General features: G+C 37.5%; 1 protein-coding gene and 1 pseudogene across 1 annotated transcript; both read left to right on the top strand.

Moving 5' to 3' along the window:
• Nucleotides 1-269: 269 nt before the first annotated feature.
• LOC110197661 (ubiquitin carboxyl-terminal hydrolase MINDY-1 pseudogene) lies at nucleotides 270-84,767 on the top strand (annotated as a pseudogene).
• A 10,339-nt stretch (nucleotides 84,768-95,106) lies between these two features.
• On the top strand, nucleotides 95,107-106,185 carry LOC110197658 (cryptic protein-like). Its single transcript, XM_020971714.2, is given in 7 exon segments — nucleotides 95,107-95,431; nucleotides 95,718-95,755; nucleotides 95,758-95,766; nucleotides 95,872-96,054; nucleotides 96,873-96,978; nucleotides 97,063-97,172; nucleotides 103,718-106,185. Coding segments are annotated over 7 exon segments (603 nt in total). The 5' UTR covers nucleotides 95,107-95,408; the 3' UTR covers nucleotides 103,852-106,185.
• Nucleotides 106,186-121,916: the final 15,731 nt, after the last annotated feature.

Genomic DNA, 121,916 nt, shown 5'->3' with positions numbered 1-121,916 from the left:
AACAAAGAAATCCATGCCTTCTGAATCTATGGATAGGGAAAGAATTTATAACCAAATAAGGGCTGGAAAGGATCCTAGAGAATAAAATAGTAAATTTTTATTACATAAAATTGAAATGCTTTTGCGTGAATAAAATAATGCAATGAAGACAGAAAGAGTTTACCAGAGAAAAAATCTTTTGCATCAATTTTCTCTGATAAAGGTCTTATTTCCAAGTATATCTAATTGATGCAAATTTATAAGAATAAGAGCCATCCCCCAATTAATAAATGGTCAAATGGTATAAACAGCTCTCTGCCCTAAACTTGCCCCAGAATGTAGATGATCCTATAATAGTACCACTGAAACTGGCCACGGGTCTGGATGTCAAAGTGAAATTCATAGGAATCTCTGATTTTGAACAGACACTTAAGTGCAATGTCTTTGACCTGCTTGAAATTCCACTCTACTGTGATAAGCAATTAACAAACTCATTGACAATGAGTTGATTGAGATCATCATATATAGGCATTTAAATGATACCAACCTATTGACAGAAGGCCTAAATATAGAGCAGTTCCTGAAGGTGACTTCAGCACAGTCAACATACCGTGAGCTACATGAGTTCATAGATGTTGCCAAGTAGGGAGCACTCTGTGTCTTCTTAAGAAACAAACACTTCAGTTCTATGAGCAAGCATAGAATGCTTAATCACTCATAAAGGCCTTCTGTAAGAACAGCAAGTAGTTTGGGGAACATGTGCACAATGTGAATGGACATGGTTATTTCTGTGACTCTGACATTCACTTAAGCCACTCTCTAGGCAAGGAGGGACAGCAAGTGAACCTATCTCCTACTGATATAGTTACAAGTGGATCAGGACTACATGATGATGATAATAATAACATTTATATATGTAGTACTTTAAGTTTTGCAAAACACTTTATAAATATCACCTCATTTGATCCTCACAACAGCCCTGAGAGATAAGTGCTATTATTATTTCCATTTTTAAATTATTATTAAATTTTATTTTTAATTTATGGAATAAATCAAACATTTCCACAACAATAAAAAAGATGATTGCATATGAAATTACAAATCTATTATGCATAACTTGCTATTCCTTTCAAATACAACAAAATTATCATTTTAATTTTCATTTCTGTTTTACATATGAGAAAACTGAGATTAAGTGACTTGCATAGGGTCAGGCAGCTCATAAGTACCTAAGGTTATATGGGGTATTCAGGGAGGACCAGCACTTCTGGTTCAAGGGCTTGCTAAACCCTTTTCAAGGCTTTTCAACCACGTTTGATGTCCACCTGTCACCCATCTCTCATCTATGACTCCAAGAAATTGTAGCATGCATGGCAGCCACACCCCAGTAAAACCATGTTGGCAGTTGGGTTGAACCAGGATGAGGGTAACTGATAGGCCTTAAATCTGTCAGTGAGCTAGGGGGTATCTACCCCAACCACGTGAAGACTTCCTCCAGCAGAATGGCCAGATGAGAAAAAAATTTGTTCCAATGGCCATGAAGGCAGCTGAAGCAGGTTTTATGGAGTATTTGGACAGACTTTAAAAACACAAAGGTCATCCACTGCATCCCAGGCCATCATCAGTTATCCTGACATTCATCTTGCCTCTGGACTTGGACGACTCTGGAAGAGAGGGTGAAGCTGATGACTTTGTGCAATTCTGCCTCACTTAAATCCAATTCACTTGCAAGTCAAGACATCACCTGTGGTGTCATTGGTTTTCTTGGAAAACAAAGAATGAATAACAATATCTAAAGCTCTCAGACCTTCCTGACTCCAAGTACAATACCCCATCCACTATACTACTTAGCTATCTCTGTCTTTTTCCTGGAGTGATGACAGCCCCTGCGCCTCTTGGGTCTCAATGATCTGGAGATGGGCTGACAGCTGCAGCGGGAGGAATACTGGTAATAGGCAGATCTATGTCACCCATTGCCTCCTCACCACTGAAGAGAGGAGCCTCATCTTGATGCCCAACTGGCAGGTGTAGAAAGCAACACAGATACACAAATGCATAGACTCAGTCTCCTGGGTAAAATTTCTATCTCAGTCTAGAGTGTTCCCCTTTCACTCTTCCTCTAATAGGTTAGACTTCTGGTAGCCCAAAGGTGTGCTTCTCATTTTGATTTCAGAGTTTTGTTTGGGTTTCTATCAACATTCATAATTCCTCTTTAAAAGACTGAAAATAAAATTTTCTTTCCTAAATGAATATATATATACATATATATATATATGTATATATACATACATACAAATTTATGTATACATACCCATATATACATATGTAGGAACATATACATGTTCTAAAAATTTTAGTGGAGTTTTAAACTATTGAACAGGTGAACAGGTGGCTCTCAAAGGAAAAAATCCAAATGATCAACAGCAGTATTAAAAAATACTCCAAAATTACTAATAATTAGATAGATACAAATTAAACAATTCTGATATTCTACCTCACAGCCTTGAGATTGGCAAGATGATAAAAAAGGAAAATGACAATTTTTGGAGGGGATAAGAGAGAATAAACACAATAATGCATAGTTGATGGAGCTATGAATTGATTGAGCTATGCTAGAAATATATAGCAGCTCTGTTTTGCAGTGGTGAAGAAATGGAAACTCAAAAGATGCCCATCAATTGGGAAATGGCTAAACAAAGTATGAGTGTAATGGAATATCATTGTGATGTAAGAAATGAAAAAGATCGTTTCAGAGAATCCTGGGAAGACTTGTTTGAACTAATGAAGAATTACGTGAGCAGAACCTGGATAACAATGTGTACAATAACAGCAACACTGTAAAGGAACACACCTTTGAAAGACTTAATAACACTGATCAATGCAATGATGAACCATAATTCTAAAAAACAGATATTGAAGCATGTTATCCATGTTCCAGGAAACAAGTGATGGATACAAGATGAAGAATGTGACCATATTTTTGGACAGGGCCAACAGATGAATACGTTTTGCTTGGCCCTGCATATTTGTTACAAATATTTTATTTTTTATTTTTTTTCCAATTAGGAAAAGATGTTGGGGAGGAAAAAGGAGAGGACTAGCAGAAAAATTGGGAAAGAAATGAGGGTCATTGAGTATTTTTTTAAATGTGCAGAAGAAAAGAGAAGGAAAGCCAGAAAGAAGCGCAGATAGCTTTGAAAGCTACTTGTTGAATTTATTATATACATAAAATAAAAAGCTATACATACTGAAGATTCATGGTTTCATGTATAATTACTATTATATGTTATAGGTGAAATGCTCATTTTATTTTGTGTTTAAGTTCAGAATTTTAAGTGATTTCCAGTATATATTTCTACTGAAAGAGGATTTTTTTTAAATTAATGCTTCAGTTTAAGGGGGGAAAGTTACGGGAGTAGAATAAAGATAGAAAGAATCTATCAATTACTTTCTGAAAAAAAAAATACCAAAAGGAAAGCTTTCCTTTTCCCCATAGAAGCCAGTATGAATAAATGATTTGGTGGAATTCAATTGTTTGACAAATTGAGTAAATGTTTTGTAGACTTAGTTGTATTTATATTAGCACCTAAAGAGAATTAAGTCGAGGGCGGGAAGAACGCAAGAACCAAAATAACCTACTACACAGGAGTTTCTTAGTGGAGAGAAAAACAGTAGGAAAAGAATTAACGATTAACATTACAATTGAAATATACAAGATTTGGAATCAGAAAAGTTTGAGTCTGAGAAACTATTAGTACTGTGACAAAAGGAAATATTATTGGCAGGACATGAGAAATACAGTAACTTACAAGAGAAATCATTTGATTTGTAAGACATTTGCAAGCTATTAGATGAATTCAGTAACCTAAATGGGGATGGGGGGGGAACACTCATAAAAAAAAATGTTTCTACCTTTTAGAAACTGAGATTCCTCTCTAGCGAGTTGGGGGGTCAGAGAGGGTGGCAACGTCAAATTTCAAATGGTTACAAAGTTTAATTACACAGATATTATTCTCCTAGTATAAAGTTGGAAAAGGAAGATGGAATCATGGAATTTAGAATTGAACAATTTAAATTGAGCTCTGCATTGCATTTGATAGTTTAGTTGGGATAAATTATTATTTATTGCTTGGTGATCTAGGCTACGGAAAGTAACTGATAAACAATAGCGAATAATGCAGCTATGAAATCCTCTGTGCTAGGGTTCTGAAAGCAGATAACATGGAATGACAAAGTTTGGAGACATGGCCGTGGAACTTTTTGTTTTGTTTTATTTTGGTTTGTTTTTCCCTATCCATAATAATATAGTTATACCCAACTGGAATAATTTTATTAGGTTGATGGAAAAAGGTATGTTTTAAGTTTTAGTGGTTCATAAAATTATTTTATTGTCAATGCTGTGTTTAGAGTTTTAGGTAAAATTGTGGAAAGTACTATAAAGTGGCACAATTAATACTTAAGAATGATACTTAGAGTGCAATAAGACTATAACTTGAAGGGGTCGGATCCTCTTTGAACTATGTGCTCACATAATTGAAACATTCGGAACATAGTGCTTCCTCTGGCTAATGACTGACCATATTTTTTAAATGGGTATACTCTGATATATCAATAGTTAATTTTATCTTGGCAAACACCAGAGGATCATCCAAAACAAATAAATAAAGATGCAATTAAGTTTTGAAAGGCATTAACTATGATCTCAAATTAGTGGCTTCAATCTTGTAAGAGTAGACAGAACAAATGTGATAGTTTATTGCTTATAAATTAGTTAAAAGACAACTCAGGTAGCTGAGACATTTTCATGAATTTTCACATAAAAATAAATTTAAATTGTGAATTTTAAACCTACCTATAATTGAAATCTGAAATGAATGAACATTTGGAGGTCCTCTGAACATGACAATAAAAGAATTTAATTCGGACCTAAAAATTCAGATTAACTATGGGAAAACAATTATACATGTTTTATGAAATTTCTGTATCTAGACAATTTATCCATGCAAAAGACATGTACATGCACATGTGTGCACACACGTGTGCGTGCGCAAAACTGAGTCCTCTCCCTCAGTTGCTACCATATTGAACAGTGGTACTTAACAGTGGTACTTCTAAATGGAATTTGTTAGGAAGTTCGATGTTGTGAATAGGAAATGCTCTTTTAAGAACACAAAGAATAGAGAAACAAACAACCTGGGCACTGGGATAGGGACTCACTGTTCAACAAAAACTGCTGGGAAAACTACAAAGCAGTCTGGAGGAAATTTGATTCAGACCAATTTATGCCACAACATCAAAATAAACTTCAGAATGAATACAGGACAAATATAAAATACCACATCATAAACAAATTAAAGAAGCAAGAAAGAAATTAGTTTTCAAATGTATAGATAGGGGAAGATTTTGTGACCAAACAAGGGATAGAGAGGATCAAAAAAAGATAAAATGTACCATTTTGATTACATAATTTTTAAAAAGGTTTTATGCAAACAAAACAAATGCAGCTAAGATTGGAAGGGAAATAGTTAACTCTGGGGACAATCTTTGCAGCAATTTCTCTGACAACAACTTTCCTTTCCAAAATATACATCACTGATTCAAAATTATAAGAATAGGAGCCATTCTGTAATTGACAAATGGTCAAAGGATATGAACAGGCAGTTCTCAGGGGAAGAAATCCAAGCCATCAATACCCAGACAAAAATGTTCCAAACACTGACAATATGGAGAAATGCAAATTAAAGCAACCCCAAGGTTCTACCTCGTAAGCTTAGAATAATTTTCAAAAAAGGACAACAAAGAAATACTAGGGGAAAATACAATTATTGCTTCCACGTTATGACTTTCCCCATCATGATTTCAATATATCACAGGTCATGATAAGAAATTAAATGGGAATTTGGAAGAAGTTTTGCAGAAGCCACAGAAGACACACAAAGACCAGCAGAAGACACAGAAAAAGTTTAGAAACTCAGAAATGCATAAAATGTATATATAACATTATATAACATCAACATATTTTATCTTTTAATGCCACAATTCAGACTTCTTCTCTGGTATAAAGGGAAAGCCAAAAGAATTTAAGGGGATTTTCCAGATAGTGTGAAGCATTGTGCCCCTAACCCCCACAATGTGGAAGGGATAATTGTAGACACATTAATGCAATGTGGGTAGAGTTGTAAATTGGAGCTTTGCCCCAAAAGTTACTAAAATGTATGTACCCTTTGATTTAGCAATACTATTACTAAGCTTATACCCCCAAAAGAGAGAAAAGAAATGTGAAAAAGCACCCATTTGTACAAAAATGTTTATGGTAGCACACTTTGTGATGGCAAAGAATTAGAGATAAAACAGGTGCTCGTCAACTGGGGTACGGCTTAACAAATTATGGTATATGTAATAGAATAATATTGTGCCATAAGAAATCATGAAAAGGACAACTTCAGAGAAACCTAGGAAGATTGATATGAACTGTTGTAGTATAATTTTAGCAAGAGAACAATTTATATAGTAAAAAAAAATTACAGAAAAGAACAACTTTTAGAGAGTTAAGAACTCTGATCAATTCAATACCAACCATAATCCTGAGGACTACAGGGTACATTTATAAACAAGTCACGGTATCTTTTGATATTAATATTAACCGTAAAAGATAATTACATCTGGCTTTAATTATAAGCACTAGAACTTAATGGATCAAGTGTAATCTCTTGGATCACAAACTTGACATGTCTTTTAATCCTGATAAAAGGATTACGTTGCCAAATCATCAACCTTTACATAAGATCAAATAGATTTGAAGGAGTCTTCTCATTATATGCCTCAGAAAGGTCAGTCTATGACTTTCAGACCAAGACCTGGCAGAAGTTACCAGAATGTCTGGCACAAAGAATCAGAGAACCTTGTCAACCTATCTAACCCTGTGATTGAATCCAAGTAAACGGCTATCAACATAAGACTGAAGTAGAATCCTATTGTAAGGGCCTATACTAGATTCTCCTCATCATCCACTACACGATGAAGCCCCAAGGCCTTGATATTTACATGTCACACTGCAATCTTGTCACATTTCTGGGATATATCAGCCTTACTATGCCCTCCTGCTTGTGTCTATTGAATCCTCAAATTCAAAGCACCAAAAGACAAGTTCAGCAGTGGAAAGAACTTTGGGACCTTGGATTGGTAACATCTTTGACACTCAACAAAGCTACAGGGTCTATTAGACATGGGCTCTTGCCTAGGGAACATGGGGGTAGGGTGTATTAGGGAGAAACTCATGTAGGTCCATAATCCTAAACATCACACAGATCAGAAAGATTATTTAGCAGTCATCAATGGAGTTTTATACCTTAATAGGAAAGCATTTTTTTAACTTTTACCTATCACTTTATCTATTTATCATACCTCAACTCCCCTTCTAACTTGACAGCTGGTACTAGCTGTATACAAACAGAATAGGTTATATGACGATACCAAAAATGGAGAAGATCTTCCAGTGGGTAATTAACTAGGCCTTAGTAAGTGTGGACAGTGGGTCTTGGGGCATCTCTATGTCCCCTACCTGTGCCATTGTCCTAGTTCGTGGTGTTAGACTTGTTATTGCTATCTCTCCAATATCCTGCTCCAGGTAACTATCTCTTTATTCCCTCCACAGCAAAAGGAAGTTCAACTCATGATATTTGTTCTTGGTAAGAATCACTTGTCTACAGCTAGGGATATTAGCTGTCCCATGCTTCTGTACTATAAAGAAGGCCTTAATATCTAGAATTGTTTCTCTTGTTTTCTCACACAGGATGGAGAATGTAGAAGTAGGACTTTAGGCCTGTCTAATTAATTGTGCCTCTAGAGATACTGACATCACTGAGAAGGTCTGTGGGTAGACTAGCTATTGCTAACATGAATAAACTATGGAAAAATGTGTTCTCATAGGAAAGAATGTCGGCCCTAGGCAGGAAGATGGAAATCACTTCGCCAACAAGTTGTATGGTATTTTCTTTTTAGTCCTCATCATGTTTTTCACTTTTCAGTTTATAAAGGATCCAATTCATCACTAGCTTCTATAGATTTGAAATATCTGCCTAGTAATGTAGGAATCATAGCAAAATGACACTATAAGAAAGAAATATGGATGTTCCATATAGTTCATTTTGATGAGATTTACATCTAGTTCAAATTTTAACAAGATCTAAGTGCCCTAATGGTATTGGAGATTTTCTCCAAATCAGTCTTTGTCAAAAAAGATCTCTGATAGGATAAGCGTTATTGGAATAAGTCTATTTTAGTAAGTGACATTGAACGCAGTTAGCTAATGCACTTCTCAATATGCAATTTTGGAACAAGAATGGACCTTAAAGAAAATCTGATCCAATCACCTGATTTTGAAGTTCACCTTGAACACAGAGAGTTGAAAGGTCTTGTTCAAAGACATATAGCTAGTTAATGCCTGAGCCAGGATGAAACAAATAGTGTGGATTAATGAAAATAATGGCATGCTTAGAATCAGTGTAGCCAGGTTACAGTTCTAAACGGTATAGTGGAAAGAGCTTCAGATATAGGATTGGAAGACTTGAGCTCAAATCTCAGCTCTGCTAATAAGAATACAGATTTAGAACTAGAAGGGGCCTAAGACCTCATCTAGTCCAGTGGTTCTCAAACTTTCTGGTTGTAGAACTTTTTATATTCTTAACAATTATTTTAAAATCAATCTTTGTACCCAAAGAACCTTTGTTTATGTGGATTATATCTACTAATATTTGCTGTATTAATTTTAATAGTTTAGTATTATTATGAAAATAGTTTTGACCTTATAGATTCCTTGGCCAGAGTCTCCAGAATCTCAAACCCCTCTTTGAGAACTGGTGTTCTAACACAACCTTTTATTTTGCAAATTAAGAAAACAAACCCAGGAAAGATTAAGTGACTTTCATTTACAATAAAAATAGTAAAGCCAGGATTGGAATTTATGTCCTCTAAATATAAAACCAGTATTCCTTCTACTACATCATGCTTTGTAATCCCAGGCAGGCTACTTAATCTCTCTGGGTCTCAGTTTCCTCATCTGTGTCTAGGGAGACATTGAGGATTTGCTCTGACCAAAGCAAGAGGAAAAGACAGGGAGTTTTGTTAGTGATAGATACAAATATTAAAAGGGGGAGAGGAGGTAGCAAAGATGGAGAACAATGGCTTTGTTTTGTTCACTTTGCTTTTATTCTTGCTGTTATATATGTGTACCAATAAAAAGAGATTTGGCAAAGGAAGCGGGCTTTGCAACCCAACTTCCACACAACTTCTGTGGGGTGTTTTAGGGGAGTCAGATACCCAACAAAATTTCATAAGGCACAGGATCCCAATTTGGGGCTAAACAGAAGTTAGGAGGAATTTTTAAAATAAATTCTATGGTTGTCTGAAAGGTACAATGGAGGCCAGGGCAGAGCACCCTGTTGGAGAGAGAGGAGGCAAATGTGTGCAAGTGAGTCAAACTACCACCAATACTTTAACCATCATTTCTAAGACTCTGATGGAAACAACCCAGAACATTGAACCCCAACCCTTGAGAATAGCTGACCTATCAGTCATGTTTCAAGACTGGCCCTCACAGACTTCACTGAGGAAGGAGAGGGGAGGAGGAAGCAATCCCCATAGAGAAAGGACTCATCTTACTGCCACTAACACTAATCACTGACAAACTGATGCCAATGGGCAGGCAGTCATAAATGGCCTTGTATTCCATTGGTCCCCAGACAAACAAGGACATGTGTTCCTTTAGCACAATGGCTATGAAATTTAATATAATGAACATTTATTAAGTAAGTAAAAAAGACATTGTGCTGAGTGCTAGAGGTACTAAGACCAAAAAAAAATATGGAACAGTCCTGCTCAATCTTTGTACCATTTCAGCAAGGCAAACATGCTGATAAGCAGTACAAAACCAAATACAAACAAATCCTTGTCAGAATGAGAATGAGGATACCATTTCTCCTTTCCCCAAGGAGAACAGAGTGATGATAATATAGGCCACTAGCCTGTAGATCACAAGTGGAATTAGGATTAATGAGAGCTATATGGAGAATGTCTTAAACAATTCCTTGGAAGAAAAGTGTTTACAAAAAAGATTTTATCTTCCTTAAAGTTTGAGGGGATATGTTTCAAAATTATTGGCTTGAGCAATTTACTATAATTTTCTAAATCTTTTGAGACAGCCTCCCACTTGACAGCTACTTCAATCTGCTGGTCTGATTTCATTGACCACTTCAGAATTTTATACCTGTAGTAATGCCTCTTGCTGTCTCTTCAAGTAACTCATGATGGTATTGAAATATAAATGTCATTGGTAATTTTGGAGCAACATCTGTTTTTCAAAACTAAAATCCAAAAAGAAGGAAATGATATTGGCTTTAGAATAAGTTTAAAAAAAATGGTCACCATGTTCTATGGAAACAGAGTCTGTAACTGCAGCCTCTGCTTTTTTTTTTATTTTACCTTTTCACAGTCACTAACAAGAGAATGGATAATAGGATGGTAGATTCAGAGCTAAAAGGAAGCCTAGAGACCATCTAGTCCAATCCATTCATTTTATAGATTTAAAAAAACTGGGGCCCAGAGAAGTTAAATAATTGCCCCAAATCAAGCAGTTAGTAACTGGTATAGTGGAAATACAAATCTAACTTCAAGTCCAAAACCCTTTCCAATGTATCACACTGAGCATCAACAAACAGTAAGCATGGTGGAATCTTATATTCTCTACATATTTCATTCAACTGTGTGATTGTATATTCACTTCGACAACCAATACTCTCTGCTAGAACCTAGATCATCTTACTTCAAGGGCCAAATTTTTCTTTTCCTTTTTTTTTCTTTCCTTTTTAACATTATAACGTACTACCCAGTTTTTAAGATAGAATTGTGGAACTTTAGCCATGTCTGATAAGAATCCTTTAATATTTTAGGGTACTGGGGTATGGTAGTGTGTTCAAGTAGGTAAATAGATAGGTTTGAAAAGAGTATATTTATATGAAGGGAATGAAAAGGGAAGGGTCAGTTCTATGCCTGCACCACACAGCAGGAGCTAATGCCAAATATCAAGCTAAGTGAACAATTAATTTCCTGAATCACTGACCTGTATCCTTATCCCAGCAAGTGATGGCTTTGTCATTGGGTTGGTGACTTTCACTTTATGGAACTATCATAGGATCAATAGTTATTTGAGCTGTGTGGGCAGTCTGAACTGTCTCAGGTACTGATTCCCCAAGTCACTCACATTGCTTTAAGTTGCCCTGGGATATTTAGATCAGTTTTCCAACTGGCGTTTTTCTGGGACTTGGGATTTTTAGTCATTGGAAAGATCTTGTCGGGAACTGAAAACAAGAATTCAAGATGCATACTTCAAATAACTCACAAACCTAGACAGCAAAATTTTGCTGGGAGTGGGAGCTTTACATTTCTTATGAGCAGATAAGTTTTTTTTTTAAAGAATAGAAAAAAACAAAATTAGATCGTGGATAAATTCAGTGCTCCCACCTCCTCCTTGCTTTCTCCAAGAATTCTCTCCCTAATGTTAATAACATTAGCAATAATAGTAATAAAGCACATACTAAATGTTTACTATGTGCAAAGCACTGTGTTAAGTACTAGAGAGATACAAAGAATATATCCTGCTCTCCAGGAGCTCACTGTAAGTCAGATGGAAAGTCCTTAGGATACAACAGAAAAGCAGATGGTAATGCTTCTTCTTTAATGTCATTTCCACTGATAAAATGTCAGTTTCTAATGCTGAAACATTTGACAGTGCCAGGCATTTCGGTGGCAAGAACTTTCTTTTCTGGATCTTCTGTAACTATGACTGTAAGACATACAAGAACAGATGACAGGCTGTATGTGTAGACCATTGAGGCTTCCAAAGCTTCTTTCCCACAATAACCCATTGAGGTCATGGTAAATTTTTATTATCTCCCATAATATAGGGGATAGAAGAGGCAGCCAGGTGGCACAACAGATAGAGTGTTTGACCTGGAGTCAGAAAGACCTAAGTTCAAATCAGATTTCAGATACTTATTAGCTAGTAGACTTTGGGCAAGTACTAAATGTTTTCCGCACATTTCTGGCAATACTTAGTGCCTAGTATTCTTGAATAGATATTCAAATATTTTTATATTGTGGGAAAAACTTTATTACATTATTTGAAAAACCTGATTAATTATTATACTGTTTGAACATAGCTCTGTATAGCTGAATATAGCTTAACCCAAAGCTTACTCATAGGACTTGCTGACCCCAGACACCTTCCAGAGAAGCTAGGGATTACTACACAAAAAATGGTTGGGACCCTACTCAAAGTTCACATTTTGGATTTGCCCAATAGCTTATGTTTTGGTTTTGCCCAAACTTTTTTGAATGAATATACTTATGTGATGATACACATCTCAAGCAACCTACCAAAACCAACCTTTTTGAAAACTGACTACTTCCTTTTCTGAATTTACCAGTTGAATTGTTTACCTCAAATAAATTTAGAATTATTGCCAAAAAAAAAAGATGAGGAAACTGAGACAAATGCAGATTAAAATGCCAAGGTCACCACCCACTCAATTTGTACTCTTGTTTGAATGCTATATAACATGAAACTTTTGGGGATTTAGAAAGAGCCAGCTACATCTTTTTCCAGCTCTCCCCTCTGTCAAATTGTCTTATTAAAATTCTTCCTAAAAAACTTTTTTAGGTTTCAAGTTTTTCTAGACCACCAATATATAGTTACTAATACCTCTACTTACTCAGTAAGCACCATTTGAATATTTTCTAGGCTTCCACCATAAGACAATGGGAGTCAAGGGTTAGTGATAAGGGCAAAAATTCAAATTGTCCACTGATAGTGACTAAGTGTCTCGCACATGTTAATTGTTTAATACAAGCTTGTTGAACAAAACTTTACAATACAGCATAAGAAGTAGATTTATCTAAAAATCAAAGCACCTTTGACATTTGATATTCTGCATTGATCCACTGAATAATTACAATAATAGCTAACATTTATATAGTGCCTATTATATGCCAGCCACTGTGCTAAATATTATCTCATTTGATCCTCACAACAACCCAGTAGAGTAAGCAGTATTATTTTACAGATGAGAAAACTAAGGCAAACAGATATTGTGACCTGCCCAGAGTCACATAGCTAAGTAAAAATCTGAGGTTGGATTTAAACTGAAATCTTCCTGACTCTTAAGTCCAGTGTTGTAGTTACTATATCACCAGCTCTCTCAAATATAAAAGACTACATAATCAGTTAACTTTATGATAAAATTATGTGTGTAATAACACCTTGTATCTTAAATCCACATCCACAAGTTGAATCACCGAGGAAATTTTGGGACATAAATATAACACTTACATATGCTCTCTCTCTTCTTCCTCAGAATTAGGTCTGTAATTGTCTAGTTAAAAAGTTTTACTAGATTCAGTTAAGCTTACAGCTCTGAAATTCTTTCGATAAAGGTTAAAAATGATAAAGCTAGTAACAAATTATTTTCACTCTCATTTTAACATGTATTGTAAAGAAGAGGTGATAAATATGTGTCACTTTTTGAAAATTCTAGAAAATTCTAGTGAAATATTAATTTTATTTTGAAGAGGGTATTTGACTCTTTGTCATATCACAAAGATGGACCAGTATTATAAAATTATTTTGTTGAGAAAAAATATTATTTGACAATTGACAAAAATTTTAGAACAGGCTGGCCTTAAAGATCACATACTGTCCAAGAGTAATGTTTTATAAATGAAGACCCTGAGGGCCACAGAGGTTAAGTGACTTGCCTAAGGTCATAAAAGTAGTCATTGGCAGAGCCAGGATATGAACCCAGGTATTCTGACTCTAAATCCAGGTGTTAATACCACATTCCTTCCCAGAAAGATTGTCACAGAAAAAGTGGAAGACCACAGGGGACAGAGAATTAATTTCTGGGTTGAAGATGTGCAAGTATACAGCAATGCCCAGGCTTCTGTTTCCAACATCAGTCAGTCAGTCAGTCAGTCAATAAACACTTACTAAGTGCTTATTATTTGTCAGGCACTCTGCTAAGCACCAGGCATACAAAAAAAGGCAAAAGTCAGTCTCTGGCCTCCAAGAACCTCACAAGCTAAAGGGGGAAACAACACACAAATATATGTAAACAAGCTATATATAGGATAAAAAAAAGGAAATAATTAAGAGAAGGAAGGTACTAGAATTAAAAGACTTTAGATGGGCTTCCGCCAAGATCTGAGGAGTCATGTGGCAATGTTAAAGTGAAACAGAAAAGAGAAGGAAAGAGAGACTGTTCAGGAATCTGCTTCTCTAGCTCTGTGGCAATGCATGGAGGAGGGGCAGCACTGCCGCATATGGTGCGTTCAAGCAGTAGAAAGAAAAAATGAGCTCGACCAAGCTCATGCCAAGTGGGGATGGCATAGACAGCTGGAAGTAGCTAGAGGAGGAGGAGATCAGCCTGAGTCCATCTCCGGATGACAAGCCAGCTGCAATTGGTGAAATGAATTAAAAAAAGAAAAAACAGTTCCTTTTCCCTTTCTTCACCAGAACACAACCATGGGGAAATTTCCACAAAGTGTTAAAATCTCTATTATTTTTCTTCCGTACCCACCCAGACTAGCTGTAATGAGAGGCTGTTGGGGTGGGGGGTAGGGGGGAGGCCCACGGGATATTTGTCCCAATTGCTGTGCATTTTTTTAATATTTATTTGCATTTCTATGCTACTCAGTAAAGGAGTAGATCTAATCCCATGAATTCATAGGTTTGAGACTGAGAACGGAATACATCAAGGGAAATGGATATTCAAGTCAGTAAGAGAAGGTTTTGTATTTGGTGGGGTAGGGTGGAATGGTAATTACTGAATGTATTCCAAAGCACACTTGCTGAAATGCTTTGGAAACTGGAGAAAAAGCTAACAAGGATACAAGGGGGTGATAGGTATGGAAGGAGGGTTGGCATAGCAGTCCTGAGTTCACCTTTTGACACTCCTTTTGACTTAGTGTAGGGCAATGCTCCAGCATCCACATCCATCTTCAACTTTATGGAGAATGCAATATCCTATGCTGATGTAATCATATATCCATTAAAATATTAAATTATGGATTGTCTTCTTATTGTATTATATTTTTAATTTTTCTTTTTACTTCGGGTAGGGTGTTTCTCCTCCTATCCCACTATACTATATTATTGTGCATAGAAAATATTCCTAATGATTCAATTGTCCAATTTGTTTTTTCACCTGCTACTATAGAATTGTTCTTGATCAGTGGTATAAAACTCAAATAGAATTGGGTCCTTGCAGCTGCATATTAACTTAGAAACTCTAAATTAACATTATGTAAGTTGTGTTGTGTTTTCCATTTATCTTATTGAGCATTTCTTAATTATAGTTTAATCTGGTCCCTGCTGCACTTGGGAGTTTTGCTGTGGTGCCCCCATTCTAATTCCTGCCTTCTCATCGTTAGCTTTTTGTTCTGCTGTCAGTGTCTGCTGCCCAATGTCCTTTGTGCTCCCAATTTCCACAGCTGCCTCTTCCCCTGCTTATCACCTCTGTCTTCCATCTTCTCTCTACTTTTCTTCTTTCTTGATTCTCCTGTTATTCTAGAACTTTGGGGTTTTTTGAGGAAAAGTTATTTTGTAGATGGTTCCAGTTAATCAGAGAGCTGCTTTCCTTCTGTCAGGGAAATTGAGCAATTACTTCATAATGAATGTAATCTTCAAGTGTCTGAATCATTTTGAATATACATTTATAAATGTGTATATATGTATGTATACATGCATTCATGCATTCGTGCATGTTGCTTTGTCATTAAATCACTAGCAGCTAGGATGTCATGTGAGGGTGATTAGGCAAATATCTGAGTAGGGAAGGGCAATCCCTCTCTGGGAGTAAAGGGTACAAGGTCTCAATCAGGCAGAGTGCAAGTATAGACTAAAAAAACCAGATCATATTGGTACCAGGGAGTCTGAGGACAGAAAACATCCAAGTTTCTGGTATAAGCAGGAAAAAAATGCTTGTACAAATAATGATCCAGGCTAGACAATCCCAGCTAAATCAGGAGATGAAACAAAAATGCTTTGAAGTTAATTTTATGGCTCTACCTATGTTTCCAAAATCTCAATCCTATTATGGTAATTGTCCTTTTTTGCAACCCTTCCTCCCCATGCCTGACTCAATCATGCCTGGTAGACCATGGGATTATACAACTTTGCTTCCAAAGGGGTGTGTGTGTGTGTGTGTGTGTGTGTGTGTGTGTGTGTGTGTGTGTGTGTGTGTGAGAGAGAGAGAGAGAGGAGAGAGAGAGAGAGAGGGAGAGAGAGAGAGAGAGAAAGAGAGAGAGAGAGAATGTTTCTTCTGACTACTTTATTTAATTTCATTTTTAATTTATGGAATAAAACAAGCATTTCCATAACATAACACAATAAAAAAAAAGATGATTGTACAAGAAACTGCAAATCTACTATGCACAATTTACAAGGCTAGTTACAAAGCCAAAGATATTCCAAAAGTCTAGTTTCTAGATAATTTATATTTTACAATACTCTTCTAACAATTAAGACCATTGCTGGACCCAAGGGCTGTCAGTGCCGTATCCTTTCCATTTCCACTAAGGGACTATCTCTTTTGGACCCATGAAAGTGGTCGCATGGGTTCAGCTGGGGGAACCTGGCCCCTGTTAGGAGTAGTTAGGATCCCTTTTCTCACTCATTTTAAGTTCATTTAACTTCCACTCTAATGTCCTGGGGGGAGGGTATGCTGAAGGTTTAGGTTTTGGCTCATGTCTAAAATCCTCCCAAAGGGAGAAATCGAAAGGTATTCAATATAAAAAGTTAATCAGTTGCTCAATAACCATGTATTAAGCACCTCTTATATGTCAGGCACTGTGCTAACTAAGTTCAGTGGATGCAAATATGAAAAGAACAAAGGGGATAAAGGCAGATATGTGAAGGGGACATAATGGAAAAGTTCAAAGGGGTGAAACTGGGTGAGAAATAAAGTGATGGCTGGCCTGGGGGCCCTCTTAAACAGAAGTTTGAGGAGGAGCTTTCTGCTCTTCCTTCCAGTCAAAGAGGTCCTAGGCCAGAGGATACTGATGAGATATGAGTACCAACCAAGACTGATTGATGGGATCTTATAGGATGATGAGGTTCCTGTTGACATGATGGAGAAGTCTAAAGAGTGCAGACAGGTATTCATTTCCTATACACAAAAGAAATGCTAAATCCTAACAAGAAGTATTGACAGAAAGGCTTAAAATAGGATTCAATAACTTAGTTTATATTGACTATTAAGTGTTCCTAGGAATCTTGAGACTTAAATCTCCTCAGAAAATGCAACATTCTCTAGGGCTGCTGAACCAGCATAGTTATATTTAGCCTTAGTTCTGCACAGTCCCCTCAGAGTCCTTGTCTCCTCACGAGCCAAGCCAAGAGTTGGGCACCTCTTCTTGCTGGTGATCATCTTATCTAATGCAGAAACTCCTTCAGTACTACCAAACAGTTAGCTCCTAACAAAACAACCCAGGACATCCATATTTCATGGCTCACAAGGTTGCATCTAAGCTTGGACATATCTATATCAATGTCAATATTTGGTCACTTATACTGAGGAAATGCAAAACAGATGAGGGAACAAAGAAATGGAACAAGCATTATTAAGCACTTACTATGTGCCAGGTTTTATGCTCAATGTTTTAAAAATATTATGCAATTTGATACTATTATAATCACCATTTTGCAGATGAGGAAACTGAGGCAGGTAGAAGTTAATTGAGTTGCCCAGGATCACACAGTCTCTGAAGCCATATGTGAATTTGGATCTTCCTAAAATCAGGCCAAGTGCTCTATCCACTGTAGCACCTGGCTGTTGGACTCTGATCCAGGCTCTGTCTCACTTAGGCAGCTCCCATCTTTTAGTTACCACATACTCTTATCCACGTGACAGCCAGGGTAGGGGAAATGGTGAACCGTGCTTTCCCCACCTACTCACAGAAAGTCCTACTTTATCAGAATGCCATCCAGAGGCTTGAAATAGAAGAGAGACAGGGACAGAATTACTCCTTTTTTAAAGGGCCATGGAGTCTGTAGCCCTTCATTCTCAGTGACCAATAAAAGGATTATTTTATCATAAAAGTGGCCAAGAGGTAATGTGGAAAGCTAAAAGCAGCCAAGCAGTTATCTACAAAGTACACAAATAATAACTGAGTTATCACTTATGGTCAACCAGACATAGCTAAATGTAAGGTATATCCAGAATGAAATGTATATAGTCAGCGCATAATTATTATTTGTGGAATGCATGAATGAATCAATGTTTAGATTAGCAAAATAGTTTTACGGAAGAAAAGTGTTCTGTTTATAGAAGAAGCCATATTTTAATCTTTCTTAAAATGAACTGACAGTCTTCTGACCAAAAAAATAAATCATTATATAATAGAACTCTAGTGTGTAATAAGAGTGCCACATATCTAACACAGTACGCAGGGTATCTATGCTATCTACGTTCCATGGGTCACTCTCACTTCTGGAGTTTTGTGGAGTATGGGTTTGATTCTAAAATTCCCCTCAAAAAACAGGCAATGATAAGCACAGCCTCAAAGCCAAGTAACCTCAGGGCCAGTTCCTTCACTCTTAGGACTTTTCCTTAGCTTGCTTTTTCCTTTTGGAGTTCTGTAATTATGTCAAAGGCTCTAAAATATAAAGCAGCTCCATCTGCTTTCTCTCTGTGTCCTATTAGTCCTAGGATCTACAGTTCAACCCTAGCTTCTACTGAGATGGTGGGAGGTAGAGGTTGGGGGGAAGCTTTCTGTTGGTTTTTTTTTAAGAGAAAAAAAATCTTGTTCCTCTTCAAATTTCTCCACTCTTCTTATCATTTACCATGCCAGTTGAGGTTGTTTGGACATTAGCTTCTTGTGTCCATTGGAATCAATTTATAAGCAAGGGAACAAATTAACTGAGGAAAAAATCATTAGGAATGCTGGCTACCTAGACTACCAGCAACAGAGAATACAATAGCTTTCTCTCTTTGACCTCTAATTCCTCCCATCTCCATGAGTGGGAAAGGAACCAGGAAAAAGATATTAACAGAGTTAATGAAAGTTACTATGGATGGAAGAGGAAAGGAAGCCTGACGTAGATGGTTCAACTGTCCACTCCATTATCTGCTGCTTCCAAAGGTGTTTGATAAATTCTGGTCCACACCACCCCTTCTTCCAATCACAATGTTCCTCAGATTCAGTAATATCCTCAGATTAATAGATGAGGTGATGACCCCACCAACATTTCCAACTCTCTGCTCAAAGAGCCTAGGATACAGCTCTGATCCCAACCAGACTACCTGAATAGCTGCTGCAGCTTCTTCCTTACCACATTGCCCCTCACCCTTATCCCACAACCCTATCTTTCTTCCAGGATCCTCCTCCAATGCCAAGTTCAATGACATAGTCATTTGGGAACTCTAGGTGAAAAGGTCTGCTCAGATGCTCATAGCTACTTCCTGAGTCCTAAGATTCTGTGACAATGTTGCCAGAAAAGAAACTGAATTATGATAGACTAAGAATGGGAAAGAACTTTGGAAACCATCAAGTCCAACCTATTTATTTTAAAGAGAAGAAAACTGAGTACCGTAGAGAGGTAAATGACTTGCTTACAGTCACAAATCAGGAAGCAGTAGGACTAGACCTAGAAATTGTCATCTTTATAGCATAAAAATGTTTAATCCAACAAGTCTTTTTTAAGTAGCTACTGTATCCTCAGGCCTGAATTAAATTCTGTAGATTGTTGACTTAGAAGAGTTTACAATCCAATTATTCTAGGCAATTTTCACACAAGCTAAACTTCTATACATAGATTCTTCCAAATGTACCAAGGGAGCTTTACATTTAATAGAATCTTATGTTGAATGTTTTAATAAAATAGTCACCCCCTAAATAATCCACTTTATGAATCTGTATTTTAACATGTAAATTTTACTTAAATCATGATACATCTACAGTATGCAGGCAGAGATTGCCCTACTGTTATTGCAAGATCTCCAGAGCAACTTCAGATCTACAGTTAAAAAGTCAGTGGATATGCTGTTTATTGGGGAAAGTCCAGGACATTAGGGTCCCAGAAAACATACCGGAACGAGAGCTATTTTTCAGTAGGTACACAAGGAAGAAAGTAAGAAAATACAGCTGGAGTAGTATGTCGAGACAACTACACTTAGGGTCTGGGGTATCCTGGGGCATTATAGAGGTTCTGTGAGTTGGAGGGGAAGGGAAGCTATAATCTGTGATCATAATGGAGATAAAAGGGAGTACGTGGGGCCATGGTATGCCCTGAACCCAAGACCACCATCAGAATCTTGATGATCCAACAGCTCATATGAGGTTCCATAGATATCTAAATAAGAAAGAGTAGCTAAGAAGAGGTGAGGAACTAATTAAAACTTTTCTCATGGCCTCAAGAGTTTTCCAAGTGTAATACCAGATATTGTTATGGAGCATAAAAGAGTCTATGATATAGTATGATAACCTCATTTCTACCTCCAGAAAGAGACAAAAAAGAGAGACAGAGATAGACAGAGACAGAGAGAAACAGAGAATGACAGAGAGATGGAGACAGACAGAGATATAAAGATAGAAACAGAAAAAGAGGCAGGGACACAGATGGGGAGGGAGAAATAAAGGAGGAAGAAAGAGACAGAGGGAAGGAAAGACAGATAGGTACAGACTCACAAAGACAGAAAGAGTGCTTCACCTCTTGGGGCCAAATCATAAAGATTTAATCTTCTAAACTAACTAGCCCATACATTAGTTACAAATTATTTAGCAGAGAGGTTCTCTAACAGGCTAGGTAATGGAATCCCAGCCCTGTCCTGGAAAGAACGTTTCCTAATCAGCTTCTTGAATTGCTAGTGCTGTCCCATCACACTTTCACACACAATACACATCTGGGTCAACACCACTTTTATAGAAAGGAAGAGAAAAAAAATGTGTGTATATATACATACATACATATATATATATATATATATATATATATATACACATATATATATACATATATACATATACATATATATATACGTTGTATATATATATATATATATATGTATATATATATATATATGTATATATATATATATATGTATATATATATATATATATATATATATATATATGAAAGAGCTCAGCTTATATCATGAAAATTAGGTGCAAATCCACACTAGTTAATGAACAATCCGGGGGGGGGGCAGGAAAAGATGAATAGTAACAGTTCAGTTGCTTCATATTCCCTATGATGCATTTATTTCTCTATATACTTCTCCAGCAGTGTCCAGTGTCTTCTCTCCTTCTCCCCATGGCTTAAAGAGGGAAACTGCCTACTAGCCATGGCCCTCCTTCAGCTCTATGCCATCATATCCCAACCTTTAGCAGGAATCTCTAGTCATTGGCTCATCTCTACTCTCTCTGTCCACTTTGCTCAGCCTGATTATTCCTTGGAGACCTCAAACTAAATTTCCCAGGGAGCTATGCAATTAATCCTCAAAGATTGGCCCTGCTCATTAGGAGTCTAGCAGGTATTTTCTATCCTAGAAACCATTTAAGGAGTAGTTGGATTAGACACATTTACACGTGGGTCTGGGAAGGACTCTAACCTTGTCATTTATACTGTTTTTATACTTATGAAATAATTTTGTTATTGGATTTATGTGTCTCTTTTATGGTCTAGTAAGAGAACGTTGTACTGGATGGGAGTTCTAGTTGTGATTTACATGTTTTAGGCATATTGAACCTAGAAAGGCAGCTAATTGGCCCAGTAGATAGAATGTCTGGCCTGGAGTCAGGAAGACTTGAGTTAAACTAGCTTCAGACACATTAGCTATGTGACACTGGGAAAGTTAATCATTTTTGCCTCAGTTTCCTCATCTGTAAAATGAGCTGGAGAAGGAAATAGCAAATCACTCCAATTTTCTTTGCCAAGAAAACTCCAAATGGGATCACGAAGAGTTGTATACAACTGAAATGTTGTCAATGTTCATTGTCGTCAATGAACCTAAAAGGAGCAAGGGTGCTCCAGAGATAAAGTTCTTAGAATTTCACAGGAGTTTTAAAATGATAAATATTTCTCCAAGACTTTTCAAGGAATAATTGAACACGGTGGTTAATATGCTTTAAAATACATGCTAAAGAATAACACAACCTGTAAGGAGAATAATTTCATAGGTTGCTTTTTTTGATTCTTCTCCTTTCAGCCAAACAGTTCGGCATAGAAATATAATGTCAATTCATTCAGAGATCTCAGGATTAAAGTACTTTGAAAACAGGATTTATTTCCTTTTTTCCTCCTTTTCTTCCTAGAAAGTAGATGTAAGCCCAGTCCTAGAGCCCATTAGCATGGGACTCTCTCTTCATTGGTGGAGATTAATGCCTTACACCTGCAGAAGAGACGGGGCAGAGTTGGGGAGAGTAACAAAGAGAGAACTAGGTTCTTCAAGTCTCTTCAGTCTCTTTGGGCTTCAGTTGCCTTCTGACTTCCAGCTTCAAGAGAGATGAACAATATTAACCCCACTTCAGGTTTCTGATGGGAAAACAAGACTCAGGCAAGAAGTCAACATGAGAGGAGCTGGCAACCTCCTTTATGACCCTATCCTAGTATTCTGCTGTACTAGAGACTTCAGGGAATTTCCCTTTGAGTGAGATCTGGGGCACTCTCTAAGTTGAACTGAGTTACCTCATTCCCAATGTGAGAGCTCCTTCACTGTATAATGTCTTATACATACATACATACTCACATACATACATATATATATATATGTATATATATATGTATATATATATATATATATATATATACACATACATACATGTATAGATATACTTTTTCTGAAATTGGATAAATGGATATCTTTCTACCCACTATATGTGTTCTCTGGAGAACAGGCATTTGGTAGGAAAAGAGTCAATCCTTGGATATAAAGTTTGGAGTCCTGCTTCCCTCACTAATGAATAGCAATCAGGGGTTTAGCCTGAGTCTGAAAACTGCATCCCCTAGACTAATAATATTTAAGAAGCAGATAGATATAATTCTAGCTCAGTCCCACCTCTCTTTGAGTAAGGCTTAGTGGGCAAGCTTTTGAAAAGCCCCAACCTCTTGTCCCCCTCCTGATAGGAATTAAATCCTCCCTTGGAGAAAGGTAAGGGAGAAGAGAGTAGAGATGTCTGTTCTGCCTCATTAGGAGCCACATAACACCCCCATGCTACACATGTAGGGACAGTCAGCCTCACTACATAGAGCATAATAGAGGCCAAAGAGGCTTGCCTGTATCTGCCCAGATTGATGACATGGAGGCACCCTGTTTTCCTTCATTCCTCTATCAGGTGACTAGGATGGTCAGATGGGACAATTTCTTTCCCTTCTTTGAACTCTTTCCTGAAGTATCAAGAAGATGAAAAGCATACATAGCTCACCCATATCATGGGTGTGATGAATTGACCGGGGTGGGGTGATGACTTCCCCTCTCTCTCATTTCAGAACCTATGGTTTGGAATGTTTCTGTTTCTGTTCTATTTTGTTTGTCCCTTTCAATTTCATATGCTGGAGTAATGCTCACTAAAACCAAGAATTCAAAAGGCTGTGACCTTGAAACCAGAACTACAGGTAGGATGTTGCAGCCAGCTGGCCTTGTAGGGAAGCCTAAAGAAGCCAGGGTGTCTGGGACTTGGGCATCAGTTAGGTTTTGGACTTGGAACTTGAGATTGTACTCCATAAGAAATGAGCTAAACTATGAACCTTATCTCTGCCTCATCCAGAAACTGAGGTGATATAAGGGAGGAAGGGGATTAAGGCCTTCATGTTGAGGGGATTAAGTTTGTGTGTTTGTGATTATACATATATACAAGTAAATGTGTCTTTGTAAAAGCTAATCTATTAGTGGTTAAATGGATCTGAGGTGTAGGAGACCATCTCCTACACTTAAAGGAACACAGTCAATGGAACCTGGATCTACTGGCAGAGTGCCTAGACACCTTAAACACCTTAAGGGTACCAGAGAATTTTGAAGGGGGGTGAAATGCAATATTTCTGGCCTTCAGACAGTGGGAGTCCAAGGTGGTCAAGTGTTATAGTGTTAAACAGGGGAGCCCTCCCTGAGCCTTTGACAAGGACATTTCCCATAGTTATACATATACTCTGAGCATGCTCTGACCCTAGGACGTGCAAACATCAGCTTGTGGTTGGTCACTTCACATGTCCTATGTGTCCCTGCAATTTGGGGTTATGGCAAAAATGATCAGTGGCTGATTCAGAAAGAACTACCCACTCAGGAGGCTATAAGGGACATAAAGCTCTGCCTCCCTCTTTTATAGTATGCTGACTAGTTTGGAACATAATTCTTCCTTAGATTTCCAATGAAAGGGTTTCACCCTGTCCCCTCCTCCTCCTCCTCCTCCCAACTCTGTGGCCATACACATGATTACAAGAACATGTACTTTCCTCTATGAGCTTAAGACCATACCACAAGTCTCTTCTTTTTCGATTATCTTTCTCTGAGCCCAAACCACCAAAGAGCACTTTTGAGAGGTAACACGAAATAAAAACAACTTTGTAGAAGGGCTCAATAGTTTTTCCTAATTCACCTCAGACCCCTATGGTCTGAACGATTCACAAACCCAGATCTTCTGGCTAGCTAGGACATGGTTTGGTCCTTTCACCTATAGACTCCTCCTGGTATTGGTCACATTCTCCTCTAGGAAGTTGCAGCAGAAATCACCTGCTAGGCAACCAGCAGCTAACTCAGAAACCCTTGACTTTTCAAATTCATGAGGGTACTTGCAGTGCTGGAAACACTTATCTCTCAGAACTTCTAGATGACCCAGGTTCAGGTAAAGAAACAAGAAACACAAGAACCAGGGATTTAAAGTCTAGTCTCAGGATCGCCTAGGCCACTGGTGTCAAACTCAAATAGAAATAGGGACGGACCACTAAATTGTACAGAAGGATCCCTGTGGGGTCACATATTGACTTAGAAAATATTAACATTACTTTTGTTCTATTGTATTTTTTTCATTTATTTTGTCAAATATTTCCCATGGTTCCATGTAGGCCTCATATTTGACACCTCTGACCTAAGCAATCATATGTTCTCATTGTTGTATACATGTAAAATCTTCATTGGGAATCTAAGGGAGATTTGCAGTCCAAATAAGGCAGAACCCAAAAAAAGGGAGAGATAGGGTTTTCTATAACTCTTATTGCCCACCAAGGTGTTGGGGCTAGGAGGATGGGGTAGCCCTTCATGGTTTACTTTTTCATTTTCTCCATCCAAACATCAATTTGGGGGATGTGAACAGAAACAGAATTTAGCAATATAACAGAACATCTGGCTTACTCCTTAGCTCTGTGGGAAGTATCCTGACCAATGGATGGGGTAAGGTAGGGCATTCCCATCCACCCACATTACAAAAGGAATTTTGTAAAAACCTCTTCATTTTCTTTCTGCTGTCAACTATTGCCTAGCATGTAGGCCAGCTTTACTTATAATCACCCAATCTGCAGTCCAAAAATTATTCCTAATTACTTCATGCCTTTGCTTGTTACTTGCCAATATAAACCAATGTATAGTGGACTACAGCATGACAGGTTGTCACAGTATGTTAAAGACTTAATTTAAAAAAAAACTGAGACTTTGCATTAGGTACAAGCATTAAAGACAGATAATAAATAGCTTGTTGAGCGTAAGAAATGTTATATTTCCCTTAAAACCCCCAACTAATCAAAGCAAATTTAAAAGTTTGTACCCTTTGTTTAAGTTTTAGGGTTGAAAAAAATAGACTTTCTGAGATTCAAATACAAGAAGAGGGGATGAGGGTTATATGCATAGAAGATGAAATGGAGAGGAATTTGTAGTTCTCCTACATAAGCACAAGGGAAAAGGGTACATGGGAAAATGGTATACTCAAACTGAATGAAGTGAGTCATGTACTAATTATGCCCATCATAAGAGCAAAGATGATAAAAAACTGAACAGGTCAATAGTGGAAGAGCTGTGGGACTCATGAACTGTTAGAACCATGGATTGGAACAATCCTTCTAAAAAAAAATTTGGAATTATGCAGGTAAATTTACTAAATCATTAATCGATTTGACCCAGAATCCCATGTTCCCCTGGGAAGTCAAAGACAGAAAGGGCTCATATATCAAAATAGTCACAGCAGAATATTTTTTGTAATACACCTACATACACACACACACACACACACACACACACACACACACACACACATACACACACCATGAACCCATCAATTGGGGAAGTTTTTTTTTTTAATTGTGGTATATGAATGTAATGGAATATGTACCATACGAAACTACAAATATGAAGAATTAAAAAAGCTTAGGGAGACTGGTAAGTATTGATGTAGAGCAAAGAAAACAAAAATAGAATAACAATGTATACAATAAATATAATAATGTAACTGAAAATGTTACAAGTCAGCTGAACTCAAATTAAATGCAACAATTAACCTTGGCTCCAATGACAGAAAACAAAACATGATGCCTTTTTTTTGTAGTGGTAATGTTGATGGGAGGTAGGGAGGACAACAGATATCAAATGTTGCATTTGCTTACAGACACAGATGCTATGTCACCTTAACTGTTTTCTCTTAATTACAAGAGTGGTTCTGTGGTTGGGGTAAAGGGTGCAGTGATGTTGGGGTGGGAGCAAGTAGGAATAAACAAAACATTTTGAAATCATGACACAGTGCCAGTTCAAGTAAATAATAACGATTGTGGTAGAAGCAATATCTGCCATGTAAGCTAGGCTAGTTTTTTTTTTTAATTTGCTTTTGTTTTCTGGTGTGCAGGGATATGGGTATGCGTGTGTTTCCCTAAAAGGAAGGGAAGCTATCCTGAATTGTTCCAAGGAGCTAAAGCTTTTTTCTATAGAGTTGAGGGGAACTGCATCTATGTGAACCAGTTTGGCATCATTGCAGATTATTCTTTCCATTCCCTGGCTAAGCAAGTATCCTGTTGTTAACCGCAGATAGTCTACTAGGGGCACACTTCATTCCAGCCTGAAATCTGAATCATGGAACCAACCTGAGTCAGGCCTAGCCTACTGCAATGATAATGATGATAATGGTGATTATTATAGATCATAAATGACATATGGCATATTACACACATAGAAACAAGTTCAAAAGGAGACAGGGATAAGCAGAGCAGTGTTGGTACTATCATCTTAAATTTAATATACATTTAAATGAGTTATATAAAAATAATAGAGGCTCATGATTTCATATGCAATTTTCTCCTCTGTTCTTTGTATATTGAAATATGTGTTTGCTGATGCTAGGAAAGTTCTTTTTAAAAGAATCTAAGGAGAAAAAGAAAAATCTATTTGTATATATAGAAAATAATATACCTAGATGTCTTTCTAAATATAGTTATATTTTATTTATAATCAAAAATATTTGTATGTGTATCTATGTATAGTTATATATCTCTATCAATATAGAATTCTAGAGAGAGAAAGAAAAAGTGAGGGGAGAGAGAGAGAGAGAGAGAGAGAGAGAGAGACAGAGACAGAGAGACAGAGGCAGAGAGAGAGAGAGAGAGAGAGAGAGAGAGAGAGAGAGAGAGAGAGAGAGAGAGAGAGAGAGAGAGAGAAAGAAATAGCAGATGGCTCTGTCAAGTTTCCCTGTCAATCACGTGAGCCTGGGACTCTGTCCGCTCTTACCTGAGGAATGCACCGTCCTCCCTTCTTATGGGCAGAGTTTCCCAGGCATTAGGACCTGACTTTCCTTTCTAACCCCACGTGGGCTGCTTTCTAGAGAGAAGGGCCAGGGAGATAGATGCCTGACTATTTTAACTCACCAATACACCACTGGGGTTATGCCAAATCAAATCTACTAGAGGTGTCCTCATGAGGATTGTCTTCTATCTTTATTCTGGACAACTGTCAAGACAACTTAATGAAATTAATTAATTTAATTTAATGTGTGGTCCTGAACTGCACTGCCAGTTTTCAATTGGTAATATCCGAATTAAGTTTATAAAGCCTCAATAATTTAAATACACTTCTCTTTCTATTTTTTTGTTTTCTCTTCTTTCATTATTGCTACTTTTGCATAATTCTCTGGGCATTTGCATAATTCTCTCTTCATTGATGGAGAGGATTACCTAATGCCCTGTGTCTTTATGAGAGAAGTTGATGAGAACTTAAGAAGAGGGGTTTTTTCCTTCTGTTTTGAGAGAGGATACTGTTCCCAGAGTTTCTTTAGGGAGATATCTCTAGAGGGAAAGAAAAACTTCAGGAAAAAGTCAGCATGTAGAGGACCTCAACGTGATCTTAATTTCCAGCTTGCTGCACTAGAGATTTTAGGGAATTTCCTTCTTGGATGCAACTGGGGACTCTCTTGGTTGAGCTAAACTGAGATATTTTGCTCCTCTTGGGAGAGCTCATTCACTCTGTTTATTATCTGGTATATCCTAATCTATATGACTTTAATGATTCTGTTCTCTATTAACTTAGCTAAATGGTTTATCTGCTATTCATTACTGTCACAGTTTTCATATAACCAGTAAAAGGTGAGAAGGGAATCAGGCCTTCATATATAGCTTGTGACACTCCTTTCTCATTAAGGGACAGCAACCAGAAAGTGGCTTGAAACTAAAAATATGAAGTCTAAAAAATATATATATAATAATCTACAACCATTTCCCTACACAAACAAGAAGAGAAAAAGAGAACTTCATCTGAAACTGTGAATCTCCCAACTATATACAGCTTTGTTTGGTATATCTCAAATTTATTAAGGTAGTCCAATACTGTCCTGATTGCCTGTGTAACTTTCTGAACATTCTTCTCTTCTTTTCTCTTTATATATTATTATTCATGCAGCTAAGTGGGACAGTAGATAGAACATTGGTATTGGGTTCAGAAAGACCTGAGTTCAAATCCAGCCTCATGCTAGCTGCATGATTCTGAGCAAGACACTTAATCTCAGTCTGTCTTGGTTTCCTCATCTGTGAAATGGGGATAATAAAGCAGTTTTGTCTCCAGGTAGTTGTGAGTTTAAGGTAATATCTGTAAAACACTTTGCAAACCTTAAAGTATTATATAAATACTAGCTACTATTAAGATTAATAACACCTAGAACTTATACAGTACTTTAAAGTCTGCAAAGTACCTATGTTATCTCATTTATTCCTCACAACCTATGAAACTGGTGCTATTAATTTTTTTTTTCATTTCACAGATGAGGAAACTGAGATTAAAAGAAGGTAAGTGACTTGCTCATATGCCACACAGGAAATCTTTGAGGCAGGATTTGAACTCAGAATTTCCTGACTCCAAGTCTAGCACTCCACCCACTGTACCACCTAGCTGCCATTCAATAATTCGTTAATGCCTTTGTTCTTCCTTTTTTTTTAGTGTCGTGATCACTGCTCTTCCACTTTCCCCCTTACCACTCCCCTCCCCCCCAATAAAGGCCCACCCTTTTATAAGTGTAGACAATCAAAACAAATCTGAACATTACATTATATTGTGAGCACCTTGAAGGCAGGGACTCTCTTTTGTGGCCTTTTGCATCCCCAGACCTTAAATCAGTGCCTGGCACATAACAGGGACTTGAAAAATATTGATTGATTGATTGATTGATTGATTGATTGAAACAGTAAGTAACAGAAAGTAGGTAAAAGTGGAGTGGGGTTTTCACTTCCAGGTAAGCACAAGAGTAACCCAAACTAGCTAATCTCACCAACAAAAATCTATTAGCTTCATTCCTGATTAGTGCAATCTCTAGGCTATCTCTTAATCTCTATCTCAATGTTTCCACTGACTAGGATTCCTCTCAACACCATGGGGAAACAGTGGCTGGTCAGCCTATACTTCACCCCTGCATTAGAAAAGTTCAACCTAAAAGAGATTGGAAGAAAGATGAATTCTATGTTGTGCTCTTTGTACATCAGTTTCCCCATCTGTAAAATGAACATGGTACATATTATCATATCTAACTTCTAATGTTGTGACATTTAAATCCAATAATACATGTAGCCCCTGGAACCACTAGATGAAGGGCCCCTTCCTGGCTACAGCTATGTTCATAGAACTGTTGGAGTAATCACATAGTTCATAAACCTCCAATGATATACATTTCTTTTCCCACATCGAGCCAAAAATCCATGAATTCAATGGAGAGATAGTTAATGAAGCAGAATAACTCAGTAAAAACATGGAATTAAAACAGGCATTAAAACAATCTTTACATCCATTCCCAAATGATTAACACCTCCAAATGTGGCCCCTGGGGAGCAGTCAGTGGGCTCGTAATTAACCTCTCTCCCTTTCTAAAACAGAAAGAGTGGGGTAAAACATTCTCTCATTGAAAGCTGTGGGAAATCCACCAGAGCTCTAGTGAATTCTGGCCTTCTCTATATGGGAATCAGATGATCACCAAAACCCTAGTCAGGTCTTAAGAATGTAGCTTTTTGGCATAGGAACTGAATGGAATGCTAGGGCTCAGAACAAAGCTGCCATTTTCTTTGCATCTCTCTCCAACTCACCTTTGCATTTTTCCAGCTCTGTTTGAGACCCAATAGGGATTGTGAGCCTGATGTGAGAGTTCCTGATATCCTGAGTGAAGGAACTAAAGTGAATATTGATAAGACATCCCCTTTCCTTTCTGCCAAAGACTTTGAATGTAGGGCATGGGGGTATGTCTCTAATAAAAAGCATTAGGAGTTACCTGATTATGGCTGTTGACAACATGGATTGGGGTCAAGAAGAGTCTAGACTATACTACCTTGGCAGTTCCTTTGGCAAAAGTAAAGTTGAGAACACAATCTTTACCTGAGCAGCCACCACTTGGAGTTTTACTGCTGTGTCTTTTTAAATTGAGATTTCCTACAGTGTAGATATTTTAAACTTTAATAGGAATGTATTTCCTTTTGGATCATGTAAAGTGTGTATGGAAATGAAAATCTAAATGGAAAATGAATAACAGCTCTATTTTCCAGATTTTCTTTTTTCTGGGTGGGGACAAAGTAATGAGCCAAATTGCATTGAATATATAAAATATATGATAATGAACATTTTCCCATTTTAAACTCTAAACCAGGGGATTTTAGAGAAGTCTGCAGATAGATTTGATGATTTCTGTGAACTGGGGCAGGGGGGAAATCACATCTTTGTTCTAATTTGTTCTGTGAACTAACTGGAGCTATAGCAACAGGCATTTACCTAAAATCTATCTACAAACAATTCCCATAATCAAATATCAGGAATAGGGTAACCCTTGGGGCATTGTTCTTCAATACATGTGAAGTATACATCTTTCTCCAATTTCTTACAGGTGAAAAAGCTAAATCTTCATTTTACATATATATAATATTTTGTAAACACTTATATGATCAATAAATGCCAATAATTACTGTGCCTATTTGATAGATGAGGAGAATGAAGCTCAGAAAAGGTGAGTGACTAAATTACTGACACACAGCTAGCAAACAATAAAGCCAAGAACTCAAACCCAGATCTTTCTACAAGTCCAGTCTTTTCAAGACATCATGCTGCCCAGCAAATACCAATCACCTATCAGGAGACAAAATTTCTGTGAAGTAGAAAACCAAAAATTGTCTCTGGTAGTATCCAGTGACACCAACAGTTACCTTCCAAGGCCATAAAGTGGACGTGATGTGTATAATCCATTACGAACAAAATTCATGAAAATTCCATTAGGATATTCTCATAAGAAAAGCAATAGACTATACAATTTCCTTCAATATTCTCTTCCAAGGCCAAGTAAATAACTTTTTTTTTTAACCCAAAGCAAAAGAGGGAACTTGATAATACCTGTTTTTTGTTGCTTTGCACACAGGGAGAGAGACAGCTGGCTCAGCAGGTGCTCTAATTGTACAAAGCTGTACTTCAGCAGGTGTTTAATAAGTTTTCCCCTCTAGCTTTCCAGCTCCTTCAGCAACACTATCAGCTACAGAAACCAGTCACACACACACAAAAAAAGCCCATTGTGTACAAAGTGGAGCTTTTGGAAGAGTTGTATTATATTGTACAGGTTATTTGTTTGAATTATTTAAAGGTTTCAGTAAAAATAAAATTGCAGATAAAATGAATATTCTTAAAATTAATCTCTTTGTAGTCTGAGAAAATAGGGAATAAATAGTACAGATTGGCTGGGAGAAAAAAAAAAAGCAGTCCTGGCCCTCATAAGGAAATGAACAATACAAAAAAAAATCAGCAAAGTGATTGATAAAAAAAAAAAGTGTAAAGTACGTATTACCCATCCAGGCTATCATGTATGTATGTATATTTACATGATTTTGCATAAATGCATCTCAAAAGAAAGTACAAAAAGATATCTCTGAAAGTTTCTTCACCTCTCTCCAAGGGAGACTAGGATTCTTTCCTAATGGGGAGCTGGATGCTAGGCTGACACTCTGCTGTTCTAAAATTAGGGGTATAGAAATAGAATTGTATCTATCTGGCCCTTTAAATGTTCCTTGTCTGGGAGAAATAATTTATATTTTCTTGCTGCTTCCCTGGTCATTGTCTATTAAATAGGAAGGAATGTAGCTTATATCTGAAAGCTTGCTTTCTACCAAATGCTATTTACACAAAAAACCATCACAAATAGTGAATAATAGCTAGCATTTATATAATGTGTTAATGTTTACAAAGCAATTTACAAATATTATCTAATCTCATCCTGAAAAAGAACCATAAGAGGTAAGTGCTGTTGTTTTCCCCATTTTACAGATGAGGGAACTAAAGTCAAAAGAGATTGTTAGTTGCTCATGGTCACAAAACTAGCAAATGTCTGGGGCCAAATTTGAACTCAAGTCTTCCAGATGTCAGATCCAGCTCTCTGTCCACTGTACAACCTAGCTGAATAGCAGATAAATATATTTATTCAAGTAGACAGTACACACATACCAGAAATTTCAAATTAGACTATACCTGATAATAGAAAGAGTGAATGTGCTCTTTTTCACTGGGAACAAAGTATCTCAGCTCAACTGAAAGTTTCAACTCAACCAAGAGGAAATTCCTCAAAGACTCTAGGGAGACAAGTTGAAAATCAGACATGTTGGGATAGAGGGAAGCCTTCCCCTACCTGTTTGCCTTCCAAGGTGTGTCTATCTGCTCTCAGTCTTTTCATCTCTCTATTTATCTCTGCGTCTGTGTCTGTCTCTGTCTCTCTGTCTCTCTCTGTCTGTGTGTGTGTGTGTGTCTTTCTCTTTCGCTCTATTATCTAGAACCACATGTGTACACTGTCTTTCAAAGCAGGAAAGGAAAACATGTCTCTTCTCCCAAGCTTGCAAGCCAACTCCCACTCTCACACAAACTTGCAACACAGTGTTATCATTTCATGAATGAGAGAATATTATCCAAATGCACCATGCTTGAATCTCAGGTTACAACAGAAACATACATACATACATATACATATGCATATGCACATACATATACATATACATATATGCTAAAGAGGAGAATTTTTTTTAAAAGCAAAAGAGCCATCCTAATGACAAATACTTCTCAACAAAAGAAATTGAATCAAAACCCTCTGAGGAAAGTAAAGGCATAGTAATTCTTCAAGGCTCCACAAAATGACAGTGGAGCAATTCCAACAACCTCCTCAATGGTTAGGAAAAGCAATCTGAGAATTAATATAAAATACTTTTAAAAGATAAATTAGAGTTCCTGCACAAGATATCAGCTGGTCTGATGAGCAACTAAAGAACTTAAAACAAAAGACAGAGACTGGGGCAGTTAGGTGGTGCAGTAAATAGAGCACTAGCCCTAGAGTTAGGAGGACCTGAGTTCAAATGTTACCTCAGACACATAACTCTCACTAGCTATATGACCTTAGGCAAGTCATTCAACCCCAATTGCCTCATCCAAAAAAAAAAAACAGAGACTCTCCATAATTGTAAAGTCTCCATGAAATACAAAAATAGAATTCAGATGTTAAGATGCAAAAGCAAAGTAATGGAACATTTAATCTGAAAACAAATAAACAAGAAAACTCCAGGTCAATTCATAAATATGTGTGTGTGTATACATATATATGTATATATATATATATATATACATATATGTATGTATATACACACACACACATATATATATATATATATATATATACATATATGTATGTATACACACACACACACACACACATATATATATATATATATATATATATATATATATATATATATATATATATATATATGTAATCCTTAGAACTATGACATCAAAGAACAAATTAGCCAGATAAGGAGAGAAAAAAAACCTTTCACTTTCTGAGGATAACCAATTAAAATAATATATGAATATTCTGTGTGTACAAGAAATAAAAGGAAAAACAAACTATGATATACTGGAAAGCAAAGATCACTGGGTCCCTAAAATAATTGAAGTTGAGCCTAAGAATCAAAGAAAAGATTGGACTCCAAGAAAGAAAAGGAAAAGACTGCTTTTAATTAATCCCTTAGGAGAACCCAGAGGTGAACAGGGTATTTAATATGTGAACTGATCAAACAGAAAAAAGTTTAATATTTTCATATAACATGAAAACAAAAATTATTTACATGTGGCTAAGATCAGAAAATGCCAAAAATGAGAGGAAAGAGTGACTTTTTCTTCACTGTTTAAATTACTTAAAAATATCCTGAATAGTGAATAAATCAAAGAAAAAAGTCATGGAAGCAGTAAGTGTGTTAATGATAATATTGAGACAATATACCAAAGCATGTGGCACGCAGTCATCAGAGAAAAAATGTCTATCTCTGCAGACAGTAGAATGAATTAGAAAGCAGAATTCAATAACATATTTTTTATAAGAAAAACACTTAAAGATTCCTACATAACTAAAATGAGAGAACAATACATAAGTTATTAGCTAGGCAAATTCAAAAAAGCAAGGGTAGTGATCCTGATCTCAAGTAAGGCAACATTAAAACTACATGGTTAAAAGAGATACTTAGAGAAAGGGAAACTATATTATTCTTAAATACATAAATAATGAAATAACATCAATAACTGACATATATACGCCAAATGGAATAACGTTTAAGTTCCTAAATTAAATATTATTTGAATTCCAGGAAAAAAGAGATAACATTGCTATGATAGTTTCAGACTCCAATGTGCTTCCTTTCAGACCTAATCAAACCTAATAAAGTTGAATATAATAGGTCTCCATTGACTACTGGATGAGAATAGAGACGGATATATACATTTAACAGCTGTTCCCGGCACCTTTATAAAAATAGACCATATACTAGTGCATAAAAAAATCTAATAAGCATATACAGAAAAACAGAAATATCTAACACTTCCTTTATTGACCACTGTAAAACAAAATTTTAATCAGAGTTATCTTTTTTTTTAATGGAGTGATCAAGGTCAGAAATAGTTCATTCCTTTGTTTTTGTTTTTGGGGTTTTTTTTTTTGTGAGGCAATTGGGGTTAAGTGACTTGCCCAGGGTCACACAGCTAGTAAGTGTCAAGTGTCTGGTCTGAGACTGGATTTGAACTTAGGCCCTCCCAACTCCAGGGCCAGTGCTCCATCCACCGTGCCACTTAGTTGATCATAATCAGTAAAGGATATTTGCCTTTGAGTCAGAGCTCAACAAAGGATTATATGGCCCACAATATATCCCCAGGTTTTATCCTCTACTCCAGCTCTCTACCTCCAACTTGACTACCTGCCCAGTCTGAAAAAATGTTAATATGGAACATCTCTTTTGCTAACTTCTTCCTTGTGGGTAGCATCATTGTAGGAATCTCCAAGACTAGGGTGACCTCCATCAAGACAAATTCCTGCTGCAAGTATACCATGCAAGTAAATGAATTATGGCTGATAAGCAACAGAAAGCCATAATATAAAGGCTGAATTCCGAAGGATCAAGGGGTGCTTTCCTTCTGGTGGGGTGTCAGCAGATATTTCCCCACTCTGATCCTTAACTTTAACTTTAAGGATAAGTAAAATCAGATATTTTGTGGATGAGTGGGCCAGTACCTAGTATTGAAGGCATTTCGCGGATCATTCAGCCTCTGGTGATGCAGCTGGATTCACTTTCTGCTTTTCCTACCCCATGGATTTTAAGAGAACTTGCTTGGCAGCTAATGTTGTATGGCACCAAAAGAAAATTCAGAGGCCTAGCAAGCTGCCTTGTGAATATCACTGAGTCTGATAGAATTCACGGTTTCTATCAAGCTTTGAATATCTCAGTTCAGGCTATTAGTATCTATAGAGAGGCCTAATTTGGAATCTATGATACAGCAATAGATATTCACCCATATTCTGAGAATACATGTTTGTTAAGTTGGATGATTGTTCAATCAATGGTTGTTGCAGCAGATGTAATAGCCTATCCTTTTGAAGGGAAAGGGAGAAAGGAACAAGCATTTATTGAGAACCTACTTACTATTTGCCAGGGAGAGTTAAGTGGTGTAGTGGATAGAACACTGGCCCTGGAGTCAGGAAGACTCCTCTTCCTAAGTTCAAATCCTGCCTCAGACACTTACTAGCTGTGTGACCCTTGACAAATCATGTTAACCCTGTTTGCCTCAGTTTCCTCATCTGTAAAATGAGCTAGAGAAGGAAATGGCAAACAATTCCAGTATCTTTGCCAAGAAAACCCCAAATGGGGTCACAAAGAGTTGGACATGACTGAAAACTGAACTATTTCCTAGGCACTGTCCAAAGTAATTTAAAATTTTTATGTCATTTAATTCTCACAACAACCCTGGGAAGTTATTATCCATGTTTTACATGGAAACTAAAGCAGACAGGGGTAAAATTACTTTCTCAGACTCATACAGCTAGTAATTGTCTGAGCCTGGATTTGAACTGGTCTTCTTGATTCCAGATCATGTACTCTATTCAGCACCTAAATACTTTTGACACAGGACAATGTTGAACAGACTCATAGTATGGGTGCAAAGGGGCCTATGTCATATACATTGGGACATTTGACATCTAGAGAAAGATTGGTAAATACAAAGATGAAAAGGCTTGCTTCAACGATACCTGGTTCATTGTTCATAGTAACATGAGTGGAGTTTTCATGCTTGTTTGGCACTATGTATTAAGGAAATTTATCTAAATATATTCTAACTGAAAAATGAAATTGAATATAGATCATGTAAAAAAAAAAACTTCACCATACTTAGCATTTTGGCCCACTGACGTTCAAGAAATTCACTATTTCTTTTTTTCCAGGCCAGATCACTTTTGTAGAAGAAGCAGTAAAAGTTCTGAGAAATGAGGACTCATTTATTTTGATTCATTGTTCAGACAGTGGAATTGATGATTTGGGGAGAATAGCAGGATCCAAGGAAGCAGATGAACTCATATCATTTAGATTAATTGCTATTATGGGAACAAAATATTTATGTTTAAGGTGTTTTTCTTAATGTAACTTACATTTAAAGTACTATATATATATATATATATATATATATATATATGTATATGTGTGTATATGTATGTGTGCATATATATATGCACACACACACATACATATACTGCAAAGCTTAATATTTGGCAGTTACTGTGTTGGGAATTCTGTTATTAAACAATAAATACACAGGACACTCTAAGAAAAAAAATAAAGAACATTTTTAAAAGATTCAAACTTAGAGAGTAAATAATTTAATCCTAAAGAATTTGTGTGTCAATGAACAAACCATAGAAAAATAAGATAATTTTGTCAAAGGAAATTACAACAGTGAGACAGCATGCCAAAATTTGGGAGGGATGCAGCCAAAGCAGTTGGTAGGGGAAAATTTATGTCTACAGATACTTTAATCAACAAAAGAGAGAAAGAATAGCTCAATGAATTAGGAAAGATTCCAAGAAACCTGGGATGATTTGTATAAACTGATGCCCAGTGAAGTTAGCAGAACTAGAACTAATAATTTCAACGACTACAATAACATAAAAGAAAACAAATTGGAAAGGCTCAAGATTTCTGATCAATGCAATAAGCAATTGTGATTCCAGAACAGCAATGGGGGGAAAATGTGTGTGTGTGTGTGTGTGTGTGTGTGTGTGTGTGTGTGTGTGTGTATTACATATACATATATGAATATAGTGATAAGGGAGCATGCTTTTAGAAGGAGAGGTGGAGGGTGGAGGAAGTGATAGTTAAACTACCCTCCCTTTCAAAAACTAAAAAGAAGAAAAGAGAATTAATAAAATATCACATAAATACACAGAAAAGAATGGAAGTTCAGGAGGAAGCATAGACAAGCAAAGCAATTTTATTACTATCATATTAATTTTAGTATTTATTTTTAAAAACCTGTATATGATAGAATTCCACAGCTACATATACAATAATCTCTTTTTTCTTATCTTTGTAAATTTAAACATTCATGGCTATTATACTGAAAAGATTTTTTAAAAAGAGAAAAAGTACTATTTCACAAAAATATTTATAGCAGCTCTTTTTGTGATGACAAAGAATTGGAAATTGAAGAGATGTACATCAATTGAGGAATGGCTGAACAAGTTGTGGTATATGTGGTATAAGAAATGATTAACAAGATGATTTCAGAAAAACCTTGGAAATCCTAAAAAAAAAAAAGCCTTGGAAAGACTCATTTAAATGTGAAGTGAGCAGAACCAGGAGAACATTGTACACAGTAACAGCAATACTGTATGATGATCAACTATGAATGACTTAGCAATACAATAATACAAGATAATTCCAAAGAAAACGTGATGCACAGTGGATAGAGCACCGGCCCTGAAGTCAGGAGGACCTGAGTTCAAATCCAGCCTCAGACCAAACTCTTGATGCTTGCGAGCTATGTGACTCTGGGCAAGTCACTTAACCCCAATTGCGAAAGAAAGAAAGAAAGAAAGAAAGAAAGAAAGAAAGAAAGAAAGAAAGAAAGAAAGAAAGAAAGAAAGAAAGAAAGAAAGAAAGAAAGAAAGAAAGAAAGAAAGAAAGAAAGAAAGAAAGAAAGAAAGAAAGAAAGAAAGAAAGAAAGAAATCATGATGAAAAATGCTATCCATATCCAGAGAAAGAACTGGTGGAGGCTGAAAGAAGATCAAAACACACTTTTTTTCACATTTTGTTGGGTTTTTTTCTTTTTGGTCTGTGTTTTTTTTCACACCATGATTAATATAGAAATATATTTTGCATGATTTCATATGTATAGCCTATATCAAATTGATTACTGACTCAGGGAGGGGAAAAGGAGGGAAAGAGGGAGAGAATTTGCAATTCAAAATTTTAAAAAACAAATGTTAAAAATCGCTTTTACATGTAATCAGGGAAAAAATATTGTTCCTAGAAAAATGTTCATGGCTTTTGATGTTTGCTAAATTCCTGATGTTTTTTAAAAGATGATTGATAACTTTGAAGAGAGTAATATCAAGTCAAAAAGCATTTATTAAATGCCTACTATAAGCAACCAGTTTGCAGTGGGTTTAAAAGGAGTGAAAGATTTGCACTAAGTAATGAAAAAAGAATTGAATAGAACCAAGATAATGTTGGATACAGTAACAACAATAATATCTAAGAACAACTTTGAAAAATTATTTTGACTATTATAAATACCCAAATTAACTATAAAGGATCTATGAAGAAAGATGTTATCTACACTCAGAGAAAGAATTGATAAATAAAAGTATGTATAGAATGATTTTACATATATATATATGTGTGTGTGTGTATGCATGTGTGTGTGTGTGTGTGTGTGTGTGTGTGAATACATACCTATTAGTGTCTAATGGTGGCCATCTAGGGTGTATGGCTGAGGGGGGAAGAAATTTACATGATAGCTTTGTTTTATATTTAAGATGAATAGCAAGTTGGACGTAGTAGAGTTGCAGTTTCATGTGCAATCATCTTTTTTATTACACCATGTTATAAAAATGGTTGTTTTATTCCATAAATTAAAAGCAAATATATTTTTAAAAAATAAAAGGAGGAACAGCTAGGTGGTGCAGTGGATAGAGCTCTGGCCTTGAAGTCAGGAGGATATGAGTTCAAATTCATTCTCAGACACATGACACTTACTAGCTGTGTGACCCTGGGCAAGTCACTTAACCCCAATTGCCTCACCAAAAAGCAAAAAATAAATAAATATAAATAAATAAAAGGAGTGAGAAGTGGAAACACCAAGGATATATTGTCATTTTAAAGTAATTTGGCTAAGAAAGGGAAGAAAGATATAAGTAAAAGACAATACCTATACCAGATGGATGGGAGCTACTGAAAACTTTGTTTTTTGAAGATGTGGGAGATTTCCATGTGTTTTTTAGATCTCAAGGGAGGAGCCAGTAGATAGTCAGAGACTGAAGATGGAGGTCAGGGAATAACTGAGGATAACCTTCTGGAAAATATAGGAAGAGATGGGATCAAGGGTAAACAAGTTGTCATTTACCAGGACAGGGGTGGAGAGCCTGTGGCCTCAAGGCCACATGTGGCTGTCTAGGTCCTTGACAGAGTCTAAATTTTACAGAACAAATCCTTTTATTCTGTGAAGTTTGAATTTAGTCAAAGTGCTGCACTTGAGAACCTAGATGGCCACATGTGGCCTCGAGGCAGATTCCTTACCCCTGGACCAGGAAAAAAGCCAGCTCTTCTTCAGAGACTTGAATAAAGAAGAAAATAGTGGGGTGCTATGTTAAGAGGTTGTGACAGGATGAGGAAATGGACATGAATGAGCTCTCAGGGAATGGCTTCCATGTTGAATAAAGTATAAGGCCAGGTTGAGATCTGAGAGACTTGGGGAACTGAGTTCTATAGGGGCTTGAGAAGAGAAAGTTTGGAACACTCATTTACTTTTTCCAGAAAGGTAAGTGATTATTTCATATAACATGGCCACAGGACAGTCAAACACCTCCCTTGATAACCTGACAATGATGAAAAATAATCATTGTAAAGAAATTCTGTATCATAAGCAGAATTTAAATTCTTCGTGTTGTAATTTCAAGTTCATATCCTTGTATTCAATTTTATTTCTATTTTGGCTATGGACTAAATTTCTGGTGTTATGTTTTCTGATATGATTTACCTATTGTGGCCATGTTTCTAGGGTCTTCCTGGCCCATCTACCTTCTAGTCTCTAAGGAATAATAGATAGAGGGAACAGCGGGTTTTGAAGGCTCAGCTCTAATGCCAGCACCCTTTTCAGGTTCAGGTTCGATGTTGAGACAAAATGAAGTACTCATAAATAATTGAATATTTAACAAAAGAGGTTTACTTGACCTTAACACAACAAAATTATGCAACAGGATTTCAGTGACACAGCTTCTCTGGAAGGGCATCCCCCTCATTTTTATCTGGAAATGTGATTGGTCAGTAAGTTATCAGGATGTGGTGTATCCTATGGTCTTAAGTACCTACCAAGTCTGAAAGATTCCAATTCTGAGACATAGCTGACACTTTTCATGTCCCTAGGGGTAACTTCATCCTTGGTCCATCCTGTGTTGGCTGTTGGGATGAGAAAGGAATATGTCTGGAAAGCTGAGGCCAATAAGGTCCTAGGGGAAGCTTTGTCCTATCAAGAGAGGAAGGTAAGAAAGTTTCCCATATTTGTCTGCTTTTTTAAAAAATTACAATATAGAAAGGTAAATGTCTCTACACATTTATGTTCACGTCTTATTCAATTTAATTTGAAAATAAAGTTCCTCCTAATATGCCAGACATTATGCTAGAGACTGGGAATATATTGATAAAAATAAAATACTCCCTCCACTTAAGGTATTCACATTATTCCCCTAATTCATTCTAATCTCTGATTTCCATAGGACAAATTCTCACAACCCAATTACAATACTCTCAGGAATTCTAGCCGCCAAAATATAGCTTGGAAGGAATGATTCCTTTCCTCTAGCTTAAGTACACTTAGACAATCTATTTTTTAAAAAGCCTAGTCTCAAAAATAACAGATGACATTAGTTTACTCATCATCAGACAAGAAGTTGTCAACAAAGGGGATGCTGACATGTTCTCTCTTGTCTCCCTTTAGCTCATTATATTATCCTTCAACCAAAGATACATTACCCTATGGATGATATTAAATAATCACCCTAAACCAAAGATGAATATCTAGGACCTTCTTTCCAACTTTACATATTTTAATAGTACACTAAAGGGTCAGTAAGATGAACAAAGAAAGTCTTATTTGGGGGGAATAGTACTCTAGTTCTGAGGTCTCATTGATAGGGTTAACTCCCAGTGTGAGAGAAAAAAATCCTGCACTAATACAGATAGTTATAGATTTAGAGAATTACTTAGATCATTAAGAAGTTAAGTCACACAGCCAGCATGTGTCAGTGACAGGATTTGAAACCATGGCTTCCTAAATCGAAGACCTGCCCCTCTACTCACTACAAATTTTTCCTTTCCAAGGGGTATCATAACTAAGGATTAACCCAGTTTCCCTCATCTGTTTCCTTCATTTGTTCTGTGACTTCATGCAACATTGTTGAAGTTTCTCTATCTATAAAATACTAATGACAATGTATTTCAAGGATGGAGAGAAAAAAAGATTTTGTGAATGCAAATTGTTACAAGAGGGGCTCTTCGAAGGCCTGATAAACAGAAACTCTTAATTTGCTTTCCCTGGAAAAGCATCCCATTGCACTAAAGACCTATTTTCAGCATATGTCATTTCTGGTATTGTGCATTAGACAGCCAGTGGGAATTCCTTCAAGTATTTTTCTTTCCATCAGTCTATCCAAATCTACTTTAGTATGTCCTACAACTAGAGACCCATCTACCATGGATCAGAGCTCATTGGTTAAATAATAATAATAACAATAATAATAATAATGAATACATTTAATGGACCATGAGACAATTTACCCTGCTACATAAACTTTCCAGTGATTCATGACCATGTGTTTTATGTCCTTTTAAGTTTTTATTGTTGGCTTCTCTTACTGGCATATTTCATCTACTATATTGTTTACATCATTCTTCTATGCTTTTCAGTAAGTGAATAACCCAGTAAAAACAATTGCGTAAAACATCCTCTAACCCTATGCTTTATGCTGAGTTATATATGTTGTGGTCAATGAAAAGTGACAGACTGTATTGTAAGGATAATTTCACATAGCAAAGAAATTTTGAAAACAAGTCTACTATGACAGTTATTGGGAAGATATGAATCTACAGTGAAGCCACATAGGATGTATATTGGGAAATTATGGATAGCAGCTAAGGTCTGCCAGTGGGAAAAATTAGCAAGCTTTTTTTATAAAATTCAAAAGAATCAGAAAAATTAGTTATTTTCCCATGAGGTAGTTGGGTATGTGTGTTAGTTTATATATATATGTACAAACAAAATTTTCATTTTGTAATAAAATACCTGGCACATCTCTGACATTAACAGTAATTCAATAGATATTATTGATAGACTATCAAATAATTCAGAATGATACTGGATGTGCATTGAATTTCAGGTTAAAAGGTATATAGACTTCATACGTGGCTACAGTGTTGATTAGTGATGGTTAATAGAATGGAACGTCCTCAGGGCTTCTGGATGATGAGCTACAAATAAAATGAATGGAAGTGGTATGATCTAATACTAAGGCTACAAGCATAGTCTAATGCCCCTGAGACCTCAGCAATTCTAAATTGAAATGACTTCGCCAAAGTAACTTTAAGTAAGAAACTGCACAAGTTCAATAAATGTAGGAACAGCAATGTCCCTAAACATGGTGATCCCATCTTGCTGTTTATGTGTTTTGGGGGCAAAAACAACACTTCCTTTTTGCCTTCTTGCTTTTTCTCACACATAATGTGCCATCTCTCATCTCCATGCCTTTGTAAAGGCTGGTCCCCATACCTGGAAGGTTTTCTTTCCTCACCCTCACCTCTTAGTATTCCTCACTTCGTTCAAAGCTCAGTTCTAATGATGCTTTGATGTGAAGCCTTTCCTGATCCCCAAATCATCCCAATAGCTGCTAGTGCTTCCCAATGAAATTAACATCTTGACTTATGTCTTGCCACTGGACTTCGATGACTCTGGAGGAGAGAGTGAGGCTGACAACTTTGTGCAGCTCTGCCTCACTTAAATCCTATCACGTGAAAGTCAAGACATCACCATCATGATGTCTTTAGTCCTCTTCAAGAACTAAGAATGACCACCACCAACAGCAACCTTTTGTAATGGGGCTTTTGCACGTGCCCAGATCTCCTAAGATGAAGGCGCTCATGTGGGAAACAGCTGGCACCTGCTTCAGGGAGAAGACATTCTGGGAGGAAAGCATCTTAGACAACCTTGGCATGCACAGAAGCACCCATACTCTGGTGTTTAAGTTGTACATGCCTTCTGGATACTGATAAGGAAAAAAGTTCTCCATCCTCCTTTGAATATAATCTTCTTAAGGATAAGCATTGTTTCATTTTTATCTTTGTAGTCCCAATGTCTACCACAGTGACTGACAAGTTATAGGAGTTAAAGAAATGCATGTTGATTGTTTGATTAATTGAATGATATAAAAACAATAATTCCCCAGTAGTTAAATGATCAAAACACATAAACAGGCAGCTTTCAAGAGAAAAAAATGCCAGAAACATATGAAATAATGTACCAATTCATTAATAATGAGAGAAATGCAAATTAAAATGATAATTTTCACTTTACACCTATCAGATTGGCAAAGATTATAAGATATGAAAATGGTAAATATTGGAGAGACTATGGGAACATGGATACAATAATATTCTATAAGCATAGTTGTGAATTGGTCCAATCATTCTGGAAAACAATTTGGAATTATACTAGAAAAGTCAATATGAAGTATGTGTCCTTTAATTCAGCAAGACCACTTCTAGACAGATACCCAAAGGAAATAAAAGAAAGGTCTCGGATGTAGAAAAATATTTATAGCCACACTTTTTTGTGGTAGCTATCAAGAAGTGACCCTTGTGTCCTTGTTTTCTAATCAAAGTTTGGGGTGACCTGGTCTACAAAGGGGAGGACAAGCCATTGAAAAGCTGATTGAGATGGCTTATGTTTTCTCTGGTTTTAGATTGCTAGCACTTCAAATTCCTTAGGAGTCGGAGAGGGACATGATCGAACATATCTCAGGGTCTGCCCACTTTCCCCAGCTGCCTTCCCCTCTCCCAAAGATGAAGAAATGGGGAGGAGCTGAGAACTCTTAGCCTACCTCCTCATTAAAATATCCACCAGTCAGGATTGCAACGGGAGGTCCCAATGATATGCTGTCAGGCCAATCAGAAGGAAGATACACCTAGGGATAAAAGACCCCAACAGTTCTCAATCCAGGCCTTTGGTGCAAAATGGAGACACTCCATTGACCTGTCCTTTATTAATAGATCGCACGTCTCTATTAATAAATGATGTGCTCAGAGAAATGGTCTCATTTTATTATTGGTTAAATTTCCCCCTTGACAGAGTTCATCTATTTTACAGATAGAAAATTTAGAGAGGTTAAATGAGTTGCCCAAATTTACATAGACATTAAGTGACACAAGCAAAAACAAAGATTCTTTGACTCCAAATCTAGTCCTCTTTCCATTTTATAAAGCCAAGCTTACAGGAAAGTAAGTCTTTCCCATACAATCATAAAATGTTTGAGTTGGAAGGTATCTGAGAGATCAACTACTCCAACTGTCTCATGTTACAGATTATGAAAGGGAGACCTAGAACAAATCCAGCTTGCTTAAGTTCACTCAGCTAGTTAGTGGCAAGGCCATGACAAGAGAGCAGGTCTCCTATCAGCAGATCAGTGCCTTTTTAAAATTACGCCAGACCATTAGCAAGCAACTGATGTGTGTGTTACTCACCTATGGCTTGTTATTGTTGTATTGTTTCAGTCATATCTAACTCTTTGTGACCCTACTTGGAATTTTCTTGGCAAAAATACTGGAGTGGTTTGCCATTTCCTTTTCCAGCTCATTTTACAGATAAGGAAACTGAGGCAAACAGGGTTAAGTGACTTTCCCAGGGTCACACAGCTAGTAAGTGTCTGAAGCTGGATTTGAACTCAGGAAGATGAATCTCCCTGATTGATTCCAAGCCCAGTGCTCTATCCACTGTGCCACCTATGTGCTTCACCTGTGGCAGGCTCTCTTTATGTTATCCCAGGGGTTCTTAACCTTCTTTGTGTCACAGTGCCCTTTGGAAGTCTGGGTAAACCTCAAAACTATGTTTTTAGATGCATAAAATACACACCCATAGGATTACAAAGGAAACCAATTTCATTGAGGTAGACAGACATACACAATATATTCATATGTCCATGGAACCCAGGTTAAGAACCCCTGACCTACAGTATTTGCCATTGTCACTATAATGTCCTACTCAGAGCACAAATTGAGGAAGAATTCTCTGTCAAAGCTGAGGTTCTTGAATTTTTCTAATCATAGCTGCATTTTATTAATTGAATTAAAGGCCGAGAACATTGTAAAGCCTCCAGTCACAGGTGACTTGCCAAGAGTCACACAGATTGCAAGTGTCTAAGGTGAGATCTGAACCCAGGCCTTCCTAATTCAAGTCCAATTTCTTGTCTACTATACCAGACACCTGCATTTTGAGTCACATTCACAGAGGAAAACCAAAGTATATGAAAAATGCATTACAATATGGATGAGCAGCACATTGAATTGATCTAACAATTCATATTTCTTGGACAGATATTGCAGATGCCAACTGGGTTGGATCATATTTAGGAAATCATACAACAATCAACAATTTTAACCTGTTCACTACTGCAAAAACTCATTTCCTTTTCTTTTTTTTTTTAATTTTAAGAATGGGTCTTCCCATATCATTCAGGCTGGAAGTGAAGAGTCACTGGCTGGTCAGCCTCTTGACTGAGCAATGGGGACTTTGACCCACTCCATTTCCAACTTGGGCCAATTTCCCCCTCCTAAGCAGCCTTGTGCTCCTACCACCACCAACTCCCCCCACGATTCCCAGAAGGCTCACAATATTCATGCCAGACTTAGTGCATATACCACATCAGCTTTAGCCCTATTGTATGTAGCCCAAGATTCTCAAGCTCAAATGATCCTCAGCATCCCCAGGAGCAAGGGATTACAAACATATATCACCACATCAGGCTAAAAAGAAATCATTTTTAACATCAATAAAGGACTGTATCAAATAAATGTAGGAATGAAAGAGAAAATAGACACACTGTAAAAGTGAAGAGGATTAACAGATGGATAACCGAATTCTCTATTTGTATCTTCATACAGCAAAATAAGTGGAGAAAGGTTTCCAGCACATTAGGTGGATCCCTTATGGCAAACTTATGAGAGAACTTTGATAAAAGTCACACAAGTTGAGTAGGCATTGATGAATTACAATCTGTTTTTCAGAAGGGAACACTCCTACCTGTGAGATCACACATCCATCTAGAAATCTCATAGTGAAGCTCCGAAGATGCAAATCTTGAAATACTATGCTTTCAGGGGAATACAAAATTCAGGACACTCAAAAAGCAATGGGAAAATGTAGGGTGCATATAAATAACCTGAATCATGTTACTAATAATGACTCAAAATTATGATTTCCAGAAGACTTAAAATAGGAGACATTAACTTATAACTACTGTTAAACTTTCCAAAGAGGTTGATAATTAAAACATCCAGACAAGATGCAGTTAGCAGGTAATATTTCACCTTGGCTCTACTTTGTCCAAACTTTTCCTTCTAGACTCTGACTTTCTAACAAGCCTGGCCAGGGATTGTTGGTGGTCATTCTCTGGTACAGAAAATATTTCTTTCAACAAGTCAGTTTCTACCCAGAAGCCCAGGATCTCCAGATCTCTCAAACATACCAGGTTATCTCCAAGGTCCAATATATCCATCATGGGATCACTATTAATCACCAATATTTAATAAAGAAATAAAAGAGAAGAGGTAGCCAAAGGCCCCAAGGCCCAAGCTCAAGTTTACCTAAGGCCACCCATGTGTTTTAGCTGCTATGGACTCAATGTTTTACATTTCCACTGGAGTGAGAGAAAGGCACTAGCTCCTCTACAACCTTTCCAAAGGGAGGGCTCAATATTTCATGAAATGCTTTGTGGACAGTAAGAGAAGGAAGTTATAAATAATTTAAAGGTACACTGAGTCATCAGTTCTTACTGCTTAGTGTCCAGTAAGGGAATGTCTTCATCATCTCAAACCTGGCAGGAAAGTTATGTGCATACTTCGTAGGAATGTTTTCCAATTCAATTCCCATTACAAGTTTAACAGTTAATTGTAAATGACAAATATAAACTTGGGAGAGAATCTCTGCACTTCACTGAAAGATTCTCCTTGTCCATAATTGCTAGAAGTGGTAACTCAAACTGTATGTTATTTTTATTGGTAGTTCTTACGGCTATGTGGCAAACTAATACTCTAAACTTTGCTTACCAAAGAGCTCACACACAAAGGATTTCTGAGCAAGGCTTTATTTATATTGAGTCTTTCTCAGCTTTTTTTCTGTAATTTTCTCTGTCTTTTTCATATGTTGCTCACTAACTTAGCTGCTTTTACAACACAATATGATAAACATTTATTAAGCAGCTGCCATGTGCCAGGTACTGTGCTAAGACCTGGAAATATAAATAAGAAAAAGAAAGACAGTCTCTGACTTCAATGAACCCACAATTTAATGGGGGAAGACAATGTATAAAAGGAAGCCTAAAAGGAAGTGAGAGGATAAGAATGATGATGGTAGAGTCAAAACCAAGTACAGTATCTAGTCACAAAGGAAGAGTTGTCTGGGACCATCATTTGTGCCAAAGCCTTGACGCAAACAAAAGCAATCTTCAGCCGTTGCCTTGGAGAAGGTCTTAGATAGAACCCGACATCTAGCTAGTTCTCAAGCCTTACTCTATCATCTCTTTTCTCCTGTCTTTGTTGTTTAGAATTCAAACATCTATTCCTGCCTTATTGGGTCCCTGTCCTCTGTTTTCATTTAATAATTGAAATATACAATTTCCTGTACATTTCAAAGCTCTTTAATATATCTTTTTTTTCCTTCCGTTAAGGTCCTACGTTTCATAGTGAGTTTAAGGTGGAGGATGACAGGAAGCCAATGTTTTTATGCCAATATTTTCTGTCATGTAAAATACTTAAGTACTGAGTCCCAAATTCCCATGCAAATGTAAGAACTATACATATGGCCAAACTGTTCCTAAGTGAAAGAGGCATCTGTGATGTTAGGTCATTGCCTGAGGATAACAGCTTCACTAAGAATGATGTAAATCTTCAACTAATTTAAATGTTTTACCCTTTAGACATCATTGTTGCTCCAAAGAGACACTTCTGGGAAATCGGCTTAGAAATACGTTCCTTTTTAGTGCTGGGTGGTCAAGTGGGCAGATGGTAAAAGACTAATTTGCTTCTGCCTCTAAGGGTTCAAGTGCTACCATTATAGCCTAAATCTTCCTGTGTTTTTAAAGGTTTTATCCTTTGGAAATTCTGGAGATTGAGCTAAAATGCTGATTTAGTATCTCTTCATTTATAGCTGTCATCTCTAAGACTTGAAAGAATTTAAGTTTTCTTTTACTAGCTCTTAGGAAGTGAAATCCTCCCAAAATGTTCTGTATAATTTCCCTTCCTATAATTTGGAGTGAAAAATCTTGACTTCTATACCTCATTCAGCCACTAAGTAGTTGTGTGACCTTGAGCAAATCATTTCAATTCTCTCAGGCTCCATTAATCTATCCTAATAATGAAAGGGTAGGAATAACTGATATCTAAAATAATTGAATCACAAAATCTCGGTTGAAAGGGACCACAGAGCTCATCTCAACCAAACTACATCTGAACAGGAATCCATTTTATAACATTTTTGGTCATCCTATCATGCGAAAACCTGTTGTGAATAGGAAAACACTACCTCATAAAGTCAGTTCTGAGATTCTGTGACTATTGCTTTATCTTTGCCTTCTTCTTGGATATTTTCTCCTGTGAATTACTGGTCCTTACTATTGTATTTTTCATACAGTTTTGTAATATACAATATCTCAGAATTGGAAAGGAATCTAGTCCAAATTACAATTAAATAAGGTTCTACTCTACAACATTCAGTAATAACTGATCTAGCCTTTGCTTGAAGACCTCCAGTGATGGGGAACCTTTTACCTCCCAAGGTTAACTTTTTTTTTTAGATACCTCTTCTCTTTTCAACTCCTATCCATTGCTCATTGTTTCACCCTCTGAGCCCAGACATATAAAGTCAAATTCATATTCTGCCTCATAGCCATGCAAATACCTGAAGATAGATATTATTATCCAGTGTTTCTCTTTTCTAGGCAGTTAGGTGGTGCAGTGGTTAGAATACTGGGCTTGGAATCAGGAAGACTCTTCTTCATAAATTCAAATCCAGTCTCAGATGCTTACCAGGGCTATGTGACCCTGGGCAAATCATTTAATCCTGTTTAATGAGTTGGAGAAGATAATCCAAAACCACTCCAGTATATCTGCCAACAAAACCCCCAAAATGAGGTCACAAAGAGTTGGAAATGACTGAACAACAAAAAAGTTTTTTTTTCTAAGCTAAGGATTCCCAGTTCCTTCAATTTGTACTCACAAGGTATAGACCTGAGGCTTTTCACCCTCATAACCTCTATGGGATCCTCTCCAATTTATTCATGTCCTTTCAGCAGTATGGCATGCAGAACTGAACTCAAAATTTAGATGTGTCTGACCACGGCCAAGTAACTATAACTATAACTGTAACTATAAATTCAGAACACCTTATCCCTCCTAACGCTTAAAGATCACATTAGCTTTTTGGGTTGCCATATCATATTGTTGACATATGCTGAGTTCTCCATCCACTAAAATTCCCAGAGCTTTTTATAAAAATTAAAAACAACAATAATGATAAATACATATACCTATAGTTAATAACTGTTTGCATGTCAGTGGATTTTAATCCATAAAGCAACATAACACTTTAAAATTCTCTGTCCATTCATTATCAATTATCATGTTACCATAGTATGTACCCCATTTTTCTGGTTCTGTTCTTTCCATTTTGCATTATTTCCCAGAGGTCTTTCCAGATTTCTTTGCATTCCTCATACTTACTCATCTATTTTAATTATTTTATAGTATCCCACTTCACTAGTTGTTGGTGTTGTTGTTAAGCCTTTTCAGTCATGTCTAACTCTTCATGACCCCATTTGGGGTGTTATTGGCAAAGATACTGGAGTGCTTTGCCATTTCCTTCTCCAGTTCATTTTACAGACGAGGAAACTAAGCTAAACAGGGTTAAGGGACTGGCCCAGAGTAATACAGCTAGTAAATGTCTAAGACCAGATTTGCACTCACAAAGTTGTGTCTTCCTGATTCCAAGTCCAATGCTCTAAACCACTGTGCCACCTCACTCATGCACCACAATTTATTTTACCATATTCTTAATGTTGGACATTTAGGTTGCTTCCAGATTTTGTTTTGTTTTGTTGCAATTACACATATGGCACCACGAAAATCTTTGAGCAGGAAGCTGTTTGTTTTTGATAGCACCGTAAGGATGTAATTCAAACTAAGAAAGTATTTGTCAAAGCATATGATTATTTTTACAGCCTTTACTGTGGACTTCTATTTTCCAAAAAGATTCTATACATTTGTAATTCTACCAGTGATGACTGAGCATATCTATTTGTCTACAATCCACCAGTATGAATTTTGTTGCTTTTAGTTATTTTTGTGAATTCGATGGGTGTGAGGTTGAACCTTTGAGACAGCTAGATGGCATAGATCTGAGTTTGAATCCAGCCTTGGATATTTACTAGTTATATAACCTTGGGCAAGTGGGAAACAAAATACTTTATTATTTATCAATATTGTTTGAACTTAGCTTAATGTGGCTAGAAATTATCTAACCTAAAACCATAAGTCATGATAACCTCAGAGACCTTCCAGGGAATAAGCTGGAGTGCTTGTTTTGGGTCCAGCCAAGTCTTGGTTCCACCCAAAAAGCTTAAGTTTAGGGCTCCCCAGTTGCTTGTGCGTTGGCTTCGACCAAATTTTATTGAATGTTTATTCTTACCTACACATATCAAGAAACCTTACCTGGAAACTTCTTGACTACCTATGTGATGGCCAACTAGCTTCTTGTCCTTATGCCTTTGTTTAAACTCAGTATAATATAAAACTCACAAACGCTGAGAAAGGGAACTCCATCTTTTTTCTAGCTCCAGTCTCTGCTGGACCAACTTAAAATTCCTTCTAAAAACCTTTTTATTTTGGGGTTTGTTCTCATCTGACACAAGTCATTTCAGCTTTCCCAGTCTCAGTTTCCTCAACTCTAAAATGAGAGAAATAATAGCACATATTTTACAAGGTTATTATGAGGATTAAATTACATAACTTCTATAACACATTTTGGAAACCTTAAGGATTAAAAATCTTAAATATTAGCTATTAGTGAGGTAGAGCCTTTTAAATGGTTATCAAAATTGGTTTTGCCCTTTTTAAAAAAAATTGTCAGGGGCAGGTAGGTGGTGCAGTGGATAGCGCACCGGCCCTGAAGTCAGGAGGACCTGAGTTCAAATCCGACCTCAGACCAAACACCTGACACTTACTAGCTGTGTGACCCTGGGCAAGTCACTTAACCCAATTGCCTAAAAGCAAAAAAAAAAAATTGTCTATTCTATAAATATTTATTGAAAAGATTTTGCTTTTCTTTGTTGTTGTTATTTCCTCAACCCCCCCCACAAAGGGGTAAAGGGGAAAGTAAGGAATTCATAATACTTATACATTTTTAAACTTCCAAAAATAAAAAATTTTAAATTGTCTATTTTTATTGTTTGACCATGTGGCCATTGTAGACTGGGTTACCACATCCTTATTAGCATGACTTTAAAAATTCCTTTTATATTTTGATGCCAGTTTTTTTAATATCCATATTTTATGTAAATAGTTTATCAAAAAGATAATTCCTTTAATCCTATTAGTTGAAGCTGGATATATAGAAGCTAAGTGGGCACAGTGGAGAGAGCCCCAGTCCTGGAATCAGGAAGACTCATCTTCCTGAGTTCAAATATGGCCTCTGACACTTTCTAACTGTATGATCCTGGGCAAGTCATTTGACCCTGTTTGCTTCAGTTTCCTCATCTGTAAAATGAGGTGGAGAGGGAAATAACAAACCATGCCAGTTTCTCTGTCAAAAAAAAAACTCCAAACAGGAACACAGAATTAGACACAACTGAAAAATGATTCAGCAACCAAAGTTGTAAGTTTTAAAATTTTAATATAGTCCAGCACATCTATATTATTCCAGTAATTTCTTCCATTTGCTGAATTGATAGAAACTTGTCTTCTCTCTATAGACATAAATGTTTCATTCTATTTTCTTCCATCTTTTCTGGACTTTCAATATTTATCTCTCACCTAACTGGAATTCTTAGGAGTGTGGTCTAAGATGTGAGTCTCAATTCTTTTTCCATCAAGTCATCAAATGATTTGTCCACACAGGTAGTAAATGGCAGAGTCAGGATTCAAATTAAGGTCTTATGACTCCAACTTCTGTGCTCTTTATTTTTTTATCTTCTCTAAAAATATCTTATTATTTCTCCAATTACATGTAAAAACAATTTTAACATTTTTTTTTAAGTTTTGAGTTTCAAATTCTATCCCACTCTTCCTCCCCTCTCCCTTCCCTGAGACAGTGAGCAAATGATATAGGTTATACATGTGTGATTATGTAAAACATTTCCATATTAATCATTTTGTGGAATAAAACTTGAACAAAATAAATAAACAGGAAGAAAGAAAGAAAGAAAGAAAGAAAGAAAGAAAGAAAGAAAGAAAGAAAGAAAGAAAGAAAGAAAGAAAGAAAGAAAGAAAGAAAGAAAGAAAGAAAGAAAGAAAGAAAGAAAGAAAGAAAGAGGGAAGGAAGGAAGGAAGGAAGGAAGGAAGGAAGGAAGGAAGGAAGGAAGGAAGGAAGGAAGGAAGGAAGGAAGGAAGGAAGGAAGGAAGGAAGGAAGGAAGGAAGGATGCTTCAGTCTGTATTCAGATGCATCAGTTCTCTCTCTCTCTGGAAAGATAGCATTTTTCAAGTCCTTTGGAATTATTTTGGATCATTGATTATGCTGCTGAGAATAGCTAAGTCATTCACACTTGTTCATAATACAATATTGCTGTTACCATGTACAACATTCTCCTGGTTCTGCTCACTTCACTCCATATCAGTTCATGTAAGTATTTCCATGTTTTTTCCTAAAATCATCCTCCTCATCATTTCTTGTAGTACAATAATATTCCATTACAATCATATCCCACAACTTGTTCAGCCATTCTCCAATTGATGGGCATCCCCTCAATTTCCAATTCTTAGCCATTACAAAAAGAGCTACCATAAATATTTTTGTACAAATAAGTAGTTTTCCTCCTCCTCCTCCTTTGTCTTCTCCTTCATCTTTTTTCTCTTCTTTTTGTTCTCTTTCTCTCTCTCTCTCTCTTATTCTCTCTCAGATACAAACCTAATTGTGGTATTGCTGGATCGAAGGGTATGCACAGCTCTAAATTGCTTTCCAGAATAGTTGGATCAGTTCACAACTCCACCACCAGTGTATTAGTGTCCCAGTTTTCCTACATCTTCTCCAATTTTTATCATTTCCCTTTTTTGTCATATTAGCCAATCTGATAGGTGTGAGGTGGTACCTCAGAGCTGCTTTTAATTTTTGCATTTCTCTAATCATTAGGGATTTGGAGCATTTTTTCATATGACTATAAATATCTTCAATTTCTTTGTCTGAAAACTGCCTGTTCATATCCTTTGACCATTTATCAATTGGAAAATGACTTGTAGACTTATAAATTTGACTCAGTCCTCTATATACTTGAGAGATGAGGCCTTTACCAGAAAAACTTGCTGTTAATATTTTTTTCTGTTTTCTGCCTTCCTTCTAATTTTGGGTGCATTGGTTTTGTGAAAAACTTTTTAATTTTATATAATCAAAATTATCCATTTTATATTTTGTAAAGTTCTCTATCTCTTGTTTGGTCAGCAATTCTTCCCTTATCCATGGATCTTTCTGTGTTCTTTTTGCATTAGTAAAAAAAAAAAGTGAGCATATGTGTCAGTATTTACTGAAAGCCTCTCAATGCCTATTTTTTACAATTACTGTCCATGATTTTATTTTTTTCCAATTGTGGAGTATCTTCCTCTCCTTACAGTATTTTGAACATAGATCCCTCAAAATACCCTTAAAAATGCCACCTTCAATATGGAGTTCTTATTCTGGTCTAGCTGTTTTTATCTTTGCTTCCTTCACTGACCATCTACTTCTTTGTGTACTGTCATATTAAAATTGAAATATGGTGTGGTTCCACTGTCATTTATGGAGAAAATAGATTGCTACCAAAATGTTGATGGATTTTTCCATTTCTCATTCTTTGGTTTTTTCTCCTTCCAGTTTCATCCTTAAATGCTCTCAATATGATCTAGATTAATTTGGTTTTGTTGGAGGAGGAAATAGCAAGCCATTCCAACATCTTTGCCAAGAAAACCCCAAATAGAATCATGAAGAGTTAGACACAACCGAAACAACTTGACAACAAAAATTTGGTTTCAAACCTATCTTTCTGTCAAATTCATTTCATATACATACACACACACACACACACACACACACTTCTCAAAATTTTATCAAATGATACTATAATAACTTTTCACTATCTTCTTCTATAATGGGTGAATATTCTAACCCGAAATGAGCTGATATTAATACAAATCCAGGAGTTGCCAAATAGGCAGGATCAGCAAACTACTTCTTGTTGACTGTTTGCCAATCCCTGGATTAGAATAGCAGCTCACTTTGGGGTTAGAATATTCACTTATTATGGAAGAAGAGAGTAAAAGGTTATTAGGGTATCATTTGATAAAACTTTGAGAATTTTGTTAATGTACATGTGTTTGTGTGCATTAAATGAATTAATGTAATGAATTGATTAATTAATGTAATGAAATTAATGAATTTTAGAGAAAGATTAGTTTGAATGCAAATTAAGCAAGATCATATTGAGAGCATTTAGGAATGGAACTACAAGGAGAAAATTATGATGAGAAATACTAAAGATCCATTAACATTTCTGATAAAAATGTATTTCTGATTAAACACAGATTTTATTTAAAAATTCTAAGCACATTCTTTGCTAACGGACTATCAGAGTTCACTGACTCCTCTTCTACACAAGTGCTGTCCACTCCCTCCACCTGGCAAGTGCCAGTGTTTGGTGGATGAAAAAAGCTTCTGGGTTTCATTGGCCTCATTGTTTCAATTCCTTTACTGTGGTTAGACTCCTATGGAAAATAGTGATAGCCCATGTAATATTTATCCTTTTACCAATTCTCATCTTCTGTCTTGATAGCTTGTTTAAATAGATCAGGTTAGAATTGTTTTGATTATGTGCTAGATCTCATTTATATTCTTCCTCAAGAGTTAATGTTGATTTTTAGCTTAGCCTTAACAAGTCTGTGATCGGACTTTATATACAGAAAGCAGTGTCAGAAATAATTCATACGCCAGTTACCAGTTATTTGCTTTTTGTCAAGATAAACCAAATTTCTTTTTTTTTTCAGTAATGTTATTAGGTTCTCACAATGTCTGACATGTCCCAATTCTCTTCTTGAACAAAGCATTCATGATATACAGGCCTGATATTTCTCTATAGCCTTTCAACCCTCTTATTTTTTATTCTAAGCAATATTGTTCAATATATCTTTTTACTGACCTTCCCTATACCTATCACTTGCATTTTAACATGCGTAAGAAAAATTATATTATTATTACAAATGATTCAATCATGGGGTCTTATTTAGAGGATATATATAAATTTGTTCTCATTTTGTACCTTCAGGTAACCTCTATTGCTGAAACATCTCTCTGTCCTTTTCCCTTGATAGCTGTCACATCTGTTGTTTGGATTTCATTTTTCATTCCAATCTGTTATTTCATCATAAAACTTGAAATGTTTTCCCCCACCAAAATTTGACAAGTTCTTATACAGCCAGGAACAACTGACAGATGATACTTGAATTTACTTTAATATAGTCCTGATTAAATACACTATTCCTGTCCTTCAGTTTTTTCTGTAACTATACTTCTTTCTCTGATCCACCGAAAAATTTTTAAATTAAATGAAGGCTGAATCTAGAATAGTTTTCCCATGTGATTAGAGAAAGAGCATTATATAGCAGAAGGAACACTAGCCATAGAGATAAGACACTAGGACCAAATCATGCCTTTGCTTTTCAAATACTGCTGTATGACCATGGGACAATCATTTAACATCTCTGAGCTTCAGTTTCCTCAGTGGTGAAATGGGGATAATATTAAATGTTGTTGTTCAGTCGTTTCAGACATGTCCAACTCTTTGTGACCCCATTTGAGGTTTTCTTAATAAAGATACTACAGTGGGTTGCAATTTCTCTCTCCAGCCCAATTTACAGATGAGGAAACTGAGGCAAACAAGTTAAGTGACTTGCCCAGGGTCACACAGCTTGTGTCTGAGGCCAGATTTGTACTCAGGAAAATGAATTTTCCTGATTCTAGTCCTGGCACTCTATCCATTGTGTCATCTACCTGCCCCAGATAATATGAAATAAGAATACTTATAATACCTACCCTATAGGCTTCTTGTCTGGCAGAATAGGAGCACAAGCATTTATTAAGTACCGACTACGTGATGGGCTCTGTGCTAAGCACTTTACAAGTATTATCTCATTTGATTATCACAACCCTGAGAGATAGGTGCTATTATTATCTCCATTTTACAGTTGAAGAAACTGAGGAAGACAGAGGTTAAGTGAAGTGCCCAGGGTCACTTCTAGTGTTTGAGATCAGATTTTAATCTGATCTTCCTGACTGCAGCACTCCCTCCATTGAGCCACCCAACCGTCCTCCAGTCTTTTCTGTAAATGTTCTTATTTCTGGGGTGTACTAAAAATTTCTAAGTTACATAAAAGCTGAATCTAGAAAAGTTTTCCCATGTCATAAGAGAAGCAGGGCTGTGTAGACCTTAAAGTGCTAAGGTGAACTTTACATTTATAGTAATAAAATCTCTAACCTTCTCAAAACCTTTCAAGAAGGGTTTAGAAGAAAAAAATAGCAGATCTTCCATTTTCTGTAGTACAGGCAGTGTAGTATAGGGACATGTGCACCAGACTGGAGCCCTCAATAGACTATGGGTTCTAGTCCCCACTACCTTATGTGGGAAAGTCACTTGGTTCTTGTGGGCCTCCGTTGCTTCATCTTTAAGTGAGGGAGGGAGGGTTCAACTAGAGAACTTCTAAGGTCCCCTCTAGCCTCTAAATCTGGGATCCTGTGATGTCTCTGGGCCTCAGTTTCCTAATTTGTAAAGTAGAGACATCGAGAGAAATCATCTCTAAATTTTCTCCAGTTCTAAAGATCTCTGGAATTATTACACTCTACAAGGGCATGATAATGTTTGCTTAGATGACTATAGAATCCAAAGGAAAATACTGAAGAGTTTTCCTAATTTATAAAAGTTATTTTTGGTACCTGAAGCTGACCAGTATACCACATCATTGTCTTGGTCTAGATATCATTTGGCTTAGCCCAGTAACTCCTCTACACTAAAATACTGCCTCTGTTCACTGCCATAGGATCACCTATGCCTCTCTGCAGGGACCTCAGTCTATAATTGTGTGCAGCCATTCTTTTCCTTCTATCTAACCTCCTCTCTTTCTAGTCCTTCCTAATTCTTGTATGGCCCCCTTTTAAGGAATGATTATAGGAGCAGCTAGATGGCATAGTGGATAGAGCACTGGCCCTGAAATCAGGAGGACCTGAGTTCAAATCTGGCATCAGATCAAACACTTTTCGTTTCCTAGCTGTGTGACCCTGGGCAAGTCACTTAACGCCAATTGCCTGGAAGAGAGAGAGAGAGAGAGAGAGAGAGAGAGAGAGAGAGAGAGAGAGAGAGAGAGAGAGAGAGAGAGAGAGAGAGAGATTATAGCTTAGGTCAAAACGGAAGCTTCATAAGCCTTACCTTATCTAGGGCCTTTAAATTTTTTTTTGGCAAGGCAATTGGGGTTAAATGACTTACCCAGGGCACACAGCTAGTAAGTATCATGTATCTGAGGCCAGATTTGAACTCAGGTCCTCCTGACTGCAGTGCCAGTGCTGTATCCACTGTGTCACCTAGCTGCCCCTAGTGCCTTTAATTCTTACTAAGAAGACACAGAGGGAGGAGGGTCTATTTTTCTAAAATATGTCTATGAAAACTTGCTATATATAGATCCTCAGGTGAGACCATGAGAGGGTTAAGTATCTGATGCTCTTAAATGGCAGAGTAAGAAACAGAACCCAGATATTCTAACTTCTACACTATTGTTCTTTCTACCATACCCAGATACCTCCTCAAGAATATATTATATGGATCCTGGTCACACAGAAGTTATTTACTTAAATTCCAACGTATTTATTAATTTGTAATAAGTAAAGACCTTCTCAATGTAAATAAGACATTTCATCGACTTCCCCAGACGGGAGCTCATTTACCTTATCACTGAACTCCCATATAAGTAAGTATCCTCAAGAAGACCCAGTGTCACCTCCTTATCCTTTCCAGGCTCAAATGAACATTAAGAACTTATGTACATTAGTTGAGAAGTATGTAAGTATGGTCTCTGTTTATGGGTTCTCCTATTTGTGGGCATGTCATTTTAGTCTACAAGATATGATTATGGTACATTTCTTTGTTAATGGGGATCTGTGTCCACTCCTTTCCCAAAGCTTCAGTTCCTACTGAAAGAAGAATGTCTCCCATTTCTTGAAAGATCTCAGAGAGAGCTTCCCAAATCTCTATCCAAGACAGCATCAGTTACAGAAACAAGGATACAGGCAGCCACCAGATTTTTCATTTATCAGAAACACAGACATAATTAATGGGGAAAAGTCAAGAAGTCAGGAGTGTAAGTAAGCACTGGCTGCTTTGGGCTAGTAGGCCAAGAGGTACAAATTTCATTCTTCCATCCTGTCTCTTCCCCTCCTAACCGAGCAGGAAAGAAGGTGAGGTCAACTGTGAACATTTCATAGTTCAGCTGGGAGGTAGAGGGCTTTGAGTTATCTCCTTTAGTTGTCAATCAGAAGCACAGTGCCCAAGCAGCTTCAGAATTTTAAATCTCACCACTGCACCATTTGGCTGTAATTATAATCTCAGTCCTTTCCACAGATTCCAATTCCTGGAGCCTACAGGAATCCTGGTGGGCAGAGGTCACAGGATAGGAAGAAGAATGGTCCATGCTATGGGACAAACCAATCTTGTTCTATTTCTACATGGTTCTAAAGCTGGCTCTTCCAGCTTCTCAAAGTACAAAAAAAAAAAATCAGCCATAATGGAGAATTTGGAGCAGAGATTAGTTGGTCATTTCCAGAGTGTGTGGTACCACTCACCAGGCAGCAGCCCAGGAGCCAAAAAGTCGCATATTTATTTGTTGCATTCAGTCTGCACTATCATAGTTGTTCTTATTAATTGCTGCCTTTCTTTGTACTCCCAAAGCTCAGAGCCTGACACATAGCAGGTGCTTAGTAAATGCTAGTTGATTGACCATATGGGATTCACAAAACAGTCTATGAAGCAGTTTACAATGCAATTTGAGACAAGACTAACATAAATGAAACAAGAGTGACAAATATGAGTATCGAAATAAGTTAGACAAATTCATCATATGTTCATTAATACTTATGAAACAACTAAGTCTTCGTTGTGCAGACTGCCATTTGTTGTGGTTGTTCAGTCATGTCTCTTTGTGACCTGTGGGGGTTTTCTCGGCAAAGATACTAAAGTGGTTTGCCATTTCCTTCTCCAGCTAATTTTACAGATGAGGAAACTGAGGCAAACAGGGTTAGTGACTTGCCCAGGGTCACACAGAAAGTGCCTGAGGCAGGATTTGAACCCATGAATATGTCTTATTTCCAATCACAGCAATAGAGATCCACTGTGATATCTAACTGCCATTTCACCAGCCCATTACTTTTCTTCTTTTGATATATGTATACGCTATTACTGAGACAGACTAACTTTATCCTGAAAGAAAATGCCCCACTTTAAACAGGCAGATGTGGTCCTCTCTTTCCCCTCTTTTTCTTTAAGATTCATGTATTTCACTTGGAATCACACACATAACTATTCATGAGTCCTTATAAAATTAGCCTTTGCTTCCATATGTGAACAGAGGGGAAATTAACCCAGCCAGGCAAGGAACAGCATATCTGTGTCAAGTTTTAAACTTGACCTGAGTTGAGGAGTATTTGCTCTGCAGGCATTTGCCTCTGATCAGGTTTTATTGCTAATTAGAAATTCCCACTCCTTTCCCTTTAATCCTCTATACAAACATAATTGCTTCAAATAAGTAAACATTTGCTAGCTCCCTTTCTCACTTCACAGCATTGAGTTCCCTAGGAGACAAAAGGTGTGGTGGAGATTACTATTAAATTGTTGGACTCTGAGTATACTTTAACATTTAAAAAAAAATCCTTCCAAAACCCAACAATCTCTGAGAAACAAAATTACATGCTTATAAGACCATGCAAGATATTGGTATTATATCCCCTTCTTTAAAAAAAAAAATAAAAAAACCTTGAATCAATTATTAGATGGCAAGGAAAGGAAAATTTTAAATGGTGACTTTGTTATTGAAAGAATTGTAAAGGAAATATGTATATCAAAGAATAGGTTCCATTCACCCTTCTCTTTGAATTCTTAATAAAACACTGATAAAGTCATATATGGTGGTTTTGTGTGTATGCATATATCTGTACATCTAAAATGTTAATAACATATGTGTATACATATATGCATACATATGTGTGTATACATATATATATACATATATGTGTGTGTGTATATATATATATATATATATATATGTACATTTTTTTTACACACACACACACACTTCCAACCTGCTTTTCTTCTTTTTGTATTGATCATCTGAATGTGAGCTACTTTGTCGTCTGGGAAATGGATAGGACCGATAATTTCATTTTATAAACAAAAAAAACCCACTATAGTCAATTATTCATTACATGTGATAATAAAGGATGGGATTAGAAAGCATATATAAGGTCCGTGGGTAAATGCCCCCAAGTGTCATTTTCTGTTATAGTACAACCTCTATTCTAGAAAACTATAATGTAGAATTTTATTTATTCAGTGGATACATGTATTAGACTTCCTGTTCCATTATCTGGTTACTTATTGGTGAAGATCAATCAACAAGTATTTGTTGTTATTGTTCAGTCACGTCCAAGACTCTTTGTGACCCCATTTGGGGTTTTCTTGGCAGAGATTCTGGAATGGTTTGCCATTTCCTTCTCCAGCTCATTTTACAGATGAGGAAAATGAGGCAAATAGGGTTAATTAAGCTAATTAAATATCTAAGGCTGGATTTGAACTCATGAAGATGGGGCAAACAGGGTTAAGTAATTTGCCCAGTCACACAACTAGCTAAGTGTCTGAGGTTGGATTTGAACTCAGGAAGATGAACCTTCCTGATTCCAAACTCAGTGCTCTATCCACTGTGCCACCTAGCGACCTACAATGTGCCTAAAATGTTAAAATACAAGCCTCTTAAGAGCAACGAATTCATCTGAATAACCCCAGTGCCTAACCAGGTACCTTGTCTATTAAGGAGGCACTTAATAAAATCCGTTTGACATCACAGCATTGTAGATGTAGAGCTGGAAAGGACTTGAAAGGGCAGCTAGTATCTGTCATTTGAGTTTCAAAGAAAGAACAAGAGGCCTGAGTAACCCCAAAACCAAATGAGTACCCTGAGTCAAAAAACAGAGAAGTTAAATCTAAACTAAAAATGACACATGGTTTGACAATGATTTTTCCCCTGATTTTTTAATTTCTTGTTATAATTAAATAATTTCAAACATAATTCAAACTACTTTAGACATTGTATAGATGAGGAAGCTACTTCCAAAGAAGATTTTATCGGGTAATAAAAGAACCAAGACAAGAGTTGAACCCAGGGCCTCTTGATTCTTTTTGTTTGTATCAAAATGCTTCTTCAGCCTGTCATGCTCTGTTTTGGAATGTGTGTGTGTGTGTGTGTGTGTGTGTGTGTGTGTGTGTGTGTGTGTGAGAGAGAGAGAGAGAGAGAGAGAGAGAGAGAGAGAGAGAGAGCGCTACACATATATGCATATATGTGTGTTTGTTACACATATATTTTGTTACAAATATTATTACAGTTCTGATTTACTTGACTAATCCAGTTTCCCTTTGCTTATATACAGACAATTCTGGGGAATTTTTATGCTCTGTGAGGTCAGTGGGACAGAAAATGTGAAATCGTCTGTCTAGGAAAATCCAGTGAGTCAGCATTAGTCAGTGACAGAGAAGGAAAAACTATTTGTTATTTTAACTGTGACAGATATTAACTTTATACTGGTAGTAAATGCCCCATTTCACTAAAAGAATAGATAGGGCTTCTCCTTTCTTCTTCCTTTTTTCTTTCAGATTCTTGTATTACAACGCAGTCATTTCCCAGGCACAGAAAGCAGTTTCTCTAACCATCCACATTCTTTCTAAAGTCAAGGTGTGAAGAATTTTACAGTGACCAATTTTAAAGACCGAAAGAAAGGCACAGAGGTGACTTTCTCTAAGCTGCAAGATGAATCAGCAAGAGAGATGGGGAAGGTCCCAAGTGATCTGGAATCCCACTGTTCCAGGCTTCACTTGGCGACAGTTTCCCTAAGGCCACCTACCACCTACAGAGATGGAGTTACTGGGTTGGGCTAAGCTAAAAGTGTTAATGTTTGTGAAGCATTCGGAGCCCCTGGGAGGCAAGATGTCTTACAAGAAAAAAGGAACCATTCTTTATAGCCTTCTAACTACAGGAACTCAGTCAGAGAATTCACACAAAGGTCAGTATGTAGGCAATTTTCACTTGAATGCTGGAGCTTTAATGCTTCCTTCAGGCTCTAAGATTTGTGAAGTTCTTATTTTTTTTCTTTTTTATTACAGTGAACTTGATATATATCAACAAACATTAACATTTCCCTTTACAAACAACAGGGAAAAAAAAGAGGATGGTTTATGGGAATCATACTAAGTACAGCTTAAAAAAAAACCTAATGTGATATTTTCAATACAGCCCTGTTTGTCTTTCATATTTCCAATTTCATATGGTATTTCCACACTGTCCTGTTTGTCTTGTATATTTCCAGTTTAACATGGTATTTGCACATGCCCTGTTTGTCTGAATCCTCTTCTGGTTTGTGGGCCCCTGGAGTTTCTTTGTTGTTTTTTTTTTTTAACATGCTTCCTCATATTTCTTAGACTGTCTTTCCTCCAACCAGAGCTCATTTTTAGAGGATGTTTGCCATGCAAAATAAATAACAGTGTCCCTAGGTGCCTCAAAAGGAAATAAGCAAAATGATCAAATGGGGATTGACATCGTTCTAAAGGACATTGAGCTGAGGAATGAATGGATTACCAAAAGGAGGACAAACTTTTGTAATCTTGGTATTTCTATTAGGATTGAAAACACTTAGAAATATGGCTCATCACTGACATGAGTGCAAAAGTTGGAGGGTTTTTTGGTGTATGTTTTCCATAATTAGTGATGAATTTGCACTAACTCAATTACACTCCCTCACTTATAGAACACAACTGAAGGAGAGAATCATAGGAGAAATCAATAAACATTTATTAGTTACTCACTATGTATAACACACTCCTAGGCACTGGAGAGTCAAATGAAACAAGGCATAATTCCCGCCCTTGAGGAATTTGCAATCTCAAATATAAGCTATCTACTAGTAAATACCTGGTAGATAAGAACAAAATACAAAGAAAACTATGATACACCTTACATTCTGATAAGCATACTGAAGTTTCTACAGAGGCCTTGTGATTTGGGGAAAGCTCTCTGGATTTGAATTCAGAACATATGTTCCAAACACTTAATCCCTCAGGGCCTCAGTTTCTCAGCTGCAAAATAAGAGGGGTGAAATATGTGACCTCTGTGTTGTTGTTCAGTCATTTTTCAGTCATGTCTGACTCTTTGCAACCCATTTGGGGGTTTCTTCACAAAGATACTATAGTGGCTTGCCATTTCCTTTTCTCCAGCTCAATTTACAGATGAAGAAAGTGAGGCAAGTTAAGTGACTTGCCCAGGGTCACACAGTTAATAAATGTCTGAGGCTGAATTTGAACTCGGGAAAAATGAGTCTTCCTTACTCCAGGCCTGACACTCCATCCACCATGCTATCCAGATGACCTCTCTGGTTTCCTTCTAATGCTAACATTTATATAGCATTGAGAAGTTTATAAAGCACTTATAATCTCTTTTGATCTTTATAACAATCCTGTTAAGTAGTTGTTTTTATTATGCCTATTTTATAGATAAGTAAACTGAAACAAAAGTGTTTCATAAGTCTGAGGTGGGATTCAATCTCAGATCGTCCTGGTTCCCAGTCCTCTAAGCTACCTAGCTGCAGCTAGCTCTAAACTTATGACCAAGACCCCAAGATTCTGTGAGACATCAAAGGGAAAGTTGATAGGGTTGGGGGGGGCAGGGGAGGGGAGGAGGAAGGGAATCAGGATAGATTTTGTGGAAGAGGTAGCATCTCAGCTGGCCTTTTAAGGAAGGAAAAGGTTCCAACAAGAAGAAATGTAGAATGGAGTCAGAAAAGGGCAGAATGGATCAGGAATAGAGCAGGAATATCAGAGTACTCTGGTTTAGCTGAAATGTCAAATGCATATAAAGTTGGAATTGTACTTAAGTCTGGAAAAATGGATTGGAGAGCTAGAGGAATATTGGAGAAGACCTTGAATGCCAGACCAAGAAGTTTGTAAGCAACGAAGGTCTTCGATCAGTTGGGTGAGACAGTGAGATCTGTGCATTAAGAAGATTACTCTAATGGGAAGGATAGTTAAACAAAAATTCCTGGAATTTAAAAAGATAATTTAATCTACCTTTTGCCTCAGAGATAATTTTACCAATACTTTGTCCCCAAGTCCATTTTTAAAAGTAAGGAAAATGTGATCTTGGAAGTGATAAAAATAAAACATTTCAGTGCCAGAAGGGACTTAAGAAAAGATAATCTAGGGGCAGCTAGATGGCACAGTGGATAGAGCACGGGCCCCGAAGTCAGGAGGACCTGAGTTCAAATTCGGTCTCAGACCAAACACTTGACACTTAACTAGCTATGTGACCCTGGGCAAATCACTTAACCCCAATTGCCGGAAAAAAAAAAAATAATCTAATTCAACCCTCTTATTTAACAGATAAAGAAAGTATGGTCCAGGGATCTATAGCTAATTGCCTGGAGTCACAGGGCTAGTTAGGGGCAGAGGTAAGAATGGTGTCCTTGACTTCTGATTCTGTCTCCAGAGCTCTTTCCACTACACAGGAACACCTCAGAGTTGAAATGACTTGCCCAATGATCTCTATAGTTTTCAAAGAGTGAAACTAACTGGCCTGTGTAGGAATGTTGACTTCACCAGTCAACAAATTCTAATTAACCACAGGTAAATATCTGTGTCTGACAACCCATGTTGTTGTTGTTTTCAGTTGTGTCGACTCTTTGTGACTCCATTTGGGGTTTTCTTGGCAAAGATACTGGAGTGGTTTGACATTTCCTTCTCCAGCTCAGATGAGGAAACTGATTTTACAGATGAGAAAACAGATGAGGCAATCAGGGTTAAGTGACTTGCCCAGGGTCACACTGCTAGTAAGTATCACAGGCCACATTTAAACTCAGGTCCTCCTGACTCCAGGACAGGTACTCTATTGACTGAGCCACCTAACTGCCCAATAAGCAGTAGTGTGTAACAAAAAAGACTCTGATGTGCCCAGGAGTACTAGACAACTACCTTCTCCCTCTCTACTAAGGGACTAGAATCCATGCAGACGCAGATTCATTTCAGCTGTGGGTGAGACTGACCTGAAAAGTGAGGTCAGATTCTTTTTCTGAGTCTTTACACACCTACACCAGAGCCCTGGGTAAGATCACTTAAAGGTTAGCTTTGGATTATACCTAGGGTCTCCCCACAAATATGTGGGGCAGAAATATACTCACTGTGCAATGTCAATTAGGTAGACAATTGCTATTTCCTCTAAACAAAAGAAACACGGAACATACACAAGACTCACAAGCCTGCATTGAGAAAAAATGTTAAAGACACAGCAACATAAACACTGTTACTCAATTTCTTCAAGGGTTGAGACAGACAGCTTCCTTCTCTTCCCATCTGGCAAATGCTCTCCCTCCCTGTATTTTCCTGGAAGAGCGAGACAGGGTGTTACCTTTCCCTCTCTCCCTGGTAGCATGGCACGTGGGGACATGCGACAACTGAATCAGAGGTTTGGTTGAGCAAACTGAGACTGGGTCTTGGTCCCCTAGCTTCTGTCTATTTCCTGAGCAAAGGCAATGAAGACTCATGAGTCTGAGAGGATGAGAGTTACTTGGTGCCTCAGTTGGAACTGGCTGGCAGCAGGATGAGTTTCTACTTAAGGAAGGATAATCAGCAGCTGCAAGAGGTCTCTTCTTTTGCAATTAACAAAGCACCCTACCCATCTGCTGCTGTCATGGGATAGGGAGGAAAACCAAGCAACCACCAAAGTTTGCTATAGCAAAGCACCAAGTCCTTTTAACACTGAGCTACTTCCCTCAACAGGCTTAGCACTCCGTAGTGTAAATGTTAGCCAGAGTAAAACAGGGATCTGTGCTCTAAAAAAAATTTTTTTTATCGATTTCTTACATAAAAACATAAAGAGTACACTCATCAATTTGCAGATTATTCAAAGATGGAATGGATAGTTAACACATTGGACCACAGAGAATCAAACCCAACAAAACAAAATTCGGTAAGTATAAATGTAAAGTCTTGCACTTTTGGTTAAAAAAAAATCAACCTCACAATACAAGATAGGGGAGGTATGAATAGAGTGTAAGAAGCTCAATGAGTCATCAATGTGTTGTGGAAGCCTGAAGACCTAATGTGATAGCTCATTAAGAAGAGCATAGCTTCCAAGAATAAAAGGTGATGGTTCCACTGTGCTTTGCTTTACACAGATCTCATCTGGAATATCTCATTCAGATCTGGGCATTATGGTTTAAGGAATACAATGGCAAGACTAGAGAGTACCCAAAAGAGGTCGGTTGGCTGTTGTTCTGGGTTCTGGAAGAGAACCAAAATGACATCGCTATGCTAGAGTCAAGCTTCAGTGTGTCTGACTGTGGCTAATCAGGCCAATACAAGCTCTGAATGCTCTACCACAGGGCAGGCACAAATAGCCCACGTGAACATTTGGGGTGGATTCTCTAAATCGGCACATCTCACGTTTCTCTTGAGCCACTCCAATTCTGCTTTGCTCATAGAGCACAGAGCCTTCTATGATGCTGGGCAGTCCTGTGCCGGTGTCTCCCATGTCACACAATCAATTCCAAAGTTCTTCAGAGAGACCTTGAGAGTGTCCTTGTATGGCTTTTTCTGATCACCATGTGAACGCTTGCCCAGTGTCAGCTCTCCATAAAATATTCTTTTTGGCACACATATATTTTACATTTGAACAACATGGCCAGCCTTTTGGAGTTGTGCTCTCTGAAGTAGTTTGAATGCTTGGCAGTTTAGTTCAAGAAAGGACCTCAGTGTCTGGTATCTTATCCTGCCAGATGATCTTCAGGATCTTCCTAAGACAATTCAAATGGAAGCTACTCAGTTTCCTGGCACAGCACTGGCATACTGTCCAGGTTTCACAGGCGTACAACAATGAGGTCAGCACAATGGCTCCATAGACCTCCAGTTTGGTAGTCAGTCTAATACCTCTTCTCTTCCACACTTTCCTTCAGAGACTCCCAAACACTGAGCTAGCTCTGGCAATGCCTCCCTGGAAAGTACACTGCCAAGGCAAGAGGACAACCAAGTAGGGTCTTGAGTCTATGTTATATCAGGATTGGTTAAAGGTACTGAGCCTGTATATGTCCCGAAGAAGAGAAACCTGAGATGGGGGGCTAAAGGGGGGGATGGAGAAGGAAGGAACATGCTGCAGTTGTCTTCAAGTTTTTGAATGTCTGGCACATGGAGAAGGGATTAAACTTGTTCTATTCAGACCCAGAGGGAAGAATCAGGAGTGATGAGTGGAAGTTCCTAAGAGACCAATTTAGGTTCTTGTCAGGAAAACATCCTTACACTTATAGCTCAAAGCAGAATGAGCTACCTAGAAAGAGGTTTCTCTTCCTCAGAAGTCTTCAGACATAGGCTAGACACTATCAGATACATCATAGTGGGAATTCCTTCTGTATAGAATTTAGACCAGATGGCCTCTGAGGGTCCTGCCAACTGTCAAATTCTGTGATTCTGTGACGGAGGAGAGGGGATGGGGAGAGTCTGTTGTTTACCTCTCATTACAAGTGGCTTATTAAAAAAGGTTTATTCCTACCCTCAAAGAACTTACATTCCAGTGGACATATTCAACAAAGCTAAAGTCAATAAGACATATTTTAAAAGGGGGAGGGGCAGGAAGGTGGATGAGTTGGGATTGATGGGGGGAAGTGTTGAAGAGATTGTTAAAATGCAATATACAAACTAGACAGGATACATAAGCAACAAATTGAGATTGTTCTATCAGGAGTGGGGAACCTGCAGCCTCAAGGCCACATATGGCCTTCTAGGTCCTCAGGTGTGGCTTTTTGACTGAGTTCAAGTTTTACAGAACAAATCTTTTTACTAAGGGTTCCCCACCCTTGTTAAATCTTCCTTGCAAATAAAGAATACATTTGGACTTGCAAAGCTGTCCCAGTTCTGAGTTCCATCCTTTCTTGGGTTACCATAATCAATATTATTTAAATATCCATTATATGTGCATGGTGCTATACTCAGTTCCCAAGATAAAATGAAATAGAAGAGCAGGAAGAGTATAGAGTGGTCCTTGTATGACTCAAGGCCTTAAGAGAATTAGCAAGTTGTTCCATGGCTTTTCCCAGCTTGCTGTGGCCTAATATTCTTCTATGTAAACCATCCAGGATTGTACCATGGAGTTGAATTGCCAGGGAAGTTCTCTCCTCATTGTGTCTGGGCTACTGATAAGTAAATGAAAAATATCTAGCAGTTGCTGCTGTCCTGGGAAGCCTAGCACCTCCCCTGTTCCAGTCTCCTCTCTTTGAAAGCAAAATGAAGAGATGAAATAGCCAAAAGCTGGACTCAGTGAGCACACCTTAAAGCTTGGTGAAGACTACTCATCTGCCTTCTGCAAAGCCAAGGATTAGCAAGAACCAATACCTGCTATGGCCTGACACAAAAGCCTAAAAACAACAATACAATAGATTGGGTGATTAGAATTCAGAAGGCAAAAGTTTCTAGAGAATAGCAGTTTTAACAGTTGTATTTTCTTATGGAAAGGTGCAACAAATTTATTTGGTCTGTCTCTTTAGGACAGGGTTCAAATTGGGCAGCATCAGTGCTACTGCTAGTTAGAATAGACTTGTCAAATGATATCTAAGAACCCAGATTATCACTAGGAAACTTTCCAGTAGCTCAGGCCAAGAAAAAAACACAATTCCCCATCATAAAGAGAAATGCCAATTAAAACACAATGTGTCCCCTTCCCCTCTCCAAAAAGCAAACACTACAATTGTATTAAACTACACTACCAGCTGTCTAATGCAATGTTGTGGATCATGTCACCCTACTTAAAGATATAAAACTATCTTTTTAACAAGGTTTTCTGATTTTAAAAGAAATGTAAGCCACAGTAATAATTCTAGCTTCCGTCTCACTTGGCTTGCTTCTTAAAGCCAGTGAAGACAATCACCAGAGAAAACTGGACCGGTTTGAAGCTTATCATTTACTCATTTAAACATAAACATGTGGGGCAGGTAGGTGGTGCAGTGGATAGAGCACCAGCCCTGGAGTCAGGAACACCTGAGTTCAAATACAGCCTCAGACACTTGACACATACTAGCTGTGTGACCCTGGGCAAGTCATTTAACCCCAATGCCTAGGAAAAATAAATAAATAAGTAAATAAGTAAGTAAGTAAATAAATAAATAGATGAGCATTAACACTTAAAGCCTTACCTCATCTAATATATAGCTATTATATATTTTTATAATATATCTAATAAAATATGTTAATAATAATATATTTATAAATGTATTGGATTGGAAGAGGTAAAGCTTTAAGTGTTTATGTTTAAATGTGTGTGTGTGTGTGTGTGTGTGTGTGTGTGTATTCATTCAAGCTACACTCTTTAATTCTTATGAAGTCTGAGTGGAAAAAGAAAAGTCTTTAACAGTGATAATTCTCCAGCAAAATCTACTGTTATTCTGAGACAGTCCTGAGCTTGATTCTGGCTCCCGTAGTCTAACCAAACCTATTTCTCTGAGTTTACAGTACTCTCATCTTGTCACAATCTCATTTCAACCATACTGAGATAACTCATCCCTGAAATAGAGTCAGCACACAATTAATGCCTCAGGATAGTCAATATTACCTCTCTGCAGATCTCTTAGATTATGATTTGGTGCGAAGAGAGAAGAAAAATTGATTTTATGTTCATTGCCACCTACGTACTGCTCTTACTTTAGGTACCACTTTCTTCCAATAGGTGGAGAGGGAAAACAATAGAGGCAAGAACAATAGAAGAAAGCTTGCAACAGGCTAGACAAGTCATACATAATAAAGACCTGTACCACTATGGTGGCAGGGGGAATAAAAAGGAGGGGGACCATTGGCACATATTAGCATACAATGATTACTTCTACATATAGCATATATCCACTTACAACATTCAATTTTTGTAGCATATCTCTTTGTGTGTGCATGTATGTAATATCCTTCCATTTTATCATAAATTTCATTAGGTTAGGGACCATATCATTTCTCTCTCTGGGGACAGACAGCATTTTTTAAGTCCTTTAGAATTGTCTTGGATCATTACATTGCTAAGAATAGCTAAGTCATTCACAGCTGTTCATTGTACAATATTGCTGTTACTGTGAACGATGTTCTCCTGGTTCTGCTCACTTCACTCTGTATCAATTCATGTAAATATTTCCAGGTTTTTTTCTAAAATCATCCTGCTCATCATTTCTTAACAGCACAATAATATTCCGTTACAATCATATCCCACAATTTGTTCATCCATTCCCCAATTGATGTGCATCTCCTCAATTTCTAACTCTTTGTTATCACACACACACACACACACACACACACACACACACACACACACACAAGCTGCTATAAATATTTTTGTACATTTAGGTTCTTTTCTTTTTTCTTTGATCGTTTTGTGATACAGACCTACTAGGGGTATTGTTAGGTAAAAGGGTATGCGTAGTTTTATAGCCCTTTGGACTTCAAGGAACATCTAGGTTTTCCTATTTCTGGCACTTGCTTTGTGACATAGGAAAGTCATTTAAGTTCTCTGAATCTTTATTTCCTCATCTGCGAATTAAAGACAGCAGCACCTTGCAGTGTCTACCACATGGAGATCAAAGGAGATAATGCATGCAAAAATACTAATGGCCCAAAGGGAAGGTGTGCCCTCTCCCACTAAGGGACTCAATTTAAATAGACCTGTTCACAAAGGCTCCTGGGGGAGTCTGAGCCCCACAGAAAAGTCTGGGGGGAAAAATCTTAAAGCTTAGGTTTGAGTCATGTATAGGATAATATCCAAAGGGATTAATAAAATCTCTGCTAGAAAGTCACTCAATATACGAAATAGCAGGCATAGGACAGCTATATATTGACTCCAGCACACATACACTCGAGTGCGCGCTCATGCACACACACACACACACTCTCTCTCTCTATCTCTCTCAAAACACAAAAGACTTATAAGAGTGTATTGACAAAAACTTTAAACATGATCTAGTAACTCATTATTTCTATTATTTTCTGCCAGGACATTTATACTTAAAATATGAAAAAAATGAAACACTGTGGAACTGTTATACAAGCATACAATCTCAGTTTCCTAAGATACACACACACATACTTCTAATTTTCAGTTGGATTAGAGCACCTTCCAGCCCTAGATCTACAATCCTAAAATGCAAGTAAATGATAACTCTCATTGTTATCATTTTGTCTTTTGACATATTCAAATCACAATCTGCTAAAAAATAATCTGCATAATTTGCATAAAAGCAAAAAAAATGTTAAGCTAAATTTCTATGAATCCCTTCACATCAAGTCAAGTACAGGAGACCCCCAAATGTTTGACATTTGTTATTTTGTTTAAAAATTACTTTTTAAATCCTCTTAAATAATTTTGGCTTTGCCAGGGAGGAAGGTCCTAACCTGGCAGAAATGTATAACATTCCCCAATCCCCAAAGTGGCTGTCACATTTACATAGTACACTGTAACAGAAACTCAGACCCTGGATGTAGCATCCCAAAGCACAGTGAGGGGCCTAAGTTTTAAAACTCTGATGGGAATCAGAGTGGAGATTCTTGGGAGATTCCTGGGCCTAGGTCCCAGGCTGTCTCCAACCTTATCTTGTTTACCAGAGATAAAGAAGGGGACCTCCCCACAGGACAGCTGATTTCACCCCTTCCCCCAACCTACTGGAAACCTCGTCAGAGGTCATCACTTTCAGCTACATTCTGTTGACAACAAACAGTCAAGTCTTCTCAGCAGTTTAATGCTAAACTCTTTTTATTGGTCAGTTAAGTAAATGGGACATCCTAGCAACCTTACATCTCTTGCCTTCAGGCCAAGCATAGAGTATAACTCTGCTGGCTACAAGGAGAAGGAAGAAAGAGAGAAGATATTTTGGTGAGAAATATTTATCAGCAGCTTTATAGCTCCCAGGCATCACATTTTTCACTCCTCAGAGGTGACTTCAGATCTTAAACAAATGGCACAAAGTGTGACATTTCATCCATATTTCTTGACTTTCAACCTTTTAAGTCAATTCTGTCAAGAAATTTGCCAATAAGTGACCTTCTTCTTTCTCCTTTTTTCACCAACTATAAAGAGACAATTATCCAAACCACGTTGGATTGAAGATAATGTCTGTTACAAAGAGGAAGAGAAGATGTTCTCTTGTTTATTATATTTTCAGGTTTCTCTCTGGGCTCGCAGGAACTCTCAGGAAATGGAACCTTAAGAAGTCATATTGCTGTTGGCTTGATTAAGTTGTGTCTTTGCTTAATTTATAAAGCTTTTTAATTTAATGGGAAATGTTCAGGAGTTGAAGCCTTAAATGAGTTTAGAACCATTAAAAAACAAAGAGAGTGGGGAGAGGAGATCATTTTAATCTGAGAAGGACCATTATAAAAATTATAACCCATGTTATACTAGTGATTCTCAAAAAATCTCTCTCATTTATCCCACCCCCCACTCTCCCCATAAGTATCTTGGTTATTTTACTATCACATAAAGTGCTTTTCAGTTCCTCTGCAAGCCCTCAGACTAATACGATTATTAACATAAGAATGTTTGTATTTATAAAATACACCCTTAGTAAAAAAAAATTCTCCCATTTTTTGACATAGGGAAAGAACCTGAGGATATTATAGTCCATATTTTTCACAGGAAAGAAAAGAAGGTATAGGTCATGTCTGATCAGGGGATATGCTAATAAAAGTTTAACAACCAGCTCTCTGAAGGAAAAAAAGTAGGCTGGATATACTTTTAAGTTTAATCTGCACTACTCACATTTTCTCCATCACTTTCTTAAGTCTATACAATCAACAAAACAATAAATCAAACCTTGATTTGTAGAGTTTCCCAATTTCAGAGGTGTAAATGCTCACCATGAAAATTCAACAATTGGCTTTGAGCTGAATCCAGCATCCAGAATCCTGGATCTAATCCTTGATGCACATGGTTCCATGCTACTATGATCTCTAAGTTCTCGAGTTTGCCCCTCTCTTTCATGGTCTTATTCCTCATCTCTTTCCTCCTTGCTAAGGCTCTGTGCTACTCACTCTCTCTCCACTCCAGCTCCTAGACTCTCTCATTGAAGTTCCATGGGGGGAAGGCAGAGGGGGGAAATGGGTAGAGAAGACAGATGTAGCTGCCAACAGACCTCTCTGTTACCATCTGGTCTTCTGCAACCTCTAGGTCTCCATGGTGGATATTTGTCTCATTTTGTCTTTTGTTGTCATTTCAGCATCTCCATCTGGTGCCGGCTCTTGGGGACACAAAGTTTCTTGTAAGGGTCTCATGGTATACCTTGGTGACTCAAGTCTCTTCTCTGAATAAATTGAATAGTTGATCCTTTTTATGTACACAATTAGGCCCAGGCATCCTCCTTGACTTTGAAGGATAGACTTTTTTCTTGACACTGGACTTCGATGACTCTGGAGGATAAATTGAGGCAAATAACTTTGGACTTTGCACAACTTTGCCACATTTAAATCCAATTCATGTGTAAGTCATGATATGACCCTCGTGATGTCATTGGTGCTCTTATCAACAACAACAACAAGGGGTTATATGCCCACTAAGCAATCTTTTTTTTGTGTGAGGCAATTGGGGTTAAGTGGCTTGCCCAGAGTCACACAGCTAGTGAATGTTATGTGTCTGAGGCCACATTTGAACTCAGGTCCTCCTGACTCCAGAGCCTGTGCTCTATACACTGCACCACCTACCTGCCCCTAAGCATATCTTTCATCTGTGGATCACAAAGAACTTTAAAAATGCTCCTTACATATTGCCTCTTTAGTCCACAGAGTAGAAGGATTGTGAAGGTATTACTAAATCCATTTTGACAACTGAAGGAATTGTAGCAATCTCAATGGCTGGTTCCAGATAACACAAGGAATCATTTGGGAGCAAAATAACCATCATAGAAATTAAAAGTTATCTAGTCCAGTCTCCTCATCTTACAGATGAGGAAACTGAGGCCCAGAAAAGTTAAGTGACTTATATAATGCCATACATTCATTCGTTTAACTAGCATTTATTAAGTGCCTATTATATGCCATTGGCTACATACTGAGAATAAAAAGGCTGAAAGGCAATACTAACTGCTCTCAAAAAACTTACATTCTACTTTGATAGACTTAGCTCTTCTCAGCAGTGCAAGGATCTAAGACCTCTCCAAAAGTCACATGATGGAAAATACTGTCCACATCCAGAGAAAGAACTATGGAGTCTGAATGCAGATTAAAACATACTATTTGCTCTTTTTTTTTCTTGTTTTGGTTTGTTTCTCCTTTCTTGTTGTTCCTCCCATTGCTTCTAATTCTTCTTTACAACATGACTATTGTGAAAATACATTTAATAGGAATGTATATGTACAGCCTATATCAGATTGTACTCGGTCTTAAGGAGGGAGGTGGGGAGGGAGGGGGAGAAAATTTAAAACTCAAAAGCTTATGGAAGTGAATGGTGAAAACCAAAAATAAATAAAATTAATTTAAACCCCCCCCCAAAAAAAGCTCACATTCTGCTGGAGGAAAACATGTACATGTATAAGAAATTTCAGAATATATACAAAAAAATTTCCAAAGGTTATGTGTGTGCCGGGGGTGGGAGGTGAGGAACTAGCAACTGGAGGGGTCAGAATTGGCATCTTGTATCAATAAGGATCATATATAATTTCATGTAGATGAGAGATGGAACGTCGTGTACAGAGAATAGAAGGTAAACCAGTTTGGCTGGAATGCAAAATCTCAGTATGTAGCCAATGGCATATAATAGGCACTTAATAAATGCTAGTTAAACGAATGAATGTATGGCATTATACAAGTCACTTAACTTTTCTGGGCCTCAGTTTCCTCATCTGTAAGATGAGGAGACTGGACTAGATAACTTCTAATTTCTATGATGGTTATTTTGCTCCCAAATGATTCCTTGTAATAAAGTAATAAAAAAGGTCAACTGAAGCCAGAATGGGAAGGGCTTTAAATACCAAATACAAGACTGCATATTTTATCCTAAAGGTAATAGGGAGCCACTATTTTCTCAGCAAATCATCATACAAAATCTTGCGCTGAGAGGAAGAGGGGAAAGGTGCTAGTGGAGACTTGAGGAAAGATTTTTAAAAGCTATGGTGGGCAGTTATGATACAGAATCAATTTGGGAGGTAGTAGGTGGCACAGTGGATCAGGAAGACCTGAGTTCAACTCCAGACTCAGGCTCAGGTACTTATTAGGTGTGTAACCCTGAGCGAGTCAGATAATCTCTGTCTTCCTCAGTTTCCTCAACTATAAAATGGGGGTAATAATAGTACCTACCTACTAGGGTCATTGTGAGGCTCCAATGAGAGAACAGCACATAGTAGCAATAGATGCTTGCTCGCTCCCTTCCTTATTTCCGTCTCTTTGCCTGTGGACAAACTCCATCATGAGGAAGAGTAACTGTGGTACCAAAATTGAAATACTTTAAAACTTGAGAGTCTATAGGATTTGTCCCCAGGTCAATTTGGAAAGAATAAATAATTGCTTTGCTTAAATCAGGGCATAGTTGAGAACTAGGTGATACAGTGGACAGAGTGCTGGGGTTGGAGTCATGAAGAACCAAGTTCAAATACATCCTCAGACACTTCCAAGCTGTGTGACCTTGAGCAAGTCACTTAACCCTGTTTGTCTCAGTTTCTTCATCTGCAAAATGAGCTGGAGAAGGAAATGCGAACCATTCAAGTATTTCTGCCAAGAAAACCTCAAATGGGGTCACAGAGAGTCAGATGTGACTGAAACAACTGAACAAGAACTTGTAGTGGACCCAATCAAAAGGTCTGTATGATTGCATTTAGCACAGTTCAGCAGTAGTAAGAGAAAAAAAAAGGTAGATGGTGAAAATAATCCAGGGGTAGGATTTGGCACAACATAAGTGGCATGCATTGCAATAAGGTTCAAAGGTAGAGGGTAATTTGTAATTGAACTGGTTAACTATCAAGAACATAATGAAGCCAAAACAAAGGTAATGGCCTGGAAGAACATCAGTGGAGGGAAGTCATGGTGGTCAGACTGAGGACAAAGAAGAAACAAAGAAGGAGTGAGGCAGAAAGACAGATTGAAGAAAAGGAGGTTGTGGACAGATAAAGAAATTTCAGAGTTCTAGATCATGAAAATGGTTACAGGTAGTGGCTTCCAATCACATCATTCACCTGAAACTACTCTCTCCAATCTATTATCTCTTAATTGTTCAATTGAATGGTCTTTCTCAATTGTCATGCTTCTTGACCTTCCTGTTGATCACTTCCTCTTAGGTATTTTCCTCTTGTTTTTTTTTTTCTCCTGATACTGCTGTCTCCTCATTCTCCTCCTAGCTGTCTGGCTGTTCCTTCTCAATCTCCTTTGCTGGATCTTCAACCATACCATATCCACTAACCTTGGGTATACCCTATAGGCTCTTTGTTGGGTGCTTTTCTCTTCTATACTATTTCATTTGGTAATCCCATCAGTTCCCATGGGGCCAATTGTCATTTTCATGTACATGATTCCCAGTCGTCATATATAACCCTATCTTCTTCCCTGCTATATCACCAACTGCCTTTGAAATATCTGAAACTATCAGAAAAACCTGGAAAGACTTACATGAGCTGATCCAAAGTGAAGTAAGCAGAACCAGGAGACTATTGTACATAGTAACAGCAACATTATACAATGATCAATTATGAATGACTTAGCTATTCTCAGCAATATAATGACCCAAGACAATTCCAAAGGACTCATGGTGAAAAATGCTATTCACGTACAGAGAAAGAACTCATGGAGTCTGAAAGCAGATTGAAGCAAACTATTTTCACTTTATTTTTTTTTCTTTTGGTCTGTCTCTTATAACATGACTGATGTGGAAATGTTTTATATGATTTTATATATGTGTATATATAATCTGTATCAAATTGTTTACTGTCTCAGGGAGGGAAGACATGAGGGAGGGAGAAAATTTGGAACTAAAAAAAATTTTTTAAATGAATGCTAAAATTTGTCTTTACGTGTAATTGGAAAAATGCAATACTATTAAAAAGTAAATATCTGAAACTAGATGTGCCACAGATATCTCAAACTCAACGTGTCTAAAATAGAAGTTAGTATATTTTTTCAAAGCCTCACTTCTTCTGAACTTTCTTATTACTTGTTAAGGGCATACTGTCCTCCCAGTCAGGCTGGTTCACAATTTCAATATTATGTTTGACTCCCCACTCACTCTCACCCCATGTATTTAATACATTGCCAAAACTTTGCATTTCTAACTTCACATCTCTCCTATTCCCCTTCTCTCTCTATTGACCCAACCACCACCTAAGTTCAAGTGACTCATCACTTCTTTGTCTAGACTATTGCAAAAGTCTTTCAATTGTTCCCCCTGCCTTAAGTCTCTCCCCATTCCAATGTATCCTCCATTCAGCTGCCAAAGTAATTTTTCTAAAGTGTGTGTCTGACCATGTTATACCTGTCCAGGAACTCTTTAATCCAACCAAACGGGCTTAGTTTCTATTCTTTACACAGGATGCCCCATCTCCTATATCCATGCCTTTGCACTGGCTGTCCCCAATGCCTATAACAAATATGCTCTGTCCCACTCTCCCATAGCCAGGTTGATATATGTCTCCCTCTAGAAGCATCCCTGAAAGGGGTTAGATGACTTTCCTCTAAAGCTATGGGCTCAGGACCCAACTGATTTTGCTCCTTCCAGAGGTAGTCATCAATGACTAATAGGACAGTTCTAATTAACCGCTTAACATAAATTAGTTTTTTACAAAGGGATATTTACTTTGAAACTATAACAAAAACAAACATACAAACATTTTCCCCAAAACCACCTTGGAGGCACATTCTCTCCTATACTATCTCTGCCTCCAGGAAGAATGATCAGTATTAGTACAGTTTCTACACAACTTTGGTTTTGCCAAGTTCATATTCAAATGCAGTATCACTGCCACAGCTGAATGAGTCCTTTTCTCAGCTAATAATGATCTTTTTTCCCCAAAAAAGTCATTCCCAAAGGTCACTCCTTGATCCATAAGGCATTGATGCTCAGCTTGCTGTAAAAAACGAGAATGGGGGCAGCTAGGTGGTGCAATGGATAGAGCACCAGCCCTGGATTCAGGAAGACCTGAGTTCAAATGTGGCCTCAGACATATAGCACTTATTAGCTGTGTGACTCTGGGCAAGTCACTTAACCCCATTGCCTAGCAGAAAAAAAAACCGATAATGGACCCCAACTCACAAACTCGTCTGCTCCCAGACTTTTAGACTCTCAGAGGCTCACTCTATTGACACTCTATTGACACTTCAAAACTCACAAAATCAGAACTTGAAGATTGAATTCCTTCACCTAAAATGAAAGAATAAATTTAGGGGCAAAGGACAGAGGCATTTTCTCAAAGATCCACATGACCTCAAAGGCAAAAGAAGGGCCCAAGGTGTGACTCTCCCTTGACAGCATTTTCTCTCACTAGAAACCATCAGCAAAACAGTCATGCTGAGAGAAAGCCAAGTCCAATTAAGGCCCTTTGAAGGTATCCCTGGTTCTAGTTGTACAACTGCAGAAAATCAAAAAGTCTGCTTTCCACCATGTGGCTAATAGACCATAACCAGATACAGAACGTTTATGCATATTCCACAGTCTCTCCAAGACACATTATACTTTATCACAACTCAGAATACTCAGCCCTGCCCACATCAGAAATTTATATCAGCTGAATATGTGGATGTACTCTAGGGATATGCCAGTCCCCCCCTACCCATACATATGGAATGTTTTCCATACTCACCTCTACCTTCTGGTTTTCTTGGCTTCCTCATAGATTTAGCTCATATCCCACTTTTTGCAGGAGGCCTCACCCAATCCCCTCTTCCTGGCTGCCCCCTCCCAAGACACACACACACACACACACACACACACACACACACACATACACACTTCTAGTACCTTTCCTCTAAAATTATCTTCCATCTACTTTGCATGTTGCGTGTACTCATTGAGAACAAAGCCTGTTTTTTTGCCTTTTTAGTATCCCTAGTGCTTAGCATAGTGCCTAGCACATGCTATGCACTTAGTAAATACTTGAACTGGCTGACTGAAATCTCTCCCCACCCTGGAGCTTAAAGTATGTTATTTCTTCACTGCAACCATCCAGGCAGAAAGGAAAGATGAATTGCCCCCAAAATATCTTATGTCTGCCTCTCAATTCAGGTTCAGCAGCCAATCAAAAAGGTGTTCTTTACCACGTATGAGTTAAATGAACCAAAAATAGTCAAAATACCTAGGAATGCTCCAAATCTGGAAAAATTCATCATCATCATCATGACTTTCTGGAAGCCACAAGCTTCCCACATGACCTAGAAAGAGGTAGGACATTCTGTCCATGCTCTGGGGACAGAATTTCAATTGGCCAGTCCCCCATTACACTATAGATTATATAAATATACAAAATAGATAAATTCTTAATACATTGCATTACAAAATAATTTTCTATAGAAATTTCTTCCAATAAGAATTCCCAGTGTGTTCTGGGGGTTTATTTTGTTTAAAACCATTAGATGGGTAAAGAGGGTATTTTATTACCCTCATTTCTATAATAAGGAAATGGAAACTCAGTGATGTTCAGTAATGTTCTGACCTATCTGAGGTCATAGAACTTATAAGATTGGAATACAAGTGAATTCCCAAGTTCAATGTCACTTCTATATCAAACCATTCTAAGTGGACCAAAATGCCTCACATCAAACCTTGCACAAGAACCAGGAGAACAGTTTACACAATGCTGTTAAAGGCAAACAACCTTGAAAGACTTATGAACTGTGATCAACACAATGGAACCAAACATAGTTCCAGGTGATTCATTCTGTCAGGTTTTCTACCTCCAGATAGAGATGATGGACCCTGCATGTAGATTGAAACTTTTTTTTCAGACATGGCTACCATGGGAATTTGCTTTACTTGACTATGTTTGTTTGTGTGTGTGTGTGTGTGTGTGTGTGTGTGTGTGTGTGTGTGTGTGTGTCTGTTCTAACAGATTTTGTTTTTCTTGTTTTCTCTGTGAGTAGGGGAGGGATAGGTGAGAGAAAGAGAATTCAGAACTGAAAATAATACAGTTAAAAAAAAACAACAACCTTGCACGTAATACAGGGATTGCATCTGTAACTTCATTAGCATAGATATTCCCAAATGAGGAATTTCCTTCTACCAATTCAAAGTCAGCAACTTAAAGTATTAGAAAATTGCCTGTGGCTTAAGTGACTTGTTCAGAGTTGCAAAGCCAAGATGTGTGAAAGAAAGGACTAAAACTGGAAACTAGCTCTAGTAAATTAGATCTAGAGCTTTGAGGCCAGTTCTATATTCTCTACTCCATACAAGATAGCTCTTTGCACAAAATACTACTGTAATACTGCAATAATACTACAATGTGTATAGGTTTGATTTGGCTTCACTAAAACCCACTTTGCCCAATCTCTAAGGAATGAATATATTCCAAAGACAGTCACAATGTGTTTTCACAGAGAGAATACCAAATTTAGAATCAGGAGACCTGGGTTTCATTCAGTCCTCAACAATATCATCAGTTAAAATTTTCCCATTTTTCACATGAACAAGTGGAGGTCAAAGAAATGCAGTATCTTATCTAAGGTTACCCGCCTGGCCATTATGATACATTTTTTGTTTCTTACATTGTGCCAAGGAACCTCAGTAAACTATGTCATTGTTTTGCAAGGTGAAGGGATTATAGCACAATTTCCAGTAAAACATCACTTTGGGTTAAACCAGGAAGAGCATGACCTCTAAGAAGCCCAGAATTTATTGCCACTTATTCCATAATTCATAGATTTCAGAGGTTATCTAATTCTCTCACTTTGCAGATAAAGAAATTGAAGCCAAGAGAAGATAAGCCACTTCCTCAAGATTACACAGTTAATAAGAGGTTGGACCTCAGTCCTCAAACTCCAGATTGACACTCTTTCCCTGATTCCATGCTGTTGTGCTATATTAAATGGTTTGCTCATTGCCACAGAGTTGGCAAGTGCCAGAGACAAGATTTGAACTTTAGTTTTATTGATTCCAGTATAAGTAGCATTATATAGTACCTACTTTGGGCTCAGTACTGTTCTAAATGCTTTAAAAATATGATTGTTTTTGATCTTCACAACTCTAGGAAGTAGATGATATTATTACCCCCATTCTACAGTCAAGGAAACTGAGATTAAGTGGCTTGCCCAGGATCACATAGCTAGTAAGTGTCTGAGCCCGGATTTGAACCCATGTCTTCCTGACTCTAGGCCCAGTGCTCTAACCGCACCATCTAGCTGCCTATATTCTCTGTGCCTCTATTTTCTATGCCATAATAAGTTCCTCTAGAAATTTCTACTTATACATAAAGAATCCCACACTATTTCAGTGATGGGACTTCAGTGAAGGGACAAAGCAGTTGCTCTGCTAGCTATTGCTTAAAACAAAACAAAGAGAAACTAATCCCATTTTATGCAAAGAGCTCAGCCTAGAAACTCTAAGACAAACCACCTAGACAAGTAGAGGGTATTCACTAGGATTCCCACACATATGATTCTCAAGTTATTGACAATTAAATCTGATTTTATCTGGATACAATATTGGAGCTAAATGAGGTGTGAAGAGGAAAGAAACAGATCATGTCTAAACACAGTAGGGAGAGTCCAATTTAGAACTACTTCAATTCATTCTACAAATCAATCAACAAACACATATCAACTTCTGATTATGTGGCAGGCACTATGCCAGATTGGGGGTACAAGGAAAGGCAAACAGACACGTATATGTGTGTATATGTGTGTTTGCATGTAAGTGTGTGTGCATATATGCATACATATGTGTGCGTGTGTGTTGTACTTATGATGTGTGTATTGCATAATATGTGTATATGTGTTTGCCTATATGTATATGTGTGTATTCATGTACTTTGCTTGTGTGTACATGCATACATACATGCATAGGTGTTTACCTGTATGTGTGCATGCATACATATGTGTGTGTGCTTGTCTTTCATTGCATTCTAGAATTTGGCATAGTGCCTGGCAAATAGTAAGTGTATCTATCTCTCTATCCACATATGGGTTGGGGCATAAATAGAGATAGATTACATATAGACCTGTGGCTTCAAGGCACTTGCATTTTAATAGGCGAGGCAACACATAAATAACTTATACATACAAGATATATACAAAATAGATGGCAAGTGATCTTAGGAAGAAATGCACTACAAGAGAGAAGAGGGAGGAGGAGGACTGGGAAGGGCCTCCTGCAGAAAGTGAGATTTAAACTGAGTCTTGAAGGAAGTGAGGAAGATGAAGAGGCACAAGTGAAGACAGAGAGCATTCCAGGCATGGGGGCTGCGAATGCAAAGGCAAAGTCCAAATGTGGACTTTCATGCGTGAAAAACATCCAATAGTCCAGAGCAGGGGCAGGGAACCTGTGGCCTTGAGGCCACATGTGACCTTCTAAATCCTTAAGTGCAGTCTTTTGACTAAATCCAAATTTTACAGAACAAATTTGTTCTAGGAACCGGAAGGCCACATGTGGTCTCGAAGCTACAGGCTCCCCACCCCTGGTCCAGAGTGGCTGGACCGTACAGTACAAAGAAGGGCATGAGGCCCCTTCTGTGTGTCTTGGCCCAGGCCCAGAATCCCGGCAGCCCATGAGCTCCTTGAGGCTGGTGCAGGCTCTTCACCACTTTTCTCTGCTCTCCACAGAAGAACAAAGGAGGGGCAGGCTGCAGCACAGGAAGCCAGAGAGGAGCAGGCAGAGCAGAGGCAGCACCCCGAAACCACAGGAGTGGGAACCAGCAACAGCAGCTGGTGAAGGCTAGAGAAGTGGCAACTGCTAAGGCAGGTGAGCTCGAGGCTCAAAGGAACCCAACATAGAACCAACTCTCACATCTGTATCACTGCTCCAGGGCACCCCAGTTCCCAACTAGCCACTCTATTGACAGACTGAAAGCAAATGAAGCAGGCCATCCACCACCAGCAGGGCACACAAGGGCTCCACGTTATCCACCCAGCCACAGTCCCTCCGTTCTACAGCCAGAATAGCTACCTTCCAGTCTTAAGACCTGGCCCTCCAGAAACCATGACCTTCCCTTTCCCTTTCCCTCCATGTTAGACGGAAATTTACTAAGAAATTTCATCAAAAATTTCTTCATAATTATTGGATGGGACTGAAAGGATGAGTAGCATGACTGAATAAATATAGTCAATGATATACTTCCTTCAACTGCTTTGTGTCTTTCAAGATATCTTTTTCAGCTACGATAGTCTTTCAGATTAAGTATCAGAACTTAAAGCCAAACCTTTTGATCACTGATTGTATCACAAGGTATTAAGCCAAGTTTTTTTTTTAATATTGTAATTTATTCAATCATACTCTCACAATAAAATGAGAGGGAAATGGGTCTTTGTGCCATTGATAATATTAGCTAGCATTTACATATAACTTTAAGGTTTGGAAAGTACTTTGTGAATATTATCTCATTTGATCTTCGCAACAACTCTGGGAGGTGGATGCTATTATTACTATCATTTTACAGATGAGGAAACTGAGAAGACAGATGTTAAGTGACTTGCCCAGGCTCACATTTGGAATCAAGTCTTCCTCACTCTGAGCCCAGTGTTCTATCCACTGTGCTACCTATCTATGTGTAACATATTTTAAAACGTCATTTACTTTGTTTTTTCATCCTTTTTAATTTATTTGTGAATGTTTTATAATATACATAATATATTAGCACAGCAGTACTAATAATACTATTATGCGGCAGCTACATGGTAAAGTAGATAGAACACTGGACCTAGAGTCAGGAAGATCAAATTCTTCCGCACACCTAGCTGTGTGACCTGGGGTAAGCCACTTAACTTCTGTTTGCCTCAGTTTCCTCAATAATAGCACCTACCTCCCAGGATGGTCATGAAGATCAGTCAAGATAATTGCAAGCTGCTTAGCACTGGCTTGGCACACAGTAAACATATAAGTGTTAGGTAATGGTAGTAGTAGTATATTTTAAAATTTATAAGTAAATTATGGGTAGCTAGGTGGTGCAGTGGCAAGATCTCCTGATTTCAAGTCCAATACTCCACTCTGCATCTCATGATGCCTCAAAGTAGAATAGCTCACATGTCTATAGGCGTATAAATAATTATATAAATTACAATTTCTACAGGAAGTCTTTCTGGATTCCCCTTCATTCTAGTGCCTTCTTTATATGATTATCTCCAATTTATCCTGTCTAAAGTTTTTTTTGTACATGGTTGTTTGCAAATTGTCTCCTCCATTAAACTGTGAGCTCACAGAGAAGAGGAACGTTTTTTGCCTTTCTTTGGAAACCCAGAACTTAGTGCAATGCCTGGCACATAGTAGGTGCTTTACACAGTTATCTCTTTCACATTACAACTTGTCCCATAGCAGTTTCGATATATTGCAGATCAGCATAAGAAATTAAATGGGAATGTGGGGGGAGTTTTGCAGAAGCTGCCGACAACACAGAGCCTATGACTAAATACTTAACTCAAATTTTACAATGAGGTACTGTAAAACCCCATAAAAGAAAAAAAAATTCAACTTCTTCTCTAGTATAAAGGGAGAGCCAAAAAATTTTACATCGATTTTCCAGATCTCAGGGGTACTGTCCCCCTAATCTCCACAACGTGGAAATGATAACTGTGAAGTTTTCTTGACTGACTGAATTTTACAGTTAGCAAAATCCTTTCCTCATAAGTTTATGAGTAAATAATTTTAACATTATTATTATAAAAATGGATATTATTTCTTAACCGATATGACATTAGAGATGTTTGTATATCAACCTTATCTCCCCTCTATACTGCAGCCAAATTGCATCACTTGCCATCTGGACCACCATGTTCCATCATGTGAACTGTTACTGCACCTATTAAACCACCAGACCTTACCATCTGCTCTGTAGCTTGAAACTTCCTCCATGCCTTGTCTCTCCCTATTAGAATATCAGGTCCTTGAAAGTAGAGATTGGTAGCTCCCACTCTTAGCACATGGCTTGGGACAACATATTAGTTGTCGATGGTGTTCATTAGCATCCAATTCTTCATGACCTCGAATGGGATTTTCTTGGCAAAGATACTGAAGTGGTTTGCCATTTCCTTCTCCAGCGGATCAAGGCAAACAGAAGCTAAATGACTTGCCACACATAGCTAGTGTGTGTCTGAGCCCAGTTTTGATCTCAGGTATTCCTAACTCCAGGCCAGCTGCCTGGGATATATTAAACACTTTAAATGCTATATCATTTCCTTTATCTCTACTTTGTAGAAGAGGAAACAGAAGCCCTAAAAGGTTAAATAACTTGTGTAGGATCACAAGGCTTGCAAATATCTGACATAGGATGTTGAACCCAGGTCTCCTTGATTCTAAAATCTATATTTTCACTATGTATTCAATGTTGTCTTTAAGTTATAAGAACAATCAAAGTTGTTTTACAATATTACTAAGTGACTTTTGAATAAAAGCATTTTTATTGCTGTAAATCAAAATATGTTTTAAAGCATTATTATTACTTTGCAATCAATGAAACAAAGTATTAATGAAATTTTTAAAACTTTTTTCCAGAGTCAAGATGGTGGAGTGAGAAGTAAAGTAAATTGCTGTCACTTTCTATTACTGACCTCTGCAAAAAAAAAAAAATAGAAAATGGTGCCCAGGAAAAATCCTGGAACAATGGAGCCAGTGGAAAGATGGGGTGGAGCAGTCTTTTAGCCCGGGACACTTGAAGCATCAGCAGGAAAGGTCCATCTCACTGGAATAAAAGGGGAGCACATTCTAGGACAGTAAGCAAGCCCTACCTCAGCAAACCAGCAAGAGATCCTGAGCCCCAGGGTGGTAGAGCAGGCAAATGCCAACATCAGGACTCCCCCACCCACTGCCCATGTGCTTTAGCATAGCCAGGGGAACCAGTAAACTCCAGATCAGGGAAACACCATTTGCTCCAGTGCAGCCACAGGTGGGCAGGCATCCGCCAGCTGTGGGATCTCCATATGCTTCAGTGTAGCCACAGGGACACCTAGAAAAACCCCACCTGGCCTCAGCACATGCCAGACACCACCACTAGGATCCCAGCTCAGCACCAGGCAAACTGCCAGACCCCTATAGCCTCCAGCTGCCAGCACCTGAGGCCCCAGCACACAAAGCTAGTGACCAGGCCCCTGGCTCCCGGCACAAGAAGTTTAGGACAGTGTGCCCTGTGCCCCAGAAGCAGAGCTCAATTCAAAAGCCAAGATAAAAAGCAAACATCATGAGCAAAAACAAAAATGAACACTGACCATAGACAGTTTCTATGGGGACAGGGAAAATCAAAACACAACTCAGAGAGGACAACATTATCAACATACCTGTATCTGAAACCTCAAAGGGCAACATGAATTGGTCTCAAGCCCAAAAAAACTTCTTTGAAGAGCTCAAAAAGGATTTTAAAAGTCAACTAAGAGAAGTAGAAGAAAAACTGGGGAAAGAAATAAGAGGTACGCAAGAAAAAGTCAACAGTTTGGAAGAGGAAGGACAAAAATTGACCAAAGAAAACAACTCCTTAAAAAGTAAAATTGGCTAGTTGGAAAAGAAGGTATAAAAGCTAACTGAAGAAAACAATTCCTTAAAAATTTGAATTGGGCAAGTGGGAGCTAATGACTCTGTGAAACATCAAGAATCAGTCAAACAAAATCAAAAGAATGAAAAAATGTGAGAAAATGTAAAATACCTCATTGGAAAAAGAACTGACCCAGAAAATAGATCCAGGAGAGATCATTTAAGAATCATTGGTCTATCTGAAAGCCATGATTTAAAAAAAAAAAAAAGAGCCTGGACAGCATCTTTCAAGAGATTTTCAAGGAAGACTGCCCTAAGGGCCTAGAACCAGAGGGTAAAATAGTCATTGAAAGAATCCACCAGCCACATCCTGAAAAGGGTGAAAGAAAATGAAAACTCCAAGAAATATGGTAGCCAAATTCCAGAATTATCAGGTCAAGGAGAAAATACTACAAGTAGCCAGAAAGAAACTATTTAAAAATCATGGAACCACAGTCAAGATTATTAAAGGACTGGAAGGCTTGGAATATGACATTCTGGAGGGCAAGGGAGCTTAGATTTCAACCAAGAATCAATGATCCATCAAAATTGAGCATAATCTTTCAGGGGAAAAGATGGAAATTCAACAAAATAGGGGACTTCCAAATTTTCCTGATGAAAAAAAAATGGAGATGAACAGAAAATTCATTCTTCAAATACAAGACTCAAGAGAATCATAAAAAGGGAAACAGGAAAGAAAAAAATGTTATTCAATAAGGTTAAACTGTTTATATTCCTACATAGGAAGATAACTTTTATAACTGCTGAGAACTGTATCTTATGACATTTAGAAGGGGTATACATAGACAAAGGGTGTGAATATAAGTTGATTGATGTGACGGTAAAAAAAATTAATTAAGGGGAAAAAAAGGATAGTACTGGGAGAAGAGGAAAGGAGGTGGCAGAAAAGGGTAAATTGCATTACACAAAGAGGCGCAAACATCTACTACAATAGAGGGAAAGAAGGGAGGGAGACAAGTATTGTTTGAACCTTACTCTCATCGAATGTTGCTCAAAGAGGGAATAACATACACATACAGTTGGGTATAGAAATCTATCTTACTCTATAGGAAGTAGGAGGGGAAAGGAAAAAGGAAAGGGAGGGGGGCTGTTAGAAGGAAGGGTAGATTGAGGGAGGCAGTGGTCAGAAGCAAAACACTAATGAGGAGGAAAAGAAAGAAAGGAGAGAGAAAAGCATAAACAGGGGAGAAAATATGATGGAGAGAAAGACACAGTTATTAATCATAACTGTGACTGTGAATGGGATGAACTCTCCCATAAAAGAGAAGTGGATAGCAGAGTGGATTAAAAATCATAATCTTAAAATGTGCTATTTAGAAGAAACATATTTGAAACAGAGATACACACAGAGCAAAGATAAAAGGCTAGAATAGAATATATTATGCTTCAGCTGATGTTAAAAAAAAGCAGTAGTAGCAATCCTGATCTCAGACAAAGCAAAAGCCAAAATAGATCTAATTAAAAGAAATGAAGAAGGAATCTACATCCTGCTAAAGGGTACCACAGACAATGAAATAATATAAATACTAAACATATATGCACCAAGTGGTATAGCATCCAAATTCTTAGAGGAGAAGTTAAGGGAGTTACAGAAAGAAATAGACAGCAAAAGTATGCTAGTGGGGGACCTCAACCTCCCCCTCTCAGAGCTAGATAAATCTAACCACAAAATAAAACAAATAAGAAGGTAAGGCAGTGAATAGAACTTTTAAAAAGTTAGATATCGTAGACCTCTGGAGAAAACTGAATGTGGATAGAAAGGAATATACATTTTTCTCAGCAGTACATGGCACCTAGACAAAAATTGACCATATATTAGGGCATAAAAACCTCATAATCCAATGCAGAAAGGCAAAAATGTTAAATGCACCTTTTCAGATCATGATGCAATAAAAATTACATGTAATAAAGGGCCATGGAAAGATAGATTAAAAATTAATTAGAAACTAAATAATCTAATCCTAAATAATGAGTGGGTCAAACAACAAATCACAGGAACAATCAATAACTTCATCCAAAATAATGACAATAATGAGACAACATACCAAAACTTATGAGATGCAGCTAAAGCACTTCCTAGGAGAAATTTTATATCTCTGAATGCTAACATGAATAAAATAGAGAAAGAAGATATCAATGAATAGGGCATGCAACTAAAAAACTAAAGAACAACCATACTGTGCATACCCTTTAACCTAGCAATATCACTACTAGGTCTGTACCCCAAAGAGATCATAAACAAAGGAAAAGGACCTATATGTGCAAAAATGTTTATAGCAACCCTATTTGTGGTGGCAAAATATTGGAAATTGGGGGCATGTCCATCAATTGGGGAATGACTGAACAAGTTGTGGTATATGAATGTAGTAGAATACTATTATTCCATAAGAAGTGATGAGCAGATGGACTTCAGAAAAACCTGGAAAGACTTGAATGAACTGATGCCTATTGGAGTAAGCAGAACCAGGAGAACACTGTACACAGTAACAGCAACATTCTGTGATGACTAACTTTGACAGACTTAGCTCTTCTCAGCGCAATGCAATGATCTAAGACATCTCCAAAAGACTCATGATGGAAAATGCTATCGATATCCAGAGAAAGAACTATGGAGTCTGAATGCAGATCAAAGCATGCTCTTTTCTTTCTCTCTTCTTTTTGTTTGTTTGTTTGTTTTTTCTTTCTCGTGGCTCTTCCCTTTTGTTCTGATTCTTCTTTCACAACATGACTAATGTGGAAATATATTTAATATGATTGTACATGTAAAGCCTATATCAGATTGCACACCATCTTGGGAAGGGAGGAGAGAAGGAAGGGGGAACATTTTAGAACTCAAAATCTTATAAAAGTGAATGTTGAAAACTAAAAATAAATAAATTAATAAAAAGAACTTTTTTAAAAAATTCAGCAGTCACTGGTTAAAATCTCATGAAAAACACTGCTAGATGCTGGGCATTCAGAGAAAGACATACAGAGCCTTCTCAAGGAGTTTATAATTTGATGGGGGTGAGAGGGGGGACCCAGTGGGGGGGGAGGGGAGGACTGAGATACTGGTTTATATATAACTGGGATAAAATCATCACCATAATAGCTTACATTTTCATAGTGATCTAGTCCAAACTTCTCATTTTAAAGTTAGGGAAACTGAGGCCTAGAGAGATTAAATAACAACCAAGTTCACATAGATGGCAAGAAGGTAAACTGGGTTTCAAACTCATGTACTTTTACTCCAAATCTAATGCTTTTCCCACAATACTAAGCTGCTTCCCTTTCAGTATGTAATATCGTTTTATATACAGTGTGCCTTCAACAAATATTAGAGTATCTTGTGGCCAAATTATGACAATTTGCATCAATGATTAGCCAGTCAACAAGTATTGACAATAATAAAAGTTAAAGTGGCACAAGGACACTCTCAAGGTCTCTCTGAAGAGCGTCAGCATCATACGCAGGCACAGGACCACTCAGCCCGGCATGTCCAAATCAAAGTAGGCACTGTGCTCCATAAGCAAAGTATAACCACAGTAGCACAACGTAAACATGAGATGCATAAATCTAAAGACATCTCTACCCCAAATGTTCAAATGGATTATTTATGCTTGAGCTGTGGTAGAATCTTCTGAGCTCATATCAGACTGATCAGCTACAGTCAAACACAGTGTACCTTGACCCCAACATCATGATGTTATTGGTTCTCTTCAAAAGGTGAATGACACAATAATAATATGACAACCTTCACCTAATGCTTAGTATGTGCCAGGCACTGTGCTAATCTCTGTGTTTACAAAGAAAGGCAAAAGACAGTTCCTGCTCTCGATGACGTCACAGTCTAATGGAGTAGACAACATGAAAACGACTACTACAAACTAAATACATACAGGATAAATTTGGAGATAATCAACAGAGAGAAGTTAGTAGCATCAAGAGGGATCATCTGGAAGGCTTCCTGTAGGAGGTGGGATTTTAGCTGGGACTTGAATGATGCCAGTCAATCTGAGAAGCCAAGATGAGAAGAGAGGGCATTCTAAGCATGGGGAACAGCCTGTGAAAATGCCTGGTGTCTGTAGATGGAGTGTCTTGTTTGAGGAACAGCGGAGAGGCCAGTATCACTGGATCACAGAGTACGTGAGAGATAAGGGGAAGGAACAAGGTACAAGAAGTCTGGAAAGGTAGGAGGGGACCATGTTGTCAAAGACTCTGATTGCCAAATAGGATTTTATATTTGATCATGGATTCATTTTGTTTTTCTAAAAGAGTCAATCTTTATTTTCATGGAGCCTGGCGCTCTGCTGTCTCTTTTCAGTTCTGACCACCCTCTCAACTTAAAAGAAGAAGTGATTACATTTCAACATTTAAGAAGCCATTACCATGTGCAGAATACTGAACCTCTGAGCTTACTATACAAAAGTATACTGAAAAGCCTTCGAGGTATTATTACACTTATGTTTGTGGTTGTTCAGTCATTTCAGCAGTGTTCCTCTCTTTGTGACCCCATTTGGGGGTTTTTTGGGAAAGAATACTGGAGTGGTTTGTCATTTCCTTTTCCAGCTCATTTTATAGATGAGGAACTGAGGCAAACAGGGTTAAGTGACTTGCCCAGGGTCACACAGCTAGTTAAATGTCTGAGCACAGATTTAAACTCAGGAAGATGAGTATTCTTGACTTCAGGTCTGGCACTCCATCCATGCTCCAAATTTCTGCCCTACTCATGTTACTTATATGTTACAAATAAAGAAACTGAAAGTTCATGTGAAAAAACAGATGACTACCTGTCAGAGATATCACAAAATTAAATTGGAGGATGGACTAAATGACTTATAGAAGTTCCTTTCAACACTATAATTTTATGATTGCCGGCCTACTTCACAAGGATCTTGCAAAGAATTAGCTGTCACTATAGCTCAAAAGAAACTATATTCCTAACCAAGGTATTTAGAAGGTTCTCGTTATTTTAGCATGCTTTTAGCAATAATTTTGGCATGCCATAGGTTTTGAAGGTCTTTTTAAAGCACAAAGAACTTGGATTTGATACTTAGAAGTTTTAGTTTATTTGGAGTTAATTCTGCAGTGTCCTTCAGTCAGCAAAAACAACAAAGGAACCCCCAACCCCCTCAGTCTTTAGGGATTCAAGCCCAAGGCCACTAGAGAAACAAAGTTCGCTGAATAATAATACCTTGCATTTGTATGGGGCTTTATACTTTCCAATGAGCTCTGAAGTGCTTGGGTTCATTTCACTCTTCATATCTTCACTAAAATCCTGGGAGGTGGGACTAGAGAAACTTCTGTTAGGCTGCTTTTAATAACAAATATCTTTTAAAATTCTCAACTTTATTCTCTTACTTCTGCTCCTATTCTCCTTCCTTTAAGGAATAAGGGAATTTGACTAGAATGAACAGTCTTCCTTTTCAAGCATAATAATATTATAACTATAGGTAGATAAATAGAGATATATGTAGGTTTATATCTACATTTATATTTTAAAGCACTGTACTTCACTGGAGTATACAAGAAACAGGGGTGTGCTAGTAACTAACAACCAGCTCTCTGGGGGGGAAAATGTACTTGAAACATTTTCAAGTTTAACCTGCATAAACACTTCCGATTTCTTAAACAATGAAACAATAAATCAACCCCTCAAGTGTAGCATTTGACAATTTCTGAAGAGTGAATGCTCACACTGAACATTTAATTATCAGTTCTCCTGAGCCAGTAAGACTTAGCTCAAGCATACCTTTGGCTAGAAAAATAAGAAAAATAGCTGGGTCACACCATTCCCTTTCAGATTATACTTCTTCTATCACATGAATACAAACTTACAGATCTTATATGATGTTGATGGGAAGATCAAAGTGTAGGTGTATGTGTGTGTGTGTGTGTGTGTGTGTGTGTAAAGCTGTTAATACAAAACGGTATATGTACACACACACACACATAGCTCAAATATAGGAGTTAACTTTTGTTTGAAGCAACATTTTCTTTCCCTATTTTAGTCTTTTCAGAAAAAAAGAAAAAACAAATGCTTTTTAAACCCACAAAAGTGTTTGGCAGTACAAAATATGCAACAAGCAAGTCATCCTTCCACATTCCTCTAATAAATTCTAATGACTATTTCACAATTATTATTTTTGGGGGTAGGACTAAAAAAGCTCACATTTATACAGCACTTCAAGATTAGCAAAGCATCTTTCTCACTATAATGAAAGGTAATTAAAATATTATCGTCATTTTGCAAAAGAGGAAAATTATATCTAAGAGGTGAAGTTATTTGCCTAAGTCAAGCAACTAGTTGGTTGAACTGAATCTAATTTCAAATTCAGCCCTCATCAGACCATTTAAATTTTTTTCATTGCCAGGTTTTACTTTTCTTAAGTGAAGAATTTTGTATTGCTTTGTATCATTTGACATTAATACCATATGTTTAAAGTTTTCCTTTGTCAGTTTTTACTTTCTTTTTTAAAATAAAGAATTTCGTGTTGCTTAGTGTTGTCTGACTTGTAAATACTGTGTGTGAAAAGGCTAAACATGGGTGGGCCTATGAGATTCTGCCCCACCTCCGGTAAGCTTTGTGTTGTTTAGGGGGAGGGAGATGGACAGTGATGATCGCTTTCTGTCAGACTCAGTACCTCATCTAAAGAGCTGAAAGGGATGATCAGACCTATGTCTTTATAGTGCAGGCAGAATCTCTTGAGCGCCAGTAGATTCTCCACATGCTTCTGGATACGTGAGCTCCACAGTCTGGAGTAAAGAAGATGCCTTCACATACAAGCATAGCTTGAGGGTGAGAACCCCTTGGAAACTTCACCTTGGAAATCTAATTCCAGTCAGCTAACTGAAAAGAAGGCGAAGGCTGAGGCAGAGGCAGAGAATCAAATCACGTCCTTCCTAGCTGTGGCCTTGAGAAAATGGCCTGGACATCTCATGTCAGGTAAGGACAGGTCATATAGGCCTTGAGGTTGCTAAACACAAGACTAAGTTATTATACAACAACACATCTTACTCCTAATTAATAAAAATACCTTTTTTTCTCCCTTCTCTCATAAACTTTTCATGAATTTTTAAGATAATTCAACATTAATCAGTCTACCAATGATAAAGTACTTAAATATATTGTCTATGAAAAATAGATTCTATGAAGTATGAATTGTTACTTGTTCATTTATTTCACCTTTTAAAAAAATCTCATTTAAAAGAAAGTTTGCTTTTATTTTCAGGCTTCTTTTTGTCATCTCTTTGGTCTTACAAGTCATCCACTGGGAAACGGTAAGAAACAACCTACTAATGATCTCTTATGGTTTTTGTTATACATCTTGAAAATATTTGCTTTTACCTGTCATACTACCTCATTTCTCTGACTTTTTAAAAAAGGTTTTGATCAAAAAGAGAAACCCAAAAGCAACGGAGGAGAACACATTAATACAACGGTCCAAAAGCAACAGCCCCTAAATCACCACACTACTTTGAATATCATCAGTGAGCTGAACAGGAGTTCTGAGAGCCCCAAACAGCTCCGTTCTGGGCCATTTATACCTTTTATTGGGTTTAGAGATGGTAAGAAACAATGCAACACAAGAACTCATTGGGTCTGTTTTAAGTGGAAATGGTAGCACCTGAGGAGAAAGTTCAACTACGCATACAGTATAAAGACTAAAAAAGAGCTCTTTTGGTAGCAATTCTCACTCTGTAGCCTTAATTATTCAACCTACTTTAAAAAAAAATGACTTTAGCAATTCCTGGGCAAAACTTGTCATTTGCTTTTAAATGGGTATTTTCTGCCTGCCAGGCTAGTCTGTGCGATTAAAATGTAATTAAAACAAACAACTGAAAGAAAGATAATGGCAGATTCCGGCTCCACTTATCACAAACCTTCAAGTGAGAGATTCTGCTGTAATCAGTATAAACTTCAAACTGATGGAGTGAGGTGAACCCTTTCTCTCTCTTTTTCTTTTCCTAATGGCTTTGGCCAATTAAAATACTTGTGTGGTCTCTGCTAGGAAACTCTTTTGTTTAAAGATTATAGTAGGAATTGAAATCACAGCTAGTTTTTTGTTTTGTTTTGTTTTTTTAAATAGAGATTGAAGACTCAAATGTTTTTTCCTTTTGAATTGTCAAGATTCCCTTTTTGACTAGCCTGGGTCCCTAGTAGTTTGTTTTTAATCCCTATGTAAACAAACTAGGCTTAACTGAGCAAATACTCTTAACAGGCAGCTAATTTTATTGCCTTTGGGGACAATAAAATTAGACATCTTTCAGATCCCTTAGCAACTTAGGAGGGGGAAAAAGGGAAGGTGTGGGTGAGAGTGGGGGTAAAAGAATTTGGAAGTGTGCTTATTTGCTAGAAAGAATCAGTGATGACCATACCCTCACAGGTACCAAACCCTGCTGTCAAAATGGAGGGACCTGTATCCTGGGCAGTTTTTGTGTATGTCCAATGCATTTTGTTGGGAGATACTGTGAACATGATGAACGAAAAAGGTAAGAAGGTAATTTATATCTTCTCAGCTAAAGAAGAACTAGATTTTTCTGTCCCAAACAAATTCCTGACTTTGTCATTCACAGCAACTGTGGTGTCTTTGCCCATGGAGACTGGGTCTACAAGGGCTGCTACCTCTGTAGATGTATCTATGGGAAGCTTCACTGTTTCAGAGACCCAACATTAAACAACTGTGGTAAGAAGAACTTTTATTTCTTTAAATGATGACCTGCACATAAATATCAAATGTGGGGAGTATTAATGCTGCATTTAGATATGTTAAGTACTTAGTTCTTGGGTTAACAGGCTAATGGATCTATGCAAAGAGCAGGCTGAACTTTTTAAAATTTCAATTTAACAAATAAACTAAATACCTATCGTCCCCATTGTGCAGATATTGAAACTGAAGTTTAGAGAATTTCAGTGACTTGGCCAAGATCACATAGATAGTAATTGTGGAAGGCAAGACCTAAAGCCAAGTTTCTTCTGATTTTCATTCCAGTATTCTTTCCTATATGTACCACATAGGCTCTACCTGTTCCAGGTGTATTGTGTGGACACTCTTGGGGTTCGTAGGGAAGAAACAACAGAATAGTTAAATCAAAGATCTTGAGCTGGAAAGGAACTGATAGGTCATCTACCCCAACTCCTTCACTTTACAGATAAGGAAACTGAGACCAAGAGTTTAAGTGATTTTGAGGTAGGATTGGCACCTAAGTTGACTGATGCCAGAGCCAGTGTTCTATGCATTGTTCTGGTCTACAGTCCACAATCCTGCTCAAACATCCTCAAATTGAAATCACTGAAGAGAGAGACTATAAGTACTAAATATTTTGATATAGAAAATAAGTGAGTGTTAAAATATTTGCCTTGCTAAAGAATTAAAAGGGGCAGCTAGGTGGTGCATGCACTGAACAGAAGGCTGGGCCTGGAATCAGGAAGACTAATCATCCTGAGTTCAAATGTGCCCTCAGCCACTTACTAGCTGTATGACCCTGGGCAAGTCACTTAACCCTATTTGCCTCAGTTTCCTCATCTGTAAAATGAGCTGAAGAAAGAAATGGCAAACTACTCCAGCATCTTTGCCAAGAAAACTACACACGGGGTCACAAAGAGTCAGATATGACTGAAACAATTGAACAGCAACAACAAAAATTAAAATACATCCTATTACATTGAGAAGTAGCATGCTGTAAACTGTAGACAGCTGATCTCTGCCACATACTGATTGTATAACACTGGCCTTGGAAGTCACTTAACATTTCTGTGATCTAGCTAGGCTATTCAGTCCTCTGAGACAAATTTGCAGGGAAAGTGCAAACTTGCTTTGGTAGGAGTTTTCATATGCCAATGAAATCACAGTTCTGTCACCACTTTCTACTACAAACATGCTGAGCAGGACACTCCCCTCCCCTAGAATTAAAGATGAGATGTGAACTTCTTGAGAATTGAAGGAGCCATCATTCTGTGAGCTATCAGAGGCCTCAGAGATATGGAATGCTAACAGAACTTAACACTTTTCATTATCTTTCTTTTCTGATGTCTTATTGTTGTTTTTTTTTCTAAAGATTACCATCCCTTCTCAATATCTACCTTGTCCTCAACAGAACCTTTCCCTGCAACAACAACAAAAAAAAGTGCAATTCAGTAAAAGAAATTTGCACATTGACCATGTCACCATCTCTCTTCTATCCAAAGGAGGAAGGTCCATTTCAGGGTCAGATCTCTGCAAGCAAGAGTAGACATTATATTGATCAGAGTTTTAATGTTTTTTAATTTTGTGTCACTTTACATTGATCATTGTCTTTTGATTCTACTCTCTTCACTCTATAAATTCATTCAAATCTTCCCACCCCATGGTTCTCTGAATTCCTCAAAATCATGTTTATGGCATAATAACAACAAAGAGCAAAGCATGTTGGGTTATGTATCAGAGGATCTTGATTCAGGTCTGGCTCCTTTTTTTACGTCATAGACACTCCTCTATGTATTCTCCCCTTAGAACAGACAGCTGTAGCGTTTGCCAAATAGGGTAGGCAAGCATAGTATAAAGGAAAGAAAGAGCAGTGGACGTGAAGTTGGAAAATTTGGATTCAAGGATACAATCATAGGTCTAGACATAGAGTGGACCTCAGACGCCATCTACTCAAGCCACCTCATTTTACAGATGTGGAGTCCCAGGGAAGTTAAGTATTTTATCTAAGATCACAGAGGTCAGAAGAAGCTAGACGGTGCAGTGGAGAAAGCAATGGACTTGGAGTCAGGAAGATCTGAGTTCAAATCGAGGCTCAAGTTAGCTGTATGATCCTGCATAAGTCATTTAACTACTATTTACTTAAGCTTCCCCATTTGTAAATTGGAGCTAATAACAATACATGCCACCCGGGTTTTTGTAAGGATAAAATGAGATAATATTTGTAAAGTGTCTTGCAAACCTTATTGTTTGTTGTTGAATCATTTCAGTCCTGTCTGACTCTTTGTGACTCCCTTTGGGGTTTTCTTGGCAAAGATACTGGAGTGGTTTGCCATTTCCTTCTCCAGGTCATTTTACAGATGAGGAAACTGAGGCAAACAGGTTAAGGGACTTACCCAGGGTCAGACACCTAGTAAGTGTTTGAGGCTAGATTTGAACTCAGGATGATTAGTCTTCCTGACTCCAGGCCCAGCACTCTACCCACAGCATCACCTAGCTGTCCTTAAAAGAGCTATATAAAAACTAGCTATTATTATTAATCATCAGGAGTGGTGTTTGAACCCAGGTGCTCTGAACTCTAGAATTAATGGTCTTTCTTAACCCTGTCATTTGTTGTATGTGTGGCTGTGTGTAAGTCACTTAACTTTGAAGCCTCATTTACTTTCCTTACCTTGAAAATGGGCAGAATAAAAGTTAACCAAAGTCTCAATGTCTTATAAAGAAAGTGTGAGTATTTTTATTGACCAAAGCATTTTAATATATTGTCATTATCAGTATATTACAATGGGAAATAATTTACCATCAATATGTATATATATACATATATGTGTGTGGGTGTGGGTGTGTCACACACACATACACTTATGTATATCAGAATGAAAATATAGATCCTCCATTCCAAATATTTAAGTGCTTGCATCAAAACTGAAATTTGTAGAGATACAAAACATAGGATAGAAGAAAAGAATATTGGTCCTGGAGTTAAGAAGACAAAGTCATAACCTGGTACCTAGGAGCTATGTGGCCATGGGCAAACAATTCATTCTAGATTCTGGAAACACAGCATGACACAGTGGGAAAAAATCAGGGGATTAGAAGTCAGAGGACTTGGATTTGACCGATTCACTTACCCCTGTGACCTTAAGCTAGTCATTTACTTCTATTGGACTTCACTTTCTCAAATGTGGGCAAACTACCACTCACAGACCAAACCTGGGCCTCTCCTTGCTTTCACACAGCTCTCAAGCTGAGAATGGTTTTTACATTTTTAAACAAGGGCCATACAAAAATAGCTGTTTAGGCCATGATTTGCTGACCCCTGGACTAGACAATATGTGAGGTCTCTTTCATTTTATAAATCTGTCTGACTGCTCCTCAGTCTCCTTTGCTGGATCCTCATCCATATCATGCCCCCTAACTGTGAATATATCCTAAAGCACTAATTGGGATTTTCTTCTCTCTTTATGTGCTTTTTTGGTGACCATATCAGCTCTTACAGGTCAATTACTACTTCTGTGTTGATGACTTTCTATATCCTGGCCTAGCCTCCCTCTTGAGCTCCAGTTGTACCATCGGCTGTCTTGGACATCCTGGACAGAACTTGTTATCTTTCCCCAACATTTAATGCTTTTCCAAACTTCCCTATTCCATTGAGGGTACCACCATAGTTTGAGTCACCTAGGCTCCAAATTTATGTCATCCTTTACCCTTCACTATCACTCACCCCACATATTCAGTCACTCATTTCAGTCAGACTTGTCTTGTCCTTTCTACTTTTATAAAACTGGGGGAACTAGGTATTGAAGTGGATAGATCCCTGGGCTTGGGTCATGATAGAACTAAGTTCAAATCTGGCCTCTGATACTTACTAGTTGTATTACCCTAGGCAAGTCACTTTACTTCTGTTTGCCTGTTTTCTCATCTGTGAAATGAGGATAATAATAGCATCTACCTCCCAGCCTTGTTATAAGGATCAAATGAGATAATAATTGTAAATTGCTTAGCAAACACTATATAAATGTTAGCTTTTATTATTATCTTTTGTATATATATCCTTCCCTTTACCCACATGGCTCCATTTTTAATTCAGAGATTCATAATCTCTCACCTAGAATACTGCAGTGGCTTCCTAATCAGTCTCTTTGTATAGAATCTCTCCCTATTGCAATCCATCCTTCAAATAACTGTCAAAGTGATTTTTTTTAAATGTAAATTTGGCCATGTCACTCCCTTACTCCACTGGTTTCCTATGATTTCCAGTGGTTTAAATGTCAAAATGCAGCACCATGGACTCGAGTAGAATGAGGCAAAGAACTACGAGACAATCTCATATATACAAAATACCTGGCTGGCAATCCTCATTTTATAGGATCAAATATAAATTCTTCTTTTTTTTTTTTGACATTTAAACCTTTCACAACCTAGCCCTGTCCTACCTTTCTAGCCATAGAAAATTCAAGCTGTAACTCCTTTTCACATAGACTACCCTCCTTCTGATTTGTCCCCATACACAGTATCCCATCTCCCTTCTCTGGACCCTTTTTTTTTTTTACTTTTAGGCAATTGGGGATAAGTGACTTGCCCAGGGTCACACAGCTAGTATCAAGTGTTTGGTCTGAGGCTGGATTTGAACTCAGGTCCTCCTGACTTCAGGGCTGGTGCTCTATCCACTGCACCACCTACCTGCCCCTTCTCTGGATCTTTTCATGGTCGGACCCCCATGCCTGGGATGTAACGGCCTTTTAGAATCCCTAGCATCCTTGAAAACTCAGTTTAAGTGCCTCCTTTTACATAAAACTTTTCCTGATATCCCAACTGCTAAGGCCTTCACTTCCAAATTATCTAATATCAATTTTCTATATACATAAATATGTACATTCTAAACATACCTACAACACTAGATTATGATCTCCTTTATGTATATTGGCAACATATTGTATATTGTAGCGAATAGAAAGGATTAGCCTTGGAGCTAACCTCTATACATAGGTGTGAGGTAGCTGATGGCATAGTGGAAAGTGTTGGGCCTGAGAAGTCCTGAATTCAAATCCAGCCTCAGATCTTTACTAGCTATGTGACCCTGGGCACATCACTTAACCTCTGCCTCAGTTTCTTTAACTGTAAAATGGAGATAATAATGATGAAATGAGGTAATATTTGGAAAGCATTTAGCATAATGTTTAGTACAAAATAGTTGATTGATTCATTCTTTCATCCTTATTGATAGAAATGACGGAGACTGATCAGCTGTGGCTCCACATCACTTTGTGATTTCTGGCAAATATTCTCCTAAGTCTTTTCCCAGAGGGAAATGGGAATAATAGTATCTGTCCTCAACCTACCTGTCTTAAAAATAGGTGTCTAATACCTACGTCACTATTCATCTCATTTTATTCTTTAGGAGTAAAAAATAAGGATTGCCAGCCAGGTATTTTGTATATATGAGATTGTCTCATAGACCCTTACCCCATCCTACTCTAAAGTCCATGGTGCTACATTTTCAGCCTGGGACCACTGAAGGAAGTACCTATAATAATACCTCCCTATTTATGGTTCTGCCAGAGCAGCCTCTAATAAATCACCTGGACTTTTGTATTCTTAAGATTTAAGTCTTACAGCCATGGTCAACATGGCAGCCAGAAGTAAACGTCTGATTTATCCTGGCAAGGCTGGCAGGTGATCCCTGGTGCTCCGGAATGGGACTGCTAATGCCCACCTCATCGTTTCCTGTTCCCTCTGTGACTTAATAAAACTGCCCCTCCTTACAGGAATGTATGTTGAATTCATTCACGGCCCCGCTTTGAACTTTGGGGAGATAAGTACTCCCTGAAAACATTCTTTATTCCTGTTAATAACTGTGTCACTGATGGCTCAGTGACCTGGAGTAAGTCCCCCACCATTCTACATCTGGATTTTCTCTCCTTAAGAGGGGGAGGAATGTGACTTGTTAAATCTCTCAAGACAATAATGCAACACTTTTTTTTTCTCCCTTTAAGCTCTCACAGCCCCACATTAATCTCATTACCTTTATCTCAAGTGAAAAGAATATTAATGCTATTCAGGCAACCCCCCACCTAGGTTGCTCCTAAGAAACTGGTGTCGGCTTTCTTCTCCTCAGGTTTACATAATGTGCGTCTTCCTCTTTGTTCCAGTTGTTGGTTTGAAGGAGGAAGTCAAGTCTCTGACCTGCCCCTGACCCTCTCAACTTTTCCCTCGATACCCCCAGGGATAAAGAACCAGTTGACTTTCTTTCCCTGGTATCTTTGTCCCGGGGCTGTGTTTGCTTTGATTTTGGTGAGATCCACCGAGTCAGGGTCCTTCCACTGCTATCTGTTGCTTCTTAAATGATCCTCTGTGGCCTCCATTCAAAGCTCTTTCTTCAGAGAATAGTCTTTGATTGGCTTCCCCAGCTGATAACTCTGAACTTTAAGAGTAAGGAGGGAAATTCCCATTTCAAAGTCCACTGAAAACATTTCATATTTCATTTCCTTTTAAACTAAGAACTCAACTATTTTATCTCTTCTACTCTCTGAATGTTTTTTTTTCAGACCCGAAAGAAGAATTTATCAAGTTACATTCTAAAGGATCAAGATTACAATATACCCTGTGTTCTCTCCTTCTCCTTCCTTGCTTTCTCCTGCAATGGATAGTTCTACAGAAAACTTCATCTTTGGTCCCATAGAGATGAATGGAAAGATGTTTTGTCAAACAAGAAGCACCTTCCTTTGAATTTGGGGGGACTTGCCTTTTTACCCTTTAATCTTAAGGAGTAAGAAACCCCCTGAGAGATAATACTTTAGTTTTTATATGTTGTTGCTTCAAGTGGAAAAGCTTAAAGCATATTGCATATCATAAATTATTATTTGTTTCAGAGTTATACTGACGTGGTAAGTGAATAGTTTATTATTATTTTTAATAAAGCATAACCTATTTGAAAAGGGCCTATCCTTCTTTAAACCTTTTGGTTAGGTGTGTCAGAGAGTACAAAGGTTTCACTTGAGATGTGTTAAAATGAAAACAACTAAGTAAGTCTACCACCAAGACGGTAAGGTGTAAAACCCATAGCCCACATTTCTATAGCTTTTAAAGTTTGAGCCTTCTTTTTTTCTCAACAAAACCCTTTTAAGTAGAGAATACAAGTATTGTACCCATTGTACTAAAGCTTGGAGAGGTTTAAGTAACTTGCTCAGGGATCTGACAGAGCATCTGAGAAAGGATCCCTGCATCACAGTCCAAGTCCAGTATGTGACCTTGTCCTTCCTGTGTAGTGGGAAGAAAAACGTTCTGAACTTGGAATGAAAGAACTTGGCTTCGTGTCCCCACTCTGTTACTTACAAGCTGTGCAACTTAACCTTGGAGTCTCATTTTCCTTGTCTATAAGATGAAGATGATACTCTTTAAGATCATAGATTTGTAATTTAAAAGGACCTCAGAGATCCAGGAGGCCCCTTTGGCAGTCTAGTAAATCAATAAACTGCTTCTAGGGATTTTTTTAAAAAATCATAATTGAAGTAAATGCTAAATTTTAGATATGGCTTAGTGAAAATAAGGATGTATTTTTTTTCCCATCCAAGTCTGTGGACCCTCTAAAACTCTATCTAGAAAGAGGTAAAGAATTTGATCTAGTCCAATTCCTTTTGCAGATAATGAAACAAATCAATGTCATGTCCAATATGTATCTTAAACTCAATATATCCAAAAAGATCTTTTCCCAAAAAACTCTATCCTCTTCCCTACTTTCCTATTATTGTTGGCAGCTAGCTAGGTGGTACAGTAGATAACAGTGCTGGGCCTGGAGTTGTGAAGACCTGAATTTAAATCCAAGCTCAGATACTTATTACTGTGTCCTTTAACCTCCGACTGCCTCAGTTTTCTCATCTATAAAATGAGGTTGGAGGCTCCCAACCTCAGTGTCATCCTCAACTCCTTATTCTCTCTCACTCCACAAATGCAGTCTGTTATCAAATCTTTTCATTTCTATCTCCACAATGTCTTTCCTGTATATTCCTTTCTCTCTACTGGCCCTACCCTACTAGACATCCTCATTATCTCATCTGCACAATTTCAATAGCCCTTGGGTTACTGTCCCTTTCTCAAATCCTTCCACTCCATTCCAACATAGTCTCAACAAACAGTGATTTGCCTAAGCCATATGCCATGTAGTTATGTATTATTATTATAAAATATAATATTATTATATTTTCTTACATTGACCCTTACTCAACAAACCCCAGTGGCTCCACCAGGATCCAATGTGAAAATCTTCCATTTAGCACTTAGAGCTAAATGGAACCTGATCTGTCCCATCTTTCCACTCTTCCTATACTTTGTTGTTCAGTCATTTCAGTCCTGTCTGACTGTTTGTGACCTCACTTGGGATTTTTTTTTTTATTGGTGAGGCATTAAGTGACTTGCCCAGGGTCACACAGTTACTACATGTTATGTGTCTGAGGCTGGATTTGAACTCAGGTCCTCCTGAATCCAGGGCTGGTGTTCTATCCACTGCACCGCCTAGCTGCCCCCATTTGGGATTTTCTTAACAAAGATATTGGAGTGGTTTGCTATTTCCTTCTCTACTTCCTATACTTTATTCCCTTCCAACTCTTATAATTTAGCCACAGAAGCTTACTTATCCATGACACTCAATCTCTCAGCTACATGCTTTTGCACTGGCTGTCCCCCATTCTGGAATCCTCCTTCTTCTCAACCTTCATCTCATTTTCCCTGCCCTCCTTCAAGATTCAGCCCAGATCCCACCTTCTGCAGGAAGCCTTTCCCAGGCCAGTTCTCTCCTCCCACAATTGCCGGTGCCTTTCCCTTTGAAATTTACCTTCCACCCTCTCCTCTGTATGTATCCTGTATGTACATAGTTATTTATATATTGTCTCCCTCTTGAAGACGTCAGTTCCTCAAGGACAGAAATAGTGATTTTCTCTTTCTCTGTACCTACAGTTTATTAGTAAGTATTTAATAAATATTTTTGATGATGAAATAAAAGAACCAGTATTCAAACCCACTGAAATGTCCCCCTATTCCAAGGCTTCCACACTTTCTAGTTTGCCACACTAAGTGTCCTAATTACTTTTACCTCCAGGGGGTCATGGCCCAGTTGGAAGTTGGAGGGGGTAGTTTCTTCACCTGGAGCTGCCTTCCCTGATATCTCAGGTCAACACAAGATACAAAGACAAAGGTGAAAATGGTTCCTACCACACAGGACCTTACATTCTTTTGGGGTGATGTGAATACAATTGCCCACAGATAAGTAATAATACTAGATAAGTGCAACAGGAAGAGACCTTTAAAAATTAGGAGGCTCAAGAAAGGCTTTCTATAGGAAATGTTACATGAGCAAAGTCTGGAAGACTCCAGGGTTTGAAGGTAGGAAACGATATCCCTGGGCCCTTGTCTTAACACTTTATTTTTGTATTTTGTATCCCTAGTACCTAACAGAACCTGTTTGATAAATTCTTGTAAAACATATGAATAAATGAATGAATGGACTTGACTTTATAAGAAGGTCAAAAGATGAGAACCTCCTTTTCCCAGTCTGTAGATTTTGCCCAGTCTGACAATATGTTCTCATTGACTGTACCATGTGCTTCCCAATAGAAGTTGCCCATCCCCCACCAGTGGGATCAATGCTTTTCTAAAGCAGTGTGAAGGATGCCTGAATGGAATGGAGAAAGAGCAAAACAGAAGTGAAGAATCGCATGAAGAAATGTTCCAAATGATTAAAGGGGATGTTACAGAATTACAAAGAATAAGAATAAGAAGGGAATATTAAAAGCACCCCTCCCACTCCTTTAGGACCATGGGCGTGGAACATTGTGTACATTTTCAAACTTATCCAATGTATTAACAAATTTTGTTGATTGTTTTCTTATTCTTATTCTTTAAAAATATTCTTTCTCACATAGGATGGCTCTCTGGAGTCAAAAGGGGAAGTACTAGGAGATATTTGGATGAAGTAAAAACAAAAGATAACTGTAAAAATTGGTTTAAATAACAATAATCAGTATGCATATAGTCCTTCACAGTTTAAAAAGTGTTTTACAGATGTTGATTCATTTGATCCTTGCAACAAGCCTGGGAGGTAGGTGTTATTATTATTCCTATTTTATAGATGAGGAAACTGAGGCACAAATAGGTTAAATAATAAAGCCCAGAATCACAGAGTGTCTGAGGCAGGAAACAAATTCAGGTCTACCAGATGCCATATCCTGTGCTCTCTCCATTGCACTACCTAGCTTTGGGGGGAAAAATGTAATTTTATCCATTTTACCCAAAATTTGCTTTTTATTTTAAATGAGGAAAAGAAAAGCTTTTATCCTGAGCCATTCATACCATATAGCAACATAATTCAAATTGATCAGTAGTTAATTTAAAAAGCTTTGAAATTCTGAACCCTGCAGGACTTTTGAACTGAAAAGGAAAAAGCCAAACCTAAGTTTATATATTAGACAAAGCAAAAATTAAATTTCTATTGACCCTAAAGCAAAAGACGCTAATTTTGATTCCTATGCATGGGGAAATTGATGCAAATGCCTGGAAGGATTTTATTTGGGGAAAATACTACTCAGTTTCTGACTTTGACCAAAGTAATCTCTCATCAGATAGAGCTACAGACATCTAAAGATTCCTCCCCCCCCCCACCCCTACAGGAAAATCAGAAGAGAAGTTTTTTACATTGAGTGCTTGGGTTGGAAAAAAAAAAGTTTACATTTTCCAGGTGCATCTATTCTTAGTAGAAAATATACAATTAATGTCAAGATAGTCTTCATTTTGAAAGTGTATCCACTGAGTACATTTTACAATGACAGTCGATTATACTACTTTTAAAAATCCAATATGCACCCCAGAGATGAAGGTAACAGGTAATACTGCAAAGCACTGAATGCAGTCAGAAGAAAGATAGCTTTAAATCCCACTTCTGGTAGTTGCAGGGTGTTTGACCATGGACAAATACCCTTTGAGCTTCAGTTTCCTATTCTGTAAAGTGGGATTAGTATCATCTGCCATACCTATCTCAGATCTACTGTTGTGTCATTGTGATTTGTCCTTCATTCTCGAAGAGGACCATGGCATCAGGAAGATGAGGCCATGACTTGCAAGTGAATTGGATTTAAGTGAGGGAGGGCTGTGCAAAGGCACCAGCCTCACTTTCTCCTCCAGAGCCATCTGGGTCCAGTAGCAAGATACAGATCAGGATGCCTGAAGATGGCCCAGGAGGTCTATTGTAAGGATGAGTGTTAAAGCACTACATAAATGTCATCTGTTATCAATTAATGTCTAGTATCATTAATTTTAAATTGAATATATGCCTGTGAGTGAAGAAAAAAAAAACAGAAAAAATAAACTGGGAGGTGGGGAGGAGAGGAAACTATGCAGCAAATTTCTCTGACAAAGGTATCATCTCCAATGTATATAAGGAACTAATTCAAATTTATAAGAGCTATTCTTGAACTGATAAATAGTCTACGCATATAAACAGTTCTCAAGACAAGAAATGTAGGTTACATTGCCATATTGGCAGGCAGAGGGGTAGGGGTCAGGGAAGGAATGCCCCAAATCACTGATTAGAGAAATTCAAATGAAAGCAATTCTGAAATTCTACCTTATACCCATGAGAGTGGCAGAGATGACAAAAAGAGAAAAAGATAAATGAAGGAAGTGGCACTGTGAGAAAATAGGCACATTAATGCACTGTTTTGGACTTATAAATGGATACAACCATTCTGGAAAGCAATTTGAAATTATATACAAAATGGTGCTTAATAGTTCATGCCCTTTGATTCCACTGCTAAGCCTATACCCAAATATAATCAAAGAGGAAAAGGTCTTTTATGCGCAAAAAATATTTATGGCAGCCGAATGTCTTGAATAGAGTCCTGGACTTGGAATCAAGAAGGCTGTTCACATCTGGCCTCTGACCCTCACTAACAGCTAAACTATGGGCAGGTCAATTAACTTCTCTGAGATTCAAGCATTTCTCTAAAACTTACCTGCTTATGCTTATTGAAAAGAATTCAATTGTTGAAGTTACATTAGTGGAAGGAATTCCCACAGGGAAAATATTTGAAATATTGTCTTATTACTAATTTAAATAGCATCACAGATACAATAAGAGCATATTAATACTTAATATGAATTCAATAGCCCATCACAGTCTGACTAGAGCCTACCTTTTCAGGCTTATTTCATATTATTCCCCTTCAGTTACTCTTGCTACTAAAGACCTTCTTACTAATCACTTAACTCTCTATCTCCTGCTACTATCCCTTTTCATAGACTATCCCCCATGGCTGAAGGTACTCCCTCACCTTAAATCCCCAGATTCCTTCAAGGATCACTAAATTCATGTGTCATAGCCTTTGGAAGGTCTTCCCTGTTTTCCCATTTATCAGTGCTCTCTTCCAAACAAAAACTGTATATATGTGTATGTGTGTGCATGTGCATGTACGTATATATGTATATGTGCACATATATATAGTTATATTAGAGCTCACTAAATAATTAGCTTAAATCTGCACTAAGATTTTTAGGACACCCTGGACTTTTCTCTTCATGGGTTGTATCCCCCGTTAGAATGTAAGCTCCTTAGCGCAGAAGCTATTTTGCCTTTATATCAACAGTAACTAGCACTATGCCTTGCCCATAACAGGTGATGAATAAATAAATATTTATTGAATTGTCGTATATGAAGGAAGCAATGCTAGATAAGCCTAGAAAGGTACAGTAGGCTGGAGGCAGCTTGTGAAAGGCCTTAAATGTTAAATAAAGGTATTCCTCATATGAAACGTAACATGAAAGTGTTCATAACATACAGAAACATTATCAAATGAGATGAGGCATGAGAAAGCTACTATACCAATGAAATTGTTACTTTGAGATCTGTGAAAGCTGCTTCCCATGCAAATTTTTAAGAAAGAATTTGGCACATGCATAAACATTCATTAAAAAAAATAGAAATTAAATGTGAACAAAAGAATAGCTACCTTAGATTACTTGCCAGGCTAAGTATCCTATCTATCTACAGTTGTGAGGAGAATAGATAAAAAGAGCTCTCTCCCACCCCAACTCGAAATTGTTCCCAGCTCTTACTTGGAGTAGACCATCCTTCTAACAAAGCAATTACAAGCTCTGTTTTTTCAGAATTTTTTTTTGTTACAAATAATGTTTGCTTCCCAGCTTTATGCTAACCCATTTTATTGGCCACTCAGTCAACTGTGGCATAACCTAACAAACTGGGCATTGTTGTCGCAAATTCATGTGCTCTCCATGGGCAACTACACAGGGAAAGAAGAGGAGGGGGAAAGAGAAATATGTATCAATTGTATTGTAGCTCCCTAGAACACCGAGTCTTTTTGCTCTACTGATTTACCTCAGAATCTGGTCAAATAGTTGCTGTGTATGTGACCAGATCATTCTGGACATTTCTATCTCTATCCTCTCTTTTTCTTCTTCCATCAGACAAATTGTCACCTTCCTGTTTCCTAAACAGGAAACAAAATCTTAAATCTAGCTCTGATCTCAGGCATGCAGTTTTTCTATATTATTGGGGGTAGGGGGAGACTTGTGCCTCTTCTAACAGTTCATGTTTCTACAGTGTTTTGTAAAGCATTTAGCACAAATATTGTCTGCATTTTACAGATGAGGAAATTGAGGCTCTAAGATGTACACAGAATCATAGATTTAAAGGTAAAAGCTACCTTAAAAAACAAGTGTTTATTGAGTGCCTACAGCATGCCAGCCAGTGTGCTAAGCATTTCACAAACATTATCATTATCTCACATCATGACAACCCTGGGAGATAGATGCTATTATTATCCTCATTTTACCATTGAGGAAATTGAGGCAAACAGGTTAAATGGCATGCCCAGAGTCACATAGCTAGTAAGTATCAGGCAGGATTTGACTTCAGATTTTCCTAACTCTAGGCCCAGCTCTCTACAGATGAGGAAACTGAGGTTCAGATAAATTAAATAACTCATCCAAGGTCACACACAGCAAGACTAAAATTTGTTTCCAGGTCCTCTTATACAGATGATCTTGGTGTTTGTGAACAGGCTGCAGCACATTACAGATGAGGAATTACAAAAGAGAAAAAAAGATGTCATCAAAGAAATACTTGAGCAAAAAAGAAGATGGTCTGGTCACATGGCAAGAGAATCAGATAACCAATAGATAGCCCCTGTACTACACTGGAATCTTTGCAATAGGAGAAGGTCCCTAATACATTAGATAGACTCATTGTACTACACTTATAGGAGGACATGAACAAGATTTGCACCAGAAGGGCAAGTGTATAGGGCGTTATAGTCTACATTCCTGGATAGAATAATCATATCAATGAACACAGATTCATCTGAGTATATTGTATTTTCTTTCATTCACTTTCATCAACCAACCTGTATAAGATCTCTCAGGGAAATGGTTATTGATATTGCGGGCAGGAAGTAGAGGAAGGGCAGAAAAGAGTATTCAACTATAGAGATTTGGGAAATACAAAAGACGTGGACAACTTTCAATCCTCTTCCTAACTTCTCAGTCAGGTGACTGGATGGTATAATGGTTAGGTCTAAAACTCTGGTATCAACCAAGCTGGGAGACTTTGCTAAGTTATATCACCCAATACAGAACTGAAAAAAAAAAGGGGGGTTAATCTGAATATTGAATCCTAAATGTTTAACATCTTGGCATCTCAAACTCAAGATGTACAAAACGACACCCCAAACCTCTTCCCCCCCCAAACTCACCCCTTTTCTGAAATTCCCTATTTTTTGCCAAGTGGACCACTATCCTTTCAGTCACTCAGCCTTGAAACATCAGCATCATCCTTGACTCTTGAGTTTAATACACTCCATAGATCCAGTAAGATGACAAATATGCCTGGTTTTTGTGTTTCCTCTTTGCCTCAGTATCAGATTAATTCCTTCACCGTATTTCTTTCCATGGAAATAAGGTGTCAGGAAACAGTCTGGACCAACAAAGAGAGTTCAGTGGTCTCTTGTTTTAAAAGAGAGGGGAAGGTACTTACTAGATATTGAGTGATTTTTTTTTGATGATAACAATGATTCATTCTTTTTTTAAAGAACTTTATTTGTTTGTTTGTTTTAGGCAATGGGGTTAAGTGACTTGCCCAGGGTCACACAGCTAGTAAGTGTTATGTGTCTGAGGCCGGATTTGAACTCAGGTCCTCCTGAATCCAGGGCTGGTGTTCTATCCACTGCGCCACCTAGCTGCCCCCACAATGATTCATTCTTAAAAAAAAAAAACTAAGCAACTATTATGTGCCTAATGTGCTAAAGACATTATAGTACACAAAGAAACATAAAATGTACTTCCCTTCCCAAAGCAAGAGCTTAAATTATGTAAGTCGTTAATAGCAATGACTTTCATTTATACTGGGCTTTAAGTCTCACACAGAACCTTAGGAACAAGTTGGGTACAGCTCATACCTATGGTTTCCTCAAAATGAGGAATGGAAAGGACCTCCATATAATAAAAATCAGGTATTAAAGAGCTATTTATTTCTCCAAAAGAAATGGTTAGCATGAGAGATTCATATGTATGTATTTGTTGTTGTTACTGTGTTTGTCCTTCCTTCTGGAAGAGGACCATGACATCAGGAAGATGATGACATGATTTGCAATTGACTTTGATTTGAGGGAGGGGAGGGCTGTGCAAGTTCACCAGCCTCACTTTCTCCTCCAGAGCCATCTGGGTCCAGTGGTCAGATATTCATCAGGACAAAGACATAAGCAAGCAGTAGTAAAAACATAACTTGTTACACTCTCCCAATTTGATACTTATGACATCAAAATATCAATCAATAAATTAATAAATATCCATTAAGTGCCTGCTATGTACCAGGCACTGTGCTAAGTGCTAATGATACAAAAAGGCAAAAGACAGGCCCTGCCCTCAAGGAGCATACAATCCAATGAAGGAAACAACATGCAAACAAATATATACAAAGCAAGCTATACACAGGGTAGATGGGAAATAGAAGAGGGAAAGCATTTGAATTTAGAGGGTTTGGGAAAGGCTTCCTGTAGAAGATGGGATTTTAATTGGGACTGAAAGGAAACCAGGGAGTTGAGTAGTCGAATGGAAGAGACAGAGCATTCAAAGCATGGGACAGCCAGGGAAAATTCCTGGAGCTGAGAGATGGAGGGTCTTGTTTGCAGAACAGGTAGGAGGCCAGTGTCACTGAATGGAAGACTATGTGATGGGTAGTAAGGTATAAGAAGACTGGAAAGGTAGGAGGAGTCTAGGTTATGAAGGACTTTAAATGTCAAATAGAATATTTTGTAATTGCTCTTGAAGGCAACAGGAAGCCACTGGAGTTTTACTGACTAGATGGATCAGACCCGCCCTTTAGGAAAAATCTTAGTGGCTCAATGGAGAATAGATTAAAGTAGGGAGAGATCTGAGGTAGACAGACCCATCAGCAGCCTATTGCAGTAATTGAATGAGGTGATGAGGACCTGCACTAGAGCGGTAACAGTAGCAGAGGAGAGAAGGAGTACTTGGGAAATGTTGCAAAGGTGAAATCAGCCGACCTTGGCTACACATTGGATATGGGGAGTGGGGGTGGTGGTGGTGGTGGTGGTGAGAGATAGTGAGGAATCCAGGATGACTCGTAGGTTGTGAGCCTGAAGGACTAGGACGATGATGGTGTTACATTCTACAGTAATAGGGAAGTGGGGAGTTAAAGGAAAGATAGGATGAGTTCTGTTTTGGATATATTGAGTGTAAGATGTCTAATGGACATCCAGTTCCAGATGTCTGAAAGACAGTTGGAGATGGGAGATTAGATTTGAGAATCATCAACATAGAGATGATAATTAAATTTATGGAAGCTGATGAGATTAGCAAGTGAAGCAGTATAGATGAAGAAGAGAAAAGGGCTAAAGGCAGAATCTTGCAGGTCAATTACAGTTAACCCTGAGTGACATTTACAGCTTGAGGGCATGATCTGGAGGAGAATCCAGCAAAGGAGACAGAGAAGAAGGGGTCAGGTAGGTTGGAGAAAAACCAAGAAAACCTAGACAAAAGAGAGTGTCAAAGAGGAGTGATCAACAACATCAAAGGCATGGGGCAGCTACATGGTGCAGTGCACAGAGCTCCAGCCTTAGTCAGGAGGACCTGAGTTCAAATCTGGCCTTAGACACCTGACATTAAACTAGCTGTGTGACCCTGGGCAAGTCACTTAACCCCTATTGCCTCACCAAAAAAAAAAGGCAAAAAAACAAAAACCAATGTCAAAGGCTGCAGAAAGGTCAAAGGAGAATGAGGATTGAGAAAAGGCCATTAGATTTGGCAACTGAGATCATTAGCAACTTTAGAGATGACAGTTTCAATGAAATAATTAGGTCAGAAGCCAGATTCTAAGCCTTTTGTAGAACTGCCAAATTAGTATTTCCCCTTCACTTTGGCTATGCAATGCCCAAACAAATCCCTCAAATTTGGTGTATTCTGCAAGCCATACCAAGGGTCAGACTCAGCCTCATTCTGGTAGTTATCTCTCAAAGGAGCACTGTAGTAAGTACCAAAGGTTCTTCCTAAAGTGTAGTCAATACCACCTGGGATCCTTCCATTCTGGCTCCAACGATGTAACTCTCAGTATCACTGCTCAGTCACCTATGCTCAGGAAAGAAACACAAAACAGAAAATGCAATTAGAGTCCAAAGACCAATGCTTAGCTTGCTCACCCCATCTCCTACTGCCAATGTGGAGAAAAGGGTATCACCTCTCTTCCGCTTCTCCAGGTAAGACAAATTTAGCAGATAGGAAGAGACAGGGACATACAGAAAGAAACAGGCAGACAGACAGATATACCATACAGAAGAGGGGAGGGGAGAGAGAGAGAGACAGAGTCATTCCCTCTAAGGTCAACCGAGTTGGCCACTCTGCCTGGCTTAGTGATTGACCAATCATCTTGATGTAAACACCTGTTGCTGCCACCAGGGGGGACCAAGATATTATAGCAGAGTAGATAGAGTGCTGTATTTGACCTCAGAGAGAATTGGACTCAAATCTACCTCAGACACTTACTAACTGTTTAACCCTGGGCAAGTCACTCTCTATCAGCCTTAGTTTCCTCATCTGTAAAATGAGAGGATTAGATTCAATGGCCTCTAAAGTCTGTTCCAGACATAAAACCTATGTCCATATGGGCAACAAGATTACCTTGTCATTTTAAAGTTCTCAGGTTCTTTAGCACTGAGATGTATATGGTCAGCCAGAAACAGCCTGGACAGCTCAACACATGCTTCATGAGGTGTATTCTAACCCAACCTTTCTATTAGGTGACTATAATGACGATAAGCAGGAGTACCAGTCCCTGGCTGAGACATGTAGTTTATTCAGCTCATTCTAGCAAATCGTATTTATAGGTAGCTTTTTTTTCATGTCATAAAAACCTCTGAAAATACGTTAAGTATCATACTTGTATTTTACTTCCTTGAAACCTTAAGAAGGAAGGATTTGTCACTGAAAAACTACTATAGACCTTTTTTTCTTAAATTTCCCATTCCCTGGTTCAGTGAACACACATAGTATTTTTTTTCACATTGGAAAAGGCTTTCTTCTCCTTTATCCCCCTTCTTTTGCTTCTAATAATCCTTTTTTCACTGCTTGGTAAAACTATATAAAAAATATGAAAATATTAATATTTTGCTGAGAGAAATGATGAAAATAAAGAAGTTTGGAAAATTGAGGGAGATTTATATGAACTGATGTAGAACAAAGTAAGAGAATAATACATACAATGACATGAAAAAGAAAATAACATTGGAACTTACTCAGATCAACACAAGGACCAAATCTCAACTCCAGGGGACTAATGATGAAATATACCTTCTTTCTCTTGGTGGAAAAAAGGAGGAACAAAGCATCTGCTGTTAGCTATAATTGACATAGTAGTTTTGGGGTTTTTTTGTTTATTTGGGTTTTGTTTTGTTTTGTTTTGCTGTACTGCTTTATTATAAGAGAGATGTCTATGAGGGCATAGAAGAGGAAGAGTTTGTGAAAAAAAAATTTTTTAACCAGTGCTGGGAATTGATTGACATAAAGAACTTCTGATAAAAATTCTCAAACTTGAAATCTTATAGCCTCAGAGAGCTACCTGGACTGTGAGGCCAAGTGACTTACACAGGATCACACAACCACTAGTCAGAAGAAGAACCGAACCAACATTTTTTTGTACTCCCAAGACTACCTCTTAATCCACTATACCATACTGGTTCTCTAATCACTAGCATCTAGATGGTACAATGGACAAAGTGCTGGGGTTTGGAGTAAAGAAGGCCTGAGTTAAAATTTGGCTTCAGATACTTACTAGTTGTGTGACCTTGGGCAGGTCACTTAACCTCTGTCTGCCTCAGTTTCCTCAACTGTAAAGTGGGGATAATAATAATAGTACTCCCCTCCCAGGGTTGTTGTGAGGATCAAATGAGGTATCTGCAAAGCACTCATCATTACTGGCACTCACTAATTGATGAATATAATGCTTGTTTCTTTCCTTCTCTTTCCACTATGCTATGCTATCTCACTAGACAAACGGAAATGCTATTTAAAGAAAAAGATCCAGAAAGAATTTTTTAAAAATACTGTCATGGTTTCAATTTACTTTAAGCTTCAATGCATTGCCTAACTAGTCTTGGATTTTGTTTTTCTTTCATAAAACCTATTCTTCTCCCTCTTCATCCCACAACCACTCATGTTCAGAATAAGTGATCTTACTCATCATATTCCATTCTGTCCTAGCTACCCAAGATACAACCCAGATCAAAGCCAGAATGAAGACTAGCTGACTATGAGCTCCCAAGCACTCCAGGCTTCTCTGGCTCAGTAACGATACCTCTTAGATTTGTAGTGAAATATGGAACAAAGGTGCTGGCTCCTACAATCAGGACTTTCAAGCATTTCTGTTCGAGAGTCTGCAGCTCTGGCGATTAGTTACCTGGGGCTCCATTTGAATCTGCTGGCTTTTGCTGCCCCCTTGCCTCTTTTCAAGAGAATAGGCAGGAGGCACCAATTGTTAGGGGGAAAAAAGCCTAGACTAGGATTCTATTCAGATTTTCTAAAAGACTATTAACCAGTAGAGTTTAATCCAAGAAATCCTTTGATTGGGGAAGGTGTTGCTCAACCTGGGTATTAAATGAGTCGATTAATGGCATCATTCCTTTAATAGGAGCGGTACAAACCCCATGTTCTCAATAGATCGACAAAATTATATTAAGCTCAAGACATTCTGGACTAGCTGTTACTTTTTCAAATTCCTCCCCCCTCCTCGCCTCCACTCACTCCTCTCTGCAGATGACATGGAATTATATTCTATTACCACCCTTCACACTGAAGTGGATAATGGACAAGTACAAAGAAAAATGAAGACAATCATCCATATTATTTTTCCTTCCCTAATATAATAAGATGATCCTCTTTGTGGATAAGGCAGGAGGAGCAACCTCTAAGATTGCTTCTTTTCATATTTTCATTGAATATCAAATCAATAAGTTTTTGTTGTTGTTGTTGTTATTGTTTTGGTTTTTAGTCCATTCAAGGCACTGGAAAAGGAGTGGAGTGGAGAATAGTAATTCCCATTCATGTAGCATATATCTTTTTAAAAATTATCTTATTTTATCATGCACTTGACTAACACCCAAAACCAGGAATATTTCTATATACCAAAAACAAGTTCAAGATGAATCAGGGCTTTTTCAGCTTCTCTGAGACCTCTTCATACTTGTCCAAGCTCGTCAACTAATTCAACCAGTATTTATTTATTTTTAAAGTCAGTTTCATTTATTTTACATTATTGTCTTTTGTTTTTATATCAGTTTGTGGAAATGACACCCTCTCCCTCTTTTTCAAAACTGAACTCTTTCCTTGTAACAAAGAAATACAGTTAATTAAAATGACCAGCAGCAGTGATTTTGTTTGACAATGAGAATAAAATTCTTTCTTCCACATTTCCTGACTCTCTGCTGAAAAGAGCTAGTTATTCTTCTTTAGCTGATCTGTTAGGCCATCACTGATTTTCTTTTCAGTGATTTGCAGTGTTATAGTAATCATGTTTATTGTTCTCCTATTTCTACTTATTTCACTCTGCTTCAATTCATATAAATCTTCCAATGATTCTTTTGAGTTTTTCATATTTGCCAGTTCTTACTATAGAAGAATATTAGACTGAATTAATATTCCAAAGTTTATTCAGTCATTCACCAAAAAAGTGGACACCCATCACACACACACACTCATACACACACATGCACATTTCTTTAATACCACCAAAAAAAGTTGCAATACTTATTTTGTCATGTATAGGACTTTTATCTTTGTCTTCAGCCTCTTGGGTTATATGGTCAGTAGTGGGATAACTAGAAAGTCATTTTTCTTTGATATTTCCAAGTTATTTGCCAGAATATTTAAACTAATTCACAGTTCCACTAATGCTATTTTAGTATGTTCATCTTCCCATTGTTTTGTCAACCTTGACTATTCCTATCGCTTGTCATTTTTGCTAATTTGCAGGGTAAAAGCTGAAATTTTATATTTCTCTAACCTTTAGTGATTTAGGACATGTTTTTGTATGGCCATTTATAGCTTTCTTTCAAAAAAATTTTTAAACTATTACTCACATCCTTTAAACCACTTCTCTATTATGGAATAACTATTGGCCTTATGGTTGTATAATTCCTTATTTATATTGGAAGTCTGCCTTTTGTCAGTGATACTTAATTAAAAGATTTCTAACTTGACAGTTTTTCTCCTTAATTTATCTTCATTGATTTTTTTCATACAAAAGATTTTTAATTTTATATAATTAAAATTGTCCATTTTTTTTCTTTTCTACTGACCACTAGCATTTGTTTAGTTAAGGATATTCCCCCTAGTAATGGGTACTTCCTTCTGTACTCCTCCTTTAAAAAAAATGTTTTTTATAATATGACCTTCTATATTTTGGTTGAGGATCCATTTGGAGTTTATTATGGTAAACGGCATAAGAAGTTGATCTACAATTGATTTCTACCAAACCGTTTTCCAGTTTTTCTAGCAATTCTTATCAAAAATTACAATTCCCCCCAATAATTTATATTTTTTAATTTATGGAACCATCAGCTATTATCATTATAAAATTGGTTCTTGCTTATCTGGTTCTTTCTATTGATCTACTTTTCTGTTTGTATATTGCTTTTGTTGTTATTTTAAAACAGTACCAAAGATTAATGATAATTACTGCTTTAAAAATATAGTTGAAATTCTGGTAACATACTTGAGGAACTCAATTTTTCTGCCTAAAGGCAGAGACATGGACTCAAATTCCTCATAATCCCTTTACCCCTGTGATTCTTCAAAATGTGAAAGAATAAAGTTTGAGAGATGTTTTCAAATTTCATTTAATAACATTCAATATATATTAGTAGGACAACTATAATCACCTAACATCCCTGAAATCCTGTCAAACTATTCCTCCGTATTTCTCCCCGTTTCAAAGAAAAATGCCTAGAAAATAATTTTCTCCACTAGTTGTCTACTCTTCCTCTTTTCTCATTCACTTCTTAACTCTTTGTAATATGGTTTCTATCTTCATCACTTAATTGAAATGGCTCTCTCAAAAGTTGTCAATAATCTCTTAATTACAAAATACAGCAGCCTCTTCTCAATCTTCATCCTTCTTGACTTTTTGAATCATGTGACAATATTGACCACTTTTTCCTTCTTGCATTTTTGTATCACTGCTTCCTATTGATTTTCATCTTACTTATCTGACCACTTCTCAAAAGATTTGCTGGTCCATCATCCATAGCATAACCCATAGCTTCAGGAGTATGCAAGGCTCAACCCTAGGCCCTCTTCTCTTCTTCTTCTACTATTCTCTCCCTGTGTCTGCCTCTTTGTCTCTCTCTGTCTCTCTCTCTCACCTCAGTTATCACATTTAGATAGCTAACTTCCAGACATATATATATCTAATGCTGGTCTTTCTCCTGCACTCCAATTCCACATCATCAAATGTCTATTATATATTTCCAATTGGATAACTTTTTAAAAGACATATATTTCCTTTGAATAAAATGGCTTTCTTTATGGTCTTACTGGCACAGAGATATATGTATTAAAAGTCCTTTGCATAGATAAAAGCATTACTGGAGATTTGTCATTACCTTTGCCTTTGTGGAAATGCACACCCAATTCCGTCTCACCAATCTCTCATGTTTGCTATCTTCACCATTTGTGTGAGTGAATATGTGTGTGTGCATCTGGGGCAAGGATCATAAAGATGTTCAAAGATCAGCCATTTCACAATAGGAAAAAATTTGAAAGATTGTGTATGTGATAAAACACTAGCACTTCAAGGACCCTTACACTTATACTCATCAGAACATTTACAAGAGTATTTTCAGAGAAACTGATATGTAGCTTAAAACTAGAGGTTAAATTTAGTAAAGTGAGCTAAACACATCTGACTAGAGACACAGATCCTGATTCCATTTTAAGGCCTTGAGACCATTAGGGTTTCCCAAAAGAGAACAATACTTGTTGTTATTAACATCGGCCTCCATTTGAATGTGGCACTTAACACGTTCATTGGATACTTCAAAATATCTGTTGATGGTAACAACAACCAGCAGCTCCCTTGTTGATCTCTTGCTAATACTTGCCTTTTCAACCTTCACAATCACAGATCCCATACTTCAAAATGAATATATGCAGGATAAGCGATTATAAAACAGGCTGTACAATGTTCTATACATGAAGGCACTCAAGAATGTCATTTCTCTGAACAACTACAAAGAAATGGATTTTTAAAAAATAGTTTAGTCTTTCCCCAAAATGTCTTACCTTTGGGATGAATTATTTATCTATGTATATACTTAAGACAGTCTACCAAGAATGGTTATAATAGGGAAAATAATCCTTCATGTTATGACCTCTACAAAAAGTCACTTTAAAAGTAACAAATATGTATCACTACTCTTTTGATTGTTAATGTTTCAAGACAGTTTAAAAGTATGGGGATTGTGGTTAACAACAAAAGCAGTGAAGGTGGAGGGAGAGAAGAGGAACCTGTCTTTATATTTCTGTCATGAAAGACAATAATCTGTTTGGTTATGCAACACCTTGACAGTCAATCACTGTTGTCAATATACATAAGTGTCAGTAAGGCCCAGGCCCTAGAGGATGTGCTCAATTCAAGAGTACTCGAGGAAATTATAACATCATCTTACCTGTAAGAAATATCTAAGTTTGAACAAATGATTAACTTTAGAAATGATTCAAACAGCACTCTAATTAATGAGTTTTCCTGGTACATTAGCTAAAAAGGATAGGATATCCTTAGCATAAAAAGCAACACGTATACGTTTGTTATCTCCCTGAAAACTCTACATCTATTACGATCTGCACCTGTTAATTCATAGACATAAGAAATCCCAGTGCAGAAAATCTCTCCATTGATGTAGATGATCAACTCATCAGTAATTGTACCCTATAGCCTTATAATCTAGAAGAACTTCAAGGTTAAATGACTTGTCCATGGTCACACAGGTCGCATGTATCAGAAGCAGGACTTAATTCTTAGCCTTCCTGACTATGAGGCTGTCTTGCTATTGACTATACAAAATTGAGTCTTATATTTGCATATCCAATTTAAAGTCAGTTTCGGTCACCTTCACATTATGGAAATGATAGGCTACCTCACTACCACGAAGATCTGCCTTGACTGTTCAAGAGTCCCTG

Source organism: Phascolarctos cinereus, unplaced genomic scaffold, assembly GCF_003287225.1.
Source record: "Phascolarctos cinereus isolate Bilbo 61053 unplaced genomic scaffold, phaCin_HiC Scaffold_4;HRSCAF=312, whole genome shotgun sequence".
Taxonomy (NCBI): Eukaryota; Metazoa; Chordata; class Mammalia; order Diprotodontia; family Phascolarctidae; genus Phascolarctos; species Phascolarctos cinereus.
The sequence above is the reverse complement of the archived record's forward strand: the minus strand, read 5'-3'. Positions and strand labels throughout refer to the sequence as shown.